At 45.5% G+C, this 144,179-nt stretch overlaps 1 protein-coding gene across 1 annotated transcript; it reads right to left on the reverse strand.

Moving 5' to 3' along the window:
* Window positions 1–3,655: 3,655 nt before the first annotated feature.
* ACER3 (alkaline ceramidase 3) lies at window positions 3,656–84,331 on the reverse strand. Its single transcript, XM_090030730.1, has 11 exons — window positions 84,171–84,331; window positions 57,318–57,428; window positions 44,727–44,779; window positions 40,442–40,494; window positions 39,199–39,280; window positions 36,817–36,852; window positions 20,526–20,584; window positions 15,884–15,985; window positions 13,110–13,214; window positions 12,191–12,236; window positions 3,656–11,281 (listed from the first exon to the last, which is right to left on the reverse strand). The coding sequence occupies exons 1-11, from the start codon at window positions 84,271–84,273 to the stop codon at window positions 11,228–11,230; spliced, it is 804 nt and encodes a 267-aa protein (XP_089886856.1). The 5' UTR covers window positions 84,274–84,331; the 3' UTR covers window positions 3,656–11,227.
* Window positions 84,332–144,179: the final 59,848 nt, after the last annotated feature.

The following is a 144,179-nucleotide window of genomic DNA, read 5'->3' on the forward strand; positions in this document are numbered from 1 at the left end:
GGCCCCAGCCAAAAACTGAAGGAGCAAGACAGAGGGAAAGCCCTGGAGCAAATTGCCATTGCTATAAATTGTGTAGCTGAGATCCTCGCATTTGGAGGCATTTGCAGACTCTCGGAGGGGTCTACCTGTCCCCAGTGTAAAGGAAAGGCCTTCATCCTCTTAACTACACCAAGTCATTCAAGGCTGAGAAGAAGGGGATCTCCCCTGCCAGGTCAGGAAAGCCACCTGGTTGCTCTTGGTGTCTCCCTATGGATCGGTCTCCTCTGATGCATCTAAAGTGCCTTTGTGGGGAGTAGGGTGTACATCTGGCTCAGCTCACAGTGGTTGTGAGCTCTTGTGCTAAAAGCTGACGAGCAGGGACCTTCGTTTTCTCTGTTTAAAAATAATAATGTTTCTGATTTAAAAACAATCCCAAATTCTCTGATTTAAAACCTCAAAATCCGTGTTTTTCCGTGATTAACACGATATATACATATAGGTATCAGTTGAACGCATAATTTTTTATTGATATATTTACAATTTTATAGTAATTTGGAAGCCTACCGGTGCGTCAATCATTATAAAATAAATTCTAAATACCTATATATTTTGGTGTTTGATTTTTGGATTTTTTCATCGTAGAAAATCAGAGCTCCTCCTGCCCCCTTTGCTCACCAGGATTCAGATTTCACTGTGGCTGTCCCTCTTCCCTCCTCCCCACCACACCCCTCCTTTCTGGCCCTGATTAGCTATGATATGCCGGTGCCCTGCCCATGCCAGTGCCCCTAACACCCAAGTCACAGCCCCCCCCCCCCCAGCCCCGTTAGTGCCCCTCACTCCTGACCCACAGTCCTCTGGTCCTGCTGGTGCCCCCCACCCCCAGGTGCCCCTTATTCCCAACCCACAGGCCTCTGACCCTCCCAGTACTCCTCACTCCCCAAACCACACCCTCCCAGCCCTGCTGGTGCCCCTCACTCACAACCTGCAGCCCCCTGACTCCCCTCAAGCCCTGCCAGAGGGGTCCCCAGCTGCCAGGGCTATGGGGCCAGGGACCCAGTTCTGCAGCTTCGAGGGGTACAGTTGTGACGACACCTCTGTGGCTGCTGGGTGGGCAGAGGATGCCTTGCCATGATAGCACAGGGCCTCCGGCAGTGGCACCGAGCCTCCCCCTCCCACTCTCTCCTGCCACGCCGGGTCCTTCCTGCTAAGCCATGGAGGTCCCAGGGGAAGGGCAGCCTGTATCTGCCCTTGCCCAGCACACGCAGCTGGGGGCATGTACCCCCTCATGCCCCTTGCCTGGGAGTGCGTGCAGCAGCATGGAACCAGCCCCCTGCTCCCAGCCCCCAGATGAGTTGCCCATGGCTCCATCCTGCTCCCTGTCCAGGCCCTGTGGCCGTGCATTCCCACCCCAACCCTGAGCCCCATGCACCAACCCCAGCCCCAGCCCTGCCCAGCTCTAGGCTTCCTGGCTGCATGTGCACGTGTGCACACACACATGCATGGGGTGCCCCCTGCTTGATCACCCTTCTCCCGCTCCCCCCAGCCCCTTGCAGGCTGCAACACTGCCAGCCTTCAAGGGGAAATTTGCCATTTCCTTCACTTTCTCCTTTAAAGGAGAAAATCCATGCTTTTCTGCATTTTTCCACGGCAAACAAAACCTGGATCCCGGTTGATGAGACAGAGGCAGGGTAACCATATTTTTCCAGGTCTCCAAATCCCCGCACCCTTTCTTTCCAGCACGCTCAACTGTCTCCAAGCTGCAGTCTTAGCTGAGTGTGCTGCAGAGTAAGGGCAGGGGAGAATCAGACCCATTTCCACAGGAACAGTCCTGTTTTACACATCCGTCCCAGGCATCCCACTCAAAATGTGATAAAAACATCCATTTGGGCCAACCAAGGGGATGCCAGGAACAGGTGTTTAGACCAGAACTACCCCACAAACTCCTGGGCAGCTTGTGCTCCCCAAGATAAGGCCAAGTCAGGTGCATCGTTTAATGCAGCGGTTCTCAACCCGTGGCCCGTGGGTGGCATCCGGCCCAATCAGCACACTGTTGCAGTCCACATGACACACAGGATACATAGGAAGTAAGTTATGTGCGTGCAGCCCACATAACACACTGAGAGCTGCAAGTGGGGCCCACTATGGCAAATTGGTTGACAACCACTGGTTTAATGGCTTCTCACATGTGCCTAGGTGTGAAAGCGTACCAAGATCATGTACCATCCCTTTCCTGCCTACCGGCAGCTCAACACGCCTGCTATTAGGAAACACAGCCTTGACCTTGGGCACTTGCATCAGTAAACCCTAGTAGTCGGATCACAAGACAACATTGCTTCACTGATCTCGAGGGCCCTCTGCCAATTTATAACCAGAGGGTCTGGCACAGTTACTCAATGGATTTTGTTTCAACAGGATTATGCGGACACTTTTTGTTACACACCCTCTTCTGATCTTGGGGGTGAAAGTTGAGGCCTTTTGTACTAGGACCCATTCGTAAACGCTGACAGCCCATCCTGACCCAGCGCCCCTCACTCCTGCCCTGCTGCCCCCGTTCCCCAGTGTATGCAAACAGCCTCTTGCAGGCTGGAACTCTGCCATCCTGCAAGGGAAAAGCCACCGTCTCCCACATTTTTTTCCTCTAAAGGAAAATCCATTTTTAAAGTTTGTCCGCTACCCTTTCATATATTCTTGCGACCCACTTTTGGGTCGTGACCCACAGGTGGAGAAACACTGATCTAGTCCAATGCCAGACCAGAGCTCTAACCCCTGAGCTACGGTGCCAATAATCTGTTCCATTTCTGGAAGCCATAAATCTTCCCCAGGTTATTCAATGTACTAGGGGAAGCTCCCACTGTGCTATTACCTTCTACTGCCCATCCCTCTGCTCTACAATTCCTCATGGTTAAGATCAGCTGAGGCACTTGTGAGAAGTGCCCCATATTGGTTACTTAAGGACTGTAGGCACTGGCCAGACATTGCCTATGGAGTGCTGTAGCTGGTCCGAACAACTAAACTAAACTGTCCCCTCGGAAGAAAAAAGTACAAGACCTTTGACTAAGCCTGTGCTGTGCGATGCTGAAATAAGGCTCTGCCTCTTCCCAAGCCAGAATTAGCCTGGGAGAGGGGGAGTAGTGCTGCTAGTCTGTCCTAATACAGATTGATTTCCAGGGGCAGGCAATCATTTTGGGCAGAGGGCCGCTTACTGAGTTTTGGCAAGCCATCAAGGGTCGCATGGCAGGCAGCCGGGGCAGATAAACATTTTAAAAACTTTTTAGGGGCCCTGTGGGCTGCATAGAATGGCCTGGTGGGCCGCATTTTACCCACCCTTGATTTAAACTGATATCACTATGTTGGAGGGATCTTATTAATGGGGAGATTCTGCAAAAGCAGTTACTGGGTTTAGCTGTTCAAATCCTGGTGGGTTGCAATGGGACTTGTTTCTAAACCTTTCAGGTTTTTCAAAAAATCCTCTTCTAAAATAATCATTTTACTGCTATATTAAGAATTCCATTGGATCCAAAGAAATCAAATGCTAACCATTTTATCCTTGTGGAACATCAGGAAAGAGTATCTATTTAAGCTGAAAGAATGCCATTCTAAGCACACACTTACAGATGTAGGCACATATCCTTCCAGGTATTAAACCACATTGATAAAAATAATTTGGCTCTATGCAACAGAAACACCAAGAAACATTTTTAAGAGGTCTTATTTACAACAACATTCTTTAATAATCTTAATTATAAAGACAAAATTAATGCTTGAATGCTGCATTAATAATAAGAGTCTATACTTTATACTTAAATATCTCAAAGCTATTATGTTTTGCAAAATGAAAAAGATATATATCTACATACATATCTATATCTCTCTCTCTCTCTCTATATATATATAGATATATATAGCCTATGGTTACTTGCCAGTTGGTTCCATATAAAGAATCAATACAATATATCAAAATATTTATTAAACATTGCTTAGTACAATAGGCTTTTACATAGCCATCCATTATATTCATGTTATTTGTCACAGTGACTTCATCTGCAACAAAATCTTGAAAAAAAAAAGAAAAAAATAAGATATATTACACTAAAACAGATAGTGTTGATGTTAGAAAGTTTGGTCACATAATACACAAGCTACTCCAGGTCCATTACGGCTGGAGAGCTCCAATATCTTCTAGACAGTAAACAAGGCGTTATCAGTGCATTAAACTCAGTTCAGTCGGTAACAACAATTTGGCAGATCAAGAGAAAAAGCAGGACCCAAGTCAGTCTATGGAGTAACTACTGCTTATGCTCAAGTCTTTCCTCCCTAACCCAGGGAGCAATACTGTGCGTGGTCAATCAATCAACTCTGTTCTGGGCAGCAATTAAGGCTTTAATACAGCAAAACGTATCAGCACAACTCAGATTTGAACACACAGGGAAAAGTCCATCCTTACTTAGCAAAGTACATTAGCATCTATTCAAAGCCCCATGCCATGGTATGCACATGATCTTAACAGCTTTGCAAGAAAGGGATGATGTTAAGAACATGCTGATAAAGTTTTGCTTCAGTGCCTTCCTGAGCTGGGGCCAAAATAATTTAAACGCTTGCAGTCTCTGAACAAGCTGCCCGATTTGTGTTCAACGGCTGTGAAACGCATGCACAGAACTGGCAGGCTGTGCTGTAGAGATCTGCATCCCCTTAACTTTATTTGTGACCAAGGTACTCTACAAAACCTGCAATGATGTGATTTTTTTTAAATTGAAACAATGCAGCTGGCTCCAGCAAGTGAAAGCAGTGATTTTCCAAGCCACTTGGCCTCAATCCTACCTAAAACTGACAACTTACTCAATGTAGGGCCAGCCTGGAAGCTGCCTTCCAGTCACTGAGGCTCTGCATAAGCATCCACTTGACTGAAGTGCCATCGACCTTGTGGGCTAGCGTTTGCTTTATCTAGCCGCACAATTCAACATGTGGAAGCTCTGTGGCCACACTCTCCTGGCTGGCTTTCAAAACCTCAGATGAATCTTGCTCTGGTAGGAACAGGCATGGAAATCACATGGGGCTAGCTCAGTAAACAGGCAGCAAAATGCTGGATGAGCCAATTATTGGTGTGCCACTAAGATGTGAATTTTGCTTTAATCTTAATGTTTAACAGCTCCGTAAATAATAATGTAACAAGAAAAACAAAAAACACACACACCAGTGATCCTGTTCTTAGCATCCAAGAAGAAAAAACAATCTCAGAACATGAAAGACTGGTGACTGAGAAGAATCAGGCACTTAGCAGCAGTAGCCAGTGGCATGCAATTTTATACGTTTGATAACTACAATTATTTCCATGCTAGAGTCGGACCAGATGGGGGTTAAAGGGAGGTTCTGTTGTCTGACCCTCCCTTTAAACACCATCTGTGGCATTTGCCAGAGTGTCCGTGGCTCTAGGATCTATTGGCCTTATTTACAACCCTTTACTTGACTCGCGGGATTGAACATCCTTGGCCGAGAGGGATACAGAGTCCACTCTGTGTTCTTACATTTGACTTTCAAATAAAATAGGGAACATTCCCCATGTGTAATGTTGGTATACAAAATGCTCCATTCCGTATTTCATCCATATAAAAAGGTACATTTGAGAAAATCTATTAATTAAGAAAAAAAATTGTATCTACAGTACCACTGTGGCAAAGAGCTCAGGATCAGTACTAGAAGTGAAGAGCATAGATTTTAAAACTTTCAAGCTTTTAATACAGGTGGCTAAAGTGCAGTTATCAGGCAAATGACAAAGCCAATGCTGTGGGATTCTGTATTTAAGCTCTCACTGTATCTTACCTGTTATCAGTGTGATCTTTCTTGCTTTCTCCTTCCATCAGTACAGGAAAAAAAAACACCCACCAGCTGTTTTTACCAGGTTAAACAGAAACAGAGAATTTAAAAAGTCCCCCGGTCTGGAATTTGCACCATATAGGTGGAGCTCCAGTGAAGTCAAGGGACTGCTTCACTTGCCCATTGAAAAGTAAAGGCAGGGACCCAGCAATAAAAAGAAGGAACGGACCCCAGCTGCACAGGTCTTTTGAAGAAAAATGTGCCACTTCTTAGTGATGTCTTGGGCAATCACTATACCTCTAAGAAAAAACCCCCTCTTCCAATGACAGAGTGCTCCACCTGATCATACAGCTGGCATGAGATGCCAAACTCATTACAAAAATTAGTACTGAAATGCATTTAAAAAAAGCATTGCTGTCACACTGTTATAAACAATGCAAAGAGAGTGGTGATGAAAGGCTGACAGCAGTGCGAGGTCTGGGCTGCTGTTAGCATGTTTTACTTTTGTTAAGGTGCCTAAATGCACGTGGAGAAGCGTAAGTTTGGGGGCTCCTATTTTGGAAAATCTTGACTGATCACATTAGCTTGATGGCTGAAAACGTCCACAAGCTGTTGGCAACTAGATGTTGCCAACAAGCAAGTTTCAACCCCAAATCAACTGAGTTTCCAGCACTTATTTTTCTTTTAGCCAAGCAGCAAACACAGCAAATTTTAGAACTGAGAAAGTACACTCGTCATAAAATAGTATTTTTACCATTGTGTACTTTCCACAGGCCAAGTCAAACACTATTTCACGGTTAAATAAAACCTCAAACGTAACCTAACCATATGGATGTATCGGCAAGGTTTAAAATCATGCATCTAATGAAAACCTCAATCCGGAGGTGCCTCTATTTGCATGTTATTTCCACCGGCATCAATTCGAATTCTGCATGCAGAGGAACAGGAGGATAAAGTATATAAGCAAGAAATCCAACAGACATCTAACAAGTCAGTCGGCTCAGGGGAAGCTAATGCATTCAGCCACAGATTACTTCAATACTGTTACAACTGGAGGCAGGTTTTGAGTTCTGAGTTAGGCTACTTGCTTTTATCTCTGCATTGGTAAAGGACACTGGTAATAGTGGGTAACATGCATGACAGAGGTAGATTTGCAAGTGATAATTCTATTGCATATTCTGAATTCATACTTGGTGCTCTTAAAAGAAAGATTTAGCTTTCTCTGAACACTTGCTGGTTATGCATCTCTTCATGTGAGAGCTGAAGGACAAGAACATTCTCTGTCCCGTAAAGAAGAGTCCTGGAGATGACTAATATTGTTAGTCAACACGAATCGCTGCCTTCAAGAAAGACCTAGTTGAAATATTTCTTTTGAAGACTGGCTGCAACCTGCCATGTCCTCCCATCATTGCAAATCCTTTTTTGCTGAGTTGCATTCAAAAAATCCTGGCTCCTGATATAAAGCATGTGAGCTGTATTGGCAGAGAAGTCTAAAGTTCCTGGTATTGTCTCTAAGGCCGAGGTTCTCATACCGTGGTCTGTGGATAGTCCATGGACTGGTAACCTGGTGATAGCTGTCCTGGCTTTTTCACAGACAGCTACAAGGGACCATGGTGCTCGTCTATCCTTGTATTTTGTAAAACACTGGCCTCAGAGTTAAAGTCCCCAGCCTTTACACTGAATTCAAAGGTTACTTACTCCTTCCCTAAGAAATGCTGACCCTAATTTTTTCTTTTCCATAAGAGTAACTGCCACAGGGATGTTTTGAGCTCAGATAGGACAGCAAGGTGCTCCATGGTATTCTTTTTAAGGTGCAGTCCACACTGGAGTTTGGCATCTGCTCTAAACATCATTGAAAATAAGTGCCACTTTGCTGTTTTGTCACACAGAACAGAAACAAGTAGCAATGGTAACAGGCATATCCCAAATTACAGTGGAAAGATGTGTCTCTATTTTGCAAGTCTGCGGTGAAGGCCACCTGGGGTTCGCGCGCCACTTAGAATTAACGATACAAAAAGTTTAAAACTCTACCCTGACATTTTCAAATATCAGGTGCATTAGCTGTAAGGTAGTGCTTCCCAACACATCCATAATTATATTTTATTATTTATAATTAGAGACATAAACATCTAATGTACATTCTTTAGGTAGTGGCAAACTCCTGATGGGGGGAAAAGTGCATATTTTGGCTACTCAAAGTGAAAGTATAAGCCATTTCCCAATACATATATATCTTTAAATGAAAGGTATAAAACCCCAAGCAGCAGCAAAAAACTGATGCGGACAGATTTTTAAATACCCTTGATATCCTGACAAACTGATTTAACACAATCCAAAAAGCCATGTGCTAACTTACTTCTCACAAGCACACAGGTTGATCAGCATGTTTCTTCAAGCATCTTATACAAACACCTCACTAAGAAACTGGCTTTTAGCCCATGGCAGCTGCTGTGGGCACACAGACAAGTCTCAAACACAGAGCCCCCAAATTCTGCAAGGCGAAAAATAAGGCCACCAAAACAAAGTCTTTTGTTTGTTTGTTTTAAATATTAAGTAGCTGGAAGGCCCCGGTGACTGCTAACGTGCTCGACATGCTGCAGGTACAAAGTAGATGCTCCTATGCAAGTGGCTTGCAGCACGCATTCAGCAGAGCACTTGAGCAAATGCTCAACTGCTCCTTAGGGCAGGAGGTGATGAAAAGGTTTCAAATGCAGCATGCAGAGGCAATGCAAGCTCTTGGGGCGTTTTGACACTAAGTGCTTCTATTAGTTGTGGTTTTAAAATGGATCTCAAGCCTCTTCATGGACAAGGCAGGTAATTCCAAAGCCTACTTCAGGAAAGCATTTTCTTAGGTTTAAGTGTATGTTTAAGTCTCCCTGGCTGTGTCTACATTGCAGAGTAGACTAATTAGCTGCACAGTAAGTGCCTTATATCTACATGTGCAGCCTGATTAGGCCAGAGGAAATTAATGAAGCCTGCAGCAGAGTAGTACTCGTAAATACAAGTACTACCTTGGTACAGAGTTTTTTTCGTGCAAAGCAATACATGTGTAGATGCTGACACAGCTGGACAGGGCATGAGGATGCTTCTGTGCATAGGCTGCATGCAAGCTAGCCCCACACTGGAGCACCCTTGTGCCCCAGCCAGCCCCTCTGCAGCACACTGAGCTGCGGTGGAGCAGCCCCGGGCTGGTAAGCTGACTTCTTGGGCCTCTTGCCAGCTGGGGCTGCTCTGACCTGGCTCAGAGTGCTGCCATCCCACGTGCATGCGTAAATGCGGCACACAGGAGTAATACACTCTGGCGCGATAACTGCCAAAGTTTATTGTTTCGCCTTAATAGCATGTACAGATGCACCCACTGACTTTAATGGGATTTAAGCACCCCCCCCTGAATCATGGCCTTTGGTTTAACACCAAGAACAGCTCATAAAATGCCTGTCCAAACCTCAATTAAAGATTCATGTATTAGTTGTACTACAGAAGGCCCTGAGGGTGCATAGGTAATTGTAAACAGAGATAAACATGTAAGAATGAAGAGCCGATTTTAGTTACTACGGACTTTATCTTACAGGCCCTACATCCATTTTTTAAGAAATCAAAACAAACAAAAAAAAAATGGACATGCCAGAACTGTGCAGATCTTCCAAACAGCCGCATCAGGCATGCCCATGCCCTGCTGCTCTAAAAATCTCCGTAGGTCTGTGTTGAATTAATGCACAAAGGTAATGGCATTTCTAAAATAGCACAGGTAATTCCTGTGTTACATTAACCTACGGGACAGTGGTCCCAGCCTGTTGCTGCCCTCTTATGTTGCTCATAGACACAGTATGTTAAAATGGTAAAACTGAGGCTGTCACCACTACAGCCCTGGTGGATGGGGAGAGCAAAATATGAGGTCTGCAGCCTGTTACTTGCTTAGTATTGTTGCCCACAGGCCAAAGGTTGTGGGCTACTTCCATATCATGTAAGAGACTACAGGAGGACATACAACCCTTGGAATAATATTGGAGGACAAGTCACGGAGCGAGTGGCTGAGAGGCTCTAGGCACATACCGAATCTCTCTGCTGTTGAGAGGGCCAAAGTCATGGCCACAAATTTCTGGCACATTTTGATAAATCCTATTGATTCAGCTAGATCATTTCCCTTTACTGTTATTAATTTGGTTTAGGTTTCTATCAAATGGGAGGGACACGCTGCAGAAATATGGGGGAATCCCCTACCCTGATAGGCACATAGCAGGTGGGTTACTGTGATGGAAGAGAGCCATAAGGAGCTGGCCCACACTTCCCAGCTGGTGGCTGCATCAAAGAAAGATCACAAACAAGTGATCTCAAGCATTACCATGTATGCCGAGATGACCAAACAGAGGCCTGATTTTTTCAGAACTGAGGAGCCCCCCTCGCTTCAAAAGGAGACAGTGGGCTGACAGGTGCTTAGGATGTCTGGGTGAGATGTAAAATATGGAAGAAGCCAAGAATATAAATTGTTTGTCCATGTAAAGGCTAGACCATTTGTGGGTATGGAATGTGATTTGGGAAATGAGAGATGGAAAATAGGAAGCATGAGAATTAATAAGGTTTGCCTGGGTTAGGCAAAGCAATCAAAAATGACCTTCTGGATTCTCATGATATGTTGCTAGTCAGTCAGAAGGACTCAGGACAGATTTCCAGTTTCCTCACCTTTGTGAGAAGACATTAGCAAGAACATTTAAATGCAACAACTTTTGAAATGATCCCTGAGGGATATCACTGATGTGCTTTCTCCGCAGGTGGAGTTGAAAGACTCCTCATGGCATGCCCGCCCATCCCTGGATGAAAGGAAAATGGAAAGCTGTTGCATTTTGGCAAAATTGCACCACGCACCCCGTTGCCCTTACTGAATACAGACAGCAGAAGCAGCTGGACAGAAGCAGGATAGAAGGAGCCCTCAATAATCACATGCTTCACTAAACTATGTAAAAGTGCAAGCTTAAAGCAGTTTAGAGCAAGCATCTAGGCCACTAAAGGCCATCTAGATACTTAAGCTTGCCCAGCACGGGGCCTTCATAATTCAGTTACTAATATTAGTTTAAACCATAGAGAAGACAGACAGCAGAATGAAAAAAACATATGCAGCCCACTTCAAAAAAAGTTAGTTTTCAGTGACCAGCACGAAATATTAGCCCGATATTTTCAGCTTTACAATATACATAAAAATATTTTGTTTTTACTTTTTAACACCTCAGAATAAAATTGTACTTTAAACATTATTCCCATAATGTGCCAACTCTTCCCTCTGTGCTGTGCCTGGCGGTACCAGTAATACAGAGAAGTCCTTTCACTGCTATGAAACTTCGGAGCTGATGTATAATTTGACACTTCAGTCAGCCTCAAGGTTTGGAGAATTTCTTTATTCAGCCAGGCTAGGTGGTCACACATCATTGGCTAGTGCTCCCCGTCAGTGCTTCTTGGGAGGCTCCACGAGAAGGACAGGCCATATTCCAAAAATAAACTGTTAAAAGCAAAGGGTTAGTGGGGAAGAAGGTGAGAAAACAAAGAGAAGGATTTTCTTAGGATGTTATCTCTCAGAATAGCTATGAAATTACAGCCCTTCATTTCGCTCATGCTCCCTGAAATTCATCAAATCACAGAAAATGAGGGGTAAAGGGACCTCAGGAGGTCATTTGGTCCAACCCCCAGCTCATAGCAGGACCATCCCCAACGAGATCATCCCAGCCAAGGCTTTGCGTACCCACGGCTTAAAAACTTCCAAGGATGGAGAATCCACAACTTCTCTAGGTAACCTGTTCCAATGCTTTGCTATCCTCCCCATGAGAAAGTTTTCTCTAATGTCTAACCTCAAGTTCCCTTGCTGCAACTTGAGCCCATTGCTCCTTGTTCTGTCATCTGCCCCCACTGAGAACAGCCCAGCTCCATCCTCTTTGAAACCCCACTTCAGGTAGCTGAAGGTTGCTATTAAATCCCCTCTCAGTCTTCTCTTCACTACACTAACTAAGCACAGTTCCCTCAGCCTCTCCTCAAAAGTCATGTCTTCCAGCCCTCTAATCATTTTCACTGCCCTCCTCTGGATTCTCCAATGTGTCCACATCCTTTCTGTAGCAGGGGGCCCAAAACTGGACACAGGACTCTAGATGTGGCCTCACTAGTGCTGAATAGAGAGGAAGAATCACTTCCCTTGACCTCTGGCAACACTCCTACCAATGCAGCCCAGTATGCTGCTAGCCTTCTTGGCAACAAGGGCACACTGCTGGCTCACTCAAGTCATACACAGAACACAAGACAATGATGCTACTAAGATCAGGGAGGCATGGTCCCCAAGCCCAGAAATATCCTTAAGCTCAAGCCATGTGAACAGCTAACTGCATACTACATAAATATATGCAGTGTACTGATAGCTTACCTTTACTTTTGGTCTGTACTTCAGGAAGAGTGTCCTTGTGTATAAGCTGGGGGGAAAAATCCTTCTGTAAGAAGCACTGCTTTACCAAGTGCACTTAACAACCTAAGTGTCATGCAATAAACATGCTACAGTCGAGGTCTGCCCGGAGTTGAGGGGTACTGGTCACTGAGTGAATCCCACCCTCTCTCAAATCAGAAAGACATGCTTCTGTAACCAAAGCTTTATTTGTTCTGCCTGGATTTAGTCAGCACAAGTAGGGCTCCAGGTCACAACGGGTACCTTTGGATGTGTTGCAGGGCTGCTCCAATGCAGTACAGCGCATCGGAGCAGACTTTAGTTCGCTGGTGCATGGTAATTACCGTGCTCCAGCGACCTCCCACCTCTCACGTATCAGTGTCCCCGTGCTTCAAAATAGTGGCAGAGGTGCTTGGACTAAAGCTTGTCGGATGCAGGGATGCTGATGCACAAGATGCACTGGCACTTTAATTAGAACGGCTATAATTAAAGCACCTCCCCACCCCCCAAAGCATGTGTGCAAAAGTGCCCAAGAGCACTAACTCATGGATTCTCACAGGAGTGGATGGCCAATAAATGAACTTAGAACTGTTGGTCTTCCCCTCCCCAACAACACTGCCCATATGGAAAAGGGACAGAAGGAACTGGAAGAATATTCCCTCCTTCAGATTTCAAGGCAAAGGTGTAACAGGGAAAATGACCTCTGCTTTTTTCTCCCTAATACTTCCATTACTCTAAGTGAAGCATTCCTTCCAAGCAATTCATGCCTAAAAGTTTTCCAAACTATGCAGCACAGAAGTTTTCAAATCACAGAACCACTTGAGGGAAGAATTATTTCTTCTTTCTGATCACAATTAGTTTAGGTGGGCTCTCTTTAGCACATGAGGGAAAAGTCTCTTTCTACCTTAACAGGATATGAAGGTAAGAGCCAAGGCCCGTTAGGATGTGCCACCACGCGTGGAATTGTGTCACAGCTCCCACAACAGGAGGCATCTTGTCTCGTACTGCCCTGTGGAAAGAAACACGGTGCAATGCATGGTTTCCAAAGTGTGAAAATTGCAACTGGCAACATTTCCTTGTGAGAACACCTGGTGTTTTCTGAATCATATGCTTCAAGTGTCCAGGTTTTTGTAAATCAAGAACACCAGGTACTCCTATTCTCTTACAGTTAGTTTAGAAGATGTTTAGACAATGATTACAGTTGGGAAACTGTTCCCAGGTTTCTGGTACACAAAATAGTTCAGATAAAAACATTACAGGTATAATATTAATGCCACTAAAAAATCCTAAGGATTTTTAACACCCCCATCAAAAGCAATCAATTTTATGGCCTATGGGAAGGCATGATAAGGAAAAGAGGGTTTGAGCAAAGACATGAAATCCACCCTGCCTCATCTTAGTATGTTGGGGGCCGCTTTACCCCATGCCATAACTTTGCACACGGTTTTTACTGCTTTTCTCTGCTCCTGTGGTAAGACAACGACAGAATCAGTAACCTACTGAGCACCCAAGTCCTAAGCACAGCAGCTTCTGAGTATAAAGCTCAGCATGACTTTGTGCTAAGAGTCTCAATGGTAGGAAACAGAGCTGATTGGACAACTTAAAATACTCAGGCTAGCTGGGACAACTTTCAGAGTTGGGAGGCCAGTTGACTTGCATTATAAACCTTCAAAGACTAAAAATGACAAAGCAAGCATTTTTTCCCAGGCACTTTACTAAACCACACCTGGAGACTCAAACTTCCAAGGATCTCCGATTAAACAGATACAATCAGGGATAAAATAATACAGCAGGCAGCACAGCACCCATTGTGTGGCAGGAAACATGCCAACATTTTTCTTCCTTTTGCCAAATGGAATAGGAAGAGGGTACTTCTAGCTAGTGATGTAAGCCTGGGAGTCTCAGGGTGTTTCCTAACCCCACAAAATTGCAGAACTCTCCTAATTCCTGGGCAGATTTCCCCAACTAATGGAGTTGTGGTGATGATTTCATAAGGAGTCACTGTGCCCAGAGAAGCAGTCTGTTCTGGTGTTAATATCTGATGCACAGTCATCTCTGTGTTGACAGATTCGTATCAGTAGCGGCTGTCAAAATTTACAGCATAAACCAGATGACATGACTTGAGGCACACCTACAGTGCCAAAATAAATCCGTTGGGCCCAAGTTTCAACTTGTCCAACACATTAAACACAATCTAAAGAGACGCTGGAAGGAGACACACGGCGCACTAGGCTGCATCCTGAGTCAATCCAACTACCTATCGGTGCAATGTTGTGAAAACTGCATTCAGCAAAGGCCTACAGAGTGTGTGAGCTTGAAACAAGGAGAGCACTGGGGTCAACCAGGACCTTCTTGATGCTGGATGATTGGCAAAGATGAAGCTACATCTTTCAAATTAACATGGAGTATAACTGCCAGGATGCACCAAAGGAGTCAGTGCTGTGGCCTGGTGGCCCACTTTTTAGAGACTAAGCACCTTTATGTCATGTCTTGCATGCATAGACTTGGCATCCTGCAGCAAAGCCAGGCAGTGGCTTTCTATAAAAGCTTTTCTTTTTGCAGACTGCTCGGCTGACACGGCAACAGATTGAAGTTGAGGAACTGAGAATTTTCAAGCATTAAGAAAGACCTGCAGGCCCAATATGATGCTCTGATGAAAATCTATGAAACAAATCAACTGCTAGTCACCCTGAGACATCCAGAAGAATGATTCCTATTTACTAGTGCTGGATACTTTTTGAACAGGCAGGATAGCTTCTTTTCACATTTTCCTGGGAAACAGAAGAGGAAGGAGGAAAAAGGCCAGCCAAGATTGATGATAGTATAAAAAGTAATATAAAATTCTAGCATGAGAAGTACAGACCCCAGGAAACAACAGGCCCTAGAAATCACTTTGGTCACCATTTTTTTTTTTGCCTTAAAAGTTTAGAACGAGGCTCAAAGATGAGTATGATTATGCATGCAGATTTCACTCTGGTGGTTGAAACACTGAGTCCCCAGTTCTGAATCCAGAACAGACAGAAACGGAGAACAAAACCCTTTCAGCACCAGCAGGGGAAAAAAAGGACCAGCTGCTGTAAGGTCTAGAGGTCAGTATGGCTCTGAAGAAGGAGCAACATAGAGTATTGTCTAAGTGGAGCAGATCCCGTATGAATTTTAAACTATGTAAATTCCAGTCAGTCTCATAGCAGGGGTATACATCTGGGGTGTCTTATAACCAATCATATCTATGGAGAAAACTTTTACCAAGAGTTTTCACATTCCTAATAAACAAAGATAAAATTCTCATTATGTAACAGAGGCACTTAAAGTATGCGTCTCCACTAAAAAAACTCCACATTCATCAACTTGGTACTGGAGAGTGAAGACAGACAGAAAAAGCAAGATATTTAGTCTCATGTCTCAGGCTGCCAAATGCCAACTGCATTCCAATTTCAAAATTTCAGCACAGGGAAAATCATTTTTTACATCAAAAACAGGTAGAATATGATGAAGCCTCATAAGTCTATTGTGTTGTTGAAGCTAATCAAGAGCAGACAGGAAAAAGCACTTGTGACTAGTCTGTGGGGAACATATTGCTCACACATCAAGAGATGGACTTGAATTTATTTTGCAGAATAAAAAGCAAAGTCATGCAGTTAAAAATTAAAATCTATACAGAGAGTTGAAAATACTCACCTCAATTTATCACAGAAAATGTTGTCTACATTCCAAAGGAAAAATCCCATTAAAAATACAGTTAAGGATGTATAGCCCAGACCCCTAAGCCACGGGTATACCCTAGAGAGAGAGAGAAGCAAAGTGAAATTTTGTTTAAAATACTTTCAAGGCAGTTTGGAACATTTCCAACTTGTACTATTTATAAAGGGGCTGCTTGACAGGAAAAAAAAATATTTACAGATCTTTAAACCATTATTCTGAAGTCCAATCACATTTTTAAAAGCCAGCAAGATTTGTAGCGCTCCCCACCCCCCTGGTTTTGCCTGATTTTCCTCCTGGTCCATGTGAAAAAGCTTGATACAGGAAGGAAAACGGTAAAACTGACTATACAAATGCATGGGTTAGGTTGACAGCTTCTTCTCTTTTTAATCCCTTTCAGTTAGCTTTCAGTGGGCACATCTACACAAAACATTTACTGTGGAGCTGACTAATTAGCTCCCCAGTAAAACATCAGCGTCTACATGTGCAGTGCTATTAGGACAGAGTAAACTAATTAACTCCGCTGTAGAGCAGTACTGTCAGACACAAGTGCTATCCTACAGCAGAGTTATTTATTCTGCTGCAATGCACGTGTACATGCTGACGGGGCTGGCTGGGGCCTGAGGTACTTCAGCACTGGGGCTGCTTGCCATTTAGCCCTGCACTGAAGCTCATCTTGTGCCCCAGCCAGCCCCTCCACAGCATGCTGAGCTGGAGCAGCCCCAGGCTGCAGGCTGACCCCAGGTCCCCCCACTAGCTGGGGCTCCTTCACCATGGCCCAACATGCTGCGGTCCCAGGCACACATGCAAATGTGGCACCCGGAAGCAATAAACTCCAGGGTGCTCTGCGTCAAAGTTTATTCAGCCGCATTAATTGCACAAATAGATGCACCCAGAGTTAATTGTAGAAGCAATAGGTAAAATGTTTTAAGAGATGCGTGTTATAGTGCTGTGTGAAGTTTCACCGAGTGTTTCGTTTCGAAACTGTTTGATGCGTTTTGAGCTCAAAACAGTGAAATCGGAATGTAACAAAAGGCTTTGAAAAAGCTTTGAAACAAAATGAGGACACTTGAAATGTTTCGAGTTTCGCAGCTGGGCTTGCTGCAGCGCAGACTCCCGGATCTGCACGTGGGATGACAGCATGTTGCTGCTGCCAGCTGGGGCCAGCAATAGCACCAAGCTTCCCAGTGCTCGGCATGGGATGCACCCAGCGCTGGTCCCAGGCGACAGCCTACTGTCATCCCATGCACAGATCTGGGGGCCCGCGCCCCCCAGGAAGAATCTGGCACAGTCCCACAGCCCTCCTGTGGGGACGTGGGTCCCCAGATCTGTGTGCAGGACGACAGCAGGCTGCTGCTGCCAGCAAGTGATACGAGTTTTGCTTGTCAGCAGTTTGAGGTGCAGTTTCCCAGAAACCCCTGCACCTGTCTCCTTGAGCCTTGGCAGACTTCATGCCCTCAGAAGGGGTTACCAGCCCTGCAATTTTCATCAGAATCAGGCAAGAAATGACAAAGTTATAGGCATTTTCACGATTCCCCATTATAGCCTAAGGGTGAAACGTTGCAACAGTGAAACAGTTTCAACGCATCAAAACAGAACAGTGGTTCGAAAGGAAACGCTGTCCCTTCAAAATGGAAATCGAAACGAAATGGTGCTGTTTCGCACAGCCCTAATGTGTCAAGTAGATTGTGTCCTCTTAAAATGCACAGATTAACATTATTTAAACCGCCTGATAACATAACATATCGAGAACACACACTAGCTCAGTGAATCATTTCAAAGTAGTTTTTACTGTAAGAATCATTGAGGGGTGAGGATGGGAGTGGGGAACAAAACCAAAAACCTATTTAGGATACAAGAAAATAGGAGCTGAAGAACCAGAGTCATCACTAATAAACCCAATCTTACTGTTTGCATTCACATGGAACTACAGAATCATTAACTTCTTAATGGAAGTGAAGGAAGTTCCTTTGCTAGCAGTAATATGACCTCCAAAACGCTTAATTCCAAACCAAAGAAGCTATACTGACATATAGGTCCTGTTATTCTTATCATGCATACACACTTTAAGATTCTGGTTTGAAAAGATGTTACTTCTTTCAGTCTTTTGCATTAGTTTTGTCACTGTGATTTATCACCTATAAAGAGGCAGCAATATATCAAAGAACTTATTCCTGCATCACAACAAATAGACAGGATTTCTTAAGCCATAAATAACACTTTCTGACAGCAGTGTTATTCATTAAAACACACATATTGGTATTGTGGAGACTGTTGATTAGTGGTAGTGGTAGTGTATAAGTGTGTAGTGCAGGGACAGATCCTCTCTCTAGGCAAATTCAGGACAAACACGGCATGTGTTCCACACCTGTCCGCACTGGGAGCAGGTTCATTTCTAATTCACAGTTGTTTAGTCCCATAAATACGTATGGCACTAAATCAGGCGAGCTGTGAAACAAATACAAAGTTCATGTCCCGAGGAGCCTACATTTCAGAGACAGCAGCAAGTCCAAGATATAAAAGAATGGGTCATGCCCTGGCAATTATTGCTTGAATAGCTTCTGCGTAGATGAGTGAGCTGTTTGATGCAGCAGTGAGTCTGTGCCATAAGCACAAGGGTGTGTAAAGTGAAGGCACAGTTACATTGTTGGACTGAGTGAGGAACAGCCAGGGAAAAGGTGGTGGTGAGGGTCTGTACAGTGAGTGGACTGCCACAAGTGGGATCAGAAATGAGCAGGACTCTGGAAACGAGGTTCACTTCCACACAGGTTCTTATACTGCGCTCATCAGTACAACTTCTGAATGCCTTCCAGTAGTGACTAACCATCTAGCATGATTAACCATCTGTTACGGGACTGACCTGTAGCCACAAGCAGAAAGCAAGACAAAACAAACACAAGGAAGAGGTAGACAATTTGAGCAATGGAAAAAGAGGATCCTAGTAGATGGGTTTAAGAAAAGAAGATAGAGAGAGGGAGCTAGGAAAGAAAGGGTTGGCAGCTTTGTGGTTAAGGCACTGGGCCAGGGTTTAAGACAGTTCATTTCCCAGCTCTGCTAGTGTCACTGCGTGGCTTCAGAGAAGCCACATATGCCCAGACACATATAAGTATTCCGGTGCCTAATTCAGCACTGGTTAAATAGAATTTAGGAGCCTAAATATCTTTGTCAAACTGGGTCTTTGTTTTGTAGAAACTACTTTTCTGTACATCGAGCACAATGCTTCCTTTCTCCTTCCTTTGCCTTGGATCAGGGACTGTGCCATACTACGTATCACAAAGATGACCTTAGTTCTGGTGGGGCCTCCATGTGCTATTGCAACAATAAAGAGGAAGAGGAGGAGGTTGCACAGTCAAGACTGGACATGATAAAAGCTTGGAGCAGTGAACCAAAGATATGAATGGAGAGGAAGGGGAACACCTGGTGAAGTAGGGAAAATACAGGAATTTGCATAGAAGAGAAAAGAAAATGAATGGTAACCAGTTGCAAGCTTGACTGACAGGGAGAATGACAGTGCGACTGACAGCAAGATGAGGTGAGAGAAAGAGAGGTTTGCTTAAGTCATTTTAACTAACAGCCCCGCTGGGAGATGGTGCCATATACCATAGAAAATGATGGAAGGACTGGCAGAGTCGTGGAGTCTGCAGGAACAGAAGGGTAGTATCTCTTTGGGCTTGCCTAAACAGGGACACTCAGGAAAATTAGTCTGAATTAATTACGAAACTGAATGAAATAAGTCTTGTTGAGCAAGAGTTGAGTAACAGTGCTGGCACAGGGATTTGAGCTTGTTTAATTAACTCACTTTAAGGCCATACCCTTAGTGAAGACTAATTAACTTTCCTGAGTGTCCTCAGGCAAACCCTAAAGTAATGAACTTATACAACCAAGCCCAAAAGGTAAGAAATTTAAGATCAGGTAATCATCAGATGAAAGGCAATATGTGAACCCACGAGGAAAGATCACTCAGGAAGGACAGAGACAGGGCCAGGTCAGCAACTGAGCCCATGGTACCCAAATTAGCATATTTATTCAAACTTTCTTCTTCTTTCTTTGCAACTCTTTGCACTAATATTACTTAGTTCTTTCAGAAATATCTGATAGCAATCCTTTTGGTTTGAAAACAATCCAACACATTTTCCAACTTCTAGTACATCAAAATCTGCCCACTAATGTTGATGAAATTTTACTCTTCAATTGATCAAGTACTTTACAGTCTAATCTTTAGTGCTGGCCTGGAGAGGAAGGAAAACGTTCTGTGAAGCTGCACACCTTTGCTAGTATTACTGTTTGGGCAGCATCAGTACTCCTAGCACCATACAGATCAGGAGAAAACTACAATCCCTTTGTTTCAAGGAACTTAGTCTGAAACTATCTCCAGACAAGCTGGCAACAGACACTACATCTGCTCCATGTTTGTTCAAAAGGCACATGCTGACCTCAATCTAATGTCTTTATGGAAAGACAGGAACCGGACAATTTCCATGAGACAGAGAGCACGTGACGGTGCTTCACTTTATTTAGAGAAGTGATCAGTAATGCACACTTTGAATAGCACAGCCCCGTCGAATGCAAATGCCAAGTCAGAACATGCATCTTGTCAGGCTGAACTAAGCCAGTCACTTACCATAACACTATATATACAGACCGCATGACTACCACAGAGACCAGCGTTCCATACATGATCTGAAGAAAAGTAGAGAAAACAGAAAATCAGTATTAGCGTTTAGACAGCTGCTACCCAATAGAATATATATAAATCAAGCATTATTATTTGGTTATAAAATATGTAACCAAAAATTATTGGTTAGTCCCCTATAATATTTGTACTGATCTATTCAAACCATTTTGACGATTCTTTATTCTCACGAAATGTTTCGAGGTTTGAAGCTGGGCTTGCTGCAGCACAGGCCCCCAGATCTGCGCGTGGGATGACAGCGCGCTACCACTGCTGGCTGGGGTCAGCAGCAGCACCAGGCTTCCCGGCGCTTGGCATGGGCTGTGTCCCAGCTGGCAGGGGCAGCTTGCTGTCATCCCACATGCAGATCGGGGGGCCCGTACCCACTGGAAGGAATCTGGCACAGCCCTGCAGCCTGCCTGGGGGGTGCGGGCTCCCAGATCTGCATGCAGGATGACAGCAGGCTGCCGCTGCCAGCAAGCGATAAAAGTTGTGCTTGCCAGCAGTTTGAGGTGTAACTTCCCAGAAACCTCTGCAGCTATCTCCTTGAAATTTGGCAGGCTTCATGCCCTCAGAAGGCGCTACCAGTCCCGCAATTTTCGTCCAAATCAGGCAAGAAATGACAAAGTTATAGGCATTTTCATGATTCCCCATTATAGCCTATGGGTGACACGTGTCAAAACAGTTTCAATGAAACGAAACAACAAAACGAAACACTGTTCCTTTGAAACAGAAATCGAAACGAAATGGTGCTGTTTCACAGAGCCCTAATATCCATGTATAAATACTGGAGCAACTCAGATCCCTTTGTTGGGAGATCCAGAAAAACAAGAATTGTGGCACACATTGAGAACAGAATTAAAAGCAAACACTAGGTGGCACAACTAGTTAGCATCCAGAAGTTAAAACTGGAATTAGGAGTAAGTTATCATGTTGAAGACCCTCATTACTTGAGCTCAGGTCAGGCTCCCTCTCATGCACTCCCTCCTGGAGTTCTTAGCTGGAAGGTGGCCTATACCCTGGTATTTAGGACCCATCTAAGTGGGAGTTTGACCCCAGTTTCCCAGGCAGGCACAGAACCTGGGGTCACCACTTCTTGGTGTATTTTAACAAAGAGAGGAAGCCACTTGCTCACCCCCAAAGGGATGGAGAGGGGACTTCAGACTGAACCTTGGCTTCATACAACCATCTAACTATTACCTGCAGTCAGGTGCTTAAGTGTGGGACAGAGGCAAGACTTCACACATGCTCTCTTCAACACGTCCTACTGGCTGGCTTCAGTGTCCCTTATGCTGCATCTCCTCATCCCAGGCACCAAACTCACCATTTACCATAAAGGCTGGGCGTTTATGAATTCCTAGCACCTAGAAACAATGTGTGGTGACACTCCGTGTTGCCTCTCCAAGTCCCTTTCTGGACCTTAACCGTGCGAGACTAAAACTGTTAGGAGCTGTCACTGCTGTGTGCACTGCAGAGCTAAGGGAAGTTATTCAAAAAGCTTTCCTTAGTTTGACTTATGCATTAAACAGGTTTCCAGTTAAATGCTATTTATATTAATTATACACAATTTGTAATCCAGAAAGAACCTAGGTCAACAGGGTAGGATTACTGAGCTGTTATTAACACCGAGCTAAAGAAAGAGCTTTGTTTGCAGGCGGCATGCTGCGAGGAACGCCAGCGTCTCCTGATACAATCCGCACCCTGGTTGAGAGGTTGAGTCCTCCTGCGAGGAGATTCCCTCTCTCAGCATTAGCCCTGTGCTCTTTTAGTACTTCCAGGAATTAAACAGCACTTCTCATTCTCATCTCTACTCTGACTAAGAACAACTTGTCCTGCTTTGCTATTCAAATCAAGAGATCTCTTCTAAAAAGGCACAAAACGTACAGAGGAAGAGGCTTTATGTAATAGGACCTCCTGTGGAACCAACATGTTCTTCTCAACGTTTAGCTCAGTGGTCAGGAAGGTTTTGGGGCTACCAACTGGATCAATCTTGGCTCACAGGCAGGCAGGCTAGTGCTCCCAAACTGGCCTGTCACTTCTTCCCAAGGCCCAGCTATGGTGCAGCCCCTCTCCATCATCCCTGCTTGCCTGTGGCACACACAGAGCCCTATCTCTTCCCCACCTGGCTTTACTGCATTCAGCCTCCCTACTCCCCCTGCCTGGCAGTGGCAGTGTGATGCATGCAGGGACCCCCACCACCCTAGACAAATGTAACAGGGGCTTAGGTAGGAGGCCTCTTACTAGGGTAGCCACGGGAGCGGGTAACTACTGGCAGCCCACTACACAGGTGGGGGGAGTTATGCATCTGGGGAAAATCAGGGTAATTAGCCCTCCACTGTCTGCATAAGCCTGGCAGTGAGGGAACGCACTTTGCCCTTGGGCACTGGACGAGGAGGAGGAGGAGACCGCTGAGAAAGGAGAGAGGAAGAGAGATGGCAGCCAGAGGAGAGCCGGGGACTGCTGAAACAGAAGAACTGGGGCAAGCCGATAAGGAGTTGGGTCACTTACCCAAGCCCCGTGACCCGGGGCTCCTGGACAGCAAGGTGCCAAGAAAACCCCCCGAGGCAGAAGGTCTTGGGGTAGCATGCAGAGGGCGAAAGCCATGTGGGGCTGTCCGCCGCACTGGGCAGCTAAGGACTGCGGCAGGTTCATTTTCGGACACAGGGAGACGGTAGTGGAGATGCTTCCCTAATGGATGCTAATAGATACATTAGAGACACTCCCTGATGATTGGCGGGGTGAAGATGGTACCCAGGGCGGAGTAAACTTAACGCAGCCGGGATACTCCCTGATTTAAGAAGTTATTAGAGTGGCTGTATTGCTTCCCTCGCTAATGAAGTAACTTGTGTGGCAGAAATGACAATGTAACCCTGTTAAGAATAAAGCAAACATCAGGAAGCCAACTGTCTGGGTGGTCTGTGGTGTCTTCTCACCCTCAAGAAGTAACACTGAACATTTTTTCCTTTCAATCAAAGTCGTGGCAGGAAAGTTCAGAGGGAAACCGAGATAGACTCAGCCACCCTCTCACACAAAGAACCGCCTTCTCCCTGGAGGTTGCAAGCAAAGCCCCATCTGAGCCACACCCAATGGCTCCATAGGCTGTAGGCTGCTGACCCCAATTTAGCTTTTGCATTCTCCTGCCTACAATTCACCCCTTCAGAAATGCTTTTCCATTTTGGCATGGATGGATCTTCCTCTTAAACTAAGACAGACCTCTATCATACTGGTTATGACCAACTTCAAGCTTCTATCTTGGCCAACTTCAAGCTTCTATCATGTAACCAACTCACACCAGCTCTTTGTACAGTGATGAAACAGGCTTTGATCCTGTCTAGAGAGACACCTGGCTTACAGCCAGGCCACAATCTAGGTACAATACTAGCAAGATCACTCTTTGTCGCAGCTGCCTATGACTGAATCAGTCTCTCAGTCGGTGGCTTGCATTTTTCCTTCATCGTCACTATTGTCTGACCCTTGGGCACAAGGACAAGATGGCCGTGGTAGCTAAAGCCAAGCAATCTAGGCATCTCAGCCTGAACAAATATTAATTTAGCAATGCAATGAACATACATATGACTTGATAGGCCAATATGACACAAATTTCAAGCGTATTTCCTGAAATGCCACCACAATCCTGTGGCAGGTGTGTGGTCTGTGCCTTCTGCTGCTCCTAAAACCCGCACACTTTTCTCATGGACAGGCACCGTTCTCAGCAAGGATGTTTGATCTCAAAAGGCGCTGCTGCTTCTCTGCACAAGACTTCCTGGCAGTGACCTTGCTCTTGCCGTTCTTTGTACAGCAGGTGCTTATGCATGTGCAACACAGGCAGCTCAAAGGAATGACATTTTCATTAATGATGCTTCACTGCTTTAACAGCTGGCTTGCTGTAGCACTGGATACTTGGTCACTTGAAACATCTGACCACAGAAGAAGAAAATGCAAGAAAAACTAGTGGACTCCCGCCAGCTGCTACAAATGCTATTTGTAAAATATCCAAGTTTCAAGCCCATAAAACTAAACAGAAAGCATTCTATCTAGTATTTATTGTGTCCTAATATAGCACATTATAGTAAATAAGTGAGAACTTATTTACCTTAACCTTCATAATCCCTTGTTTCCTGCATATCTACATGGTCAACTTCTCAAAAGCTGAATTTGCTTTCAGGATACAGAAAATAACTTCCTTACTGACACTAACTTGGACACTCGGTACACTGTCCAGGTAGCAGAACGCATGAGTCACGGGAACCCGCTTCTCATCATTGTACAGGGGAGGCAGTATATACCTCTTGCTGGCTGATACATGACACTGGTCCTTGTTAAACTAATTGTGAGGCTGCCCCAGAGCAGCCAAACATCTGCAAATCCTGTTTGGAACATGCCACTAATGCACTGTAATCTGGGTGGAGCAACTCAAAGTGGGTCTCAACTTCATGCAAGGGAACAATAGTGTTGCATTTGCGGGAGACTCAACACCACACTGACTGGAATGTCAAACACCCTGTCCACAAGTGCTGCAGAAAGAGTGAGCAACAACAACAACAAAATCAAAATCACTAGAGATGGGGAAAGGCTTGGACGGGTCAGTGCTTATCCTTTCCCTGCCTTGCACTCTTCCCTGGAGTCGACACAGTGGTACAGAATGTTTCAGGACATCTAAGCCTGTCTGGCCAGTTCCAAAAGAAAGACTGCCCAACTGTATCAAAGATCCTCTTCTTGCCAGTGAAAGCCATAAAGAAATCTTTATTCTGGTTACAACATACCCCTCGAATCTATCATACCACAAAAGTTATGCTTATGGCCCAGCTGGCTCTAGTCACACTGTGACTCTGGGAGCTTGCCAAGAAATGTGTGCAGGAGCACTCAGTCTGTTGAGCAGTATCTGAGCCAATATTTACAAGCAGTCAACTAACAACAAGATTCCCAACTGTTCCTTCACTCCATTTCATCTCCTTTTCTCTTGGAGACTCCAATTGTTGTCCCATCTGAGAATCTTTGAGGGATAAAACTCCTTCAGACTCGAGAGAAGAGATTATGCAAATTCTCAGTATGAACTATACATCCCAAATTAGGCATCTGTTGGCATACTACCAAGGCCTGAAGTGTTGCCATTTTTCAACATCTGCACAGCATCCAGGACTGTTTCTAGCACATGTTCAGAAAGGTCAGACAGAGTATTCAATAAGCCCTCAAATGCAGTTGCCATTGCAACTAGAATGCCAACTGGAATCAGCCAACAGTGGTGGGACCCAACACAGGACTGGGCGGTGAATGTCGAGGGCTATAGGCTGTACAGGAGGGACAGGATAGGGAAGAAAGGTGGGGGTGTGGCACTCTACGTTAAGGAGGAATACCCATCCTCATCAATTAATAAAGAATCAGAGGAAGGGCACTGTGAAGTGCTTTGGGTTAGATTACAGGGCAGTCGAGGGGAAAGAGACTTAACGGTGGGAGTCTACTACAGACCTCCCAACCAGGGGGAAGAGCTCGAGCAAGAATTCTTGGGTCAGCTCACAGAGGTAGTGAAGGCTAAGGATGTGGCAGTCATGGGGGACCTGAACTTCCCGGACATCTGCTGGGAAGAGCAGTCAGCCAGGTCTGACCGCTCACGTACGTTCTTGGCCAGAGCGCAGGACCTCCATCTAACCCAGGAGGCGCACAGCCCCACCAGGGGAGACGCCTTGTGGGACCTGGTGCTGGCTACAGGTGATGACCTGGTGAGGGGGCTGCGGGTGCTTGACCACCTGGGCGACAGTGATCATTGCCTGCTGGGATTCACCATCCAGCGCAAGGTGGCAAAGGCCTGCAGCAAGGCAGCAACCCTAGATTTCAGGAGGGCAAACTTCACCAAGCTAAGGAGAATAGTTAGGGAGGGAATGAGGTCCCAGAGGGCAGGGGAGCCGGGTGTCCAAGGAGAGTGGTCACTCCTCAAGGAGACGATCCTCCAAGCCCAAAGAGAGGTAATCCCAACGAGGATCAAAGGGAGCAGGAGGCCACACAAGCCTCCATGGCTCACCAAAAGCATCCGGGAGTGTCTCCTAGCTAAAAGGAAGGCGTACACCCAATGGAAAAGAGGGGACATCACCAGGGATGACTATACTGCAGTTGCTCGGGGATGTAGGGGGGCAGTCAGGAAGGCCAAGGCGGATATGGAACTGGGACTAGCTTCCCAGATTAAGGACAACAAGAAGTCCTTCTTTAAATACATAGGGGGCAAAAATAAGATCCCGGGTAACGTGGGGCCCCTGCAGGACACGTTAGGAAATTTGGTCGTCACACCAGATGATAAAGCCAACATATTTAACGATTTCTTTGCCTCCATCTTCCTAAGCAGGGACCGGAACAGTCACCCCTCAGCTGGGCTCCCCTCAGGCGCCAGGGGAGGCACACCTGGGCCACGGGTTAGTGAGGAACTAGTTAGGGAGCTTCTGGAGGGACTGGATGTATTCAAGTCAGCCGGTCTGGAGGATCTCCACCCTAGAGTACTAAAGGAATTGGCTGAGGTCATTGCAGGACCCCTGGCATGGCTTTACAAGCACTTGTGGTGCTCTGGTGTGGTGCCAGAGGACTGGAAGAGGGTCAACGTGGTTCCCATCTTCAAAAGGGGAAGAAGGAGGACCTGGGAAACTATAGGCCCGTTAGTCTTACTGTGATCCTAGGCAAGCTGTTCGAGAAAATTATGCTGGCACACATCCAGGAGGGGCCAGCAGGGGACTGCATGCTTAGGGGCAACCAACATGGGTTCATCAGCGGCAGGTCCTGTCAGACCAACCTGGTGGCCTTCTATAATCAGATCACCAGATCATTAGATACAGGGGTAGCAGTGGATATAGTCTTCCTGGACTTTCAGAAGGCCTTCAACACTGTCTCTCACCCTGTTCTCATTAAAAAACTGGGGGACTGTGGTGTCGACACCCACACAGTCAATTGGGTCGCCAACTGGCTGGAGGGCCGTACCCAGAGAGTGGTGGTAGACGGGTCATTTTCAGCCTGGATGTGGGCAGTGGGGTCCCCCAGGGCTCGGTCCTCGGGCCTGCACTGTTCAACATCTTCATCAGCGACTTGGACGAGGGGGTAAAAAGCACCCTTTTCAAATTTGCTGATGACACTAAGATGTGAGGACTCTAGAAGGGAGCAATAGGCTACAATCGGATCTAGACAAGTTACAGGGTTGGGCAGATAAGAACAGGATGGGATTCAACACTGACAAGCGCAAAGTGATGCACCCGGGGAGGAACAACCGGCACCATACCTACAGGCTGGGGAACTCCCTTCTTGTCAGTACAGAGGCAGAAAAGGATCTTGGAGTCATCATTGACTCCAAGATGAACATGGGTCGTCAGTGCGGGAAAGCAGTCAGGAAGGCCTACCGCACCTTGTCATTCATCTACAGATGCATCTCGAGCAGGTCCAAAGAGGTGATCCCCCGCCCTCTGTGCGGCACCGGTCAGGCTGCAGCTGGAGTACTGCGTCCAGTTCTGGGCACCGCACTTCAACAAGGATGTGGACAACATGGAGAGGGTCCAGAGGAGGCCACTCGTATGATCGGGGGGCAGCAGGCCTTATAAGGAGAGGCTATGGGACCTGAACCTGTTCAGCCTCCAGAAGAGAAGGCTGAGGGGGGATCTAGTGGCCTGTTACAAACTAGTCAGGGGGAGATCAGCAGGCACTGGGGGAGTCCCTGTTCCCCTGAGCACTGCCAGGAGTGACCAGGAATAATGGTCACAAGCTGGTAGAGGTTAGATTTAGGCTAGATATCAGGAGGCGCTACTTCACGGTCAGGGCAGCTAGGGTCTGGAACCAACTTCAAAGAGAAGTGGTGCTGGTCCTTACCCTGGGGGTCTTTAAGAGGAGGTTAGATGAATACCTTGCTGGGGTCGTTTGACCCCAGTACTCTTTCCTGCCATGGCAGGGGGTCGGCTAGATGACCTACTCAGGTGCCTTCCGACCCTAGAAACTATGAAATGGGGTCAGTAATCTGCTCCTGATCATCAGTGCCCTTCATTGACACCAGTGTCACAAACAGGGCCTTAAGCCCCATGAAAAACTGCTGTCATGCACATCCGCATGTGGTTACAATCATCTGCTATGGGGCATCTTGCACCTTACTCTGCATTACACCAACAGGTACCCTGTTAAGGACCATAACACGGTCCAGGTTCATTCACTTGCAATTCTGCCAATGTAATATATGCTGCTGCCTGCTTGCAGCGCCCCTCTTTCTTTTTTTTTTTTTTTAAAGGAAAATTTTTCCATGTCCTAAGCCAAATCAATTCCAAAAACATGAGTCATTCGAGAATCATATGTGGCCCTACTACAGGCAAATATCCTCCACCCTAGCCTGGAGCATCAGATGCTTCCAAATCCTTTGGTGGGCATCCTAGGTGCAGGGTACTTGAAAGAATGAATGAACACTGATCTGTCATCACCTGAAGAAAGACATGTAGGCCTCTGGCAGAATGCATTAACCTCCCTGGACACCTGAGGGTAACTGTTCTCAGGCAGCAAACCTTCAAAAAATAATGTGAATGGGAAATTGCGGAACAGGAAAACATTAAGGCTGGACTGTGTTAAGTTAGGTTTAACAGCGACAGTGGATTCTTCTTCTATTGCTTGGATTAGCTTTTGTTACCTCTGTTCCCATGGGTTTACTCCTTCCATGTTTGCCTCTCCCAGCATTGCCCCATCTCTGTATTCAAATTTCTTTCTTTATACACTGCTTTGGGCATGTCTTTTCACAGCATCTGATGAAGTGAGCTGCAGCCTATAATACCTTGTCCATATATTTACTTTGGCTAATCTACAAGGTGCAAATCTACCCTGCCTTCTACTTGTATTTTGGGTCTCTGAACTGACACGAGGCCATTCCAGATGCCTATATAAACAGTAGAATTTCTTTGGTGTTTGGCAGTGAAAAGTGTGTCCAGGTAGCTGTGACTACCTGGGCAGGTCCAGGTGAAGGACAGGCTCTTTCTAGGGTACCTTTCCTAGAAACTCCCTTCTCCCCATTCAAGGTGAACGGTAACATCCCTAAAAAGTACTGCTCAGTCAGTCAAAAGGATTAAAACAGATTGTTGCTGTCCTTCACTATGGACATCCACTGTCTAAGCTCTGGGACACCTCCATACAAGGTTGTCTCTGGACTTCCGGGGTCACTTCCTCCATTGCTACAGATCTTCAGAAGATACTATGCTGTGACAAGAAGTGAATAGATACAAGCAATGGTGGTTTGTACAGTGCCACCACCACACTCATCCCAGAAACCTTTAATCTCTAAAAAAAAAAAAAAAAAAAAAAAAAAAAAAAGTGTTATGACTGGGCTAGGCCAAGACTGCAGTTCCCGATTGTCAGAGCTGTCCTGAACCAATGGACGTTGCCTATGCAATCTAATGTCGTTGCATGATCCTATTGCAAAGATGTGCATCTTGCTGCACTAGCACCTAAGCTGTCACAGATCCACATGGCTTTGTCTTGTCCTGCAGTTGCGCTGTTAAGGATTTACATATTTGGGTTCCTCTCTCTTCTTGCCATTAAGATGATAAACTTTAATCACCAGGGAAACTGCTGGCCACCCTCAGTTGTTTACTGCCATAAGGCTACGCCATCAGAAAAGAAAGGCTACAGATATAAGCTGATGTAGGTTATCTGTTTGTCTGACATCTACCTGGGAATCTGCCCAGCATGAACAGCCCTGATGGCACAGTGCTTCAAGATAGCTTCTCCTTCCCATGAGTTGCCAACCACGTTAGTGGAAAGCTTTGTTTGCCTCCGTGACCTGAATTAGACTCTCAGAAAGTAGTGGCTAAATGGGCTGGATAGAAGGCAGTCATAATAATGAAACGATTAAAGACTGACCATTGCTATGAATGGAAAGACAGCCCTAGATGACACTTCTAGGAGCATGCAACAAAACCCTTAAGCTATTTTACAAGTAATAAGATGAATTTGTGTTTATTGTTTTCCTTTCCCGAACAGCAAATTTCCAACATGCTCCAATCCTTCTCCTCCTCAAACACAGCATGTGTCACAGCGCCTCTCCATGAGCACAGGGACTCTGACTGTGGAGTCATGCTACTGTTGTTTAGTACTGATGGTTAGAAATGGAGCTGCACAGCTTTCGCTAACACTCAGATCCATTTTACTGATTTAGAATTTTCTATTATATAGAAAATGAAGTTCATTTTCCACCTCTGGGGACTTTTTTTTTTACCATCTTTAAATTTTCTCTGAGTCTGAGGAAGGGTGTGTGCGCCTGAAGCTTGCAGAAATTTTTTTTTTTTTGCAATTTCTTAGTTGGTCTAATAAAAGGTATCATCTATGACCCAGAAGTTCTAAACAAAATCCTGATCTCTTATGTCCTTGTCTAGTACCCAATTCACTGAACAATGCTGCTGCACCAGTAGTAGAAAAAAAATGGAAAACCAGGATTCTTTTTTGCATGGCAGTCTCAACATCTGGGGGCTAAGCATTGTTGCCCATGAACTACAAACTGATTTTAAAGTACTTTCATTTACGACTACAATATCCAGCCTACTGTCAGCTGAGGACTAAGAACGGTTTCATTTAACTTCTCCCATTTATGCTCTCTGTGTAACCGTAAATGATTCCAGAGTTACCCTCTCCCCTGTCATTTGGCCAAGTTAAATATGTTTCTTCCTTTCATCCTTCCACATAAATCCATCTCATGAGCTCTATATTTAGTTTTGCTGCTCTTCTCCAGTTTCCCTTTTGTGCCAGCTTCCAGTGTCACGGAAAATTATTTATTATACACAGCAAGATAATCAAGTATCTCATGAATCTAGAAACATGGGACTGGAGATGCTCTCCTGGGTCATCAACCCCAGTGTTCTGCATCCATAACATATACAATCCCTTTCACAGATTGATTACTCTCCATTTTACAAGTTGTTTGTTCTGGGATTAACAAGTACATCTAGGCTCTCCTTCTCTTCAGTCAATCTCCCAGCTCACAGCAAAAATTCTTGTTATTGGCCTGTAAGTGCAACTTCTTGCAACTGGTACTACTAAGTAGCATCCCAATTTACTTACTGCAGTCCTATAGGTCACCCAGGTTTTTCTGCAAGAAATGCTGATCTTCCTCTGAATTCAAGATGCTCCCAACTTTGAGTTATCAGCACATTGATAATCAGCACACTCTTACTTCTTGTGCCATGGACATTATCCATCCCAAGACTGATCTTTAAGTAGCTCTGTTGATAATTTCCCTTCAACTGGACAGATTTGATTCTGTACTCCCTACTGTTCTCTCCTCTTTGGTTAGCTCCATGGCCCCTGTGACAATCCTTGTCCTAATTCCTCACTAGTTTAAACCAATTGTTTTTCACATAGCACTTGTGTTAAGTGCTTTACTAACATTTCGTTTGTACAGAAAATCAGTTGTCTTGTTAAATACAGATAATCAGGGTTACTTTGACACAATCATAACAATAGAAAATTCACACTGGATTTTATCTCATTCTCCATTTATTTCTATGTCTCCAGTTACACTATTCTTCAGAATTTGTTCTAAAGCTACTACCATGTAATTAAAATACTTTTCAAATGTTTCATGATTAATGTTGATTTTAATTGATGTTCTTTTGAAAACCCCAACACATTTGTTGAATATTGATACTTATGAAAAATAAAGTCCAATATGCTGCGCTAGAAACCAGGCAGGGTTTGAATTTTGGCCTTCAGTACAGGTATCACAATTGAAAGCTGATCCATCCATGTTATAGTGGAAGACGAAACAAGTGTATGTCCAGTGAAACTCCATTATCTGCCCCATTTTAATTCAACATGGCTAAGGGAAGCAGGGGTAGGGAGCTAGGTGGAACACACTGTTATGTGAAGCACCTCTTCTGTAGTCCAGACCTATGCGTTACAGATAAGGCCACCTCTACTTGGTTCAACCGTGTGCAAAATAGGCATCCCTTCCTCATCGCACCAGTGCTAGGATCCATAATAGGTCCTGATACTTAGCGAACCAACATTTGCCTATTGTTATAGTGTTAGGAATAGCAAATCTGAACACTCCCATCAGTGGTAAGTATTGCAGGGGTGTAACTCGGGGAAAAAAACCCATAAGACTAGAAAGTAGTTAGCCGAAACATGAGGCCTGGATTCGCAGAGGATCCTTCCCAACCCTGGTTGCTCCATCTTTGTGGGGTAGACTGAGATGGTACATTGCTAACTTTACATTGCACTTGAACATCCACTTTCGTGTGATCAGTGCAGAGGGACTGGATAAGGGAGTTGAACAAGGAATAGGAATCAAGTATTACAATGAAAAAAAGTTAGATTTAAGTGCACATATAGACAGGGCCTGAAAAAGAATTCAACTGTTACAGCTAGGGCCCTACCGAATTCATGGCAGAGGTGGGGTGTGCTGCAGCTCCTTTAGTTTTGCAGGTTCCCCCACACGCTCCTCCACCGCTGACTGATGGAGGGGTCCCACCTGTGGCTCGCTCCTAATCAGCAGGGAAGCAAATACCCTGCTGATTGTGGTGGTTTTAGACATGGTGCTGTTTTTGCCTCCCTGCTGGTCAGCAGCAAGCAATGGGGCCACCAGGTCCCCTGGCCAATCAGTGGCCAGAGGCAAGATGGCACCATGTTTAAAACTTCAGTTTTCGCCTCCCCGCCGATTAGGAACAAGCCACAAGCAGAGCCCCTAGAGCAATCAGTGGCCAGGGTATGGTGGGGTATGCAGGGCAACCTACAAGATTAAAGAAGCTGCAGCATGCCCCACTTCTGCTGTGAATTCGGTAGCACCCTAGTTATGGCATAAAGGTAATCAAATGTACATTATTCTTAGGAATGAATTTAGGCAATTATAAATATTCATAAAAAAATTATTGTGACAGTTCTCTTTCTAATGGTCAGAAGAGCTGGACACTGAAACAATCTCTCCAACTAGAGGTCATTGGGAGGCTGGATAGGCATTTGTCTGGGATGGTTAGCAATAGTGCATCCTGTGTTTGTATGGGGGAATCAATTGGTTACGTCCTGAGGCCTTAATGCAGTATTTCTCAACTAGTGGGATGTGAAGGTCATGGCTCAGCAGGGAACTTGAGGACCTCCTATGCCTCAAAAGACAGACTAATAAATGAGGGAAGGCTGGAAGTAACACCGAGGAGGAGTACTCAGCGCTGGTCCATACCAGCAGGGAGCGGATCAGGAAAGTCAAGGCTGCAACCAAGCTCCATCTGGCTTCACATATCATAGATAATAAAAGTCCTTTTTCAGGTATGTAGGGAGTCAGAAAAAAAGCGAGGGTAACATTGGACCCCTGCTGAACCAAATGGGAAAGCTGGTAACTGACACCCAGGAAAAGGCCAATCTCCTCAAAGGGTACTTCGTGTTGGTCTTTCATCAGTGGGACCACCCTGCCTAGCAATAAGTGGGACAGCCAGGGTGAGGGCATATTTATACCCAGTATCGGTGTCGATTTAATAAAGGGTCACCTCAAGAGGCTGGACACCTTCAAGTTAGCTGGTCCTGACAGATTACATTCTACGGTACTCAAGGAGCTGGCAGGTGTCATAGCCCAACGATTGGCAAAAATATTCGAAAATTTGTGGTGCTCAGGTGAAATACCTGAAGACTGGAAGAAAGCCAATGTGGTCCCATCTTCAAGAAGGAGCAGAAAGTAGATCCCGGGAATTACAGGCCAAGCAGCTTGACCTCAATCCCTGGTAAGACTCTGGAGAAAATTAGCAAGGAGACCCCACTTCTGGATAAACTGGCTGAAGGCAACATCCTGAGGGACAGCCAGCATGGGTTTGTCGCAGGTAGGTTTTGCCTGACCAATCTCATCTCCTTCTATGCCCAGGTGACATACCACCTGGACAAGGGAGAAGAGATTGATGTCATATTTCTGGACTTTAAAAAAGCCTTTGATCTGGTGTCCCATGATCTCCTCATGGAAAAATCAGTCAGCTGTGGCCTCGGTTACACCACAGTCCGATGGCTGGGAAATTGGCTCCAGGGTTGGACCCAGAGGGTAGTGGTTGATGGTAGCAAATCGTTATGGTGCTCTGTGACTAGTGGTGTCCCCCAAGGCTCTGTCCTTGGATCGGTTCTCTTTAACATCTTTATCAGTGACATGGACATTAGTATCAGAAGCGCACTGGCTAAGTTCACCAATGACATTAAACTTTGGGGCATAGCGTCCACACCTGAGGACAGGCTAGTGATGCTGACTTGGATAAACTTAGTAAGTGGGCAGATACAAACCTGATGACATTCAATACTGATAAATGTAAGGTACTCCATCTCGGCAGGGCGGGGAGGAGGGGGGAACCTCCGCAGGATACTTATAGGCTCAGTAGTGCTACGCTTGCTGGCACCACAGCTGAAAGAGACTTGGGGGTCATGACTGACCACAAGATGAACATGAGCCACCAATGTGATGTCGCAGCTGGTAAAGCAAACAAAACTCTGGCATCTATAGATGCTTCTCAAGTAAATCTCAGGATGTCATCCTCCCGCTGTACTCGGCCTTGGTGAGGCTGCAGCTGGAGTACCGCGTCCAGTTCTGGGCTCCACAATTCAAGAAGGATGTGGAGAAGCTCGAGAGAGTCCAGAGGAGCCACACACATGATCAGAGGGCAGGAGAACAGGTCTTATGAAGAAAGGCTGAGAGCCATGGGACTCTTCAGCCTGGAAAAGTGTGGGCTCAGGGGGACCTGGTGGGTGCCTATAAGTACATAAAGGGGTGTACATCAAGATCTGGGGGAACACCTGTTCACCAGAGTGCCTCAAGGAAAAACAAGGACCAACGGTCATAAACTCCTCCAAGACCATTTTAGGCTGGACATAAGAAAAAATCTCTTTACTGTCCAAGCCCCCAAGACCTGGAATAGACTCCCTCCAGAAGTGGTGCAGGCACCTACTCTGGACTTATTCAAGAAATGCTTGGATGCCTATCTTGCTGGGATCCTTTGACCCTAGCCGACTTCCTGCCCTTGGGGCAGGGGGCTGGACTGGATGATCTTCAAGGTCCCTTCCAGTCCTAATGTCTATGAAATCTATGAAAGTGGGACTTCAGCTCATTGTCCGATTGAAAAAAAAAATCGGGTTGTTTACACTTCAAAAAGATGGATCGACAGATATCCTGAACAGTGCAGAAAGTGGGGTTTTGCTTTTATCATGGTGGGACGAGGTTTTTTTTGACAAAATGGTTGGTGGGACGTGAGGTGGAAAAGGTTGAGAACCACTGCCTTGATGGACAGAGGCCCAGGATGCCCAGCTGGCAGGGATGAAGTACACACAGCACGTGGGGAATACTGAGGGGGGACAAGAGGACACACATGCTGGGAAGAAAGGAGGTGGCAGGCCAAGGGGGTGCCGCAGCACTGTCACTATTGCCGCAACTAGATGGCATTGCATTGCACTGCACGTCTTTTTTCAGGAGGCACGTCAAGAGCCAAGCCGAGAAGAGGCTGCAGCACAAAGGCATGCCTGCCTGCATCACATTACGGAGGCTGGCACACAGGTTCTTCCATGGTTCAGGTCTGACATGCCTCCTGAAAATTGAGGTGTCCAGGACAGCTTCATCCCACGGCAGTGATAATGGCTGTGTCACCTCTGGCAGGTTCCTGAAGCACCTAAGTGGAGAACTACTGTGCTGGGGAGCATGTGCTGCAGCAGTGGCAATAGCAGTTGGGTGTAGAGACCCTCTCATGCCCCCTATGGAGGCTGGTATTATTCCCTGCTGCCCATTGCCACCACAATGACAATCCATAGCAAGGGCCATCTGCAGCACTCACCTTCTTTCCCACTCTGCAGCAGCCTTTACATAGCATCCAGCTTGATTGCTCAGATGTAGCAGAGCTAGCAGAGTGATCGGGCTCTATTGCTATGAGCAGCAACCAGAGTTTTGGGTCACATTTTGTCTAGAACCAACTGAAGAAACCAATGGACAGATACTGTTTTCCAACACACTCACTACTATTTAATAGTATCTGTTTGTATTAGTCATTAAATACTTGTTCAAATAGTGGTATTCTTCCTCTCTTCAGCAAGATACACTCATTAAGTTTCAGATCACTCCATATTTTTCCAGGTCACCCAATAACAGAATTGTAGCCCAACATACAAAACATATTTCTCAAAAATAAATAGCAAAGTGAAAGGGATTTTTTAAAATCAACTATGATGTACTATAAAGATTTAAGAAATGTCACTATTTAAACAAGATTATTTTCAGACTAAAGGAAACAAAAGTAAAATTTACCTGATGAAATACAGGTTCTTTCAATTTTAGGTAAATCTGCAAAGAGTCAAAGAAAAGTGTTACCCCAACTAGATGATAAATTTTCCTTATTCTGAATGTTGAAAATTAAATATCTGAACTATGTTAGAATAAAGGCACAACAATCCAACTACACAGAAGAGAAGCCTTTGAATTCTTTCTCCTGAGAAAAACAAGTTCTAGAACTTTATTTGGTGATTTTTTTTTGCTGGGTTTATATCAGTATCACACAAAAAAGGCAATTTAAAATAGATATTCCAAACAGAGAAATAAAATAAAGGCATTTTGGGTTTTAATTTTTTTTAAACTGCACCATGCATACACATAAATTAAAACGTCAAAGTTAAACATGTATAAATAACACTGATATAAACTAGGAAGATTGAATGAAATCTCTTCTTGCATGCAATTACATTTTTTTACTTTAATTTTCAGTCTGATTCTATAACTGTCATTCTGGATGTCAAACAAAGTGTCCAACTGATATAACAATGAGTTCCAACCCTGTTTAAGAAGTATCCACAACAGGTTATATACCAAAAGGAATAATACAGGAGCTGGCAGGAAGAAAACAGGATAGAGATGCACCTTCTAGACCGGCTGAATCAGAGAAGCATAAGCTTTTGTGAGCCACAGCTCACTTCATCAGATGTTATGATAGGCTATGCACAGAACAGACTATCAGACAGAGAGATTCAAATACAAAAGATGGGCGCAAGAGGGGCTTCTACTAATGTCATGTATGCCATCACCTGCTTACAGTGCCCCTCTGCTGTCTACACTGGATGGAAAGATCTCTACTGGAAAGAATGAGAAGACAATGATATGATATCATGTCCAAACACATAACACACGCCTGTGGGAGAACACTTTAACCTCCCTGCACAATACATCACTGACCTCCGAGCAGCTGTTTAAAAGCCGCCTCTGAGAAACTGCAGAACAAGTAATTATCCACAGACTGGACTGTGTGATGCATGGGCTAAACAGGGACTATGGACTCTTATTCCATTGCCTGGATTAGCTTTTGGGACCCCTTCGTCCCTATGGATTTAGGACTTCTTTGCGTCTCTTAGCACTGCCTCCCTTCCCCCATCATATCTCCCTTCCCTGCCTTTTGTATTCAAATCACACCCTCTATTCCAGGGGTGTGCAAAATGTGGCCTGGGGGTCGGATGTGGCTCGTCACACCATTCTATCCAGCCCAGGGGGCCCCTAAAAAAATTTAGAAAATTGATATTTATCTGCCCTGGGCTGCCTGTCATGTGGCCCTTGGCTTGCCAAAACTCAGCAAGCGAACCTCCAGTCAAAATAATTGCCTGCCCCTGCTCTATTCAATACCTTTTTCTGTGCACATCTTGTGATAGCGTCTGGGGAAGTGAGCTCTTGCTCATGAAGGCTTATGCATCTCTACCTCAGCTGGTGTACAAGGTCCATCTTTACCTTCCCTTCTGCCTGCCTTCAGACTAAAACAGTTAACTATAAAGTCATGCATATATTAGAGAAGCAGATAGCAATGAAAATGGTAAGACACTTCATTTTGTTCACTATCAGCAAAGGAAAAAAGATTCCATCCAGGTCTGCAGGCCAATCATGCAGTGAGGACACTGAATTGGAATCACATTCATTCTGACTCTTGTTATATTCATTTTGCAAATTAAAGAGCTTTGCTTTAAGACTATTTAGCACATGTATAACTTTCTAACCACCTTTGCAAAGTGCATTGGGATCAGAAGTTAAACATGATTATCCTTGCCTTATGGCTGGGTAAACAAACTCAGAAACACAGAACCTTGCTTTAAGGTCTCTTAACAAGTCAGCAAGACAACTAGAACAAAGACCATTCTTTTTGCTCACTGTCCCAGATCTAGATGATTTTCTCTTTACATAATTTTCTTTTAAAGGTAAAGTGTTTTCAATCAGTTTATATCAGGGGTGTCCAACCTTTTTGAATGTGGGGCTGGATCATGAACTTTTTATTACCCAGTGGGCCAGCAAGCCATATTCAAAGACTTCACAGAAAGCGGTATCACATCACTGCTTTCGAAACGAAAGTACAGTGCTTACTTTCATTTGCCGTCGCAGCACCTTGGGCCTCAGAAAACAGCTTGGAGGGCTGCATGGCGGCCCACGGGCCATATATTGGACAAGCCTGGTTTCTATTTATAAAAAGGGATTAAGATGTTCCAGTGGACAGTTGCATTTTGTCCAATGTAATATTTACCCTCAGAATTATTCCCTTACTCAATTTCAACAGTACGTAACAAAATATAAAAGGTGAAGCACTACCACTGTGATATTCCTTAAGTGGCAGGAAATTACCAAATCACACAGGAAACTTGTGCAGAAGAACCAGATACTTACAATGCTGACTACAAAACTGTATCCTATCAATATAAAAAGCAGCGGGTAATTGACTGTATTCTTGTACTTGAAACATTCATACCTGAAATAAAACATACAAGAAAGGTGACAATATTTTCTACCTTGCGTAGCTACTCAAGGAAACAGAGTGGGTTTGGGTGAAGGTGAAATGTTCTTAAGAATGAAAAATGTTATGGACCTCATCTTTAGCTAAGTTACATCGACTGAGAAGTTTGCTCTATGATGTTCTATTTCATCCACAATAAGCGACGTGTAGGGGGAGAATGGAGGATAGTAGGGGGGCATATGCCCCCCTGAGAGAGCTGGTGCTCCCCCTGACAGCAAGCGTTGTGGCTGGTAGGGGGGCACAGAGAGTGCTTGTGCCCCCCCTAAAATTGGCTTCCCCCCGGTTGCTGACTGGCTGCTGGGGAACCCCCTCTTCCAGTCGTGCCCTGCTGGTGCCCCCCCAAACTCGGGAGGCACCAGTTGCCCATGTCATCCACCAGAGGCAAACAGACTTCACTGAGGCTACACCAGTTTGCAACAGCTGTAGATCTGGATTGGGGCTTAAGGAGTTTAAAACTCTCTGGTGGCAACAAGAACAAACGGATCTGCATCACAAGTTGGATTTTAAAAACATAAAGCATTCATGTTGCTTCAGGGACCGGAAGTGACAGATGGGAAAAAAGAAGATAACTTTGTAAGTCTATGTTTGTTGGAGTTGCCAAATGTTGCACAGGTCCCTGAGCTAAGGTGGGTAGAACTAAGAAGGGGGAACTGCCATATGCAGCATACAAAAAGGTTATGGCAATTTTTCCAAGGGTCTCCTCAATAAAACGTATTTCTTTTCTGTGAAATATCAGAATAAAAGAGCAGCTGGTCAGAAAGCTGGTCTAACCAGAGCTTAGAAGTATACATTTGGAGTCTGATTATATCTTAGAAACATGGTTTCTCATGAATGAAAACTTTATCATTGTTGCAAGCATTACAACAAATGAGAACTCTATTGCTTTTGTTACTTATATGCCAAATAAAGCTAGCTGTAATCTTAGAGATTTAAGCTGCAAAGCATTTGTGACTACAGATATGAAAAACTGAAAGCCTAATCTTACTACACCTACTGAAAACATTAGAAACTTTAGCATCACTTCCAGTGGAAGCAGGCTTAGGCTCTGTGCATTCAACATTTAATTAAAATAGCTTTCCAATATTTGAGGAAAAAAAAAGTTTGAGAAATACTTACAGGCAGTAGACAAACACACAACAAGTGTATATCATTGGCAGCTCATCCAACAGCTACAAAAAGCAGAGACAAAGAAACATGGAGGTTTCAAAATTATTTTGACAGCCAGCTTCTTGATGGTATTTTGCAAATGAACTGGCAGTACTGAAATTCATTGGGAGTAATCTTATAGAACTAATTTTTTTTATCACTACATTTTAGGAAAAAAAGTCAGACCTTTGAAGATCTCTGCCATTTTTCACTACTTTACATCCATGTTTAACATTTAGGGAAATTATAGGACAGTGATGCACACTTGGTAATCTGCACAGAACTTTACTGGTGTCTTCCCAGCTCTTTCAAAATACTGAACAAGGGCTGTAGCAAACTCCCAGGTTAAGACCTTAGTTTTACAAAATGAAATTACAGAACATTGACGCAGAATGAATGATGTTGTTAGGCAGCTGTGTTTGCTTTTCTTTTGCAAAATTCAGTAAATTGCAACAAGCCAAAATAAACATCTTTAGTTATGATGGTAAAATGATGCAGTACTTTAAACTGGCATTTCTCAACCTGTGTGTCATGACCCAAAAGTGGGTTGCAAGAATATATGAAAGTCATGGACAAATATTAAATATGGATTCTCCTTTACAGGAGAAAACTGTGGGAAACTTTCTTTTCCCTTGCAGGCTGGCAGAGCTCGTCTGCAAGAAGCTGCTTGGGGCCCCTCCCACAACACTATAGGGCTGGGGGCAGCGGGTCAGGAGTGAGGGGCACTGGGTCGAGACAGGCAATCACTGTTTACAAATGGGCCCTGGGGAACCCGAAATTTTGGCTAAAGGTAAGAAAGACCTTTTCTGCAAAATACTTTGTGGAATTAATCAGCACCCTTTGCTAGAGGGGACAAAAAAACCCCATAAAAAAAATAGACAGTGCTGTCCAGAAAGCTTGCATTGTTCAAATTTTAGCATTAACAAACAGAATCAGAACGTCACTGCTTGCCTTCAGAAATCCTGCTCACCAACAAGTCCTGGCATATTTACACATGGGAATTTGAGAGTTATCCAATTTTTCAGGGAAGGTGGCTATAAAAATCCATGAGACTAATACATCTTGAAAGGATGTTCAGTAACTTGGGAAATGTTCACTCTGCATAGTCACAATCAGACAACAGTTCTGACACATCTTATAGAAGCACATTCTTTTTTTTCAGAGGGAAATGACTTTTTCTAGCAAGCCCGGGTTGGGGTGGGGGGGGGGTGGAGAAACACGAACAGGATGTGAATGGTTGGTTGGTTTGAGTCGAGGCGGGTGAATGGGACCTGCACATTTGGTTGCCCTTCCTTTCTGGTAGTTGTTGTGGCTTGCCCAGGTTGCAGCTGTATTGGTACGGCAGTTCCTGACCCCTCCCAGCCATCCCAGGGCAGGGAAGCGCTTATAGGGATCACAAGGCATGATTACAGCAGAAAGCAGCACCCCGTGGAGATAGCCCATTCTAGCTCTGGAGCCAAAAGCAGTGTAGACACATTACCATGACACTGCAGAAGTGCTAATAAGCTCCTTTGAAGAACTGCACAGGTGCCCCAACTACCCCAAGTACTGACCAACGTTAAAGGATACAGTTCCAAGTGTAGCAGGCAGGTTCCTTTGGTACAAAGCCAGCCCAGATCTGCTAAATTTGTATAGAAGACCACTGAGTGCACTGGCCAAGGTTACCATTCGATTGTTAATTTTTACCTTGAAAAACAACGGAGGTCTTTTAAGGAATGGATAAGCCAATTTTCTTAAATATTCAAGTTTTCAGGCTAGGTTTTAAATGAATAGTTTTACTTTGCCTGGATATCACTGGTTCTTTTCTGATTTTTTTGTTTCTGCTGCCAAAAATAAAAAAAATGGCTCTTGGTGGCGACACCTGCGCTTGCAGCAGCACCCTGTCTCCTTTCTGCTCCACGTGGCTGGAGTCCCCTGCCTCTCCACTGCAGCGCTCCAGGGTGCAAACTCCAAACAGGCACGGGTGGGGGTTAGAAATCAGAATGATACTCAGGGACAGGGCCGGGCCTAGCTTGCGGCACACCTACCAAAAAGGTTGGCCAGCACTGGTCTAAAGGCTAAATGCACAGCCTCAATGAGGACTCATCTGCTAGTAGGGGTAATTATGGATCTTTTGCAGGTTAAGATTACCTGCCAGACATTGCGGGTGCCTGTAGATGTGTGGGGAGGCTGCTCCTATGTGCTGTAATTATAGTAGAGTCTGCTGGAGTGTGGTAATTAGCAGGGATCTGGGTTTCCCGTTTCCCACGGAAAAAAACTGGAGAAAACGCGTATGTTTCATTGGCAAAGTTGCAGGCTGGGGGGCAGGAGGAGGGTGCCCAGGCAGCCTGGAGAATAGCTCCCACAAGTAAAGTCTGGCAGTGGCGGGGCAGGGACTGAGGTTCCCATAGGAAGGAAGGAAGGAAGGAAGGGAGGGAGGGAGTTGGGCAGGGCTGGGGGCCTGGGGCTGTAATGCGTGGCTGCAGGGCAGTGGGCTAGGGCCATGGGCAGCTCATCCAGGGCGCGAGGTGCCAGCTCCCCACTGGGGAGGGAGGGGGGGCCCATGCCCCCCCAGACCTGTGCCAGCCCCATCTCCACCCAAGCCTTCAGTGGGCAGCCCACATCCCCTGCCCTCCACAGGTTCCACTCTGGCCACGCTGTCCATGGAGGTGAGGGAACCGGGCTCTGCTTACCGCTACGCTGCAGCAGCTGCTGCCTCCCACAGGTGGCAGCTGGTGCTTGGGTGCTGTACTCACTCTGGCAAGGCTGTGGGGGTAGGGGGCTGTGGCTTGGGAGCAAGGGGTCTGGACCTGCGTTCTGTGAGTTAAGGGGGCAAGGGGAGCTCTGATTTTCCATGATAAAAAACCCAAAATCAAATATCAACATTTATAGGTATTTAGAATTTATTTTATAATAGTGATTGAGGCATTGGTAGGCTTCCAAACTGCTTTAAAACTGTGTATGTATGAATAAAACATTGTGTTCAACTGATACATACACACACACACACCTTTCATTCTAATTTTGGATTTTGGGGTTTTAAATCAAAGAATTTGTAGTTTTTAAACAGAGAATTTGCAATTTTTTTTTCCAGGGAAAACCAGGACCCCTGGTAATTAATGCACTCTAGCAGCTTCGGCATCTCATGATTAGTGTCCCTTAGCTTCAGAATGGTGGCTGGGGCACTTAAGCTCACTGAACAAGCTTTAGCTAAAGTTAAAGCACCCTCACTACCATTTTGAAGTGTGGGGACACTGATACACAAGGTGCTCTTGGAGCCCATCTAATTAAGGTGTCCTCATCCCCACCCCTGGAGCATGTGTAAAAGCACCCCATGTGCTGCAGAGCTGCTGGCTGTAGAAGTGACCTAATTTTTATAGTGTGAACCCCAACATACTGGTTTCCATGATAGCATGCTGCACTGGGACTGATAACCTCCAACTTACCATGATTCAGAGAATGAATTTTCTGTTTTCTGTTGCATGTAGAACAGGACAAAGTTTTACAAGTGTGGGGGGGGGATGGGACGATTGCCTTAGAATCCCTTTGCCCAATAATGCACTCCTGAAGACCTGTTTTTTATTCCCAAACAGAAGAAAACAAGCCTAACAGCTAGTGCTTTCCAAAGGGTTCCCATTTCAGTGACATGTATGTCCAAAAGCAGAGATTTATACTGACAAAACAAAGTGGAATATGAAGACATAATGGACAACATAATAACTCTAGGTTAAAGGCCCTGCTACCAAACTGAAGCTATAATGAAGGTTAACAGAGCATCTTGATTAAAAATCATGCATCAATCCCATAATGGGTAAAGTCCCCTCTTACTAGAGTAACCAGCTGATTTGGCCCACTAATTTAGAACCATACACATTGCTACATGTTCATCAGCAGCAATACCTAGTAAAATGGGGTCTATATTAGGTCTTTGTGGAAATCATATTCAATGACTCAGAGTAAGAATACCTACCTTGCACATAATGAAGAAAATGAAATTGGGTAAAAACAAGCTCCTACAAACACCATGTTCTGTTCACCTTGATACAAATTTTTTTGCCAGCTCGGCCAGACTTAAATGGATCATACAGAGTTGCTGGTCTGAGCCAAAGGCATCTCGGTATAAACCAACCTCTCAAAAACGTATAATACAGCACTGGAAGTGTGTAACACTGCTTATTAACAAGTTAAATAGATTCACACGGTCAAGGCACGCTTTGGCAGAGAACTGCGCGAGACACCTGGATGAGGTTATTTACATCTACATATTTTTACTGACCTGCATTTCATACTTCAAGGTCATGTGGAAGCACCAAGATCCCAATCCCACAGCTGAAACCAAAGCAAAAGCACAATTAATAGAAAAGCCTACGTAAAAAACCGAACTTGTTACAGTACATTGTCTTTAACAAATGAATTTCATTGACAACTGATCTTTAGGCTATCACTTAACAGGGCCAGTTTCAGGGCCACCTATCCACTTTTTACACTGCCTTTTAGCTGAAACTTTGCTCATTCAAGATCTCACTGAACTGCTTGTAAGAGAATTATTCTCCCCAATTTCCTTTGCCATAAAAGGGTATGGTAGCAATGAGCAACCAGAAATACAAGATTACTGTTATCTCAGGGTTTCCTCCAAATATTTATGTACTAAGGCTGTTCAGAAAGATGAGACAGGTACTTAGCAAGGTCTTGTTGCTTAATACAACCACCCCAGACTTGTTTTGTTTTTTTTAACTTGTGTTGAACAAGAAGGTTTTAAAAGCCAGGCTTTATGAGAAGGCAGAGCACAGGATTTGAATTCACACTTCAGAACTGAGTTCATAAATTAAAGGAAAACTATACAAAATTAGAAATGCAAAAATATAGAACTCTTGGTTCAGATATGATACCTTTTATTAGATCAGCTGAGAAAATCAGAGGCAGAATTATACAAAATTAGAGACAGACACAGGCAGGGACTGCAGTTTGTAGAAATACCATGGAATGATTAACAACCATTGAACAGGTCTTTCTATTTTTGACTTGTCACAGGTGACCTTGGCTTTATACCTCTGAAATGTATCCCCTTTTATCTCACAATGTACTTCTGAAGTTAATTCAAACAACCACCTCTTGCCTGTGTCCAGTCCACCCCATTTTGCAAAAGTGACAGATTTCTTAGAAGCTTGGTCTGTTTAGCTTTGATTCTTTGGTTTTAAAAAAAAAAAAAAAAAGAGGTCTGTCCTTTTATGTTAAGATGTTAGAAAAGAAGTTCCTTACCACTGAAAATGTTGCTTCCTTTACCTACAAGAGTAGAAATGCTAACAATGCATTGGCTAAGCTCCCATTAGGAAGTTAAATTACACCCTAAAATTTTCCCATAGTTTTGTAGGCAGAATATAGACAAACAATCCAATGCAAGTGAATTACCAGATGTTGCAACTGTGCACGTATGAAAAAGCTAAACCAGGAACCTTCCTTTTCCTCCCTCCAGGGTCACTGTGGGTGGATAGACTTTGCTTGGTGCTAAGTTCCCACTTAAATTAGCTCACTTGGGGGGGTTCATGCATATCCCAAGGAAAGCACTTTTCCTTTTGCTCTGAATGGTTGAGTAGGGCAGTGTTATTTTATTTAAAGGCTGTCAGCCTTCACAGCCAAAGGCACAATGACTACATTTCATTGCTGGGTCAACCAATCAAGTTATATGCAACACATGTAAAAGTTTCCATGGACCCAGGAATGGAAGATCTTGGAAAAAAAAATCCTACTGCTCACGGGTGGGGGGGTAGGGAGTCGCAGCCATATGAAGCAGCTTTTTGCACCGAGGAAAATTTGCCCTCAGCTACAAAATTTTTACACCATTTACAATCCAAGATAATTTCTTCTCATGACAACTGTTAGTTTGCTTTTGCTTTCAGGCTCTTTGTCTTGGAGCAAGTCACGTTATGAAGCTCTAGTGGGGTGTTTTTTTAAAGATTTTTATGAGCTTATTAGACAAGAGCTGCAGTGCTGTTATGCAAACTGAAGAGGAACTATTTATTAATATGTGCATTTGCAATGCAATCATATTGTTTAACTTCCTTTATGCTTCAGGGAAATAGGACATGACTGCCTATATGAGAACATGGCAAGCAAAGGTACTCCCCATCACTTCCAAGGCGTTCCTGACTACATTCAGAATGACAGTTTATTAATAGCTAACATTAGGCACTGCACAAACATCACAGACGCTCTCTCCTTTCATGCTGTTTTTATATGAATGACATCTATTCCCTCCTCCCTAATTATTCAACAGGGAATTTTTTCTGACTACGCACACCCACTCTTCCAACCGTTATTGAGTTACCGAATCAAACTCATCATTATAGCCGGGCAGGCTGTGTCAGTATAGTTAAGGCAACATCAGTATTTCCTGTACCAAATGGTTTTTAATTGCTAGCAGCTAAAATTTTCATGTGGGCAAAAACATATTATACAAGGTTACATTGTGTTTGAATGAACAATTAGGCAGTTACTTAACAATTATGTTAATGTTGTTACTTTAGGTTATATTAAGGTTATAAACAAATACTAAACTCATTTTCTGCATATGTTATTAGAAACTGGCTAATTAAGCTTTTCTGAGTCTCTGTAAATCCAAAAGTGCTGTAAAAATTGTTTTGCAGATCATTAGTCCCAGGTCTGCAGTTAGCTTATAAAAATACAGTTATTTCATTTTGAAAACATTTTCTCTGTGCCCTGATGAAAAAGGGAGTTTCTCAGATTTTGAAAAATGATGCTGTTGGCAAGATCTTATTTAAGTTTAAAAGGCAAGTGCTGAATACATTAATGCTGTAGGCATGATTACTATATGCACGCTATTTTTGGAAGCACCCGCAAAGGGAGGTAATCATGACTCCTCTTGTAGTAATTCTGCCATATTTCATAAGTTAAGACAGATCAAATTTGTGCAGAGCACGAGTTCTTCCAAAGTAAAACCCAGGAAGGTGCATGGCATGGAGCTGGTTGCTTAGTAGGTGATACTTTCCCTTCTGAGTTAGTGTTGAATCCAGATCCTGTTGTGGGAACTGTGCTACAGTTACTACTTTCCAGAGGAAAGTGGAGACCTCAGCTACTTTTTGGACACGCAATTCCATGTCCCCTTACGCAAGTGAAATTAAATCAAATTCCAGCGTCTAGGATAAAAGCCAACGAACTACATTCTGTCCAGCTAAGACTCCCCTTGAAATTTGTTTTAATTGTGTAAAGCTGTTCTATTACCCACAACAAATTCCACTTTCCAGCCCAGTAGCAAACCGCATATTTTACGCATGCCCGTCATGAGAGACTTGAAGATGAACGTTTCTATGGACCATTTACGGTGGATTTACCCTTTGGCTTTAGGAGACAGTCATAGCAACTGAAAATCAGTTCAGAAGCCACTGTGATGAAGTAAAAGGAAAAAAAATCCAATGATGTGCTTAGATTGTGAGCAAATAAAGTTTTTCATAGTTATCATTCCTGTCCAAAATGATCTACCAAGATGAAGTGCTAAAGGTTTTCTGTGCCAATTATAAGCAGGGATCCTGGTTTTCTCTGATGAACCCCCCCCCGCAATTTTCAGATTAAAGTAAGCCAAAATCCACATTTTTCCATGGCTAAAATAAACACTACTAGATAGAGGTGTAGTATATATCACTATCTAGTGTGTGTGTGTGTGTGCGCGCGCGCGCGCATACACACCCACATATATATACATATACACACGTACCTATATATACAGACAGACAGACAACTATCTCTCTCTCTATATATATATAGATAGATAGATAGATATATCTATGTGTATAGTATCTATCTATCTGTGTGTGTATACATACACACACTAGTGATATATACTATACATCTATCTATCAGTGGTGTTTATTTTAGTCACAGAAAAATGTGGATTTTGGGTTACTTAATTTGAAAACTGGGGATCCCACCCCCCATCAGAGAAAACCAGGATCCCTGGTTATAAGTATTCCCAGTATTTATCAATCCACGATGAAGAAGTCCCCTACCAGGCATCTCCATTCCTCCTGCCACCTCCCAAAACAGAGTATTTTAAGACTAATTCCCACAAATTCTTAAACTGGAAAGGGCACTGGGGATCTTATTGCATGCACAAATTATAGCACACCAATTTGTTGTATTGTGGTTTGTCCACCAGACAGACAAGGGGCCAGTCCCACTGCTAACGCTCTGCAGTTCAACTCCAAAACTAAAAAGATTATCAGTAGTATTTTTCATAAATTGTTCATGATGGAAAGGAAAGAAATTGTCATTAAAAAAAAAAAGAGAGATTAAGACAATAACTGACAGCTCAAATCCTATTAATACGTTCTTCCAACAAGGTATTTGCAAGTTGAAATACAAGCTATTAAAGGCTAAGTGTCACTTTTTAACTGGCTCATTGTGCGTTACACATCATACAGGTATCTTAGAGAGTACGTAGTTCTACATGTAAAAACTGGATGGTGTCTGAACATTACAGCTGTGTGATTTTTTATGTAATTTTTGCTTTTGGCATGCTTTTATAACTGCGTGGAAAGCTCCACAAAACAGCTTTGAACTGAAGAGGAAGCCCCAGCAGATCCAGTGTTATTAACTAGATCAACCACATTTTGAGGCTATCAGAACAGAGTATTGGTAGACTACAGGTTGTGGTTTATTATAAAAAAAGAAGAAACTTAATGCAGTGAGTTAACTGATAAAAACCTTCACAACCACTTTCTCTAACCAACCTGGAACAATGAACACTGAGGTATGGAGTCTGATTTAAAGATTCAATTCTTTGGAGACGGATTATGAGAGTATATAAATTATGTCAACAGATGGGTGCTGAAAAAGTTGTTTGGAGATTACAGAGCTTTGGGAGTTGACATTACAAGGAGCATTGTATTTATTCACTACTAGTTCAAATCCAGCTAAATAGGGCTAGCAGAAATTGCAGAAATTTTTGTAATCAAGATTAGAAAGCAATTAAGCATCCATTTGACAAATAAATATAGTGGAGTTTTTTCCATTTCAAATTAAAAAAAAAAAAAAAAAGAAAAACTATTTAAAATATTTCTCCCTCTCACTTGCTGGCTTCTGGAGAGAAAGAAAAAAAAAATCTATACTTACTCTTTTATCATTTCCTTTTTAAGACATTCTCTATTCCTCACCTTCCCACCCCCACCTTCACTGGGAAAAAGCAAATGAGAGAACCATACAGAGAACAAAAATGCTGAACAGCTATTTTCAATAAAGAAAAAAAAAGACGATGATTGACAAACGGAAAGTGGTTCAAAAAGTGTGTGTCAAAAAGGCAAATTATGTACAAAGACATTTCAACCAGCTCTGCAGCAGACGCTGAGACGCTGTAAGGGCTGTTGTTGCCTTTTGACCTAAAGGATTTGGTTCCTACTTCAAATGAGGATGTTGTAAAAGAGAAAAGGAAGCCTGGAGCTCTGAACCTAATGTCAGCCACAGGCTCCCAAGCTGTCCCAGTTTCTTCCAATATATTCATTTTCTGCCCATAACTCACCAGTACTTTTTACCACACAACCGAAAGAACTACTGCAAATGTGAAGGGGTCTTAAAATGTATTTTTGCCCTGCAAATCATTTCTTGAGCAGCTGATACTGCAGAGTATTTAACCTTGCATTCACATGTGGCCTCTATTCACACTTCCACTGAAAGTGCAATTAAGTCATCTCCATCCTTCCTATTACGCAAGGACTTCAGAATCAAGGCCCTTCTACACAGATATTCGCCTCCCCAAAACCCGTCACTGGGATTAGATGTTCTACCAGCGTTTCCCTAAACAATGGCATTTTTAAACCAGGAACGCACGCGATGAGAAACAATACTAAAAAATAAAAAAAGGTACAGAAATTAGCTTCCCACATGACCCCTTTCTTATAAAATAGGGGACACAATTAGGATTCTATAAAGAAAGCCAGGTCAGCATCAAACTACTAAAGTTTCCCTGTGCATAAGTGGGAAGTCCGAGTCACAGGGTTTGGCAGAGAGTGAATCAGCCTATTTCTCCTTTAGCTTTAAAAAGCCACTTAAAATAATGTGACAGATCCCATATGACACCTCACCCTTTTGAAGGGCAATATTCGGACTCTTTGAACACTGGAAGAAAGCACAGAATACACAACGTCACCATGTTTTAGGCAGTCAAAGTAGCACTGAAAAGGACTGGCAACGCAAGATACTTTTCTTCTCAAAACTAATATTACAGGCTTCTTGGTACTTAGCAGTCCCAGATACTGGAGTGTGCTAGTACATACTGTTATCATTCATTTCAAAGTCTTAGCACTGATGTAAATGCAATCCCATCCACAAATTCAGGCGATGCGCGACTGTTATTCATGCAGTCCCAACAATGCCGGAGCCTTTCAAAGCAACATTGGCAACAGAAAAGATTCTGATATTATGTGGGTTCCAGCTAAGGACATGTACAAGTTGTATGAACTCTCCCGTGATTTGAGTCTTAAAATAGACACAAACTCCTTGGGGATATGGATTTGTAAGGCGTTTCAGGTAGAATAAACATTTTGATACGATTCTGCTTTTAGAGAGTTCTGGGAACTAGAGGGACAATATTCTGTGTTTAGTTTGAGTATTAAAAGGTATCCGCAATTTTTTTCATTTTAAAATTATCCAGACTACTGTATTTCACGGTGTACAAGTCAAGTTTTGAAGCCCAATTTTTTACTCTTTAAATTCAACCTCAACTTACACACCATATCATCGTCCCCTGTGAGTGGCGCTGGGCTTGGTGCTTGGCTGGTGCAGCTCAGGCAGTGCCGCTTGCAGGGCACAGGGAAGCGTCAGCCGAGCGCAGAGCCTGGTGCTGCTCCCGGGGGACGGGGACGGGCTCAGCCCCACGCCCTGCGAGTGGTGCTGCTGAGCACCAAGCCTGGCCATGTCAGCTGAGCACGGAGCCCAGTGACGCGCACAGGGGACGAGGATGGGCTCAGCATTCCAACTGCAGCAGACAGGGCCCGGCTCGGTCCTTGGTCGGCGCAGCCCCATCATTCAGCCCAGGCAGTGCTGCTCGCAGGGGATGGGGCTGCGACTGCCGAGCACTGAGCCTGGCCGTACCTGTCCTGTGAGTGGCACTACAGCATGCATCTGCCCTCTGGGTGCCTAGCCTGCAGTGAGGGCACGCTGGGGCTGGTATAAGTCAACTTCATATTTCTGATCCAAAAAGTTAGGTTGACTTATGCACTGGATTGACAAGATTCCTAACTTTTTGGATCAGAAAAATGGGGTCGACTTACACACCACGCTGACCTAAACACCATGATATATGGTACTTACACTGTTGCCAGAATGACAGATTAGGTCAAAACAAAAGTCAACCACACTACACACAGCCAAGAAACAAAACCAGTTAACTGCTTAAGGAGTAAAGCAGATGCATTTATTTCTCAAGTTTAATTTTGTTGGATTAATTTGCATCCTCATTGTGCAATTGTTGTAGTGGCTTTCCTCTCCTGCATTTTCCCCAGGGTATAAGAACAGATGAGGTCTTAGCTACTCCATGTGTCTCTTTTTTTTTGGCAGCTGGGTAGAAATAAGGGAATAAAGCCTCAGTTGAAAAGTCTGCAATAATGACTTCTACGTGCATGCGACTGCTCACAGTTTCAATGACGGCAATTCTTAAGAAATCTGTGGCTAGAGTGCAGAGCCCCTCTTCTGTCAGAGCTCATTTATCTCTGGCATAGTTTGAGTCACTGGGACCTGGAAGGTTTTGAGGCCAGGGAAACAAGAACAAAACAAGAATTAAAAATAAAAATAAAAGAAATCTGAGAGCTTCTGACATTGTACAGTCCTGAACCTCAGGAGCTCTGAGAAGAGAGCGCAGAACTGACAATCACAGCAATATACTTGGAGGACATAAAGAAGACGTTATCTGAAGTTCCAACCAAGTAAATGTTTGATACAAGAAGTCTGATAGACTTCCTTCTAGAATGAGAAATATGGTACGATAGATATGATCCTGAACCTAAGAATTATGTGGGACTGAGTCTAATTCTAACAAAGCACTGAAACAGTAAGTCATATAGTAGTCATGCACCAAATTTTGTCTACCTGCTTCATCAGACAAATTAGTCATTCCTCAGCAATAAATATTCCAGATAACTCTGAGAAATATATTACTTTATTGAAAAATATACTTCCATAGATGTTAGGGACTAGAAGGGACCTTACAGATCATCCCACTTGGGCAGGAAAGACTGCTGAGGTCAGATGACCCCAGCAAGATGGGCGTCAAGACACTTTTTGAAGATTGCCAATACAGTACCTTGTATAATATAACTATCATATACTTGGATAATAAAACATATTTCTTCTTACTCAGCTAGCGACAAAATGCCCTTTTGACCTGAGTGGGAGAGGAAATGAAGCCTCTGAACAGTATGTTGGATCTGGAGAAACTTGATTAAAAAATGCAGCTCTGCAATCTCTGTATCTAATCTGAACAAGTCGTTTATTTAATAGCTGGTTCTTTGCTACCACATGCAAAATTCACAATGCACTTCCAAAATTCAAAATGCATTTTACTTACAGAAGAAGTAGATGTCAGCTATAAAAATCTTGGGGCAATGGGTAGCAAACTGCATGTGCTTTTTTTTAACACAATGATATGGAAGAATACAGAGAGATAAACCCCAAACCAGCAGAATGCTTGCAAGTTAGATTTAATACCATATCCTGGGAAACTGGCTGATTGCATTAGGACAATTTGTATGGAGGAGGATTGGTACCAGAGTTGTTGTCCTCAGTATTTTAGCTTGAAGCCCTTTAAATGTCTGTCTTTGAGCTGCACTCGCTGAAACTAAACCAAAATGTTCTCATCTTAACTGGAAAGCAGCAGAAACAGCAGAGCTGCTTTTGGAACATTAACAAAAAGGCAATCGGATTCATCGAGCGAGGAAGCTCAGCTAGGAGGCTTTTAATGCAGTCTGGTACCTGATGTGAAATCCCTGAACAGGTTGGGACTAAATCTGTGTTTACTCATTTGTGACGAAGTGACTGTAAGTAGACCAAAACCTGTTAATAAATAAAAGCTGTCGCAAGCAAAAGCATTTCCTCTGGCATTTCTTTAAGTGAAGGACTTTCTGTATGGTTACCACATCTCCACTTCAGCTTCTTTACCTTTCAGCCAGGGGCTTGCACAAGGTAGCAGAGTTCTCGGCACTTTTCTGCTAGCTTTAAAATCCATAAGAATGTAAGAGGGTACATGCTGGGGACCGTCTTAACCAGTGCCTGGTCTCCCACAGTGGCACACAGTAGCAGTTTAATTTTTCAGTCACCAATTTTATTCTATAATGGAGCAAGTTCAATGTTAATAGAGGCATTGTCCTGCTGCTGTTTTCCCCATCAGCTCTGTAAGTACTTAGTCCCTCTAAGCCTTAATATGTTCAAACAACTGTACAAACAGCAGCAATGTAAACTGTTCATTAACAATATTTTCCCCTTCTGTAAATTAGACAAGACAGACCAACAATGTCAGGAGCAAACTGTAATCTGGGTGTCCAGTAAGTCACCAAGGGTCTGGCTCTCAGGGCATCAAGGACCCAGTTTTGCAGCCATAAGTTAAATACTTGCTCAAGGTCAGTTAGTAGCAGAGCCCAGACTGAAGTCATGAGTCCCTGCCTTCCACTCCCACTCTTAATTCACTAGCCCATGCTGTAATTTTTCCCAGCTGAGTGCCTTTCAGGACAATCAAGTCAGTTCTCCATCCCCCCCAGGTAGTTCTCTGCAACCTGTAGTGCCCGTAGACACACTGGCTAGGTACAGACATTCAAAAAGCTGGAGGTGGAATCGATTTAAGTTACGTGGTTTTCTGTAAGTGATGTAGTTTAGATGGGTAAAGAACAGAATACATGTTCACCGTCTGATGGGGCAAGTGGGGGCAAATCTTAGACCCAATTCTGCCATTTTTAAGCCAATCTACGTGCACCAAACTCCTGTTCTGTTATGGGTATGGACTGGTTTTGTGTGCCAACCTTATGCTCTGTTCTACAGATTGGCTTCCAATCACTTCTACTGTTAAAAATGTAATGTCTGTGCTTGGCCTCCATCTTCATTGCAATGCTAGCCAAGTGCATTAGCTGTGAATTTAGCTTCCCTCCACACACAGAAACCTTTTATCAGAGTTTAGTGGCACTTTCAAACCAGACTAGTTTGTTTGTCCTTGGTCACAGGCTAAAGTCAGAGCAAGGATTACACTTTAACACCTGTGACCTTGCAGTGGAAGACACAGGCTAGACCACTCCAATGCTGATAGCCTGCCCTACACTTCCTTCACAAGCCGAGAAAGACAGACATTCCAGTTCCCTGAAAAAGAAACAGAGTGCTTCAATATATTGAAACACAAAGACACAGAGATGTCCCAGCAACACACAACCAAGTGCAGTGTCACCAGGGGCAGATGAACTTGGGCATGGCTTTGCAGTATGATTTCTAGGCTAGCACTGATCATCCTAATTCACTCTGCTGTGAACACAAAACACTTCATGACAGATCTCCACCATGGTACCTCTTGTCATTCTTGACGTGCTTTGATAAACAGTTAAACAATCAAAATTGACATTTAAAGTATTATTGGCAGCAGAGTTGGTATTCACAAATATTAGTGCACCAGCTCATGCATCAGAAATGTTGTTTTGGGCTTTCTGCATAATCGACTCATTCTCCCCTGCCCTACCAAACCCTCAACCACAGCTCAGGGCCAAAGATTTCCAAGAGTTTATTAAGCCCCCTTCCCACCTGCAACACCTTCCCCTCCCCCCCCCAAAACAAACAAACAAAAAAGACTACACACAATGCCAAGGCAATGGTACAATCGCACCCATCTCTATGGCTGATCATACAGGCCAATGTCTAAGTGCTATATCAGTCGCAATCGAATGTAAGCACTTGGGAATCCTTACTTCAATGCTCTTTTCTCCTAGTCAGACTGCTGCAAAGTTCATACAGGCAACAGCTGCTTAATGCTGTTCCACTTAGCACTATTTTGCTATACGCTCATTTTAAATAGATACTTGATTTCACTTAGCGAGTTTCATTATAATACTCACAGTCACCATCTTGGGTCATTAAAAACACTTGCGGTCACCATCTTGGATCGTGAAATACTTTTGGTTTCACTTAACACTCGTTTCACTTAAGACTCAGTTTTTCAGGAACCAATTAAGAGTGCTAAGCGTGGGTTGCCTGCACTCTGAGGGCTACAACTTTTTCAGGCCAACTGATGGAGAAGTCAAAACAATTTTTATCCCTGTTTATTTTACACATTTAGTGATCCTTAAGGATGAAAGATTTTCTCACTCAAGATAGTCTTCTCCAAGATCCAAATGTCAAAAGTCCATTTCAGTGCATCCTTAGACACGCCTCATTAAACATTAGCTGTGCATCCTTTACTCTATCCCCAGCTAGCCTTTGTAAAACCTACTTGAAAAATTTTCCAGGCACCTTGTTAAAACTGAGTTGATGGCTCTGATGCATACAAACTCTCTGTTTGTTAATTATAGCTGGTCTTTCCCACCTACCAGTGCTACCGTGGTCTCGTCTACTTTACAAATGTTCTGCCAACAAAACCAAGTGCATCTCCACTCAGAGCCCCACCACAAAACTGCAGTCAGTAGAAGGAGTATGTGGACACTATAGTGCTGTATGCTGCTGTTAGCAGCTGCGTCAGCAGCCCGTGCCTTCCTGGGAGTGCCTTTGCATTCAGCTGACACAGCTGTTTCACTGGAGCTGCACAGAGCCATCAGAAGTACATAGATTCATAGATGTTAGGGGCTGGAAGGGACCTAACAAGATCATTGGGTCCAGCCCCTCTGCACTTTGGCAGAAAAGACAACTGGGGTCAGATCGTGGGTCCTTGTGTTTGTGTATGCAGTCAAGATATCTGGAAATAGAATCCAGTGAATGCAGACAAGGACTAACATTAGGTCTCCATATAACATACTCCATATTTTAGTATTTAAGCAATGTTAAGGCTGCTCCATGCATATGGATACAAGCTTTTTTATAGTATCTACTTAAATCTAAATAAGTCAGCACTGCCTTAATAATCCCCATACCAGCACCACTTCTTCTACCAACGGCAGACAGAGAGAAAGGAAAGGGATAAAGGACAGTGTGGACAAAGACCCAATCCTATATACCAGAAGACTAAAATTTGAGACTATCTGGAAATTCACTCTCTTTTTGCTGGTAAGGAAGAGTTTTGACTGATAGTAACATTATCAGCTCCCCAGGGGTGGAAGAGAGGGGTTCCCTCACCATAGTTTCAGCAGTATAGTTATCTGAGGCTCCTTAGGAACCAGCCTGTAAGTCAGCAGGCCGGAGTCCCTGGGAAGAGGAGAGGCCCTCCAGCTATGGAACAAATGCCTTAAATATGGCTATGATTAAGTGGCTGTGCTAATATAAAAGTCAAAGAGTAATTAAAAAGTAACTTGCAACCGACAGGCCTGTGCTCATCCAATTCCTCACCCACTTGTGTTATTTGTGTTTTTATAAGCATTATGAATTAAACATACTAAGTGAGTGCTAGCCTGTTTGGCAGGGACAGACCACACAAGAGAGCTTCTGTAAGTCAGCATAAAAGAAAGCAGTGTGCAAAAATACATGCGGGGGAACAGGACACATGGCCAGAGAAGATCATTTATTACATCAGAAAGTTATTTGGTGAATTCTAACTCTAGATATCAATCCTTCCAATTCATGCTAACAAGCTAAAATTTATAACTTCAGCCACACTTCTAACACAGAAAACCCTCTGATTGTCTCTAAGAAAGACCTCATCTGAAGTCCCTGCATAATTAAAGTGCAAATCAAATTTTACACATACCTGTGAGACTCAAATATGCAGCTAAATACCGTTTTTCAAGGCCATCTTTATAGGACTGAATCGCACCATAGATTGGAGGTAGAATGAAAATCAGGTTACTCACTGTGTTCCCTGTAGGACAGAAACCAAAGCAGAGATTTAGTATTGGGCAATGTGTACTTCAAATGAACAAAGCTGTATTCATTCAAACAAGACTTCAGTTTTCAGCAAAAAAAAAAAAAACAGCTACACCTTTCAGCCAGGTCCCTTTCTGCTTTGACACTTGGGCTGCAGTTAAATTTTGCTAACAGCCAGGTGGCCTTATTAACCTTTTCTTTCTTTCCATGCGTTTCAGTAACAGCAAGGCATACTACTTCAGACCCAAATGTTAAGGCTAGGTGGTGGTTAACCTTTTGGCAAAAGCCAGAAAATTATGGTTACTTTTGAGTTAGTCTAATAAAATATACCAGATTTACTCAAAGAACCTGGTCTGGTTACTTCATTAGCACACTTCACATGTTTTACTGAAACTTTTCAAACAAATAGTAATTCTCAAATCACTTGAGTTTTGCAACTGTACAGGCTTGCTCCTCAAATTCCTTTTTCTGACCCTACAAGCTGGCTTAAACTATTTATCCCAAAATTAAAGTTTTACCTTTTTTAAGAACTGTGTGTATTGCCACACTGCATTAAAACCCCAGAAGCAGGACCCCAACCTGCTAGTCCCTGCAAGCACAGAATAACCAGCATCACCATCTGAAAGAGCTTCCAGCTTAATTAGAGACAAGGAAGCAAACAGATTGACAAGGGGAAGTACAAGGAAACTGAGACAGCATTGGTCAGCATGAAAAGCAGCAGTTGGGGTACATCAGGGAACTACCTGTTGACAGACTTTCTGTAAGCATCATAGGACAACAGGAGTTTGCAGATGGATGTTTCCTGGGAGTAACCCTGAAGTGTGATGGGTAGTGTGGGAGAAAGCATGAAACTGGCTTGTTTGAAAATCTAACCGAGGGATGATGGAGACGAGCCTCACTGGCCAAAGGCAGGAGTTGACCTCTCGATACTGAACAAGAAGACAAGCAAGGTGAATTCTGAAAGCAGAAACCAGGTTAGAGTTGGAATTGAAGCAATAGAGAAAGCTGAGCCAGAGAGAAGTACAGAGAAAGGATATTGTAGTCAAAGTAATGCATCAGTTTTCTGGAACATGAAAATGCATTGCCAGGATCTGCAAAAAATAAGTTGCAGTAACAGAAACAAGAGGTAAGGGCTCGTATGGCCACATTTTGACTGTGGCGATGGACAGGAAAGTCTGCTTCTTCAGAGGTGTTAGGCAGAAAGTGTGCAAGGACGTAGGCAGATACTGACATGGGAATGTACTGAGAAGTCCGAGGTGAAAAGGCCACAGAGGTTATGGGTCTGAGAGACAAGGAAAATGGTGATGCTAAGCATGGAGAAAGGAGATATCAGGAAAACCCTCCAGGAGAGGGAGAGATGAAGAACTATTTTAGCTCTGTTGCACATAACATGGCAGGTAGGCATTCGTGAGAGGAGGTCAGGCAGACTGGTACCACCATCAAGCTCTTAGTAACCATGACATGTTTTTGAGATGGCTTTCAGTAGGATCCCCAAACTCTATGGCTGGATCCAGATGTGCAGGCATGAATGGTTTGTGACACTGCAAAATTCTTTGCAGTGCCACAAACTGCATGAGTTATATGTTAATCAGTGTGCGGTGCTGCAAAGATGCAGTGCCATGGCAAAATATGCTACCGGGATTTCCCGGTAGCAAAAAAACCCTGGAAAAAAAGTGGTGCAGAGTCCCTGCACCGAGGCATGTGAAACCCCTGTGCTCAAGTACACTGTGCCCAGGTAGCTGCGGAGCAGCTGGCTGGGGCGCAGGAGAACAGCCAGCCCAGGTCTGCCTGCTGCCCCCATCTCAAGGCATTCTGCACCCCAGCCAGCAGGGCAGTCCCCCGTCTCCACATGCTGCTCCCTGGCTGGCCGGGGCACAATGTACCTCAGCATGGGGGTCTCTGTGGTGCAGCCCCTGTGCCAAGGCACGAGGAGACAGGGGAGCAGCCAGCCCAGGGCTGCCTGCTCCCCCGTCTTGAGGCATGCAGTGCAGGGAGAACACAAGCTGTGCCCAACACAGATCTCCAGTTGTGGGCTGAACAGAGATCGAAGGCAGTCAGCTAAATGTTCAGCCTAGATGTGTTCATTAAATAATTCATCACCACACAGAGGCATCGAAAGTAAGCATCAGGCCTTAGAAATGCTCCCCATAGCACACCCTGCAGCCAACACAGCAGTGTCTGCACAGACACAGTGCGCCCATTACACTGTTGCCTATACTTTGTGCAGTCACATCTGCCAGTGCAAAGTGCCTACGACACTACCTGAGTCATTCTGATGCAATTCATAGATTGTTAGGGGCTGGAAGGGACAATCGGGTCCAGCCCAATGTGGGAAGATTTTCACACCCATCTGACACTGGCATAAAAAGACTAGGTAAAGGCTCAGACAACCATAAGCAGAACTGCACAGGAAGCATAAGAAAGTGAGTAAACAGATCTGACCTGAAGTGGTGCAAATTCAGCAGCTTATGCATGGCCACAACGGTCAGATTTGTGGAGATACAGTTATGTCATATGTCACAGTTATGTCATATGTCTTCGCACCTGAAGATTTCTTAAGAGAGATGGTGCAGGAAAACACAGGAAATGCACATACCATGCGTGATCACACACATGCTTGAGAAAAACCACAAAACCAAGTGCTCTGTAGTATATTAATATTCTAACCCAAGCATAGAGGTGGTGAGCTGTGTTAGATCTCTCCGGCCCCCTGCTACACATTACATACTTTATACAATTAACTGGTTACTCATGCAATACATTTGGACTGGTCATACCTGCCAAATAATTATCATCATACAAATGACTATCCAGCTCTATCAAGAGTAAACTACCTACAAAAAGTTAGTGCTCGAAAATGTGTAACAACTCTTTAGCTGGTTTCTATGCAGCTTTAACCTGAGTGTGCAGCAAGGCCCTGAGATGCCACTCTGCCTTACCTCCCACCTGACTTCAGACTAACTGAGCCAAAGAGGTGTGAGCTTTCATAGGCAACAAACTACTTAATCTGATGTTACCTGATGAAGTAAGCTGCTACCAAAGCTCATGCCCCTCTGAACCGGTTAGCCTACACAAATGCTATGCTAGTCTACCACTAGTTATTTAAGGATTAAACAAATTAAATAACAACAGGGAAACTATATGAAGCCTTGCATAATATTTCATCTCAATTTAGTTTCACAGATGCTAGGGCAGGGCTACATCGCCACCTCTTCTCATACAAAACCTATTCTCCCCAATGCTGTGCCCCCAAGACTTTCAGGCAAAAGCAAGTGAAAGCAATTGGACTGTGTTCACATGCTTTTAAAGCCCCATTTACTTCAGGGAACACAATGAAAACTAGACAGGATTCATGGGCATTCATCTACAGCTCATAAAACCAAGACATAAGTATATCATTAGTCCAACAAGTGAACCAGAATGTGAAATTATCTGGATGACGACTAGTCAGTTCAACTGTTTTCCTTGTCCAAGCAAAGCCAACTTAAAATGACAAACCCCAGGAAGTTGGAGGCATCTCATTTTCCATGTCAGATGCTTTTCATAACCAGATAAAAATCATGTCCCAAGCAACCATCTCTAACAAACTGATTTATTGCCATGCTCCATACACAAAACAGCTTCACGATTGATCTCATCACACTTAGACCTTTCTAGTTGCAAGTCAGCCATCCTCACGCTTACAGTCATATCTGCAGAGGAAGACTCTGGCACCCAAATAAACCTGAGGTTCTGCAAACCCCTAGCTTCCCTTTGGAGGCTATCACCCTGGGGACCAGTGCCACAAAAGCTACTTCCAAAAATCAGGCATTACTTTTCCCCTACAGAAGGAAGACCTTTCTAGGGAAGGAAGTTCCCCACCCCCTGCAAGAGGCATCATGTCTCAATCTCTGTCTGTGATCATCAGTCTGAAGGGGAAAAAACAGCCAGCTGCCAAGGAAGATGACAGCCACAGAGGGTCTATCCTGCTCCCTGGATAGCTCCAGGCCCTATGCACTGCCCCTAGCCCCAGCCCCAGCCCCAGCTGCCAACCCTGCCCCACTCCCTCCCTCGCTGTGGGGGCTTCAATCTGCTCCCCCCTGCATTGCCATTGCACTTGGCTCCGCACTCCCAGGAGGATGCTGGCAGCAGCTTATCCAAGCACATAGCCCTGGAAGAAGCCCCACTTAAATTTCAGCATTTACTGAATGCATGATAATACACACATTTTAACATGGCCATTATCTTGTTCTTCCCCAAAACCACACCAGTGTCTCTCTTATGCTTAAAAATCAGACCAAGATTTATTTGGGAAAGATGCCCTGAAGACTAAGAGCTATATCAGTGGCATGTACGTGGCCATGTAAGCAGAGTGTTTGGCAGGTATGCCAAGCTTAGACTATATTTGCAGCTGCATAGCTTTGTTCACCCTGCACCTCCTTTTTGGGCATTCCCTGAAGGCTGGACTAACACTGTGCAGATTAAAATCACCTAGGCACACCAAGTTTTCAACTGAAGAGAAACTAAGACCAATGAGTGATGCTGGAGTAGGAGCAAGGCCAGTACCCTCACTCCTTTTAGCTCAATGAGGGGCTTGAACCTCTATCTCCTGCTTCTTAAAGTCCTCTATCTACCAGGCATTGGCCAGAGCCACTTTTCAGCACTCCTAGAAACAAGGCCACTTGGCTGCCAAGGGAAAAGAGCAAGCCAGAGGGAGTTTGGGTTAATGAAGGTAATACTGCCCTGGAAGGGAGGAGCCCTGCCTTTAACAGTCTCTTTTCACCTTGTACTTCTTATGCATTGCATAAAATGGAAAGTAAGTAGTGGGATATTATCAGCCTGCTTAGGTTCCCAGGGCTCCTCCCTTCCAGGGCAGTGTCTCTCCACCCCTTCCATCCCCTCCTTGGCTATCCAGCTTCAAAAAGAGGGCTGGAAAGTGCTCTGGGCAATGCCTACACCAGGCTTGGTGGTTAAAGAAGTAGGAGATGAAGGGTCAAACCCACTCTGGCTCAGGGTGGGGCAGGAACCACAGTCTCTCTCCCTGGAAAAGTGCTACTGGCCTAAAGGTGAGATAGCTCTCCCCTTACTCCCCTTTCTAGGGGTTACACCTGGGCAATCCTCTTGGATCAAAAACTGCACTTAACGAGGCACTCTGGCATGTCAAAATGAGACATTTCAGCCCTAAGCTAGAAACAAGCATCACCAAATGAAGTGGATTAGTTGCACCACGATGTGTCCGTGCACAGCCAGTCAGTCTGCTTCGCTGGGGAAAACACACGCTGCCCGGTGATCCGGCAGAACAACAGGCAACATGACCCTCACTTCCAGAGACATGCCCCAGCAATCTCCTCACTGGTGTCAGTCCTGGGATTGTGCCGGGGTGAATTTGACACCCTGGTGTAGTGCCATGGCTGGTACCAGTCACTGAAGTGACCCAGCTTTTCCTGCTTCCAGAGACACACCTCTAGGATCTCCAGGGCACATCTCTGGATGTGTGGAAGGTTAAGGATCCCTGATTGTAGAGATGTGCCCAGGCAATTTCCAAAGGAAGTATCTGGAAGTGGGGAACCCTGACTTTCTCTGCTTCCAGATGCATCCTAGAGATTGCCAGGGGCGCTTCTCTAGAAGCAGAGAAAGCTGGGCAGACGCTCTCTGGGCCCGACTCTGCACAGGAATTTCTGGGGCCTACAGAAACAGGGCCCCTGAAGCTTTGAGAGTGCCTGCCCACAGCGATGGGCAAATATGGGCAGCTCCAGCTCCTTGCGCTCTCCCACCATAAAGCAAACACACATCCACCACAATAAAGCAGCACCTTACTACTACCTTTTGTTTATAGTATCAAGGCACTGACAAAAAATCATAGATATCTATTTGCTGTTGCTTTGTGCTGCTACAAAAATGTTTATGGTGGCACAAAAAGGCAATGAAAGGCAACATCTGTTACCACCCTAAATCTTCAAATTAAGTCAGACATGCTACAGACAGGATTTCGCAACTTAACTGGACACTAAAGATCCCAAATTTAACACAGACAATGGTTTTATGGCTTGTTACAATGCACCTGCTCCCTCTGCTACCTTCACTGAACTCTACAAATGATAACGAGTGTCTTCCCTTTGGAGTGGTCTTTTCTTTTCCGTAGTAAGACTTCTCTCTTTCAACTGCTCTGTGCTTGGACTCTAATGATTTATTTTGACTTCTCTTTGCTCCACGTTTGCTTCCTGGTTCACTGCATAAATGACCATTTTTATTTGCATAACGGGGTTAAACAGAAGTAATTGTTCTTCTTGTTGTTGTTGTATTAGCCCATAGGCTGTATCTGCTTCTTTCCCAGACCAGAGGGAGACAAGCTTTTGGCCCAAGATGTCCTATTGCTCTCTGCTGGAGTGGAAGGGAGACAGACTCTCTTAAAGAGAGACAGTTAGTTATGTTACCTATGTTAGTCTGAAGTCAGGCAGAAGGCAGGGCAACATGGCACCTTAGAGACTAACCTTAGAAAGGCATAACACCCTTGCCCATCTTCTTCATACATGCAGTGGTCCAATAAAGGTATTTGCAAATAAATCCTGCTTCTCCCAGATTCCCTGGATTGTCACAGCTACATTACAAGACTACTACAACACAATTTCCAAAGCAGCTGACACATTTCTTAAGGGGACAGTTAGTTTGCTATGATTAACAGTAGAGCTAAGAAAATATATAAAAAGATTTCAACCTAAAACCATAAAGAAACATCCAGGAATGTGTGCACTTCAGAATAAAGAGCCCCTAAGCCTTCAATTTCATATGGGAACCCAGTAAAAAGATGCAAGAAAACAAGAATTTTGATTGGAATGCTCTAAAATGTCACAATGACATGCTAATGGAATTAAACTCTTATATCACCTACACTTATCAGCCTGCATTCTCCTTTAATCTAGGCTGACCACCTTCTGAAAATAGAAAAGCAGGACACATGCCCAGTTCTACCCCCACTCCAGCCCTCTGTCTACAAGTGGCATGGCCAGAATGGAGCCCGTGGGTGGGGGGAGCAGGAAGGGCTCCTTGGCCTGCTGCCCTCCCCCTGGGGGCCTTCAGATGCCAGCGGGCAGGATCTGGTGCAGGAGGATGGAGAGGCTCGGTGCTGCGGCTGCCAGGAGTTCCATGCAATCTGCATTGTAATGGCAAGGCGCTCACTGCCCACCAGGCAGCAGCAGGGGCACAACTCTGTGCCACCACCATCCTCACTGTTACCAGCAGGCACGGGGTGCCTTGTCATGGTGGTGCAGCTGGTATAGAGCTCCTGGCAGCACCGAGCCTTCCTGCCCCACTCTGCCCTCCTGCACCAGGTCCCGCCTGCTGGGTTGTGGAGGCCCACTGCAAAAGAGCAGAAAGGTGGGGAGCTCCAAGCTCCACAATGGGAAGCCTGCATCTGCTCCTGCCCAAATCTGGGGCGGGGGGGCACATGCCCCCCTTCCCCCACACTGAGAGCACATGCAGTGGTGGGGAGCCAGCCCCCTTGCCATCCCCTAGATGAGCCACCCATACCTCTGTCCTGCTTCCTGGATAGCCCCAGGCCCTATGCATTATCCCAGCTGGGCAATGCCTCCAGCCCCAACTACCAACCCTGCCCCACTGCCTCCTTCACTGAGGGGGCCTCAATCTGTGCCCACCCCTGCATTGTCTCTACTCCCCCACATAGACTTACCTGCAGACAGCTGGGGGAGCTGCTCTCCACTGCTGCCTGGTTGCATTGATGGACACATGCGCACATGCACATGGTGCCCCCCACCCCTTCCCCTGGCATCCCTTCGCAGGCTGGAACTCTGTTTCTCCGCAGGGAACAGAAACCCCAAATCCCTGCACATGATACTGGGATGATAGTTGACTGTGTCCAGGGGAATCCAGGAAAAATGCTGTCCTGGAGTCATTCAACTTGGGTCTGGGATTTGAAGTTTACATTTCAGGACTTTCCCACCCAATTAGGGATGAGTGGTCACCCTATGCAGGTCCCCATCAATGCAGAGCTTATAAAAAAAAATACGTGCAACTATTTAATGATTTCTTAATCCACCAAAAGTAATGTTATTTTTTCATTTGGTGGAAAGGACTTCTAGTAAGTCTATTAAATTAGCAGTGTACAAGTCTGAGTGGAAACTACATGGATTGTAGATGGAAAAGGGAATTTGCTAAATGGGAAGGAAAAAAAATGATTATGCTGAAGGGGGAACTACTGGACTCGAGGGAGGCTAGTTAATGGAGTTCCTCAAGGACTGGTGTTGGGGAGAAGCTGGTTCAACATTTTCATTAGTGATCTTGGCACGAACATCAGAGAGGTCTAATGAAGTCTGCTGATGACAAAGTTGGGAAGAAGAGTATGTAAATATTATGCAAGAAGAAACAATTACACTAAGAGCCAGAGCAGAGATGGGATAAAATTAATAGTATAAAACACAGTCATGCATTTCAGGACTCAGAACCAGAATTTCTGCTAGAAGGTGGAGGCTCATCTGTGAGGAATGACAGCAAGGAGGAAGGTTTACAGCAGGGGTGGTCAAAATGCGGCACACCAGGCCATTCTATCTGGCCCGCGGGGCCCCTAAAAAATTTAGAAAATTAATATTTATCTGCCCTGGGCTGCCTGTCCTCCAGCCCTTGATGGCTTGCCAAACCTCAGTAAGTGGTCCTCTGCCCAAAGTAATTGCCTGCCCCTGGTTTAGAAGTAGTAGTTGATCACAGGAGGGCTATGAGCCACCAATGAGATTCAATTATGAAAAAGGAAACCTAGGATATATAAGGTAAGGTATTTCTAATGAAGAGAAGGAAATATTAATGATATTGTACAAAGTCCTGGTGAGACCTCACCTGGAATGCAATGCATGATTCTTGCCACCTGTGTTCAAGGAAGGTTTAAAAAAGGACAGATGGAGAGGAGGGGTGCTTGGCTGATCAGGGGGGAAAACACAAAGGCTATCTTAGGAGAGGAAACTCTAATAAACTTGGCTTACTTCGCCTATCAAAACAAAGGCTGAGAGGGAACAGAACTGCTTTCTATAAATACATCAGGGACAAATACCAGAGACGGAGTAGGACTATTTGAGCTGAAGGATAAACACAGGCACAAGAGCAAATGGGTATAAACTAGCCTGGAATCAGTTTAGGCTAGAAACTGAGACAAGCTTTCCAACACAGAGAGTGGTTCTACCAGGACTGATCAGGATAGGATCTCTAACTGGTTTTAAGATGGCACATTGCAAGTTCAGAAGCAGGGTTATATGCTCCCGTTCCTTTCAATAGCAGGAGACTGAACTCCCTAAACCATGAGGTCCCTTCCCAACACTATGGAAAATGTTAATTTAATCTGTAATCAAGGTGGGGAGCAGACAAGGAGATGTCAGGTCTGGCCTTGCAAATTTTCACAACAATTTTGCAAACCTATTTTAATACCTGGTATTGTTCCAAACTAATGTTTTATTTGCTAAGGACGTTCAGTTACAGGAACGTACTAGGAACAAAACCAAATTTATGCAAATATCAGTTCCACAGACAATTATACTCCCAATTCTGTCCTGGGAAGTATAACTGTAATTGCAACAGAGCTTCATTTTTATCTTGAAAATACAGTGGGTAATTCTAACTTCTAGAACATGCTGAAACCTATTTGGTTTTTGCATGTATAACCAGCATGGGTAATTACAGCCTTTCAGATAAATGTATATAGCACCAGAGTGTACATGTTTCTGTACAAGAGGAAAAAGCAGTACCAAATGTATTCAGACATTACAATGCAAGGGTGAAGGTACAGTGCTGAAAAATAAAAAGGGTTACAAATAAAAAATTACTTGTTTGTTTTTAATAAATCTGGAGTGCTTTTGCAAAAATAGAGTTGGTCTAATAAAAGATATCACCTCTACCACGAGTCCTGACTGCTTTTGTAGAGTAATAGGGCACCCATAACTTTGTAGAACTTGGCTAATACATATACTTATTTCCTGAGGAGGAAAGAAAAAAAAATCCGCTCACTTGCAAATTGGAAACTTACTTCTACAATTGACATGAAAAAGGATCTCGTAGAATAAAATCAACAAACCTAGAAAATGGAGTCAATTTTCTACAAGATGCAGTCAACAGAAGAAACTAAGCAAGAAATCAAATATGCTGAATACATTATAAACAGCTGCAATATATACCAAATTCAGTAAACATGAAAAAGAAAGGAAACTGTAGAATGCCACCTTAATCCTCTGGCATAACGATCTGTCTAATTTGTTGAGTGTTAAGGGATCCTTTATTCCCATGTTTGTATCAAGGACAAATGTTAGATTTATGGACTGTGACAATCCTTTCAGATGTTAAAATGTTCTCTATCTCGAGGACAAGCGCAAAATTATGACTCTGCTGTAGTTTCTAAGAGATGTGAAAAATGGGTGAAAATAGCAAGTTAATTATAGTGTCCGAGGGTGTAAAAAGGAAACTTCTCCTGTTCATTTATTTTTGTTGTAGAGAAAAGCTAATTTGCAAGCAGCACTAACAAACATGCAATGCATTTTTTCAACACAAATCTATATTCTATTATGACACCAATTCAAACAACAGGGAAGGTGGCATTATATTTTTAAACAGGCTTTGAAAAGGATACACCAACTTTGCATTAAAAATTACTTTGAAAAATAATTAAGATGATTGGTCTAAAATTAAAGACTTTGAACATTTTACATCTTTCTGCATAGCTAGTTTCAATGTATTCCCTACAGTGGGGAATAAACACAAAACAGCAAGAGAAGAAAATAGTAGTTGTGAAGGTTGCTAAAAGACATCATAACAAGTAAAGGGCGTATTTTTTTTTTAGCACTAGTGACTTCAAAATCTAACTACTTCCAAAAATAAAGTGCTAGGTACTCATTTCTGTATCATGCCTTTGAGTTCTGGCAATTCATTCGGATAGCTCTAGTAGACACTAATCAAAAACTATTCAGATACCCAAGATACTGATGAAGAAAATGGGAAGAAAGTTACAGATTCAGGAGTATCTGAAACAGTAGGTATTTTTCTGGTGTCTAACTGCAGTAGTGAGTTCAGTATCAGGTATCTTCCCTCTTAAAGCTGTGGGTGCTTGACACAACACGCGAGTTGGTGGCTGGTGTGCTCTGAATAAGTCTCATGCGATGCCCTGATGCAGGGAGGGCCTTCTCAGCACACGGAAAGGGAAGGATGAACATTTGGAATGGAGTACAAGAGAAAGAAAAAAGCAGCAAAGGGTTGCGAGTTATATGGCTCCAACCATGGAAGAGACAAAATGAATAGACAAAAAAAAAAAGAAGGTGGAAATGCACTTATGCATAAGTGCAAAGGGTACCATGGAGGAGCTTAAATCAAATGCAGAAGGCATCTTTTAGTTCTCCTATGCAATATGAAATTTTGTTTATCTTGGAGAAATTTTACAATCTTTGAATTCTCCTTTGCCTAATGAAAGGCGTTTCAGCCTGAAAGCTTCCAAATAAAGTAACATTTTTGCAACTATCTAGTTGGTCTAATAAAAGATATCGCCTCTACTCCCAGAGCTTTGTCTGCCTATGCCTTTAGACCAACACGGCTACAACAAATATCCCTGATACAGAAGGCAAGGATCTTGAAAAGGGTTTGAAAGACTCCTCAAAAAGAATACAAAATCAGTCCTTTACATCTAAGAAAGGAGTAACTGTTAGCACCTACCACCATCACAACAGCTCCAAGTTCGAGCCCAGAAGGGACTTGGGCATGCAGGCCCTGTGGGATGCAGCATCTCAAAGTTTAGAGGTCTGGCTTCAGAGGCAAATCCACAAACCTAAGGGAGGTGCCTAAATTTTCTATGCTTTAAATGGGAAGATTTAGGTAGGCAGGACTGCAGTTCAGAACACCCTACCCAACTAAAAAGAAACAGGAATGAGAGGGAAAGATCTAAAATCCCACTTCCCTTCCCTTGCTAGATACCAATGAGACAGGGTCAGCATGAAACCCCCTCCCAGATGTGGGCAGCCTTTGATTACAAAGGAATAGTTTCCTGTTTTCTAGCCAGAGAAACCTCAACACACACCTCCTCTCTCATCTTCCGGCAAAGTGCTCTAACCACCAGGCTAGAGGCTGTGCCCTGCTGAAGTTGTGCTACTGAATGAAAAAAGGAACAAATGAAGGAATCATGAAATCAGAGATACGGTAAGCAAAAGGGAACCTGCATGAAGAGGGCACGCCCTGTGAGAACAGAGGACTCCTGGGCCTCCTTAGGCATTCTGCATTAGAGAGCCATCAGATGAAACGCATAAGCAGTGATAAGGGACAGAGAGGATTACACTGACCTCCCTCCTCTCCCCCATGTCAGGCTCTCTCTCATTCTCATCAACCACATGGAGATCATGGCTCTTGCATTCTCTGCACAATGGCCTGGCTTCTCGAACAGGAGGGCTGGAGAATGCCCTTAACATCTCCTTGTCTAGATCAAGGAAGGCCTAGATCTCAGGTCTCCCAATGTCAGGGCAACCATTCTAACAATTAAGTCATTTTGCAAAAGCAGGCACCATTTACTGCTCAGCCTGTTTTTTTTAATGAAAGTGGCCATAGGTGCTGAACAACACCAGCAGCTGGTATGCTCTGAACATGTCTACCAGCTGGGACTTCTATAGAAACATCTAGGTTGTGACTCTCAAGCAGCCTTAGACTGAAGATAGGTACCAATGCATGCAACACTGTCAAGACGGTGGCATTTCTGGGCATACACAGTAGCTGAAATTCAGCATTACCTAAGGGGTCAGGTGGGTCTCTTGTGGCTCACTCTCTTGGACTTAAAGCACCTACAATTCCATCCAAGTCTCATTTTAGGTGCCTAATACCTATTTGGATCTGGTCCCAAGGAAATTCAAAATTTGAATATACACAGCAGAAACCTGTTGCCTGTGTGTATATATACAAAACTACTCAACAAGTAGCAACCACATGTCATATTTCAGAAATTCCTAGGATCATTCATATTACCTGGCATCCCTTTATAAGTCTTCAGAGGAACCCACCAAGAATTAGAAGTACAAGTCACTCATTTGTATCTTTTACAGTTCCCTCCTACACTTATCACCAGAAAGACAGCAGAGCAATTAGGTTTTCATTTCCACAAGCCATTTTTAATACAGTCGGTGACAGACCACAATGACAATATGTGAGGAAGTAAAAAATCCTGTCTCCAAATGATAAGACAGAAGAACCTCAAGCAGACAGAACCAAGTCGTCTGAAGCAGAGTTTGGGTAGTTTCTCATCAGTAATCTTCTTATTTTGCACACTGCACAGGACCTCCAAAAATACAATGCAAGGCCACACCAGGCTGGAGAACTGGATCAGCACTGACAGAAAGAATAGGGTCAGAGTAAGGACATCTCATTCTTGTAAGGCGCGTTTCCTGCAGATGTCTTCCTTCCAAATATTAACTAAGCCTTGACCTTGCTTAGCTTTGGGTGGTAATCTTAACAAATGTCAAAGTAATACAGCTATGCCTTGTATTAAAAGTAATCTAGTTCACCCTATACCTGGGAAAATGAAGAAAATATTGAAGACAAGTCATAGGACAATAATTGAGCAGTATAAACAATAAATAGAAACATAAGACCATAAAAATGAGCAATGATATATAAAGATATAGATCTATATATAGATCTATTTATAGAGACAGAGATATAGAGATAGCTACATATATATATGCAAAACAGCAAGAAATGCAAAGATGCAAGACATCATACCACAAAGCAAAGGTTAACTCATGCTTACATAGCCTTGGACAAGCTCAGCTGAAGTACAGAAGACATATCTTGGCACTGTGTTATGAAGAAAAAAAACAGGAATAGGAGAGAGTTCAGAAGGCAGCAGAAGTATCACAGTGTAAAGGGTTGACCTTATGAATGAACTAAGTATCTCTACCTTGACTAAAGCAGTAATTAACAGGGGGACAGCAACTATCTGGAGGGGTTGAGGATGGAGAGGAACTCTTTGGATTGTCACAGGAGGTATTCTGATCAGCAGTAACAAAATCAAGAGATTCAGGTAAAACTTCCTGTAAGCAAGCTCTACTGGCAACAGAAAACAAATCACTCATTACAAGACAGAGCATGTCAAAAATTAAATTGGACATGCAAGAAGATGTACTAAGGACATCTGGTACTGGCAGAAAAAATGAACTGGCAGCAGCATGAATAAGGCGTGACATCCAAATTCTCGCATTAATAAAGACTTCTGCCAGTACTGTGAGAATGCCAAAGCCCACTCACCCTGCAGACCCCACAGGAACAGCTCGCTGCTTCAGAAGCATTGGGACCTCTTGTGGTGGACCCGCTCTCAAGGATACACCTTGGTGCAGTGCTGATGGCAAACTGAGGCACTAAACTTTGGGCACAGAAAGAAGTAACAATTGTACAAACATCAAAGGACATGGATGCAACTGCTTTGTCTTTACCATCTTGATCATAATCTTGATCTTCATGATCCTGATCTTGTCTGCATGATGCATGATCTTCAGGTATAGCAAAACCTCTCTAACTTCAGCTGTACTTTATGCAGGGTCAAAGGTACACTGCTACAGGATCATGCAGTTACAACAGTTGCCTCATGCCTGCTAAGGCTCATGATCGCAGCAGCAATTCCTCCTTCTCTTTTAAAGCAGCTGAAAGGTCCATTTGTCCAGAGCTGCCAACTCCTGAAACTCTGCAGGACCTAGGTTTTAGAACCACCAGAGCAGCAACTCCCACCCCTTGGGCCTGTCTTGTATATACAGATTTATTCTGACTCTTTTCTAAAAAATAAAAAAAATAAAAAAATAATAATAATAAAAAAAATGGTGGACAGGTAACTCAAGTGCTGCAGTGGGTTGGGGATGGAGACATTCACAGCTTTCAAAATAAACAATTAAATATAACAGCCTACACTTGGTCTTCAGTCCTATTGCTGCCTTATAAGCTGTTCTGATCTGTCTCAGGTGATACATTATGGCTTACTGGTTTACGTGTTATGCTGCAGTCACCAAGTTCATTCTCCCTGAGGTTTGGTAACAGCAATTTAGCAGATATTTTTATATCAAGGTAAATATGTTCTCTACAACATTTGACTTTCCATTTGTCTTTAATGAAAAGCCTAGGGGGCAATTAAAAGAAAAAGCCTTCCCTATCCCTAATAGATATAATATATCCTTATATGGCTCATTGCCCTAGGACGGTGGGGCCCAACTTTTTGGTGCACATGGCACAAATTAGCCCCGCACCCTCCCTGAGGCCACCTCCATCCCCTTCCGTTCACTTCGCTGCTCTGCTTTCTGCTCCTACTCAGTGCTCTCTGCCCAACATGCTACTCTGCTTTCTGCTTCCTGCACTGTGCTCCCTGCATGATTTTCTGCTCAGCCTTCTGCTTCCTGCCTTATCTGCTGCTGTGCTGCCTGTCCCCTCCTTGATCTGCCACGTACCACACAGATGTGGCACTCATGCTGCAGGCCAGCTACCCATGGACTAGGAGATGGTCTTGGCACAGCATCCCAAAACCTAGACTTACTGCCCTTCTGACAAAAAGGGCTGACTCTGCAAGGTCAAAACCTTCTGCCCTGCAGAAGCAACATGGAAGAGGACATACCCCTCAGCATTTTCCAAACTTACTTTTTCTAACCGGCTTATGGTGGCTAACTCAGAGCAGTATTTGATGTAACCTAAGATTGCGATAATCTACCTTCCCACATCCTCTGAGAGAACAAAATGGACTCTTACAGATTCTTGGCAATTGAATGGACTGGATTGCAAGGAACGACCATTTCACAGAATTAGCTGAAATTAAGCTTGGGTTTGTCCATATCTGTGAAATCTGCAGGGTGACGGAGTTGCATTATATCCTCCCATGGGGAAATGATTCATCTTTGTGTGTTTTGGGTATAACAAACCTGCAGGATGATCCAAGCTCAGAAGACAGCATGCAGAAAAATCAATCATTTTCAAGTATGCATGTAAAATTGAAGGTATAAGCAGTTTGAAATTTCTAATAATGTATCCAAACAATACATAAAAATTGTACTGAAAGCAATAAAATCATAGAAGCATGTTTATTTAAAGCTGGAAAAGGCTATGGAAATATAGAAACCAATTCATGCTGAGGCTGTGCAAAGAGGTCCAATATTCTCCAAACTCTATCTAATATTACATCATTACTAGGCAGACTTTATTAAAATTCATTATGCTTTGAAGTTGCTGAACAGACTGCAGGCTTCAAAACTATTTTAAATGTCATCTTAGGTGGCAGACCAAAGGTAGTCAACTTGGGAAAGCAGCAGTCAAAAAATGGGCAAGCTGCTATATTTATGAATGGTCCAAAGAATCTCTGGTACCTTGGTTGTAACCAAGCCAATGTGATCAACTTTCTTTATAACTCTGATTTAAGGCATCCATTTTTTCTTGCTCCGACTGCCCATGCTATGCAGGCAAGATAACATGTCAAATGTCCTACCTAACTCCTTTGAAACATCCTTGATGGGCCACCCAATTGCAAACCAACTCTCCTGCTCCCAATAAAGCCTGTAAACTGAACTGTAATACGAGTCTTTTGATTAGCTTAATCAATAAGTTTAAGAGTCACATCTTTAGGCAAAACCAGAGCTACTTTGGCTAACAAACAAAGCTGTTATACTCTTGATTTGGTATTTATCACATACTACTTTGCTCCAGTTTCACTCTCTCATTCCCTGCTCTAGTCGTGGCTTTATTTAATAATACTCACTTACTTCCTCATAACCGTATCTCTTCTCTGAAACCCAACTCTTGCAGATCTTACACCCCTCCATGCTCTTTTGGTTGCCTTTGCTTCCCTTCATAATTCAAACAATCCCAACCTTTACTCACTACTTACATTTGTTTTTTTGCTGGTCTTGACTACCTTCACAGAAAATCCTAGGATTGGATAGATTTCTTTCACCACTACTCTGCTCTATTGTAAAATCTTCCTTGGAAACTCCTATTTCTCCTCCCTACAGACCAAGCAGTTACTTTCTACTGTCACTTTTCTCCAAGCTTCCCTACCAGACCTGCGTCAAATGTCTTTCTAATCCCTTTGGTGTAACAACAATATCTACCAAGAACTTTCAGCTGTGCTTGCCTTGCCACGTCTCAGTTTCTGTAACTTCTCTTCTGCCATCAACTTTCAATCCTCTTTCTTTTCCCTCTAGCAATGCGCTTCCTCACCTGCTACTACTGAATGTGGCTTAGCATCCAATAAATTAATACACCTTATTTTGTCTCCATTTGATATAAGAAAAACCAAATGGCAATTGGCTATGCAGTTGTAACTGTACTGAAAACACACGGGCTGGGGACAGAGGTTGCACATAAACCAGTTTCAGTGATCAGAAAGTGGTTTAAACCTGCAACAGAACATAAATTCAGTGCACATAAACCAGTTTCAAAATGTCCAGAACCAGTTTAAGATAAACGTGGTTGAACACAGTATCAGGCTTAACTGATTTGGGTGAAACCGGTTTATGGAACTTCTGTCCCAAACCCTAGAGATGTATTTAGCTATCTATTGAGCACTGTAAATTAACTCAGTTGTTTACTGAGCACTACAGAAAGAGAGGAAGACAGTGGTCCAAGCCCCAAACTCTTTTATGATCTAAATCTGTGGTCCTCAACCTTTTTAGACTTGAGGAACCTCTTTTGATAAATTCAGGCTCCCTGCAAAGAATAATAGCTCTCAGTTTTCATTACAGAAAGATTGCAAAGAGCTCAGAAAGACCAGAACGGGTCAGAATGTTTCTGACACTAGATTCCTATCTGAAATCTCTGGGTTTATCTTGTGAATCATGCTTGCATACTTAACAGTGCTAATATTGCATGGCATTTCTTGGCACCCTTGAAAGGATCTTATGGCACTCCACAATACCAAGACACACTGGTTAAGAATCACTAGTCTAAACAAAAGCACGAAGGGACAATACACTGAAAGGTCAGCAGGCTTTTTGTGATTAATACAGCTTAGCCTAACATGCAGTCACAACTGCTGGTGGGTGGCTGGTAAGGAGGGATGTGTAAAAGGAAAGGCTGACAGCTTAAATAAACAAGGAATGGAGTCCCAAGTGTGATCATAGAAAACAGCATGAAGAATACAGGAAACTTTCAGGAAGACAGACTTGAGACAGATGTGCAAGGTTTTCAGTGAAGCCAAAATGGATTTGAAGATGAGAACAAGCTGCATGAGCTTGCCACAAAAGGCAAGAGGAGGTTAATGTAAGAATGCAGGGGAGGAAAAGAGGGGTCTGTCGGCTGTAGACCTGGTCAGTGACTGACAGACCACACTGACTAGTGCAGACTACAGACCTACCAAAGCCTCAGTTATGAAGAGTATGTGCTTAAGATGATATATATTCAACAATCAGTAAGTTTTCAGTTAAATCATAAGCAGCAGCCCCTGGGAAAGTAGAATAAGAATCTGTTTATCAAGTCACTCATATTACAATAGACCAAGAATGAAGAGCTGCTTTTTGAAAGTGTGCAACACAAGCTATAAGCAACAACTGATGTTCTGCCTTTTGATAATAATTAAGTTGTATATAATCAGCTAGAATCCTATAATAATAATATGTCTTTGTTAACCTGTTGTCAGCGTTGGCCACTTACTTTCAAGGTCAAGTTGCAGAAGTGTGGCTGGAGCAGGCCACAAAGCCTGATCCAGAGTGAAGCTTCACAGACATCAGAACTGGCAGCAAAGTAAAAGAAGCAGAACATGGCAAGGAGCGCTCCTAGGTGGCAAGGAAAAGACAGAAGAGGTTCTTTTTCCCAGAACTGTACTTTTCCTCAAGGACACAGACCCCCCAGCTCATTGGTATCTTCCAAGTCCACAGGAAAACATGTTCAGCCCACTTCCCAAAGACTCACTGGAACAAAGAAATCTGAATAATACCAATCAGAAAAATTATTTAAATGAGCCGCATATAAATACTGGGTGTAAGCAGGGGGAAGCTTTGCAAAGACCGCTGCAAAATCAGCTCAACCTGCTGCCAGCCTCCTCCCTTCTGCATCTCCATAGCCAGGTATAGGTGAAACATCTGTATTGTGCTGCTGCAGATAGCTAGACAGACAGAGACAAGTGCTTATCCTTATGCTTTGGGGTATAACTCAATAAAAAGGTTGGGTTATAGGCCTGTCTCTTGCCTCTTTTCCTGATTTGGATTGTAGTAATACCTTATGTGCTAAGAGGGAATGAAGGATCACTGGGAAATGTGATTGCATCTTGATTTAGTGTTCAATAAGGATAATCAAGTAATGGAACAGTAACTGTCTCTGAATTCTGTGTCTAAGCTCGCAAAGAAGTCCTGATCACAGATGGGCTGTAGTCTTCTCTCTCAAAAGACCAAACAGTACTGGGCTTTTTTCTGGTAACAGGTTAGAATCATTGAAAAGGAATTATGTCTTCAAGAAAATGACATTTTCTTTGGCTGAGAGAGGGGAATGACAAGAAAGCACAGAGGGAGTTGGAAACAGGAAGGGAAGAAATGTATTTGGTATGGACAAGAGTTTGAGCAATGGCACAGAGATTAAAGCAGATTCATAAAGGTCTCCAGGGCTGGAAAATGTTGCCAATATCTATTGCATTGAGGATCAGGCTATTCACAAAGAATGACTGTTGCAACATGCAATACTCCAAGCACATGGCCCCAAACTTTAAGAGGAAAAAAGGAGAAGAAAGTGTCATTTTTACAGTACATGAGATAATTAATCCCAACCAGTGGCAGAATTAAATTGACCAGATTCATGTTATGTTGCTGTCTACATGATTCAGAAAAGGAACATGTAAATGCTGGTAGGACTGATTTGGTTTTCACTCGGTTGACCCTGAAGAAAGCTGTATGTTCCAGTGCTGATGTTGCTGACTGTAAGCTTAGGAAGACAGCACTGCATAATACCTGTTTGGGAAGGTCAGCTCTGAAACCACAAGGGCTACAAACAAAAGGCCCACTGTCAACATGGTTTTTTTAGCCTGGACAACTGATATTACAAAGATTAGAGAAATAAAAGCTTTGCTTCTCTTTTTTTCCTGATTGTTTATTTTGTGCACTTGTCAGCATGATGTAGGCAATCATTTCCCTTTGGTGCTTACATGCGTCTTTCCCACAGTAGCGGAAAGGATTTGAAAAAATGCGACTAAAACAACAAAATGTCAAGAGAAAGCTTTGCATGGAAGTTTTAGGTAGCAAACTTGTACTTCTACTCTTAGATGTTTAAGCTGAAGTCTCTCTCATTTGGGTATGGTGGGGATTTCTCTTTTTTAGCGTAACAAGGAAAATATATCTGTTTACCAGAAAATGCAATTGCTTTGGTGTAATAAGGCCCACAGACCCCTACAGAGGGGTTAAATGGTAGATTAAAATGGTAAATGTTATTCAATGTATTTTATGGGGAAAGAATTTCTCCTGCTATAGGACAGTCCATGGCAACAAACCCAGATCCTTGTATCATCTACAAGAGAGATGGAAACTGATGTCCACCTGTCTTCAGGGTAGCTTTGATTTATAAACTAACTACTCAAGGAAAGGGCATTTTCAAGAAAGTAGTGATAAAATTGCCCGTTCATGGTAAGGTGCATAGTTCAATTACACTGGGATTCTTTCATAGCTTTGTACCTCCAAAGTAAGAAATGGGATCATCCTTTAAATGGGGACATCCACAACTGTAGATTATATAGAAATGTCTCCCACTTTTTCCCCTCGGCCCAAGAGAGTAGTTGAAGGACTTTTGCTTAAAGAAAGGAAATGGCAGGCCTTAAGACAGAATGATCAACATATAAAATCTGGTGAAGTTATGACTCTGTAGCAGATTTTAAGCAGAGGACAAAAACAATCTGTCCTAAGACGGTCAGAGTTTCTTGGAGGAAGAAGAAAAATTCTTAAATTCAGGAATAAAAGCTATAACAGCTGTACAGACCGCCCCCCTCCCCCCCGAATCAGCAGCACAATACTAGATCTTGTTAGAGAAAACCCCCAATGTAAAATACACTTCACCTGACTACAGGCAGTAACCCTACACTAACAGGTATTATCTGTAACTACTGCAGGTGAACACTTACCTAAACTAGTTATCGAGCCAGCTCTGATCCTTTAAACATCACTTATTTTACATTAGGTTCTTAACTTTCTCCTTAAGGGACAAAGCTACATCCTTCACAACTTCAGTTACTCTATCTTTGGGGATCTGAAACTTTCAGAGAGTCGAACAGGAATACTTATACAAATTATTATTTGATCCATTTTATTTATTTTATTTTAGTTACTGGAATGGTAACTGCTCCAATGCCACACACATGTACGTTGAATCTGAACTGCTGATCATAACGTAGCTTAATGGCTTAAGTAGTTTTTAAGCATTTTAATGTCTCCAAAAACTAAGCAGTAGGTAAACCCACAGGTGGGAAATGCCTATAGCACCTACTGAATTGTGAGTATGTGCGTGACACAATGGAAAAAGGAGAACTAGTCAACACAGCTGGACTTTCCCAAAATCTAGCAGAGTCTTTCACAAGAAGCACTAAGAAAACAGAAAACTAAGCAATCATGGGGTGAAAGGTAAAGCTGTGTTATGGATTAGAAACTGGCTGAGACAAAAGAAAAGGATTTTAAAAGTTCCCTTCAATACTGCAAAAGGCCACTGGTAGGGTGCCAGAAATTTTTCTTCTACTGCTCATGTTGAATATGCTCATTTACAACCAAGCAGTGGGCATGAACAATGACACAAAAATTGCCCACAAGCTGTTTCAATGGTTTTGTGTAAGCTCCTCAAGACAGGAATTATTTCCCTGTATGCATGTTCAGTTTAGTCCAGCAAGTCTCAGACCTTGCAGGTGTGATGATAATAGAAATAGATAAGGAAATCCAAAAGGACCTAACAAAGATATGTGAATGGATAGCATGAGTGGGGCATCCAGGATTTAATACTAACAATGAAAGATGACAGAAATTGGAAGAGTGATTTCAAATACTTGCATATATCATTTAAAGGATTGGTTTTAGATCAGCAACTCATTTGTGTAAGTGTTCACCTTCAGTAGCTACAGAATATTAACCCCACGTCATCTCTGTGGGGCCTGAGAACTGTTGTGAGCAACTTCAATGCATCTTCTCAGTAGGTACCAGCAATCGGACAAAGCAAAGCAAAATAAGTGTTTGGAGGAATAAAACTGGGGGGGAGGAGGAATAGTAAAAACATTACTGTGCCATAATGTAAGTAGGTGGGATCCCATTGAATATTTTATGCAATTTTGATTATCTCCTCTTAATATAACAGTAGTAGACAAGATCTAAGAAAAGCAACCAAACTAACTGGAGACAAGGAAAGATTTCCAAAACAGAGATTTTGTTTAGAGGGACAACATGTAGAAGGTGACAGCAGAGAGATGCAGTAAACAGGGGGCACAGAGAAGGCTGTTGTTAGTGTTCGGATTTATGGCCATACGCCAATCGCACTAACAAGCTGCTGGGAAGAAACCTCCCCTTACAGCTAAGTTATTCAATCACTGTCCACTAAGGGGGCTTCACATCTTCCTCTGAGGGCATCTGGGACCAGCTCAGCCTGCAATGGAATAATTTGGGGGTGGGTGGGGAAGTAGGGTGCACTGCCCTGAACTGATATGGCCACTGCTACAGCCCAGCGCCTGGACTGACAGATAAGCACGCGCTTTTCTTACCATTGCCTACTTCTGCCTGCAACACTTGTTGATAAAAAGCAAGGAGAGCATGAAACTACAGGCAGTGCCCTGGCCTGCCTTTACCCTAATGTCACCCATCAACCTCACCTTTCCCTTGTCAAATTAGAAGTCATGTGTTGCATGTCCTCTAAACTTACACGGCAATAAGTAAGTGCTGAAATAAGGCATGCATCAGAAGTGATTATATTGCAGGTGCTTGTTTAGGAAAAATATATTACGCAAGAGAATGCAAGCTGAAAACTGTGTGTGTGGTTGAAAAGCATCATATGATATGATTTCTATGATACAATGTGATCTGAAATATCTCAGAATTGACAATAACAGATTAAGTAGACCCTTCCTCAGCATTACAGAGGGTTTCTTTAATCCCAAAAGCATTAATCTTAACATAGGAAATTTCACAAAAAAAGAGGATTTACAATGGCTAGTCAAACAGATTACTCAGGTTTGCAAGGCAGATCCTTCTTAGTTTTAATTGTGCATGACAGTAATGGGACGGTGCTTGTTAAGCTGACATTCAAACCCAAATGGAACATGAAGGGAACATACAGTGTGGGTTTGATGAGCCAGGCATACCATAACCTTTAACTTGAGAACTGTCCCACAGTCATTATGAACAAGATTTAATACTGAACAGTCCCACGCAGGGTATACACAGATATAACAAGATGATATCATTCCAAGTTGTTATACTACAACTGCTAAGTGTCACTAGGCTATAGCCATGCAAAACCATGTCAGGTTTAACCCTGCTACATCCAGGGTCTAGGCTGGGTGCTTTAGCTCATTTGTATTGCTACAGGCTCATGCAGATATAAGAATCAACACATAACAGCTGCTGTACACCTCCAAGAAGCAGGTTTAAAGCAGGTAAAATGTATGTATACCCACCCTCCTATACTGGAGGGTTTGCTTGGGGGGGTTTTGTTTGTTTGTGGCATGTCTGTATTTGTCTAATTCAGCATATGAGCAATGGAAGGTGGAAAGGCGTGGTAGAAAACAAATGTGTCAGTACAGCTTTGCCCCATCCTACATAAGTGTCAGAAGTCTGCTTGATGCTTGAGCAACTTTCAAGAACAAGCAAGTGTGTGCTGGGGGGATGGCAGGTTAGACCAGTGATTCCCAACCATGGACTGCAACATGCTGGGGTGCCACAAGATCCTTTTAAGGGTGCTAGATAATATTAATCACTGTTAGGTATGCAAACACCTCCATGACACTAGGGGTGCACTGATAAAGAATTTATTGGCTAATATGGATCCAATAGCTAATTATTAAACCAGGCATATCGGCTAGTACGGATCCAATAACTAATATGAACTGCGGGCTGAGTTGCACTGTGGGCTGCGTCATCCTGGGCCGGGCAGCTCAGCATCACCCATCCCAGTCACGTCTACAGCCTTTTACAGCACCCACCCCAGCCCACAGTCCACGCCAGCGCCTGGGACACTGAGCCAGCTGCTCCACTCCAACTCAGTGTTGAGGGTATGGGGATGTATTCTGGGTGACCCCAGCTCGCAGGAGCATTCGGGGGCCCTGGCCCCACAGCTGAGAGGGAACCCAGGCACCTGGGGGGGGGGGGGAGGGGGGGGGCCCAAGTCAGAAAGCTTAATTAACTGGAGAACATTATCAGCTACAATGGCCAAAAAAAGCTGTAAAATTTCCCTTTTATCAGTGTCAATCCAATAGGCAATCGATGAATCAGTGTACCTCTACATGATACACAAGACAAACCCAGAGATTTCAAATAGGAATCTATAGTGTCAAAAACATTCAGACCTGCTGTGGTCTTGCGACATTTTCTTGTCTCCACTCAGACTTGTACATTGCAACAGAGGATTTTCTCAATTGTTTTTCCATAGTCAAAAAAAGGAGTAAAAGTTTAAGAGCCAGCATTTTTCAAGGGGTGCCTTGAGTCTAACAAAGTTGAGAACCATGGAATTCGATCAGTGGGGAAGACAGTATCATGCTAGGCCCCAAATATGGTTTAGATTTTGAAAATAACCATTTTCAAATTAATTCTTCTAGTGAGCACAATGAAAAGGGTAGACATTTTTAGTATTGAATGAAGGGACAAAACAGGAAACTCTGGGCTCAAATCATTGGCTTTAAAGGCAGCAAAAGGAAACAGAAACATATTCAAGTACTGTAGAAACAGTATTCACATCTCTGAATACAATACATAAATCTGATCAACTGCCACCACTTGCTAATTTTTTTACAGGGTGAACAAAAAGGGAATCCACCTAGGTTTCTGGAATGGCAAGTGAGTACGATGTCTCAATCTGTACTAACACTAGCACATCAAAAGCAATTAAGACCTGAGTTGCACAAGCTAGCATGTTAGTTCTTAAGAGTGTTTCGGTAAAAGTGAAAAAACAGTTGACATCATTCTGACAGCACCTTTCAAATCTCAAGATTTTAGTGTTTTCTTAGAAATTACTTGGGAGTGAAAACTGGATGCAAAAAATGAGAAGTCAAATTAGCAAGTGGCTGTCCAGTACTTGTAAACCACTACAAATCCTGCTTTTGTAGCCTATGCCAAGCCAACACACCCCAGCTCTAGACAGATGTAGGTTTACGAAAAAAAGCTGTATTTTTCTAAGCCAGTGAGAAGTTGTCAGAAACTGCTTCTCCTCCCTGCTCCAAACTGCACAATTGTAAAAGCAAATGTTGAGCATGTTTACAACAATATGAAATTCGCTCAGAATATCTGGTTTGGTTTTTAAACGTTGTATCATTGCTTGCAACATCTAAAATTAATATAAGTGAAAGGTAAGAGATATTTCTCAGTATTATGGTGAGCTTACTTGGTGCACTTGGGTTTCAAATAGAATAAAGTAAGAGGAGCAAGCAGGCAGACTCAGGGCTGCATGCAAACCCTGGAAATAACCCCCTGTTGACCAGTTTTAACCTACTAACATCCCTTTAAATATCCAAAATAAGTTGATTAGGTAGAAATAAATTATACATTTCAAGAAGTGCTGCGAAACAGAGGTCATGAAAGATCTCTCGGCTCCTGTTGAAGGATACACTCCTAATGTATTCGCACTAGTTGAATTCCAACACAAGTTTTTCCTGTCTTCTAAAACTGGGCTCCTTTCCTCTGAAACCTCTACTCAGAATACACTCCTTTTCATTACCCAGCTTCCATTTCATCTTTGTCTTCTCTCCTCTTGGTCACCCTAATCTGATGGGTTCATCCTAAATCTCTCCCGGCCAACAATATAGGGGCCAATATAGAGCTATTCCTTAATGCATCTGTAAAAGATGCTAGTTAAATCTAGTTTCTAGATCTGTGAAGTAATGGAACCTCATTCATTTCCCCCCAATTGATTATTTCACATAGTATACTATCTCAACAACAGGAAGCTTGCAGAGGCTCAGTTTAACATTTTTACTCTTAAAAATGTCCTTCCACTACTAACTTCTCTTCACCCCCCCCCATCCTTTTATTTATTTATTTTTAAGTATGTTGAAAAACATCCCTTTCTACTTGGTATTTATACACCTAACCCTGCCCAAGACTGATGGGGATAAGTCCTACACTCCTTCGCACTGCCACACTGCAAAGCTTCCCTCATGACCGCACCCTTTGGTCTTTACCCACATCAACGTGACCATTTAAGCTGGGTTTTCACAACCCGTGCGCAGGGACCCAAAAGCGGGTTACAGGAATATTTGAAAGGGTCATGAACAGTCACAGAAAAGCACAGGAAAGCGTGGGTTTCCCCTTGCAGGCTGGCAGGGTCCCGTCCTACAAGGCGGTGCCTGGGGTTGGGGGGAGCAGGACACGGGGGGCGCCACGCCTATGAGCACGCACGCGCGCCCCCACACGCACACCTACGGGTGGGGCAGGGGCTGGCCACGCGTGTTCACCAATGGGTGGGCGCTGCTCCGAGACAGGCTGGCTGACACCCGCGTGTCCGTAGGCCCCAAACCTTCCCGTGAACGGAGGCCAACCTCCGCGCAGCAGGGCGGCGGTGCCACATCTGCTCTCCCTCACGCCCCCCGCCCCGCGGCGGGGCCCGGCCCGGCACTCACAGAACTCGGCGATGTAGTGCGACACGGCGTAGTTCTCCTCGCACCACTCCAGGGTGGAGGTCGGCGGGCCCCAGTAGCCCGCACGGTCGGCGGCGGGAGCCATGGCCGCGCTGCGGGGCCGAGCGGGACGGGGCGGGGCGAGGTGAGGCGAGCTGAGGGGACCTGGCCCCGCCCACCGCGTCGCCATGGTGACCGCCCGCGCCTGCGCGTCCGATCAGCGGCTCGGGCTGTAGCCCCGCCCCCGCCTGAGAGGAGGGGCGGAGCCGCGGTGGAGGGGGAGGAGCGGGAGCCGCGCCGCCCTTCGGGCTCGTCTTCCTCCTCTTCCTCTTCCTCCTTCTTTTCATTTTCCTCCACCTTTTCTTCATCATCTTCCTCCTTCTCTTCATCATCTTCTTCCTTATCTTCATCCTCATATTCCTTTTCATCTTACTTCTCTTCATCTTTTTCATCTTCCTCATCATCTTCTTCCTTCTCTTCATCTTCCTCTGCTCTTCTTCCTTTTCATCTTTCTCCTCCTCCTCCTCCTCTTCTTCCTTTTCTTCATCTTCATCCTTCTTCTCATCTTCCTCCTCTTTATCTTCATCCTTCTCATCTTCCTCTTCCTTCACTGCTTCATATTTGTCTTCCTCCTCATCATCTTCGTCTCCATCTTCATCCTCACCCTCACACTCCCTATCGTGGCCTTTCAAAACCCAGCACCTCCCCTCCAGGCTCGGGCTGTTCCCTTATCCCTCCTGCTAGGGGCGGGTCACCGGCAAAATACCAGGGTTTGGAGCTAATCTGGGTTATTTCAGACCCAAAGTGACTATTTTCACTTCCCAATCCCCCTTCTCCAGGGCAGAGTCTGAGTCGGGGAGGCAGCAGGGGGATTTCCATATGCAAACACAACAGTATTTTCAGCTGAGGTGACTGTTTTTATTAAGCGAAACGTGGATATTTTTTTTGCAGTGGGATTTAATCCTTTTCACTGGGCTTAGAAGAGTACTTCCTTGAATGACCACTGGATCTTGCTAGTGCCCAGACCATGCTGCCGCCCTTCAGACAGAGCAGGAGTCCCTGGGAAGAGCACATTCCTGCCTGAAAAAGAGTATAATCTGAAGAGAGGAGTAGAGAAAGGAGGCGAAGGAGAAAAACAGATATTGGGAAGGTTTATAACACAACCAAGGACCCAATCCTGCAGTAAGCTTCTGTATGGATGGAGCCTGGTGCCCCGTAAAAATCCTGAGAATTTGAGATTGTCAAAATAGTAACAAAATTACCGTGTGTTTTTTGTTCTGTTTTTTAAAGTACATGTGGAATTTGGCTCCAAAGCCCCTATTTGGACACAGGCATTTGAATAAAGCTTCTAACCAGTTTAACCAGTACAAGTCTCAGTGACTTCAAGCTGCGAGTCTTGAAGGAGGTTGTACCCTGTTCCATCACTTCAACTTGCTGAACTTGCAAGGGTATAGTCTGTTGGAAGCGCATTGCAAATGTAGCTCAAGCTTTCCAAATCTGTATTTGAGTTTGTGCTATTTGCACAGAAGGGATATTAATGAAGCTCTAGAGTATTCCTTCCCATCCTGGATAGTCATTTTAAATGAGAAACTTCATAGGGAGAATCCCCCCCCGCAAAAAAAAATAAAAATAAAAAATAATTTCCTAATGACTAACAGTATTTTGACTATCAACTTCCACTTCACCAATTCAAAACTACAAAGTGGGAAGAAAGTGAGCAAGCAACATATGATTTAAGTTTCAAAAATTACTTTAAATACATAGTTTAAAAAGTCATGCTCCTTATTCAGTCTCCCCTTGAGTATATGAATCAGTTCAGACTGGAAACTGTAACCGTGGGCTGACTGTATTGATCTGGGCAGTCCTTCCCACTCCTGTGTGTCTCTGTAGGAAAATATAGAAGAGTTAAACACACACACATATATGTATATATATGTAAATATACATATATTTGTGCACACACACATATCTACATACATATATGTACATATTTACAGAGCCCCCTTAATTTGTATGTTTATGTTATATCTATTTTATGCATTTCTATAGTACTTCTCACCATTATAAGAAATTACTTCTGACTTATTTTTGTTCCTCACTTCCTGCAGTCTCAAGAGGAGTCTCTAGAAAGGTCAGTCACACTAGCTAGCATGTACATCTCCTGCAACTGTATGCAAAGGATAACGTTTCACCTAACCAGTTATGACAGTTTCAGCGGGTACAACCAGTTAAATGCAACACTTTCCCTATGTTGCAGAACAGCCACAGTGGAGATAATCTTTCAACCTTGATAATAAGCATTTGAAGGCTGTTTGTTGGCTAGAAACCAGCTAGGCAAATGTAGCATGCACTTATCATGCATCGATAAAGAGATTAGGTGAAGGCATATGTACAGAAATAATAAGCAAGGAACTTCAAGATATTTCTTTCAGACCTTTCCCTATAAAATAAGCACTTTTTCATTAAGTGTTTCAATTTTCCTTTGGGATTTCTCATCTTTAATTCTCTCTCTAGATAAGCTTGACAGCTACAGACAGGTACTAGATCCCTTGTAAGACTCCTTTAAGACATGTAAGGAGGACTGGCTTTTGAAGTATCAACCAGTGTCACATACCTGAAATCATATAAGAAAGAAGAACTATTTCCGGTGTCACTTGCAGTTTATTGGAGATGACAAGGTTCCCTGCAGTTCTGTGTTGCTTGGACATCTTTTGGCATGAGATCAATGGCGCTATGCCAGTTTGTACCAGCTGAGGATCGGAGGCAAAGATCACAATAGAAACGTAGATGTCTAAAAGACGGGATTTAAGCACCTAAATCCCATGCAAGTCCAAGGCATTTTGCCAATTCTGACAAATTGGCATTTGCCAATTCTGCCAAACCTTTATAGGTGTGCAAGACATCATAGGCACTGAAGTTGTTTGGTGAAAACTTACTGAATCCCTTAAAATTCAGCTACTGCTCTTGCCCAGTGTATTCACAAATCAGGCATCCCTGAGCTTGAGTTCTTGGAGAGGAGCTGAGAGCATGGCTGACAGCATAAGAGTCCAGTATCCATAACTGCTTTCACTCAAAAAATGCCTTTTTCTTCACGTTTCAGAAACTCAGGACAACATGTGTAGATTCTGTTTTATGATTTACAAATCAATTAAGAAGTTTGACATAAAGAGTACCTTCTACTGTATGCAGGTTATTGTTATTATAGCTTGTGTATTAAATGCTTTATTTCTATATAACATGCACGTAAAAGACTGAATAAACTGATCAAGGAGAACGCCACCACCTCACAACAACCACATAAAACCTGGAAGTTGTTCTACATGGTTTCCTTAGCCCATTCATGCAGAGGAAGGTAAGCACAAAACCTTTAAGATGCCCTCCATGCTTTGCTTTCCATGTTATTAGGAAGGCATCTGTCCCTGATCTATACTTAAGTCTGAGATGTGTTTTGTTCACAAATCAGGAATTCAGGTGCCAATTCATGCTCATCCATTCACTAGAATTGTATTTTAGTCAATACATACCATACATACCAGTCCTGAGAAATGAAATCCTGACCTCACTGAAGTCCATAGGAGTTTTGCCTTTGACTTTAGTGGGACCAAGGTACCAGTGCAAGAGTGCGACTTCCCATGAAACTCAAAATGACATCAGATTGAAGGGCAAGGACTGTTAGTTAAATATTTTGTTGTATCAACCATGTCATTGAGAGAGATCTTAGACAGGTTTCTGGACACAAAACTGCCTTTAAAAAAATACCTCTGCCGGTTGTACATTTTCTGGACACCACAGCTACAGCAACACTCCAACTTTACGATCAGACTGATCATTTTTGGTACGTACCTAGTCCACAGCAGTATTGTGAAAGCAGCTGATTAGTTAGCCTTCCCCCCGCTACCCCAACAGTACCATGTTATTTAATTAGTCCTTTCAATTTAAAAGAGATTATCAGGATTATGAGAGGCTAGGTCGTAATTTGTACAGGCCTGTGAAGAACAAAGCCATTTTATAAGTGTTATGGGAGTGATGGTGATTATTATTCTGGGTAATGCAATATCTGAGAAGCCTATTGGCAGATGGAGGAAACACTACAGTAAAGGCCCTTTGAGGAAAACTGTCTGACTGAAGAAACCGCAGTGGATTTTAGCAGGCTCAATTACCTTCTCCCATTGGGTAAATCAGGTATAATACCATTGAAGTTAATGGATTTATCCCTCCGGAAAACCAGTATCTATGGCAAGAGAATCTCATTCCCTGCCCTGCTGGTCCCTTTTGGTTTAGGGGCCAGATCCCCAATATCCGTCTTATTGAAGAGGGTTCAAGTTTATGCACATTCCCAAATCAGATGTTATGGTTCTGTTTCTCTTCTTCACAGGCAAAGTCTGAGCCTTGCAGCTGGCTCCTGTCTTCCTGATGTCTCCTCTCAGTTCTACTAGCCCAGGTAAATCAAAGCAGCTTTTCAAAGGCAGACAGCTAGATCTTCAGAAAGTCAAATCTGGAACAGATTCTACTGATTTCAGCGCACTTATATTGACTTAAATCAGCCGAAGCTCTAGCACAGGCCGTTTTTAAACTGGGAACTCTCTCAAACTAGATTCTAAACATGAAATAGGAGATTTTCAACAGGCATAAATGGCAGGAGCCCAAACCCCAGTGACTTTAAAAGGGATTTGGGTACCTAACTGCATTGTGTGCCTTTGAAAATCTTCTTATGCGTTTAAAAAAAGGCCATGATAATTCATTGTTTACTGGACTCATCTTAGACGAGAATCCATTTACACATGTAAAGTAATAACTTTATTTTCACTGAGGAACAAAACACACTGTAAATTAAGTCCAGTTTTGCACGATAGTTTAGATAGACACAACTTGCGAGAACTCTGCAACCAATAATCAAGTCTCCTAAACCGTCACTGTTTTGGGTCCATCTGATGAACAGTAGGTTTCCATTGCTAGCTGATCTTCTGCAAGTCCCTAGACTTCGCTAAAGGCTGCGTAGCCTACTGGCTTAAGGATCTGATTTTCCTTTCATATGCAAAGGATTTATCCTAACATACCTCAATTTGCTTCAAAAGAGTCACTACTGATTTACACCAGCTTAATCAATATCAAAGTTCATAAACCTGACAGGGAGGCAGAGAACCAGTCTAACTCCATCTGTATTTTAACTCAACAATTATCTTGAATTAAAATGCCTTTACTAATACAGCTTCACTGTTAACCATATCTGAGCTAGGTAGATTAGAGCCAGGCTGCAATCACAACCCCAGCTGCAGCACAGACATTCTGTTTTTTTGCATCTCAGTCCAAAGCATATTTTTCTCTCAATTGCTTACTATCTCTCTTCCTCTGCTATTAATTGAATCTAGAATCATGTTATTTAAATTGAGAGCACTGTGTATGCACAGTTGTGTTGTACCAGAGGACCACTTTATTGCCCTTGGGGCACTGTACAAGGAGTCCTATTGAAATCGAGGACAATTCAATGAGTTGAGAAGAGCCCCAGTTTGGTAGAATTAAGGTTCCTATATGCTTCCTTCTCAATGTTCAATATGTTCCTTCTCTGCTGCTGAGTACTGAGCCCCTGTTTGGGGTTAGTCATCCCATTGGGGTTCTCCATACCCAAGTGAAATCCCCCAAGCAGATAACAACAGGGCTCTTGAACTTGCTTAGTTGGATGGAGTTCCATGTTGCAGCCTGACTACTAAATTTAACATAACTCCTCTGTGGGCACTTGTTGTAGATCCATATAAGGCTTGAATTTCACTTGGTGGATATAGTTTCATAGCTTCATAGTTTCTAGGGTTGGAAGGGACCTGAGTAGATCATCTAGTCCGACCCCCTGGTGGAATCTGCTTCCCTGGGTGAAACATGTGGCCTCCCTCTACAATGCATGGGGGGCAGTCAGGGCTTCAAAAATGGTATCCCCAAGAGCTGGCCTGAGAGAACTTCTGGGGATGAGCCACATGCAACTGCACAGGCATATTTTCAGGACCAGAAAGTATGTGTGGGCACAGCATGTGTTTGATCCCATCCCAGTTCTGGGATCCATCACCACAGCAGTATAGTCAAGTCCCAAAACATTCAACATCCAAGACTGGATTGCAGAGAGGAGTATGTCTGTACTGGCTGTACAGGCAAAAAACCTCCTAGATGAAAAGCACTGAAATCAGCCTTGCCTCATAAAATGTTTTATAAGAAAAGCTGCCACTACTCCTACCATCCAGCTCCTACTATTACCTTGTCCTGGGATTGAGATTGAAATTGGGGGGTAGAATTGGGGGGGGAAGGGGGGAGCGGGTGGGGAGGAGATGACCTTTCTAGGGTTCTCATTATACCCTACTAATCCCAGGCTGCTGCAGTAGTCACACAGGGAAGGAACAGAGCAGCAATGGTAACCAATGGAGCGACAAATCTCCAACGGTATTGCAGTATCACCATGAAAGCATCCAGAGGAAAGGAAAAACTCTTGCTAGAAATCCTAGTTAAGTTGTGCACAAATGCCTGGCGTATGTCGTTTTTGAAACTGGTCCACCCATATTCATTGTGCTCTTTGAACCTGCTGGCAAATCATGCCAACTGTTTTAGCTTTTCAGGATCCTTTGAACTCTGCAAGAAATCCTTCCAAACCCCATTGCCTTGTGTGGACTGATCTTCTATTAAGGCCTTTGTTAAGAAAGCAGAATTGCCTCTATTGAATTACAAAGAGTGAGAAATTGGCACACACAAAGTAATACAATTATGGGTTACCAACAATCAGCTATGCTAATCTTGTTCACTGAGCATCCTCAGGGTTCTACTGCGTTCCTTTGTACCACCTACTTGTGAAATCATTGGAGATTTCAAGTGCCATGTGAGGTCCTGAGAGGTGCTCTTCCTCAATGATAGATATATTACTTGGAGCCATGTCATCCGAGTTGGCAAGAAAATGGAGGTTCTGTTAAACAAATCGGGCTACCAAGTGTAGGAGTGGAAAACTCCACATCTCCACATAGAGACAGAATTTTGGTTGCAAAAATATCAGGTTAGCTAAGTCAATAGCTAGGAAAGGAATGAAGGAATGGGGACATGGGCTGTGGGACAGGGTGGCATTGACCAAGGGCTTGGTGTGGGAGTGGTTAGCAAAGCTCTTCTGCTTACAAGGCCTGTCAGTGTCCTTCCCTCTTCTGGCTGGGGAAGTGTTTTCATAGAATCATAGAAATGAAGGTTGAAGGGACCTCAGGAGGTCACATCTAGTCCAACCCCCTGCTCAAAGCAGCACCAGCCCCAATTACATTATCCTAGCCAAGGCTTTGTCTAGCCAGGCCTTAAAAACCTCCAAGGATAGAGATTTCACCACTTCTCTGGGTAGCCTATTCTAGTACTTTACTACCCTCCTGAGAAAATTTTTCCTAATCTCTAACCTAAACTTCCCTCGCTGCAACTTGAGCCCATTGCTCCTTGTTCAGTCATCTGCCCCTGCTGAGAACAGTCCAGCTCCATCCTCTTTGAAACCCCCCTGCAGGGAGTTGAAAGCTGCTATTAATTTTCCCTTAGTCTTTTCTCCAGGCTAAATAAGCCCAGTTCCCTCGGCCTCTCCTCACAAGTCATGTGTCCCAGCCCTTTAACCATTTAGTTGCCCTCTTCTGGACTCTGTTCGATGTTTCCACATCTTTTCTGTAGTGGGGGCCCCAAAACTGGACACAGATCTCCAGATGTGCCTCACTACTGCTGAATAGAGGGGAAGAATCACTTCCCTTGACCTGCTGGCAGTGGCAACACCTCTATGAATGCGGCTGCGTATGCTATTAGCCTTGGCAACAAGGGCACACTGCTGGCTCATATTCAACTTCTTGTCCACTGTAACCCGCAGGTCCTTTTCTACAGAGCTGCTGCCCAGCCAGTCAATAGCAGTGCACGAAGCTTCGGTTGCCAATTCAATTCAGAGAAGATTTGGCCCGATTCAGAGGCTGAATCACCTAATCTGAATTGAACCTGGAGACAAAACCCCCACTCCGAATTGATTCGGAAAAGATTCGGAGATTTGGAAGGCAGTCTTGCGGGGGAACAGAAACTGAGAAGAGGGAGCGGGAGTGGGGTGGAGGCGGGGAGGAAGACTGATATCTGTAGCTGGCCCGTGACGGTGATCTTTCCCTGAGTCCCCTTCCAATCACAGTGCTCTCAGGGAGGGACATAGAAACAGCATATAAGTCTATGTCTGCAGCCTTTCTGTCCCTTTTGTGAGCTGTTTCTGCCTGAGCAAAAGAGGGGCGGGCGGCTGGCCCAGAAAGAAGTGGGCAGGTGGAGATCTAATTGGCACCGGAAAGGACCCCTGCTACAGACTACCATCCATGCTGTTTTCATCCCGTTGTCCCTAAACACACACGCAAAGTCACATGTCACGAGCTTTGCTTTGAAAAGTCTGAGGTGCAGTTTCCCAGAAACCCATTTACATATCTCTTTGAAACTTGGCAGGTTTCATGGCCTCAGAAGGGTCTACCATCTCTGCTGTTGTCATCCAAATCTGCCACACAGTGACAAAGTTATAGGTATTTCAGTGATTCCCCATTATAGTTTATGGCCGAATCACTGAATCTCTCCGAATCAGCACTGAATCTTCTGAAGCCAACTCAGCCGAATTGATTTGGGACAGTAATCCGAATCTCCAGATTGAATCACTGTTCTCTGAATCAGCTGAATCTGAATCAAATATTTCCCTATTTGCAGAGGCCTACCAGTCAGCCCCCAGCCTATATTGGTGTGTGGGATTGTTCTGTCCTAAGTGCAGGACTTTGCACTTGTTCTCATTGAACCTCATGAGATTTGTTTTGGTCCAGTCCTTAATTTGTCTAGGTCTCTCTGGCTGCATCTACAAAAAGATACTTAATGTGCAGAAGACTAATTCTATTGTGAATTAGCACGGCTGGCAAAACCCTGCTAATCCGCTGATGTGCAGTAGACAGTCTAATGAACAATAACTCACTTAAAAATTGTTCATAATGCACAGTAGTACCAATTATGGCGCGTTAAGTTAGTACCTGTTATTACAGCTATTAAATGTAATGTGCCATAATTATGATGCATTAATGTATGTGTAGATGTGCCCTCTGAATCCTAATCCTACCCTTCAGCATATCTACTACTCCCCACAGCTTGGTGTCATCTACAAACTTGCTGAGAGTACACTATATCCCATCTCCCACATTGTGGATGAAGATACTGAACAAAACTGGACCCAGGACCAACCCCTGGAGCACTCCACTTGATACTGGCTGCCAAATAGACATCAAGCCATTGATTATTCCCTTTGAACCCAATGATCCAGTCAATTTTCCATCCACCTTACAATCCATTTATCCAACCTGGACTTCTTTTCCTTGCTTGTGAGAATGTTGTGAGCGACTGTATCAAAAGCCTTGGCAAAGTCAAGGTATATCACATCCACTGCTCTCCCCACATCCACAGAGCCAGTCATTTCATCACAGAAGGCAATCAGGTTGGTCAGGCATGACTTGCCCTTGGTGAATCTATGCTGCCTGTTCCCAATCACCTTTTTCTCCTCCAAATGCTTAGGAATGGATTCCTTGAGGATCTGCTCCATAATTTTTCCAGGGACTGAGGTGAGGCTGACTGGTCTGTAGTTCCCTGGATCCTCCTTTCCACCTTTCTCAAATATGGGCACTATGTTTGTCTTTTTCCAGACATCCAGGACCTCTCCTGATAGCCATGAGTTTTCAACGATGATGGCCAGTCACTCTGCAATCACACCAGCCAACTCCCTCAGCACCCTTGGGTGCATATGCCAGCCCCATGGACTTGTATATGTCCAGCTTTTCTAAATAGTCCCTAACCTGTTCTTTCACCACTGTTGGCTACTCACTTCTCCAAACTGTGCTGCCAGATGCAGTAGTCTGGGAGCTGATCTTGCCTGTAGAGACTGAAATGAAAGAGGCATTGAGTGCTTCAGCCTTTTCTCCATCCTCTGTCACAAGGTTGCCTCCCCCATTCAGTAAGGGACCGACACTTTCCCTGATCCTCCTCTTGCTACTAACATACTTGTAGAAACCTTCTTGTTACCCTTCATGTCTTGCTAGCTGCAACTCCAATTCGCTTTGGCTTTCCTGACTTCATCGCTGCCTGCCTGAGCAATGCTCTTATACGCCTCCCTAATTCTTGCTCCAAGTTTCCACTTATAAGCTTCCTTTTTATGATTTACTGAATTTAGTTTACTGAAGGTTCCCTGCAAAAACCAAGCTGGTCTTCTACCATATTTGCTAGCCTTCCTGTGCATCGGGATGGTTTGTTCCTGCACTCTCAGTAAGGCTTCTTTAGCTCCCCTGGACTCCTCTCCCCAACAGACTGGCTTCCCAGGATCCTGCCCATTAGTTCCCTGAGCGAGTCAAAATCTGCTTTTCTGAGGTCAGAATATTTGTGACACTATGGGTCCCTAACTGAAATATCTGGGTTTATCTTGTGAATCATGTATAGGTGTTTGCACACCTAACAGTGCTAATATTGACTGACACCCCTCAGCACCCTTAAAAGGATCTTGTGGCAACCCAGGGTGCTACAGCACTGTGCTGGATAATCACTGTGTTAAGCAAAGAGCAGCATAGCGTGTAGGATTTCTCTATTGCCCCCACAGTTTCATAGTGGCAGAGTGGGGGTGTTGAAGGGGAAGGGCAAATGTTTCTCTAGATGGCAAGATTGTGCATTCAGATTGAAAACTGGTGCATGGATCAGCTTGGGCCAAAGACCCTTTCCTGCATGTTGCAGGTTCATCAATCAACTCCAAGCATGCAGCCACTGAAACGTGTTTAAGAAATGAACTCATGCTCTCAGCTCCAAGATGAAACTTTATCCAAAACTCTCCTGTGTGGAGGTGGAGAAGTTATGCCACCATTAGGCAAGGGTAATCCCCCCAACCCATCTTGGGTCATACATGCAAAGCCTGGTGCTTCACCTAAGCTTGTGTTGTGGCGGGTTTTATTAATTTTCTGGTTGTGACAGGCATATATAAAAGCACATCCAGAATGATGTTGGCTTCTTTCTCAAACACCCCCTCCTACCCAGCTTCCCAAAGAAAGCAGACATCCGCCTGATGCTGAAATGCATTATGAATAGGGGCTATAAAACTGAACCAGCTTGTGCTCAAAGGGCTATGCAGAAACTCAAGTGTGTCTGAGAATACGGTGACCACTAAGGCGAATTTCCCAGTCCTTGGAGATAACCGCTTTTCTGGCACGGGGTAGTACCTGCAGAGGTAATGCATAGCTCACCTCCCACTTTGATTTCCAGTGGGAAGATCGTGACTTTACATCCACTTTAGGGAAATGAGAGACTCCTCCCTTGCTTGCTTCTGCAGCCATATGGCTGAGGGCAAGTGAAACTCGGGGGCATCTGAACCCCAAGCCTCCGGGCTTGGGCCTGCATGTAGGATGCCCACCAAATGACTTGGAAGCATCTGAAGCCCCAGGTGGGGGGGAGGTTGCTTGCCAGTAGCAGGGCCACATATAGTTCTCGAATGACGCACGGATTTGGCATTGATTTGGCTGATTTGACTTGGGACATGAAAAATTTTCCTTTAAAAAAAGAAAAAATACATATATAGATGCTAGGTTATTTGCAAATGCTTCTCCATTTCTGCTGCCAAGTCCCCTTGAGACCTCAGAGGGCTGACTGCTAATCTCTTGACACGCAACTACATCTCTTGACAGCTGATTTGTATTGGCCCACTGCCCCCCAATGGCTTGAACCTCTGACAACTGGCAGTGGTTAGGAACGCCAATAGCTTGTCCCTGTGACCGTGGCAGAATAATTGTCTCATGACTGGCAGCCCAGCATTCATGACCAATGCATTTGGAAAGCTCATGATAGAGTTTCCTTCTCTGTCCCTTTCTATAGCACGATGTTGCTTTTCTCCTTTCCATCCCTGTTTTCTCCCCTTCTATTATTTTTCATGTAGTTACAGCAGACAGAGATATACTTCTTATAGTTCTCCCCTGCCTTGTTCACACTGCTTTCTCTTTTGGCCTTTTCATAGTATCCCAGAGATTGCTGCCAGCTTGCTGCTTTGACATTGTATAGCACTGTGTAAAGTTGCCTAATAAGGCCCCTGGCATTTCTCTCTTCCTCCCCCACCTCCTAGCAATGATTTCATCTGTCATAGGCCTTACTTGGTTACCTTGGTATTTATTTTCAAACTGTGCTTTTGACTCTTCTTTTTCCATGGGGAATTTGGGGCCCAGATGAACCCAGTTCAAAGTGAGCTGTGGAATCACTGGGGTAGAGATTACCCTCACAACCCTCTGCAGCTCAAAAGACATTTTTTGTTTCACAGCTTAAAATCTGCCCCCCTCTCCTGATCAGAAGCACATGGTGTGAGCTTCTCAGCCAGTTACCTGCTGGAGGAGAAAGTATGGATGTTGAAATCTAGGTATTTTCTTGTGGAATGTCTTTATTTACACCATATCCATGAATCCTTGAATACAGGTAAGCTCCTCTTTCAGGACTTTCAGATGAGATACCAATGTCCAGTTCCCAAGGAACTCTAGCTAGAGAGATTAAGATGATGAAAATGTCTCTTGGTGCTTGCAACAGCCCTGACAAAAAAGGAATGTGCATCAAAAGAAAAGAGATCCATAACTTTTCTTCAGCGCCTTTATCACTTGTGCTCTAATGACACTAGCTTAAGACATCTAACAGCACCACCTGGTGACTCCTGATGTAATAATAGTTATTTGTGTTGACTATGCAAATTTAGCATGGGTACACAAAGCTAGATTAACAACCTGCATGACACTGGGCTTGTCTACGTGAGACGCTAGAAGTGCTGTAGATTCATTCTATTGCGCATTAACATGGCAGGCAAAAACTGTGCTAATGCGCAGTAGAATTAGCCTACTGTGCACTAGTGTCACCTAAAAAATGTGAACCGGTGCTACTGCACATTACGTTGAGTACATTTTATTACAGGTACTCAACTTAATGCTCCATAATTATGGTACATTAATGAATGTGTAGATGTGCCCACTAAGGCTCACGCTAACTCCCAGAGACTTAGTTTGCATATAGGATGAGTACAACTTTGGACAACATGGAGCATCACAGGATACCATCAATGCTTCTAAACCATGGTTTCCTCTTTTCTTTCCTTTCTCTGTGTTAGTGGTGGATCTGATAGGCTTCCACCCACTCCAGTCCCTGTCCCTGTCCTCCTCTTCATTCACCTTTCATGCTTTGATGTTAAAGAAAAATAAACAAGAATGGGGAGGTCAAAGGTCAGCCTGGTCCATGCAGAGATGCAAGTTCAGTGAGACTTCCCCTACAGAGCTCCTCCTCCCCTACACTCTGCATCACCACATCTGGCTGGGTTGGTGTCTATACATTTTGTACGATTATGTCCAGCTCCTCTGTTTTCTTCGCTCACTGAATCAAATTAATTCAAACTCATGCACCCTATGGTCAGCAACTCCTTCCATGGTCCAGTCAATCACATGGGTATATTCCTTCCTCCTAGAAATTTTCAATCATCAATCAGTCCTCATATAAATCACTTCATCATGCAGGCCCACTCTAAACCAATTAACCCCTGCCTATATGTCTCTGGAGACCGGATTATTCTTCAATCAACTATTCTTGGGTCATGTCACTTCAACACATGGGTTCCTCCTTACTCAACTGACTCTCATTTTTTTCTTCCCTACTCAGGTTCCTCAGCAGACAATCAAGTCCATGCTTCAGGTGGCCATCCTCCCCTTGGCTCCCTTTACATCATCATGCCACTCAAGCCTTTATTTACCAACTCCTCTAGCAAGGTTCCTTATCTGACCCCCACTTTCATGGTCCCAGCCAAAAGTAGCTGGCCCATCACCTGAACTCACCACACTGGCTGTCCTCCCAGCTTCTCTTGTTCCTGGTCCCATTCTGGGCTCCTGGTACTCCTGGCTATGCTTCACACTTCCACATGAACTGTGCTACAGCCTGTGTCTGCCTGTATGTTCAGGAGAAGTGACCTGTCAAGTTTTTCTTCTTTCCTTCCAGGTCCTAAGGGCCAATCAGCTCTGACTCCCATTGTACACTGTGAAGTGTCCCAGGGAGTCATTCCTTTTCCCTGGCAGAGTCCCTGCTGCTGCGTGAGGTGGGTATGGCCAGCTGACCCAGTGTCCTGGTAGGTTTTTCACCCCTGCACTTGTGTCTTCCCTCTGGAACAAGGGCTGGGGATGGCTCCCGTTACATTCTGTCTGCAAACTGGTTGAGACATGGATGCTTCTGTGCAAGTAACAATAGGTTTCCCTTACTTAAGTCACTTTTAGAAAGATAAATGTTTGCAAACAGAGCTGGCTGCCAGGTGGTCCAGTAACACAAGTTCACCCCCTTGCAGAGATTAACTCATGCAGTGCATAGGATTTACAGTTTAATGATGCAGAACCCATGTAGGGGGGCTGTAGTGAGAGCAAGGGGTTTCTAAACATGATTACTTTTGACTTGGAAAATATATAGATCTGGACACAATAAGGCACATGCCTGAATACATTTGCTTCCCTCGGTTCCCTCACCACTCTTGAGACTTCTTGGACCAGATGGAGTCCAGGAGCCTTCTCCAACTTATGGAGTCACTGAGTTAGTCAGTGAGCACCTTCTCAAAACACCTTCTTTGTAAAAGCAGGTGGTAAGAGATCCTTTCTTTAAGTATCCTGTCCTCTTGGTCAGGTGACTCTGATCAGCCTTATCACTGTATGAAAATCCCTTTCCCAGTAAATTGTTGCGTCCTTACTAGCCCTACACATTCCTGAAGAGTAGATCTTCCCTTGGCTGCACCCATCTCTTTATCCAAGGGTGCTCCATTTAAATAGGAGATAGTAACAGTTTGACCATCTAATATTAGCCCCGTACCTCTGTCCCTTGGGTTTTTAGTCCAAGATGGAAGTGAACGAAGAACAGAAAGGCCTAGAAAAGATACACCAATATACTGTATTTTCTCACATCCTAACAATTAGCCCTCCAAAACAGAGGGAAGCTGATTTTCTGCCCAGAATAGAAGCCTCCCACTCTGATACCTTCTCCACCCAAAGTTTAAAATTAATTGCACCTGTCTGTCTGGCCTCTGGCAGCAGCAGTGGCATTTTTATTTGGGCAGCTGAGGGAGTCAATTGACTCAATGGCTCATTGTTTTCATTCTAGAAGCATTAACATCAATCTCTTCTTTTTAATGTCCTTGATGTTCCACTAATCAATCTAATCTTTCTTTTGCCAAGTTAGCTGTCTGCCAGCGGCTCCTGGTCTCTATTTTCCTACTCCACAGCCCTACAAACTGTTTCTAACTCTTCTCAGCTTCACAGATCTGCCCACGGAGACAAGTCTTTAGCAACAGCTACAATTTGAACTTCTGGATGAGCAGGAAGGGAGGGTGGCTGAACTGAAGATCAAGCTCTGTCCCTATGGTATGCAGCCATAACTCTGGAAAAATCTTTTTTTCTTCATTCTGCCATGCCAAAATGAAAGTCTTATTTAGGGATGTGCAGTATGCAAGAAAAGTCTACAGAATGTGTGTATGCTACTACAGGGACAGGCAAACTTTCCTGACTGTGGGCTGGAATGGCTCACCCTCGGTCAGGGGTGGGTGACTGAGTACTAGGCCTCAGCTGTCCCCACCATTCATCCCCACAGTGGCACAGGGAGAGAACTCACAATCAAAGTCCCCCAGCACCAAATGAGGCTGAAGCCGCATGTCTGTGGGTTGGATTCAATGGCTCCACAAGCCAGATCAGGCCCACAGGCTGTAGGTTGCCCCTCTCCACCCCCTTGCCTTAATGCAATCCATAACATGTAACTAGATTCCCCATATTGTCATTGTGATAACGGTGAGGTCCTGTGGCTTTTTAGCACAGCCATACCATAGTGGTTTGTTTTTTGCTTACTTATGTCTCTGCCTCCACTTTCCCAGGCAAGTTGCTATAAGTGCGTTTTAGGAAAGAGCTTCATGATACCAGTGAGAAGCCCAAGCAGACAATTCCAGGGAGTGTCTCAGCATGAAAGTGGACAAATTTGTGGTCATTATTTTGAAACGTCCAAATAGAGCGACCATAAAGTCCTGGTCCTCCATACCCACTACAGAGGACTAGAAGGCTGTACCAGGCGGGCAGCAATAAAGGTCAGAGAGCTCCTGCAGGGGAACAAAATTATAACCCGTATTGTGGCAACATGCATCTCTCTGCCTCGCACTACATAGTGTAAGCGGCAGGATTTGAACCCATGCCTCCAAACAACCCAGCCTCATTTCCAGACTTTGGCACATTGACTGGAGTCAATGCAGGGAGGTGTGGATCTGATGGTCTTGTAAGATCCCTTCCAGCCCTTAACATCTATGACTCTATGAAGGGACAGGGTCTGCTTCTAGGAAGGACTCTCAGGTATGAAACAGAGACACTGTAGAGCAGACATGCCTGAAGTCACAAGCCCAACAAAGTCCTAAACCAAACAGTAGTGAAATGAGTTCATTGTCAGCAGAAGCCTCATGTACAGGAAGAACATATTGCAAGCCAGCGGCACTGCTATCACAGGCACATATCTGAACCACCAAAAGAAAACAGGGCTAAGAGGACCATTTCTAATGCAGTGACAAGATAGTAGGTCTCTGCACAGGAGGGAATTTCATCCCCCATCTCCACCCTGTCCACACACCCCAAAAAAAAAGAAAAAAAAAAAGGGATGCCCAGAAAGCCTCTCTTCTCACATCACGGGCAGAAGTTATTCTGCTGTCGCTTAGAGATCATCGCCTCTCAGGGGATCATGGTTTTGGAGCAGCCTGAACGAAGACAGCTTAGCCTGGCAAGTAGCCCCAAACTACTGCATATTCAGCGTATCGGAACAGGGACATATTGTGCACAGGCTGGTTTGCTGCCAAGGACAACCACAAAGCCAAAAAACAAACTAGCATCTGGATCCCAGTGCAATGATAACCTCTTCCCCTTTTATTTTAACAAAATAAGTAAAGCCTATATTTTAGATCTAACTTTACACCCCTTCCCTACCTTCAGTTTGGCTGCTCTCCTGTATTTTAGTAAATCAGAGTGAAAGCCATGATGCCTTTGGATCAATGAGCATCTCTCATCATCTCTGACCACTGCACATTTGAGGTTTCCAGTACACATTCCTCTTCTTGCTGGTCATGCCTGCTTGAGTTATAGCAAATGTCACCTGGGAGTCCACAGGGCAGTTTTCTCTGTAGGTGAAATACCGTGTACAGATATTAGGGCACAATGTACATAGTTCAGTAGAAAGCCTGGTTGGACATCTCCCACCACAGCTGTTTGTCAGAAACAAGCTGATTTTTTTTAACTTAAAAAAGTATTATTACGTTTAACCAAAGCATCTGCTTTCTGTGGGGAAAAAAAATCAACTTTTTCATCAAAAAACCCTAAGCTTTTTACTTCTTCGGTCAAAGCTTAAAAGTGTTCTCTATTCTTTTTGACCGAAAAGAATGGATTTCCCAGGGGGAAATGCTTCCTGGTTTCCAGCCATCTCTGTTCAGTAGCACTAGATCATGTCTGTAGGCCCAGCACAAAGCGAGAGGTGATGACTAACCAGCATCATCCCAGGTGTAATATCTGGGCCTGTTACAGATTGTGCTGAGCCTCTCCAAGTGGTGATTACACCAGCTCCTCTTCATTCAGGTTACATGCTAGAAGCTATATGGAAACTCAGAACACACCAAAATATAGGCAGAACTGCTAAGGAATTAGGATGATGTGGGCAGAGGGCTTCCCAGGGTATTATTTTATGTAGAGAAGATATATAGGACTGAACAAAAGGAAGAGAGAACCGTGCAGAAACAATGCAGGGAAAGAGCAGGAACCAGACAGTTACAGAAACACTGGTAGTGCAACCTTGGAAAAAACTTAGAGGAGGGTTTTTTGGGTCAGGCACTGGCTGAAAAAGGCCTGAGCAAAGAACACTGTGAGCAAAGGAACGCTCTCTGGGTGCGTCTACATGAGATGCTAACGGCACATTAGTGCAGCATGAAAAAACTCTGCTAATGTGCTAATGCACAGATGAATTAGTCTACTCTGCATTAGCGTCACTTAAAAAGCACGTGCTGGCACTACTGCAAGGTAACGCTGACTACGGTGCATTAAGTTAGTAACTGTGATTACGGGTACTAAATGCACCATAATTACAGCCCATTAATGAACGTGTAGACATGCCTGCTTGCTGTTTGATTTCTTCTGTGCTCAGAGAAACAGGACTTTGCACATTCTTAACAAATAAAATGAGATTCAGTTGAAGAGCTCTGGTCATCAATCTTTCCTCCCATATGGAACAACCTGTAAGATCCTGAATTTTCAGGTAGCTGGTGAGGGCGAAAGGGATAACCATACTGCATGGGCTCCTACAAAAAACAAAGTTCCTTCCCTGCTTCCCCTTCCTGTGGGATGAGGGGGTAATTTGTTACCAGGTTACATCAGCAAATTGGTTGTCATGGGTGACTTCAATTACCTGGACATCTCGTGGGAAGATCACTCAGCAAAATCTGAGCAGTCACAAAGCTTTCTCTTGTGCGTGGATGACCTCTACCTGACTCAAGAAGTTTATGGGCCAAGGAGAGGCAAAGCGCTGCTTGACCTGGTACTGGCTACGGGGGACGACCTAATCGGCGACCTAGTGATCGATGGGAAGCTGGGTGACAGCGACCACGAGCTGATCACCTTCACCACCCGCCGTAAAGCTGGCAAGTCAGTCAGCAACACAGAAGTCCTTGACTTCAGAAAAGCCGACTTTGACAAGTTCAAGAGGCTTGTTGGTCAGGCCCTCAGGGACCATGACCCCAGGGTGATGGGAGTTCGAGAAGAGTGGTTGCTTCTCAAGGAAGCGATCCTCAGTGCACAAGCTAAATCTATTCCAACACGGAGGAAAGGCAGCAAGAAGGCACAGCAGCCCCCCTGGCTCTCCAGGGACCTAGCGGACCTCCTGCGGCTTAAAAGGAAAGCCTACAAAGGATGGAGGACGGGATTCACCTCCAAGGAGGATTACTCCGTGCTGGTCCGGTCCTGCAGGGAGCAAAGCAGGAAAGCCAAGGCTGCAACTGAACTCCAACTAGCTTCAGGCATCAAGGACAACAAAAAGTCCTTTTTCAGATATGTGGGGAGCCAGAGCAAAAGCAAGGGCAACGTTGGACCCCTGCTGAACCAGATGGGGGAACTGACAACTGACGCCCAGGAAAAAGCCAACCTATTAAATAGGTTCTTTGCGTCAGTCTTTCATCAGTCCCATGGGACGCCCATGCCTGCTATGGGACAGGGAGATCCGGGTGATGGGGATCCCCTACCCTCCATAAATGCTGACCTCGTGAAGGAACACCTTGAGAAGCTGGATACCTTCAAGTCAGCCGGCCCTGACAATCTGCACCCCAGGGTACTCAAGGAGCTGGCGAGCGTCATAGCCCAGCCCCTGGCACGGGTCTTTGAAAACTCCTGGCGCTCTGGTGTGGTGCCCGAAGACTGGAAGAAGGCCAATGTGGTGCCGATCTTCAAGAAAGGGAGGAGAGTGGATCTGGCTAACTACAGGCCCATTAGCCTGACTTCTATCCTGGGGAAGATCCTAGAAAAGTTTATTAAGGAGGCCATCCTTGAGGGACTGGCCCAGGCTAACATCCTAAGGGATAGCCAGCACGGGTTTGTTGTGGGTAGGTCTTGTCTGACCAATCTCATTTCCTTCTACAAGCAGGTGACCTAACACCTGGACGAGGGAGAAGAGACTGATGTCATATATCTTGACTTCAAAAAAGCTTTTGATCTGGTATCCCATGATCACCTCTTGGCCAAACTGCCCAGTTGTGGCCTTGGCTCCACCACGATCCGCTGGCTGGGAAATTGGCTCCGTGGTCGGACCCAGAGGGTTGTGATTGATGGCAGTCACTCATCGTGGTGCCCTGTGACCAGTGGGGTCCCTCAAGGCTCTGTCCTGGGACCCATACTGTTCCACATCTTCATTAATGATGTGGACATTGGAGTCAGGAGTGGACTGGCCAAGGTCGCCGATGACACCAAACTTTGGGGCAAAGCACCCACGCCAGAAGAAAGGCGGGTGATCCAGGCTGACCTGGACAAGCTCAGCAAATGGGCAGACGAGAACCTCATGGTGTTTAACACCGATAAATGCAAGGTTCTCCACCTTGGGAGGAAAAACCTGCAGCATCCTTATAGGCTCGGCAGTGCTACGTTGGTTAGCACTACAGAAGAAAAAGACTTGGGGGTCATCATTGACCACAAGATGAACATGAGCCTGCAATGCGATGCTGCGGCTAATAAAGCGACCAAAACGCTGGCTTGCATCCATAGATGCTTCTCGAGCAAATCCCGGGACTTCATTCTCCCCTTGTACTCAGCCTTGGTGAGGCCGCAGCTGGAGTACTGCGTCCAGTTTTGGGCTCCACAATTCAACAAGGATGTGGAGAAGCTTGAGAGAGTCCAGAGGAGAGCCATGTGCATGATCAGAGGTCAGGAAAACAGATCTTATGATGACAGGCTGAGAGCCACGGGACTCTTTAGCCTGGAAAAGCGCAGGCTCAGGGGTGATCTGATGGCCACCTACAAGTTTATCAGGGGTGACCACCAGGATCTGGGGGAACGTTTGTTCACCAGAGTGCCCCAAGGGATGACGAGGTCGAATGGTCACAAACTCCTGCAAGACCGTTTCAGGCTGGACATAAGGAAGAATTTCTTTACTGTCTGAGCCCCCAAGGTCTGGAACAGTCTGCCAGCGGAGGTGGTTCAAGCGCCTACATTGAACACCTTCAAGAGTAAATTGGATGCTTATCTTGCTGGGATCCTATGATCCCAGCTGACTTCCTGCCCTTTGGGCAGGGGGCTGGACTCGATGATCTCCCGAGGTCCCTTCCAGCCCTGATGTCTACGAAGTCTATGAAATCTATGAAATTGTAACACAAGACTGCCATACTCCTGACTCCCTTTGCTGAGGACCTCCTTCCACCTGCTCTGGGAAGGTGTAAATGGCCCCCCAGATGATACCCTGGGATTCTTCCTTAACTTTCAGGGCTGCCTCTGTGGCTCCGGCAGCCTCCTTTCATCCGGCACGCAGATCCAGGGCCCGCACCCCAGGAGGGCTGTGGGACTGTGCCAGACTCCTCTTGGGGGTGCAGGCCCCCAGATTTGCACACTGGATGAGAGGAGGCTGCCTCTACCTCCTGGGATTGGTGCTGGGTACAGCCCACGCCCAGCACCAAGGAAGATTGCTGCTGCCGCCTGTCCCAAGTGACAGCCTCCTCTCATCTGACACACAAATCTGGGGGTTTGCACCACCGGGAGGAGTTAGGCACAGCCCGGCTGCCCTCCCGGGGGTATGAGGCCCAGATCTGCACCCTGGGACTGGCTCTGAAGCCAAGGAAGCCCGGCTTTGAAACTCGAGAGATTTCAAAACTTTCAAAATGTTTCGAGTGCCCTCTTTTCATTTTGAAACTGTTTCAAAGCCTTTTGTGTCATTTTGATTTCAGTTTTGAGCTGGAAACGCATCGAAACGGCTTTGAAACGAAACACCCAGCAAAATTTCGCACAGCCCTACAAGGTAGGAGGAGAAACACCTAGCATCAAGCTGCTACAATGAGAAATAGACCCCATTGGTAACAATAAACAATGGTGTTTTACTGAGAGATCAGAGCTATGTTTCTCTGTGGGGGCATAGTAGGGGTGGTATATGAGAGTAAAGTATGGGTTTATAGGCTAAGGAGTAGGGTGTATGCACTGTTAAGTGGTTAATAGTTCATTTCCTTGCATTTTTAGTTCTGTATGAGATATCTCTTATTGTTACAGACACCAGATGGCACCATTTCACCTAGGCCAGGTACCAACATTACAATTTTACTAGTATAAATGATTGTAAACTGGTTTATACCTGTAACAGAACAGAAGTTCAGTGCACACAGACTGGTTTAAAAATGGTGGAACCCAAACTAAGATTTACCCCCCTCCTATCAAAGGGTGTGTTCTGTTCAGTACCAATCTAAACTGTGCCACTTACAGAAAACCACTTAACTCAGATAGATTCTGCCTCAGGCTTTTTGAATGTCTATACCTAGGCGTAGTGTAGCATCACTTTCGGCTGTCCTATTCCTCCTTGACAAGCTGCTACATTGTTGTCCATTTTGTGATGCACATTCTTGTAGCTGGAGCTGTTGCAAGCAGCAGGATTCTTCACTCAAAAGACACATACAGTAAATAAATACAACCCCCAGTATATATGTACACACACATGCGTGCGTACACACACACACTCAGACCTCTGATTCTTTTCCAATGGGATACCCAACTGCCAGCCAATGAAATTTGCTATTGCCTAGCATCAGGAAGACAATGTATAATATGCGGTTGTGCATATGAAGATACAGAAATCACATTTGTTTATCACTTGAGTGCAGCTAACTCTGAGATCAAACACAACAGTAGTTTTGCAGCACATGATTGTGTAACAGACTGCCAATGTGGGCTCACCAGATTGGCTTGAGATACTTACCCTGGGCTAGAAACAGTGCCGGTGAACTCGGAGCGACCCCAAGGGTGGAACAGGGGAGCCCTGCCCTGTGGAAAAGGAGAAGCCAATCGAAAGAAGGGGTTTTCAATCCCCTCATTCGCATGGAAGGAGGATGGACAGTTTGCAAGCCAGGGAGGGACTACCTGAAGGGATAAAACCAGCAGCCAAACTGGTGTTGGGGGGCTGCTGACAGTGGCTCCAGGGAATGACGCAGGAGGCCGAAGAAGAGCGGGGTGAGCTGACCCAGTGGAGGGAGCAGAGAGACCGCTCTGAAGAGCCTCAAAGGCCCGGGGAGAAGAAGGCAGTGGCCTCCAGCCCTGCAGCAGAGAGGGAGCCACGGGCCAGGGCTTGGGGCAGAGAGCTGGTGCCCCAAGGCCCCATCGCAGTGTGCTGGATGTGCCAGGCATCCCGGAGGCTAGGGGTGGCAATGGGCCCCCACACCACTGAGGAGAAGCAGCAGCCAGGAGAGCGGGTGGCATCCTTATCCAGAGCCGGGAAGTGGACTGGCACTCGAAGCAGGATTGGCAAGGCATGTGGGGCGCCCGGCCAGTATCTGGAGCGGGGGTTTAGAGCAGTGACTCCTGGGAGCTGCCTGTGCTGCTGACCCTCTGCCACTGACTGCCTCAGAGGGGACTCAGTCCTGTCCCTTATTCTGCAGCTGATTGTCTTCGGATGGAGCTTTGTGCTTGGGTCATGCCGATTGCTGCAGGAGCCTACTCTGTTGCTTGTTGGTTGCCCCGGAGGGACACCCTTCAGCCTCTTTGGGGGGTTGGGGTTTGATACAATTTGATTGCTGCAGACCAGAAGAGCTTACACTGCTGCAGTCTGTCGTTTTTTGGGAAGCCTGTTGGAGCTGCTGGAAGTGAGCACCCTGCTTCCTTGCTGTAGCATCTCAGCAGTGGCTGAAAACTGCCAGCTACCCTACCTGGGGTTCTTGAATCAATGCATTCTGGCTTGTTTTGTGATTCTGGTTATGCCATTTAAGTTCACTTGTACATAACCTTGTAAACATAGTGTAACTAGTTAAATCAGTTAAGTGTTACACCTTCTTGGGACCACTGGCTACTCTGTGGGGAGCAGGGGCCGGCTGGAAAGTAAATTGGTGCTGGCTGGAAGCCCTGCCCCACTCTCACCATCCCATCCCTGATATTTGGGCAGAGGTGGCAACTGTTGGGCCGTCACCTGGGTTACAACTGCTTAGCAAGAAGAAAGCCATATGCAGCTGAAACTACAAGAGGAATTTAGGTTAGAAGAAAAAAATGACCCACCCTGAATTTCAGCCAGGTAACCAGGACTTTCTTTCTGTACTAAAACTTGCAATAGGGACTTTTTAGTGACTATGAGCAGTCTTGTTTCAGTTTTCAGTCTCATCTTTAAAATGGCACCGCTCAGCGCAGTGCCCCTACTATCAGATTGCGGCATTTTTTTACTACTGAGCAGGAAAAAAGGCACTCTTCTAAAGGCAAGTACTACACTGTACAGCCCTGCTCTACTTTGCTTGAGTCTGGGGAGGAGGGGAAAGGGAAGACAAAAATCCACTGAAAAGCAAACATAAAAATACAATAGTAATCAGATATCTGTCAACCCTTCCCACAGTTAAGGTCATGATGCCAGAATTATGTTAGAAGTTATCTTTGATGCTGTGGCCATGGCAGGGTGCTATATAGCTCTATGGGTGGGTTTTCAAAACCACTCAGTGCGTGTGTCTACATGTGCTATTAATGTGATCGAATAAACTCCAGCACAGGTCAGCGTGCTGTGGAGGGCCTGGCTGGGGCACGAGGGTGCTCCAGTGGAGGGTTAGCCGGCAGGCAGGCAGGCCCTGCACTGACGCACCCTTGTGCCCCAGCCAGCCCCGTCAGCATCTACATGTGCATTGTGGTGCACTAAATAATGCTGCTGCGGGATAGCACTTGTGTTTACAAGTACTAACCTACAGCAGCATTTATTAGTTTACTGCAGTCTAATAGGGCCGCATGTATAGGTGCGGAGACTGCACTACAGAGTTAAGGAGGCAACTGCAGTAAACATCTCGTGTAGACATGCCCACGTAGTGGAAATGGGCATAAAAATGGAAACACACACAAATGAGATAAAAAAAGATCACCCAGCCAGTGCTTCTGCCAGTAGAGAGTTGTTCCATCAAGGACATTTTCCAAGGACCATGATGTGAGTCGAAACAATTTTTTCTAGACACAGTATCCTACATTTAAGAAAGGTACATGCAGCTTAAAACTAAACTATGTTATGTTTTTATTTTCTGTCATGCATCTTTCTGTTCATTATGGTTTGTCTACACAGGGAAGTTAGTTCAGATGGGGTGCATCTATATGTGTGCTTTACTGAGTAGACTAATTTCCTGCACTGTAAAGCATCACCATCTCCATGAGCGACCATTAGGGTGGTGTAGATTAATTTACTGCGCTGTCGGATAGTCTCATCAGACACAAGTACTGTCCAATGGTGGAGTGAATGACTGCGTTTAAATGCACATGCAGATGTTGATGTCAAGATAAGTTTACTCTGGCTTAAATTGCACCAAAGTTTATTCAGTCATGTACACTGCACATGTAGACATATCCAGTAAGGCAGCGTTTAGCTCAGAAGTTAGTTCAGAGTAAGAAACTTAAAGAGGAACGTCTATTTCTAATTAACTCCCTGTGGGCACAGCTACACATGAGCTTTAATGTGCAGTAGCCTATTCTACTGTGCATTAAAGCATCACACCAAAAAACAGTGCTAATGTGCAGTAGAATTAGTCTACTGCACATTAAGCATCACTAAAAAGGTGCGCGCTTTTGCTACTGCCCATTAGGGCAGCCTTGTGTGCTTTTATGTAGTACTTCATATTAGAGGTACTAAACAATGCACAATAGCAAAAATGCATTAATGAATGTGTAGATGTGTCCTGTGTGAATGCTCTTAGTCCAGAATAGGACTATAGAGATATGAAAACATAATGTAAAGGAGGTTGGGCTTTATTTTGCATCAATTACCCATTGGTAACTGCCTCTGTGCAGTTTTTTACATCATGGTACTGCTTGAATTTCTTTAGGGACAGCATTTCCTTCTGGTCATTCTGGTGGAAATTAAAGCCATGAATACGACATTGGGGCTCCCTATAAAGTGCATGGAGACAGTTGCATGTGTCAGGATGGGATCCATCAATACCATTGTGCTGAATGAGAGACCTGCTGCTTTCCATGAAAGAGTCCTTCATTTACTGTAGGGTAGGAATACGACAAAAATCAGTTACCATAAAGCAGCCGAGGCCTGTGAAAAGCCCTTTTACTTCACAATAAGTTGGGTGAGCCTAAGAATGTCTTATCCCAAATTAAGTTACATTTTTTATTAAATTAATCTGGAGGAAGGGACTCTTGTTTATAGTTTCATAGTTTCATAGTTGGTTGGGTCGGAAGGGAGCCGAGCAGATCATCAAGTCCAACCCCCTGCCGTGGCAGGAAAGAGTACTGGGGTCAAACGACCCCAGCAAGGTGTGCATCTAACCTCCTCTTAAACACCCCCAGGGGAGGAGCCAGCACCACTTTTCTTGGAAGCTGGTTCCAGACCCTAGCCGCCCTGATCGTGAAGTCGTGCCTCCTGATGTCTAGCCTGAATCTCCCCTCTGCCAGCTTGTGACTGTTATTCCTGGTCACTCCTGGCGGTGCTCGGGGGAACAGGGACTTCCCCAGTGCCTGCTGGTCCCCCCTGACTAGTTTGTAACAGGCCACAAGATCCCCCTCGGCCTTCTCTTGCGGAGGCTGAACAGGTTCAGGTCCCGTCGCCTCTCCTCGTAGGGCCTGCCCTGCTGTCCCCTGATCATGCGAGTGGCCTCCTCTGGACCCTCTCCATGCTGTCCACATCCCTCTTGAAGTGCGGCGCCCAGAACTGGACGCAGTACTCCAGTTGCGGCCTGACCAGTGCCGCATAGAGGGCGGGGGATCACCTCTTTGGACCTGCTCGAGATGCATCTGTGGATGCATGACAAGGTGCGGTTGGCCTTCCTGACCGCGTCCCCACACTGCCGGCCCATGTTCATCTTGGAGTCAATGATGACTCCAAGATCCTTTTCTGCCTCTGCCCTGACGAGAAGGGAGCTCCCCAACCTGTAGGTATGGTGCTGGCTCTTCCTCCCCGGGTGCAGCACCTTGCACTTGTCGGTATTAAACCTCATCCTATTCTCATCCGCCCACCCCGTAACCTGTCTAGGTCTGATTGTAGCCTATTCCTCCCTCCTAGCATGCTACATCCACCCACATCTTAGTGTCGTCAGCAAATTTGAACAGGGTGCTTTTTACCCCCTTGTCCAAGTCACTGATGAAGATGTTGCAGGCCCGAGGACCGAGCCCTGGGGGACCCCACTGCCCACATCCCTTCAGGCTGAAAATGACCCACCCACCACTGCTCTCTGGGTGCGGCCCTCCCGCCAGTTGGCGACCCAATTGACTGTGTGGGTGTCTACACCCCAGCCCCCCAGTTTCTTAATGGGAACAGGGTGAGAGACAGTGTCGAAGGCCTTCCGAAAGTCCAGGAAGACGATGTCCACTGGTACGCCTGTATCTAAGGATTGGTGACCTGGTCGTAGAAGGCCACCAGGTTGGTCTGACAGGACCTGCCTCTGGTTTTACATTAGTTGGGGCTTGTCCTTTTTGGGTTGTTGGAGTAACTTCATTTGTTATTCAAATCCCTAAATGGCAAAGAGCTCAGTTCAGCAGGCAGCGCTGGGCTGCTCCACTGGCTGTTGAGCAAGGTGTCTATCTACAAGACTGCAATGGCATGGGACAGGGCAGCCCCAGCACTCCCCACCCCCCAGCACTCCCCACCCAAGCCTGCAGGCATGCTCCCAACCAGGGAATGAAGCCACTGAGTAGTTTCAGCTGGAAGCCACTCTCAAGCCCTGTGTCTGACATGCTTGAGAGTGAGATGAGACTGGCATGGCCTCACCAGCAAAGGGGACATGCTTGAGCATCTCCTACCGGGAAGACACGGGTTAGGTATAGTTATTCAAAAAGCTTGAGGTGGAATTGATCTAAATTATGCTGTATTCTTTAGATTGGTAGTGAACAGAACACATGTTTGCCCTTTGGGGAGGGCAAATCTTAGACCAGGTTCTTCCATTTTTAAACCAGTCCGCATGCACCGAACTTCTGTTAATGGGTATAGACCAGGTTTGTGTGCTGAACTTTCTGTTCCGCTACAGGTATAGACTGGTTGCTGATCACATATACGCATAAAAGTGCAGTGTCTGTACCTGCCCACTGCCACTGCAGTGTGGACAAGCTCATAAAGAGCAAACAGTTAGTTACTTTGCTGTTTCAGACTCTCCCTGAGACTTAGCTTGTGTTCCTCTTTCCAGCAATATGAAAGATGCAGCTAATTCAGATGGGGAGGAAGTGTCTTGCTCTTCAGGCCTGGCAACATTTTGCACAGGGATGATCTGGCATTTTGCAACCCAGGCTGCAAGAGGAGCTGCATTTAGTTGTGTGGCCACAGGAGGGATTTCTTTTCTTCTAAATGAAATGTCGTTAGACTTGACGCGAGTCTGCAGAACGCTTGGATTTCACCAAGTTTGGGCTTCTAGCAGAAAACCGTCCCACCCTGCTCAGCCAGCCCTGCGCTTCCTGATTAGGGGCACAACACACTCCTAGGCTGCAGGCCTAGCACCCAGCTTAAGCAGAGAGAAATAGAGTGAAGGAAATGGCCTTGAGGAACCTGCTGGCAAAAACCTGGCATGAAGTGTCCTGAAGCATAAGACAGCACACTTCCAGAACACAAGTGGGCAGCCATGGATGCAATGTCATGAGGATGTTCTCAGACTTGTTAGGGCATAATTACAAAGGGCTCTGGAAGCAATCACTGGAGCGACTAGGGCTGTAATTTTCAGCTCAGCCTCACTCCTCTCTTTTTCTGGCTTCTGTCATGCACCTGCTGTGACATTTTCATAGCATCCATGATGTCTGATGTTCTTCTAGTCTGCAAATCAGTCCCTGGTTAGTAGATAAATACATTCACTCTGACCAAAGTCACTTATCAGGCTTAGAAAGAACACCGCTAACACTTTCCCAGGAGGGCGATGTCACTAGTACATTAGGATTCCTTCCCACCTTCTCATCCCCATTTGCTTTCTGTCTTTTTGCTGTGATCTATAGGGAATCACAGGACAGTAGAACTGGGAGGGCCTTCAGGAGGTCATCTAGTCCAGCCTGCTCCAGGCAGGATCATCCCTATCTAATCATTGGGTAGTATTAGTATAATTCTCTTACTCCTCTCATATACAGCTATCCCTACAATACCCAAGATTATGTTATCTTGGCAAAACACTCAGTGTTGGAGTGATGTAGCCATCGGGTGCATCTACACGAGACACTAGAAGCACAGTGGACTAATTCTACTGTGCATTAATGTGGCATGGTGAATACCATGCTAATGTGCTAATGTGCAGTAGAATGAGTCTGCTGCACAATGGTGTCACCGAAAAGACGCGCGCAGGTGCAGTAGAGCTGATTATGGCACATTAAGTACAGGTACTAAACTTAATGTGCCATAATTACGGTGCATGTGTAGATGTGTCCATGATGGATGGTCCAGGAAATATGAGAAGCAAGGGTTTTGCAGGCGATATCCTTTACTGGACCAGTTGCATGGGTGGAACAGATCTGACTACAAGACGAATGCCCTCAATTCCAAGGCTTGTCTAAATCTATCCCAACCATGCAGTTGGTCCCATAAAAGGCATCGTCCACCAAAATCCTTGCCTCTCGCAAGCAGTGCAACAGAAGTTTACAAATTTGACTGAATTTTGATATTTTGCCACCAGGGGTCAGCACTGTTCTTCTGGACTGAGGACAGGCTCCAGGCCGGAGATCTGAGTTCTAGCCCTTACCCCGCCAGTCCTAAACTGGGGTTCGTGGGCCATCGGTGGACTGCGAGGTCCCAGAAAGTGGTCCAAGGATTGTCCTTCCCTTTCAATTAAGAGTTTAATGCTGAGGGTGAGCAGCGTTCTGCATCTTTGTGTCACTAGAGACGTGTCATTTCTGGTTCTCTGGGCCTGATATGCCTCTCTGTAAAATACAGCTGATAATAATAATAATTCACTATTTGTCTTGGATGATTAGACTAAATTCTTCAGGCCCACCTCTTGCAATGTGCGTGCACCCTGCCTGGCCAATCTCAGGTGAAACATTGAGTTAATGCAGGTATTTAAACCCCTCTCGAACTTAAAGTTAGCACATCTGTCAAAGGGGGGTATGCAGTACAGCACTCATATTAGTCTTCATGGAGCATCCTCAGCTACCCTATCCCAGCATAAGAGAGTTGACATGATTTTGGTAGTCAGGTCTACTGTACGCTGACCCTCCCTGAAGTTCGCTCCTCACTGTTTAGAGGCTGGAATCTTATTTTTTTGCTATCACTGCAGGTTAACACTTAATATATGTGTTTTTCCTGCATGTTACATCCCTGGGCCAGGTGCAATTCTCAGGTAACAACCCATGACAGCAGCGAGGTGCATCCTTAGCTGGTGTGAATCAGCACAGTCCCTTGGGCTGAGGCCATGGTGATTTTCAGCAGTGAAAGATGTAATGCACTGAGATCCTCTAGACCTTCCCATTCTTGCGACTGTGCTGCTGCCATTGTTTGGCAGGGAGCAACAGAGGCCCTAAAGCAGCACTCCCACTGCTGGGAGTTGCACGGACCCTTGGACAATGATAGGAAAAGGAAGGAAAGCCCCAGCGTTCACAGCCCCCTGTGTGCAGAGCGGCGCTTTATCAGGTGAGCGGGAGATGAGATGCAGGGATCATTCAGCACGATCCTGCTGTGGTAAGCCAGTCTTGCCTTATCTTCAAGCTGCCCGCACAAAGCAGCATGTTAATGCAGATTCAGTGCACCTGAGGCATGGACAGTGGCAATCAAGGGCCTTATCCTTGAGCTTGTATGATAGCCAGTGGTGCTGAACACCTTAACTCTCATTCCCATCAGGGCTGGGCTGTCCAAGGTGGCCTGAGAGTGGTCAGCTCATAGCCTGCAGGTGCCTGATGCCTTTACCTCCTTGGCGTCTTGCACTCCTCTCTCCCCCATCAATCCTGGTGCAGGTGTCTGGGCTCCTCTTCCTCCTGCAGCCTCCATTTCCTGGCACCATTTGTGGGGGCTGTACAGCCCGCAGCCACTCAGAAGGCTTGCATTCATTTCAGTTGCCTTAAATCAGTCACTTACTACAAGATCAGCCATTGCTGAAGTCAGAGGGACTTGCCACTGCCCTGGATGGTGGCCGCACCGCTCAGGTAGGGTGGCCTGCTCAGGGTTTGGCTGGAGAAGACCCCCCTCATCCTTGTATTGCTCAAACAGACTGAACCATATTCTACCATTACAAATGCTAAACATGCTAGCCTTGAAGCAAGGCTATTCATCACGGGCTCTATTCTCTGCTCATTATGCGTGAGTTAATCAACATTAATGAGGCAATTTTGGTCATTTTCAGTTTATATGAGAAATAATTATTTTTTAACACTCACAAAATATTCCCCAATTAAACTGATGAATCTCAGTGAGGTCTTGCCAAACAGACCCTCTTCTCCTAGTTTATCAGCAGTCTGGACTGTGGAATTGATTGAGGATGTGCTTGGTAGGCACAAAATAAATATATGTTTTAAATGCTTCCCTTTGGTGCATTTTAATGGACTGAACAAATGGGACCATTTGGTGAAATCAGAGACTGAAAAAAGAGTCAACATGTCTTTCTCAGGGAGGACCCCCCCGACCCCCTTGTCATTAGTGTAACTACCGCAGGACAATGCAACATCAAATGTGCGTGAGAATAAAACGAAGCTCATTAATTCACCGGAATTGTTACCTAAGTGTATGTCTGTTCCCTGAAACACAAGCACAAAACTGTTTTATTTTCAGTGAGAAGGGAAGCAAAGGGCCACGATGTCCAGTGTGCCAGGGAGTCCTGGGCCCACAAGTCCCGTCACAAATGGGTTCGATGTACGCCTCTTACCCCAGCCTTAGTGCCACTCTGGTGTCCTGCTCCTTCCCCACTCTAGCTACTGATCCCAGCAGATTCGGAGCCTACTGCTGTACATGCAGTTACGTTTCTAGCTTACATGGTAGCAGCTCATCCTTCAAAGCCCCAAACTCTTGCTTTTGAAATTCCTGACCCTCAGAGTCATGCAGATGTCCATGTGGCATCCCCTGGCGCTCTCAGGGACAGATGAACAAGTTTCCTCACCTAAGATTTTAGATTATGGATTTGTATAAGATGATTTGGATAGGGACGAACTGGCTTCAGGCAGGGGTTGGACTAGATGACCTCTGGAGATCCCTTCCAGCCCTGCTTCCCTATGATTATGACTATGACTATTCCTGCTGGCCTGTGCCAAAAATGGCACTGAAGATGCTCTGGGGGCACCTACTCCCATGGCTGATCTCACAGCTTTGGTTTTTAGCATACCTCTTAGGGCTTCACCACCACATTTCTGGGACTGGTGCAGGCAAGCAGGAGAGGGTGGTCCCTGCTGTGGAGGATGCTGTGTAGATAGGCCCTGGGAATCCAGTCTTTGGCCCTCTGTTGATTTCTGAATTAAAAAAAAAAAAAAGCAGGTGCCCAAGTCACTTAGATGCTTTTGAAAATCGTCCCCTTTATCTGCACAAGTGTAAGCCCAGAGTCACTCTGCTGGCTGCAGTGGGATCACGCCAGTGTAACTGGGCTCATCCGCTTTGGAAAATGACAGGGGAGTGACCGAAGTGCATGAATTAAAGGACACTGGCCTTTATCGTGACTAGGGCAGTATGAGGGGACACCCACCCTATGCAATGACTTAAAGGGGGCACAAAACGGTGGGCACCACCACTGCCGATCCAGGTGCTGCCACTGCCCAGGGTACTAAACTACGTACGCCTCCCTACCTGAACACCTTCATTCACAAGAAAAGTGGCCTTAAAGCACTGCAACTCAATTTCTACCTTTCTTCCCTTAAAGCCTTGTGCAGACAAGTCCTTGGATCAGCATCTGGCCTCTTGAGTCTGATCTTCCATTCCCAAGCTAGGTTTTTCTCCTTGTGTACTGCTGCAGGACAGCTAAACAAGGAGGAGAGAGGGGTGGGGAGGTGGGGTATCATCATTTACGCTGACAGCAAGATAGTCTCATAGCAGTTTCACCTGAAGCAGAGGGCAGCTTTCAAGCAGCCTGTGCCTCCATGTGATTCTCCTCATCGGTACTCCTGTGTTAATATTGCCACTTGGGATTGGCCCCAAGAAGTTGAGCCAGATTGAGTGCACAGCCTTTGGGGACCCTCTTGCGTATCTAGTCCGACCCTCAAAAGACCAAAGGATTTTTTTCCCCAGCCCAATAACTTGGGGATGGCTCTGTAAAGTGGGAATAAGGGAGGGAGTAAGAGCAGCACATGCATAACCTGCTTCTTCCACTGCTACCTCATGTCAGATCACAGACTGGCTGCAAGGCACAGTCACAATCAGCCAAGCAGGCCAGAGTGGCAGCCCTGTTCTCCCCCTTCTTGCTCTGGACTCTATGCTATGGAGTTTTTTTGGTCCAAATTTTCCTGTGCCCTTGAGCTCTGGACACAAACCTACTTCTGTGGGAGCAGAGAGAGAGGAAAACTACAAACCCAGAGCTGACAGCACTGTGATCCAGTGCTAATACCCCCCAGGTTTAGGATCCCACTAACAATTGTATGAATCTAACTACAACGCCTGATGTTCCACTTCTGGTTTGAAGGGGAATATCAACTGTGTACATGCCCAAGACTTATATGAATGGAAAGCCAAAAGTCACAGGGTGCAAACAATGCCATTGATAAAACAAAATCACCTTTTAATAGCCTCAAGAGCCGTGTAGTGACATAACAAGACATTGGCTACCATGCGGGCCTGGGTAAAAGGGTAAGTGCAGGAACGATTATTTTAAAGTCCCCGTCCACAGTGGGCATGTCCACATGTGCTATTAATTCAAAGTAGGCTTACTGCGTAGTAAAAATACTGTAGAGTAAGCCTACTGGAGGCACATGTCTACACGTGCTCCCTCTTGGAAGCAGATTTGCTCCCACCCTCCTCTGCTCCCCGGCAGCAGCAAGGGGGAGCTCCAGGATCTCCCTCCGTGCTAACCCAGGGACTGGCAGAGAGTACAGGGCCAAGAGACATCTGTCTTCTGGCCCCATACACATCAGGAGCGGTCCTGATGTGCACGGGGCAGAAGAGCTGCTGTTGTGGAGCTCTCCCACCCTGTGCACTTGAAGACAAGCCCGGTGCCCAGCAGGGCTACCCCATGCAGCCTATGGCTGGCTGTAACCTGTCCTGCTTTGGGGCAGGTCTCAGCCAGCCCTGGGCTGGGCAGGGAAGTCTTCTGGTGCAGGGAGCTTGGAGCTTGTCCTAGCAGCAGGCAGCTCCCAGGGGCAAGGAGCAACCTCCCAGCCCCTCCCACCCCCGATGGCAGGGCCACAGTCAGGAGCTGCCTGCTGCTGGGGCAGGGGGACATTGTCCTGGCCAGGCTCTGAGCTGAGCCTGGCCCAGCAGCAGGCAGCTCCCAAGGGAGGAGATTGTTCTCCTGTCCCCTGCTGCCTAGGCTGACTAGAAGCAAATTTGCTCCTGGTTGGCCATCTACACGTGGGCTACTGCACAGTTATACTGCACGGTTAATTTGCTACCCCCACAGTTGACTAATGGACTGTGGACTAAATGTTGATCTCGTTTTATCACCCAGCTTATTCCTGACATGGGATTTGTTCTTAAAAAGAGCTGCAAGGAACTGGGGAGAGATAAGAGGAAAGATGTTTACTCAAGTTATTTCTTCCTCCGAAATTCTTTTAACTCCAGATCTCAGGTAAGGAACAAGTTCCTGCTCTGCCTTTTCAGTAAGTAAAGAAAGAGCTGTCAGTTTAGCAAGCATTTCCTGGCACACAGAATTAATAGTTTTTATCTTCCAGAGATAATCCATGACCTAGCTGAGTCAGATCCAAACACAAATGCCTTTGTTGCAATCCTAACTCCAGGAACAATTTTTGCCATAATTTATCTCATCCTGAAAACCAATATGGTATTAAATGTGGTTATTACACCACATTTAGGTCAGCATGCTTCCCTCAGCCACCCGTAAACTGACTTGGCTCCACCACCTGCAGCCAACTATACCAGCTCGCATAAATTGAGGGGCTGCACCACTGGTTTTGATGGAGTTACGTTAGCATGATGCAGCAGACAACTGTGCTCAGCGTGAGAAACACAGGGCCCCCAAATCTTTATTTTCTTCTGAAGCTGTAAGTGAAGAGCAATCCAGTGGACTCTGACTGCTGTCAAAATCAATACAAGAAAATAATTATTTAATCGATGTCACTGATTTCATAGCCGTTAGGGCTGGAAGGGACCTCATGAGATCATGGGGTCCAGCCCCCTGCCCAAAGGGCAGGAAGTCAGCTGGGTGAGCATCCCAGCAAGGTGAGCATCCAGGAAGTAGGCTCATGGCGTCAGCACACTGGATCAGCCCACAGCCCACTGCCCTAACGCCGAGGCCTGCAATCAGGTTATCAGGACCAGAAGTGCTGCCCTCTAGCATCCTGCCCCGCTGTGGCCACATAAACCAGAAGCCTTTACGGTGCACCAGGCAGGCTAATTAGCATTGCTGACTGACAGGGCCCATTAGCATGCCCTCGGCTAATCACCACCCAAGGTGCTGTCATCCCAGGTGAGCTGGTAAAACCTGACAGGATCACTGGTATGGGTGATGAGATTAATGATCGGCACCACTTTCTTTGGGGACCCCCTTGTGTATCTAGTCTGACCCCCAAAAGACCAAAGGATTTTTTTCCCCAGCCCAGTAACTTGGGGATAGCTCTGTAAAGTGGGAATAAGGGAGGCAGTAAGAGCAGCATATGCATAATCTGCTTCTTCCACTGCTACCTCATTTCAGATCACAGACTGGCTGCAAGGTATGAGGAAGGAAGTGACAAGGGCTTAATTCTTCCAGGTGCTGAGCCCCTGTAAGATTTGCTCTTTAAATCACTTAGTGGCAAAGAAATGGGATGAATGGAGGGTTCGCCATGTAACAACCACATGGTAAATTAGTCACAGGGAGACTTGTGCTAATTAACCCATCATGCTAATGACCACAATGGATTTTTCTTTTTTATTTGATCAGAGAGAATAAATCAGGAGGGGAAAGGGAAGGCGGATACTGGTAAGGAGGTGAGACAATTAGATCGTGGGTGATTTATACAGGCTAGACATCCTGACTTTGGAAGAGCCATTGAAGAAGCCTGCACAATATTAGTACAGAAGTTCCCGTCCATCCATCAGAGTAATAGTCCTGGCCTCCACGTTCTCTGACCTATTCGAGGAGATTTTGAGTCTCCGGCTTGCCACTGGATAAAACAGGGTTTTTTTTGTTGGATTCCCTGCTCCCTGTCAGAGAATAATGCAATGAAAACCATGATGATTTTGAAACTCTTTAGAACAGTCCCCTCCGCATGCTGCGCAGATTATAAAGAGCAACATTGGAGACATGGAAAACGAAAACGCATTTGCCTTAGACAGGTAGCACTTAAAGCAGTGGTTTTCAACCTTTCTAGGCTCAAGGGCCCCCTAGGAAAATGCCAGCTCTTACTTTTCACTCGTTTTCTAACTACAGAAATGCCATAGAGTAATTGCAAAGAACTCAGAAAGCCCGCAACAGGGCAGAATGGCTTAAACGCTACGGATTTCTGTTTGAAATCTCTGGATTTATCTTGTGAATCATGTTTGCAGACCTGAGGCTGCTCACACTGTACACCACGCTTGAAAGACTCTCGAGGCATTAGGGTGCCTTGACGCCCTGGGTGAGAAGCACAGAGTGAAAGTGTACTCTGGTATTTCTTAAAGGTGCTTGATTCTTCCAAAAGACATTTAAATGTCAATTAACAAGCATGGGAGACCTTACCCTTATCTTCCAGGGGCTTCAGTCTTGTAGTGTCACCCACTAGGGCTCATTATGGTCTTGTCTCAGTCTTGTGGGGCTCAAGCGGTGCCTGGACCTGGTACGAGCTCTGTGCTCCAAGGGAGTGATGCGATTTCTACTCAGCTCTCCCCCAGGACTTGCTAAAGCCACTGGGGTTGAACATGTGGGTGAAAGCCTTGCTTGGCCCTGCAGTTTCCAAAAGGTTTGGCACAGTTTTTGTCCAGGGAAAACACACCTCCATCATCATCAGCCCTCCATGTGCAAGCATGCCCAGGCACGGTCAGACAATGAGTGCTGCAAGTGAAAATGCTGATGGCTACGATGTCCTTTGCCACAGCAGAAACCCACATCCTCAGGTGCCTGGGATCCTGTACTTCCAATGGTCAGACCTCCCGGTTTAGTTTTCAAGGTACTCCTGGCACACTCATCCCTTTTGGAAGTTGGCCCTCGAGGATGGCTGCTGAGTCCTTTGACAAATCTGGCCCTCTATTTTCCTTACCGTCTGGTGGAACAAATGGAGGGCTCCTCATTCAGAGCAGAGCTGGTGTGCTCAGCAGAGCTGCATGACTGGCTTTAATAAGATCAATTAAATTAGATAGATATATATAGAGCCCAAGCTTTCATGAACTCATCTGCCTCATCTGCTGCATCTAATGAAGTGAACTGGAGTTCACAAAAACTTGTGCTCTAATATGTCTTATTCAGTTAACCTATAAGGTGCATCTCTACCCTGATTTCTGCCTGACTTCAGATGAAGACAGCTAACTACTTCTCTCTAATTGGATCTCCAATGATTGCTCGCACTTGGCTAGTCATTATGCTGCGTGCTTGACAAATGTGCGAGTGGCTCAGCGTTTGCTTTCCTCTGTGTGGGGCTAGGTGACTGCTCCCCAGCTTAGATTAAAAGAAAGTGAGGGTTGGAAGGGCTCTCAGGAGTTCATCTAGTCCAACCCTTGGCTCAAAGAAGGACCATCCCCAGCCAGATCATCCCAGTGAAAGCTTTGTCTAGCCAGGTCTTGAAAACTTCCAAGGATGGAGATCCCACAACCTCTCTGGGTAACCTGTTCCAGTGCTTCACCACCCCGCTAATGCGAAAGTTTTTCCTAATGTGCATAAACTTCCCTTGCTGCAGCTTGAGCCCATTGCTCCTTGTTCTGTTGTCTGAACAGTCCAGCTCCAAACTTTCCCAGGAACAACTGTTGGGAGCTTCCTTTGAGTTAATTTATACCCGTTCTTTGTGTTCAGCTTTTCTACACACACACAAACACACACGCACGCGCGCGCACGCCCTCCCCCCTTTCTTGGACAAACATTACAGAACTGTAAGTTAAGCAAATAGTAGAGGGGTGGAAATTCACCCAGTACAAGGGTGAAGGGGAATTTCAATTGTGTACATGCCCAAGACTCATATGAATGCAAAGCCCAAAGTTCATGGCAATCAATGCCATTGATAACTACATCACCTTTTAATAGCCTCAAGAGCCGTATAGCAACATAGCAAGTCAGGCAGGCATGGGGAAGAGGGCAAGTGCAGGAACGATTACTCTAAAGTCCTCATCCACAGTCTCAGCACCGCAGGAAGTGGCTTGGAGTAGATGAAACTTATGTTTCAGGCTATTAACAGCATTGTTACCTGTCCATATGATCCACTGCATGCAACCAACCAATTTTTGCCGCGAGGCTTGCATGCGCCTTCTGTACTGAAACCCTCAAGCTGCTTCCCATCATCATTTCCTTTTCTCAGGAAACCTTCCCCCTCCCTCTGCCTTTCATTTGCTGTGTGACAACCACTCAGGGTGAAAGCCAGTAATGAACACCTGAATTTAAGAGGCCCATGAGCAAAATTATGCTGTGCACATTGGTTTGGAGGTGCAGCATTGATCTCCTTTTATCACCCAGCTTATTCCTGACATGGGATTTGTTCTTAAAAAAGAGCTGCAAGGAACTGGGCTGCCTGTGGCCAGATGCCTGTGGGGACACAATGATGAACGAAGCCTGGCATTGTCCATGGCATCAAGGGACCACAGGAAGACATGAGCATGGAGATATGGGCCAGAGCTGTTTGTTCAGCACTTGCGCATGAGGAAACACGTTTGGCTTGCAGCAAAGCTGGTATAAATCAGAATTAACATCCGTGGCAGCAACAAGTGTTATTCTGCATTTAGGCCTAGATTCAGCCAGGCATTGAAGGACATGCCTAGCTAGAAATATGGAAGTAGAGTTATAGAAGACAATGGGCAGTTGACTAAGCGGTGCACCAAATTGCAGCCTTACTCAGAAGCGACTGAGAGAAAATTTGGCCCCAAGGGATTAAATTTGGCTATGGTGGAAGAGGGTAGGAGAAGCTTTTGGGAGTGGGGAGCCAGCAAGGGGGAGAAAAAGAGAGAGGGGTAAAGAAGGTCACTCTGCAGGTGAGGGGGCAGGTTTGGGGCTGAGTAACCCACGGGGTGGGGTGGGGTGGGGTGGGAGCTGGCCATTTTGCATTTACACACCTTCTTTTGTGATACCAAAGCACTTCCCAAACATTCATTAATTGACAGCCTTGCCCCTCGCTGAGGTGCAGACGCAAGGTCTCATGGAAGTGGGACGCAGGATTCCTGGCTCCCTGCCGCTCGCTCTAACTACTGCACCATAATCCCACGTTTTCATTAATCTCTTTGTTGATGCCCCCCCCCATGCGGATGATGTTCATATTTTGGACAAAGGTTTGAGTCTGTTCTTGTATCCTAAATAACTCACCCAAACCTATACGGCCCTTAAGGCAAGTATCCTCTGGTCAGGCGGCGAGAAATTCCCGGCACAGGAATATAAGCGAGACAAGAAGAAATGGATGGAGGCCAGTGGCATTTCCGTGCTTCAAACAGCCAAATCCTTTCATCCACCCCAACGCCTTAGGTCAAAGGACCATCAACCCCACCCCCATTTTCTTTCACAGCCTGGGGGCAGCTTAGCTTTGTTTAACTTTTCCTTTCCTGTTCCTAATGACCTCTGTGGAGGCTTTATTCAGAGCAAAAGGAGGCACCCGCTGGGCAAGACAAGGAATTAATTTGCTTTGATGGAGATTATTATATGGCCAGAGTGAATGGCAAAGACTTACCTGAATGAAACAATGCCCCAACGGTGGCCCTGCTGTTGACAGCTCCTGCCCTAGAAAGGCCTGCACTGAAATGTGTTTTGGGACTCTCTTTGGTGCACTAAGCGGGTAGCCGGCGGGGGGGGGGGAGCAGATGTTGATCATCTCTGCCAGGCATCCACCGAACAGCCTGTTTATTCTGCTCATTCCTGCAGGTCTTTTAATAGCAAATTCTCCGATGCCTTGACTGCTTCAGCCATGCAACCTCTCAAGTGACCCAGCGCTTGAACATTCCCCAGCAGTGACTGCAGCGGCTGCTCGCATCACGTCAGCAGCCTTTCAACGTGCCATGCACCAGGGCCCCACCTTGATCATTGCAGATCACTTGTCTCGGTAATATTTTAATGACGGGGGCAGCAAATGACTCTCGAGGCTCTGTCTGTTATGGCAGATGATACCTGATGTGCAAAACTTTAATGTGACGAGCTGTCATACAGATCTTTCTTTGCTGACATCTGATATTAAAACCCGCAGCGGTACAAAGCATCAGCCTTCTCGGTCTTGTGCATCTGATCTGCCACCTGCCAGGTCAGGCGACCATACAGTAAGATGCTGCACCACTTCACTTCCTAGGTTGTTCTTCCTCTAGCTTCGAGTCCTCGATGACTAGGGATCGTGGTTTTCTCTGATAAAAAAAAAAATCCACAATTTTGGGGTTATAAAAAGTAACCCAAAATCCCATGTTTCAAACTGAAACACCACTAATACATGCATGTATATATCTATAGATATAAATATATATATATATGCGTGTGTGTGTGTGTATGTATACACATGTACACGACATGCGCAGGTGCATGCATACATGACATGCACAGGTGCAATAGTGCTGATTATGGCACATTAAGTTAAGTACTTGTCATTACAGGTACTAAACTGAATGTGCCATAATTACAGCGCATTAATGCATGTGTAGATGTGCCCATGATGGATGGTCCAGGAAATATGAGAAGCAAGGGTTTTTGCAGATGATATCTTTTATTGGATCCGTTGCACCAGATCTGACTACAAGACGAATGCCGTCAGTTCCAAGGCTTGTCTAAATCTATCCCAGCCTTGCAGCTGGTCCCATAAAAGGTATCACCCATCAAAATCCCTGCCTCTTGCAAACAGTGCAACAGAAGTGTACTGATTTGACCAAATGTTGATGTTTTGCCAATGTGGAAAAATCCACATTTTTCCGTGTTTCAAACTGAAACACCACTAATACATACATATCTATATCTATATCTATAGATATAGATATATATGTGTGTGTATTGTGCGTGTGTATTGTGTGGGTGTATGTGTCTGTATGTATATATATACACATATACATACACATATATGTATGCATGTATGTATGTATGGTGGTGTTTCAGCTTGATCATGGGAAAACGTGGATTTGGGGTTGCTTTTTTAAACCTGGAAATTGGGGATTTTTTTTAAATCAGAGAAAACCAGGATCCCTGTTGATGACTATCAGCAAACTACCATGATGATGAATGAAGGATAGTCTGGGAAGTAAATAGTGCTCCCTCACTTCCTCTTTAATTTTTCTCCTAAGCCCTTCTTGTCAGGAAAAACTATGTGGATCGCTCAAATATCAGCGAGGGTATATGGGAGCAACATGGCTTTGGAAACCAGTCCTGGTCTTGTCCCACTTGCTAGACAAGTCTGCCTGCTGGGGATGTAACTGTGCGAGACAGACAAGAAGGAGGACTTCCGGCTTTACACGTCCCTTCCACGTGAAATGATGGGTCAGATTCTCCATAGCTGTCACCGGTAGTGCCATCAAAGTTAACAGGACTACACCAATTTAGCAGCACATGTGTGGGATGGGACGCTTGGGTCTAAGCCTGCGATACTCTCCCCCTGCTCCACCTGTCAAGACGGTTTCTCCTTGCAGGGAATGGGCTCACAGAGTATGGTACTCTCATGGTACACATCTGTTTGCACTGAAAGCACGTGTCTGCTTGTATTCGAACGCACATGTCTGTTTGCTCTGGAAGACAAAGGTCTGAGAAAGGGGTTGTGACAGGTTCTCTCTAAGGCTTCAGGCACAAGGCTGCTCTAATTTGTACCAGAGGCTAAGCTCACATGGTCCTAGAACATAGCAAATGCAAAGAGGGCCATCTTCTGCCTCTGCATCTCTGTCTCACATGTAGAAAGGGTCTGACTGAAGCAATCACTTGCCCTGTGGCTCCAGACCGGCTGCCTCTGTCACTCAAACCACCACTAACACCTCTGGGCACGTCTACACAAGATGCTTTACTGCGGAGCTAATTAGCTCTGCAGTAAATTGTCACCATTGACATGTCTGGCACTATTAGGCTGCAGTAAACTAACTCTGCTGTAGGATAATACTGCCTGACACAAATACTATCCTATGGCAGAGTAGTTACATGCAGCAAAATGCATGTGTAGACAGTGATGGGGCTGGCTGGGACACAAGGGTGTTTCAGTGCAGCGGCTGCCTGCCTGCTACCTCTGAACTGTAGTGCTCCAGCCAGCCCCTCCACAGCATGTTGAGCTGGGTTGGAGCAGGCCCTGGCTGGCAGGCTGACCCTGGGGGCCCCTGCCATCCAGGGCTGCTTCACCCCAGCTCAATGTGCTGTGAACCCAGGCGCACATCCAAACACTGTGCTCAGGAGCAATAAACTCCAGTGTAGACTGCATCAGAGTTTATTGCTCTGCCTTAATTGCATGTATAGACACACCCTCTATGTTGTACTTTGGGTAGGTAGGTTATCACTGCGGAGTGAATGAGTGACTGAGCAAAGCCAATTATCCTGTTCCAGGATAATTAGCCCACCCCTGGTGCTGTGTGGGAACAGCGCATTGCTTCCACTGTAGAGGGCAGGCTGTGCAGAGCTGTGTGTGGGGTGTTTGGCACAATCACATACATATGCGCACACTCACAATTAGAAGTGTGATTACACCAACTCTCTTTTCTATCTATATCACAGCTATTCCACATCTCATTGTTGAAAGGCTTGCATGTGGAGTCAGCGTCCAGTATTGCATGGCTGGAAATCTCTCTAACATCAGCTGGCTACATTCCAAGTCCAAGATAACCAAGACATCCATTACTGATCTTCAGTAGGCTGACAACTGTGTCGTGGGCCACTCAACGGAAGAGCACCAGGTTCCTCTCGATTGCTTCTGTGAAGTGTACGAAATGCTTGGACTCACTGTCACCTTCATGCAAAACCAAGATCCTTTACCAACCCATCCCAAACCGACCTCCACCTGGGTGACAGCGATCATTGCCTGCTGGAATTCACCATCCAGCGCAAGGTGGCAAAGGCATGCAGTAAGGCAGAGGCCCTAGATTTCAGGAGGGCAGACTTCAATGAGCTAAGGAGCATAGTTGGAGAAGCGCTGATGTCCCGGGGGGGGTGGGGAGCCAGGTGTCTAAGGAGAGTGGTCGCTCCTTAAGGAGACGATCTTCCAAGCCCAAAGGAAGGTAATCCCAACGAGGATCAAAGGGAGCAGGAGAGCACACAAGCCTCTGTGGCTCACCAAAAGCATCTGGGAATGTCTCCTTGCTAAAAAGGAGGCTTACACCCAATGGAAAGAAGGGGTCATCACCAGGGACGACTATTCTGTAGTTGCTCGGGGATGCAGGGGGGCAGTCAGGAAGGCCAAGGCAGAGATGGAACTGGGACTAGCTTCCCAGATTAAGGACAATAAGAAGTCCTTTAAATATGTAGGGGGTAAAAAGAAGGTCCCGGGTACTGTGGGGCCCTTGCAGGACACGATGGGAAACTTGGTCGTCACACCAGACGGCAAAGCTAACATGTTTAACGATTTCTTTGCCTCCGTCTTCCTAAGTAGGGACCAGAACAGCCACCTCCCTGCTGGGCCCCCCTAGGGCCCTGGGGCAGGCACACCCGGACCACGGGTTAGCGAGGATTTGGTTAGGGAGTTTCTGGAGGGGTTGGACGTATTCAAGTCAGCCAGCCCGGGTGATCTCCACCCTAGAGTTCTAAAGGAACTGGCCGAGGTCATCGCAAGTCCCCTGGCACAACTTTATGAGCACTCCTGGTGCTTGGGTGAGGTACCGGAGGACTGGAAGAGGGCCAACGTGGTCCCCATCTTCAAAAAAGGCAGGAAGGAGGACCCGGGAAACTATAGGCCGGTTAGTCTCACCTCGATCCTAGGCAAGCTGTTCATGAAAACTATGCTGGCACACATCCAGGAGGGGCCAGGAGACCGCTTGCTTAGGGGCAACCAACATGGGTTCATCAGTGGCAGGTCCTGTCAGACCAACCTGCTGGCCTTTTACGATCAGATCACCAGATCATTAGACGCAGGGGTAGCAGTGGATATAGTCTTCCTGGACTTCCGGAAGGCCTTCGACACACTCTCTCACCCCGTTCTCATTAAGAAACTGGGGGGCTGTGGTGTCGACACCCACACAGTCAAATGGGTCGCCAACTGGCTGGAGGGCCGCACCCAGAGGGTGGTAGTGGATGGGTCCTTCTCAACCTGGAGGGACGTGGGCAGTGGGGTCCCCCAGGGCTTGGTCCTCGGGCCCACACTGTTCGACATCTTCATCAGCGATTTGGACGAGGGGGTAAAAAGCACCCTGTTCAGATTTGCTGATGACACTAAGATGTGGGGGGACGTGGGCACACTGGAAGGATGCAACAGGCTACAATCAGACCTGGACAGGTTACAAGGGTGGGCGGACGAGAATAGGATGGGTTTCAACACAGACAAGTGCAAGGTGATGCACCTCGGGAGGAACAACTGGCACCATACCTACAGGTTGGGGAACTCCCCTCTTGTCAGCACGGAGGCGGAAAGGGATCTGGGGGTCATCATTGACTCCAAGATGAACATGGGCCGGCAGTGTGGGGAGGCAGTCAGGAAGGCCAACCGCACCTTGTCGTGCATCCACAGATGCATCTTGAGCAGGTCCAAGGAGGTGATCCTCCCCCTCTATGCGGCACTGGTCAGGCCGCAGCTGGAGTACTGCGTCCAGTTCTGGGCACCGCACTTCAGGAGGGATGTGGACAGCATGGAGAGGGTCCAGAGGAGGCCACTCGCATGATCGGGGGCAGCAGGGCAGGCGCTATGAGGAGAGGCTACGGGACCTGAACCTGTTCAGCCTCCAAAAGAGAAGGCTGAGGGGGGGTCTGGTGGCCTGTTATAAACTAGTCAGGGGGGATCAGCAGGCATTAGGGGAGTCCCTGTTCCCCCGAGCACCGCCAGGAGTGACCAGGAATAACGGTGACAAGCTGGCAGAGGGTAGATTTAGGTTAGATATCAGGAGGCGCGACTTCACGGTCAGGGCGGCTAGGGTCTGGAAGCAACTTCCAAGAGAAGTGGTGCAGGCTCCTACCCTGGGGGTGTTTAAGAGGAGGTTAGATGAACATCTTGCTCGTTTGACCCCAGTACTCTTTCCTGCCATGGCAGGGAGTTGGACTAGATGATCTGCTCAGGTCCCTTCCGACCCTAGAAACTATGAAACTATAATTCGAGGGCAATTCTTGGAGAATGTCAAGCATTTCCCCTATCTTTGTAGCCACTTTCCCCCAAAGTAGACATAGATGATGATACTCAACACCAGATAAAATCTGGCAGTGCTGTCTTTGGACATCTCCAAAATGGCATCTTTGATGATCATGATGCTTAAAGCGGTTCATTTCTCTGGAGGCCACCAAAATCACAGACACACACTCATTAGATGGCACAAAAGGTGTATTTGCAAATAGGGTCAGAGCAGAGTCAAAAACTCAGATTACTCTGAACCCACCAAGGAATTTTGCAGGCTGTATTTATCTTTTTCTTCCTGGGCACGTGTGCAGAAACAGGAAGTCTTACAGCTCACTTCCATTTCATACAAGCATACATGTGGTTACATCACTACATACATCGCATGTATAGTATAATTAACTACTTAAGTATGCAGGGCGGAGAGGTAAATATGCGTCAGCTAATTAAGCATGCTCAGAGACTACTATAGGTCACCAAGAGTTCAACCCCCCCCCCCCTTTCAAGGACATAGTCAGTTGAATTCCAGCTTCTGTAATCTGTATGAGAAAGGCTAGGGAGAAGCTGGGGGAGAGTCTGCGATTTAGTATAAGAAAAGCTGTGGCAAGGCTAGGAAAGGAACAAAGTCCTTGGCAGTGTTTCTTTCTTATCGGGTGCAAGATGCAAGCTGTGCATTTCTAACAATACTCCATTTCTAACAATATTCCATTTCTAACAATCATGATGTCAGGGCCCAAACCAAGTATTTTGTCTACCAGGCTGTTGTCATCCCTACCCTGCTGTATGGGTGTGAAAGTTAGACAATGTGCATCAGAAGTATCTGAAAGGTTTGGACTGTTACCATCAGCGATGTCTTTGGAAAATCCTCTGTATCAATTGGAAGGCCGGAAGAACAAATGCTGGAGGAAGAAAACCCCACTAGCGTGGAGGCCATATTTATACAGCACCAACTCCACCAGATAGGACATATCGTAAGGATGCCTGACAACTGTTTCCCAAAATGGGTCCTATACTTTAGATTTCATAGATTTCATAGACATCAGGGCTGGAAGGGACCTCGGGAGATCATCGAGTCCAGCCCCCTGCCCAAAGGGCAGGAAGTCAGCTGGGGTCATAGGATCCCAGCAAGATAAGCATCCAATTTACCCTTGAAGGTGTTCAATGTAGGTGCTTGAACCACCTCCGCTGGCAGACTGTTCCAGACCTTGGGGGTCGGACAGTAAAGAAATTCTTCCTTATGTCCAGCCTGAAACGGTCTTGCAGGAGTTTGTGACCGTTCGACCTCGTCATCCCTTGGGGTGCTCTGGTGAACAGACGTTCCCCCAGATCCTGGTGGTCACCCCTGATAAACTTATAGGTGGCCATCAGATCACCCCTGAGCCTGCGCTTTTCCAGGCTAAAGAGTCCCATGGCTCTCAGCCTATCATCGTAAGATCTGTTTTCCTGACCTCTGATCATGCGCGTGGCTCTCCTCTGGACTCTCTCAAGCTTCTCCACATCCTTTTTGAATTGAGGAGCCCAAAACTGGACGAAGTACTCCAGCTGCGGCCTCACCAAGGCCGAGGACAAGGGGAGAATGACGTCCCAGGATTTGCTCGAGAAGCATCTATGGATGCAAGCCAGCGTTTTGGTCGCTTTACTAGCTGCAGAATCGCATTGAAGGCTCATGTTCATCTTGTGGTCAATGATGACCCCCAAGTCTCTTTCTTCTATAGTGCTAACCAACGTAGCACTGCCGAGCCTATAAGGGTGCTGCAGGTTTTTCCTCCCAAGGTGGAGAACCTTGCATTTTTTGGTGTTAAACACCATGAGGTTCTCGTCTGCCCATTTGCTGAGCTTGTCCAGGTCAGCCTGGATCACCCGCCTATCTTCTGGTGTGGATGCTTTGCCCCAAAGTTTGGTGTCATCGGCGAACTTGGCCAGTCCACTCCTAACTCCAATGTCCACATCATTAATGAAGATGTTGAACAGGATGGGTCCCAGGACAGAGCCTTGAGGGACCCCACTGGTCACAGGGCACCACGATGAGTGACTGCCATCGATTACAACCCTCTGTGTCCGACCACGAAGCCAATTTCCCAGCCAGCGGATCGTGGTGGAGCCAAGGCCACAACTGGCCAGTTTGGCCAAGAGGTGATCATGGGATACCAGATCAAAAGCTTTTTTGAAGTCAAGATATATGACATCAATCTCTTCTCCCTTGTCCAGGTGATAGGTCACCTCGTCATAGAAGGAAATGAGATTGGTCAAACAAGACCTACCCGCAACAAACCTGTGCTGGCTACCCCTTAGGATGTTAGCCTGGGCCAGTCCCTCAAGGATGGCCTCCTTAATAAACTTTTCTAAGATCTTCCCCAGGATAGAAGTCAGGCTAATGACTGGCTACTCCCAACTCACAGATGGTCACCACTCCAGAGGTGGGCAAAGGAAGCGATCCAATGGCACCTTGAAGGCCAATGTGAAGAAATGTGATATTAAAAACAATAACTGGGACACTCATGCACTGAATCGTCCCCACTAATGCAGTGATATATGACCAGGCATCAATCATTTTGAGCAAACTCACCTCATTATGGAGGCGGATAGACAAGAGAGACAAAGGGAAAGAGCTGTGACCCAACATCTCCAGGATCCACTCCTTCCTCCCTGAACAATTTGCCATGCTTGCAGCTGAACACGTGGATCTCTCTTCAGTCACCTGCAGACTTACCAAAAACTTCACTGTTTACTGGGAAACTGTCATCTTTGTATCAAAAAATTTGTCATGACAGTGCACTTGAGGGCCCTACAGCCAGCCATGGTAAATTTATTGTGTAGACCTAGCCTAAGAACCTGGCCCCAAGACCATAGTCTGCCCCCCAGGACTTAGCAACTGATTTTTTCTTCGGAGGACAAGGAAAGCCCTTTCCCATACCAAGCACAGGGAAAGTGTGTTTGGGAAGTGGAAGGCATGCAGGAGGACAGGGTAGAGCAGGCAGCCTGCTCTTTGATTAGCTAGGGTGTTGTGTCGTGCCCACCCTAGCCTTAACTAGCCTAGGCAGTCCTCCATCCTTCTTCTCCAACGGCCCAGGCAGAATAATGCAGTCTCCAAGGTCAACGTAATTACTTGTTCCTTCTTATTAAAAGAAGAGCCAGAGTATCTATTAAAGATCATTAGAGGGCTTTTTTCCCTTCCCTTGCTAATGATTTATGAGGAGGCTATTTATTTCCTTTTATTTGCTCCCGAACATGTATCTAATTAGATGAGGCACTTTGGGTCCCTGGCTTGCCAGAGATATATTGCATTCTCCAGGGTGAAATCCTATTTATTATAAAATAGAGTGTGCATGTGTGTGCGTTGGGGGTGGAGGTTGTCAGATCAAACAGTTAGCTATTTATTTTACAGGAATGAGCTGCACAGAAGACTGCTGTCAACCCTGGCGCAACATAGACTTAACACCCTACCCTGCCACAGGTAAAGCAAGGGAACCACAGCAGCTAATGTCCTGCTTTTATAGGTGTCAGTATACCCTCAAGAGGTCCCCAGGGGTACGGTAAAGTGACTGGCAGCAGTTAACACTACCATCACTCTCCTGCCACCAAAGTTTTAGGCCCATGGGGGAGCCCTGTGGGCTGGATCTGGCCCGCAGGATGGGGGCTGAGCACCGCTAGCTACTCAAGGCTACTTGTGTTGACCTGGGCTCAATCCCAGCCCTGCCCAAGGTGTTGCAGGAAACCAGTGAGGAGTTACTTACTGCATCAGTTCCCCGTCTGCGAACAAACGTCCCCGGACCTTTCTGATTTATTTGGATTGCGAGGTCTCTGGAGCAGGAGGGGTTTCTTGTCGCAGACAGCATCTAGTTTAAACAAGTGTTGAATGTGGCTGGATCTCTATAAGACACCATAATGTGCATCCTTGCACTTTTTCCACTGGCCTTGATGCCAATTCGTAGGATTGTATCGATAAGCAACCTGAGACCAGCCGGCCGCTGTCAATGAGACGCATGCACTGCAACATTAATCATCCTAACTTAAAACACACATTGTGCTATTATAAAGCTATGTCCATTAGCAAGCCACACAGGGATCTCCCTCTCACTTCTCCATGTTTCTACCCCGCAGGGGTAGCAAATGCAGAAGGAAACAAAGAGACTGTTGTGGTGTCCCGTGGATTTCCTCTTGCGCTGGGACTCTGCAGCTCTGCACACGTAGCTAAACGGAGTCATTTGCACAGCACCTTCCCCACCAAGCTGCTAACAATACGTGTGAGTGATGGAACAATGAGCACTAAGCCACACTGATTTAGAATAATGGGCCCATGTGCTATTAGCATCACAGATTTGCAAAGAAAAAAAGCTTGCTAGATAAACACGACATTTTTCTTTAAAGATACAGAATTGCCGGCTGAATGGATAAAAAAAATAAAATAAAATCTGAAGATAGAAGAGATCTGCTTCTGGTCTCTTATTGTTTTCATACCCCTATAACACCCTGCAGTTGAATGGATCATGATGAGGGTGATCATAGGGTCTGTTTTAGCTAGGATGCTCCCAGATTTCAGAGGCTGATCCTGGCTGGCTGTGGGCATCCTAGAAACACAGGGGTGCAGGGCGCAGTCTGGCTGGGGGTCGGAGCGGCACGGAGCACCTCCCATGCCTCCACACCACCTCACTTTTAGGATTTGGTGTGTGTGGAGCAGGTGCAAATGGACCTGGTGTGGGTCATGGCACGGTAGAGAGGTGGGGGGAGTCCCATAAAAGAGCACATATCTCCAGGCTCTTCATTGCAAGGCAGATGACTCTTTCCTGGGATAAACAGGGATGGCCATTTGCCTTGGACACAGCAACAGTCACCGCGTTAGAAACAAACCCAGCAGGCTGAGGAGACAGAGGTAGGTAGCTGTGTTCATCTCAAGTCAGGCACAAGGCAGGGTAGATTTGCACCTTTTCAACTAACTGAATCGGAGATGCATAAGCAGGCACTGAAAGACGGCTCCTGACCGCCCAGCTGGCTAACAAGGCTGCTCAGTAGCCAGCTCAAGAGCCTGCAAGGGCCCAGCTATGGGCAGCCCACTGAATTCAGCGCTTCGAAGCCAGCAAAAGCTCCCAGGAGACAACCAGGCTCCCAACAGACGGACAATATGGGAAGAAGGATGGATCTGTCCACATGCTCCAGAAGACCAGACCAGAGCTGCTTTGCATGTCCATCAGGCCTCTTGTTGTTTCAGGATCTCACATGGCCGCAGCACTGCTGCTATCGTATCCCTTCTTCTCTTGGGAAAGCTGAGCTATGGGCAGGGTAAGACTCGGGGTGTCAATGGCAACTAGCGATTTCGGGCGCCTCACAGCTTAGGGGCCAAATAAGATGGGATTAGAAAGCGCTCGCTCGGCCACCACTTCCAACGTGTAAATCAGGCCACTTTAAAGGAGACTCTAGGTAGAAGCTCAGAACCATCAATTGCTTTTGAAAACCTTGACTAATGCAGACTTGCATCACGCGACACAGGGCTGGACCCTGTGAAAGCCACTTTCCCACAGCTCTGGGGCAGGGGGAAGAAGCTGGTGGGGAAGGGGAAACACAATAGCTCACTGGCCAGGCTGGCGTGGACGCCATGAGCCCGGACATCCAGCCTCTTGCTGGTAGCCACCTCCCTTCTACCCTGGGGGACATGGCTACTTGTGTACGGCTGGTACAGGGGATTCATTAGTCAGACATCTGAGCAGAGGCAGGTTGTCTCCAACTCGTATCCTATGTGGATAAATCTCATCACACAGCATCCCTTAGAGAGCAGGGGTGAACTACAACAGACATGGATGAGCTTCATTCCCCACATCATGAACTAGGGGTTAATGGTCCCTGGCCTATATTCCCAGATGTTCACAGAAGCTCAGTTCTGTAACAGTGACCCATAGACCCCAAATGCCTTTCACTTATGCTAAGCTAGTCTTGCAATGGTCCCACACCTCAGACTTTAGCATGGCACCGAAGTGCTCTACTGCGATCCCAAACAAATACTTTATGGCAGAGAGGAGTTAGCACATGTGAGCTTTTTGTCAGCCAAGTTCAGGATGCCATGGCCAAAACAGACGAACTTGGTCAAAACCAGTTCAGGAAGGACACAGAAATTTTCCTTAGCCTGTTTGCTGAAACCAGGCAGGACATCAAACGGCTACCTTTGGTGATCACCAGAGGAAATGCCCTGTTGGACCTGGTCCTGGCCACAGGCGACGACCTGGTAAGGGGCCTCCAGGTCCTTGACCACCCAGGTGATAGCAATCATCGCTTGCTGGAGTTCACCATCCAGCGCAGGGTGTCGAGGGCCTGCAGCAAGGCGGTAGCCCTACACTTCAAGAGGGCCGACTTCAACGAGTTGAGGAGATTAGTGGGAGAGGCGCTGGGGTTCCCGAGACCAGGGGAGCTCAGTGCCCAAGATGAGCAGTCGTTCCTTAAGGAGACAATACTCAGGGCCCAAGGGGTGACCATCCCAACAAGAAGCAAGGGGGGCAGGAGTGCCCAAAAGCCCCCCTGGCTCACCAAGGGCGTCCGGGAATGCCTGCTTGCCAAAAAGGCGGCGTACACCCGGTGGAAGGGGGGTGCTATCTCCAAAGAGGAGTAAACCTCCTCTGCTCGGGCCTGTAGGGGGGCTGTCAGGAAAGCTAAGGCCGACATAGAGCTAGGACTAGCGTCCAAGATCAAAGATAATAAAAAGTCCTTTTTCAAATATATAGGGAGGATGAAGAAAGCACCGGGAAACATGGGGCCCCTGCAAGATCCTCTGGGCAATCTGGTGGTTGCGCCAGAGGAGAAAGCGGACCTCTTTAACCAATTCTTCACCTCCGTTTTCTTGGGCAGGGACCAGGACATCCCCACCGTGATACAAGACAGACTCGAGGGAAACGCCTCCAGACCTCAGGTTGGGGAGGACCGGGTCAGAGAGCTTCTGGAGGGGCTGGACGTGTTCAAATCAGCGGGTCCAGATGCTCTCCACCCCAGGGTGTTGAGGGAGCTAGTAGGGGTTATTGCAGGGCCCTTGGCACAGCTTTACGAGCGCTCGTGGTGCTCGGGCCAGGTGCCGGATAACTGGAAGATAGCCAACGTAGTCCCCATCTTTAAAAAAGGGAGGAGGGAGGACCCGGGCAGCTACAGGCCCCTCAATCCTAGGGAAACTCTTTGAGAAGATCATCAAGGAGCCAATCTGCGATGGGCCGGCCTCAGAGATGATGCTCAAGGGCAACCAGCACGGTTTCATTAGGGGCAGGTCATGTCAGACCAACCTGATTGCCTTTTATGATCAGGTCACAAAGGCATTGGATGCAGGTGTCGCCGTGGCCGTAGTCTTTCTGGACTTCAGCAAGGCCTTTGACACCGTCTCCCACCCCATCCTCATTAAAAAACTAGGCGACTGTGGCATTGATGCCTACACATTGATGTCAGATGGATTGCAGATTGGCTCAAGGGTCATACTCTGAGGGTGGTGGTGGATGGGTCATATTCGACCTGGGGAGAAGTGAGCACCAGAGTCCCCCAGGGCTCGGTCTTTGGGCCCGCGCTGTTCAATCTCTTTATCAGAGATTTGGACGGTGGGGTGAAATGCAACCTGTTTAAATTTGCTGATGATACCAAAATTTGGGGTGAGGTGAGCACGCTAGTAGGGAGGGAAAGAGTGTGGCAAGACCTGGATAGGTTACAGGAGTGGGCTAACAAAAACAGGATGCGCTTCAATACTGACAAGTGCAGGGTGCTGCATGTGGGCAGTAGTAACCAGCAGCACACTTATAGGATGAGAAACTCCCTTCTTGAGAGCACAGAAGCAGAAAGGGATCTTGGAGTCATTATTGACTCCAAGATGAACATGGGCCGACAATGTGAGGTCACGGTTGGCAGGGCTAGCCGCACCTTGTCCTGCATCCACAGATGCATCTCGAGCAGGGCCAGGGAGGTGATCCTCCCCCTCTATGCAGCACTGGTCAGGCCACAGCTGGAGTACTGCGTCCAGTTCTGTGCGCCCCACTTCAGGAGGGATGCGGACAACATTGAGAGGGTCCAGAGGAGGCCACCCGCATGATCCGGGGACAACAGGGCAGACCCTACAATGAGAGACCGCGGGACCTGAACCTGTTCAGCCTTCACGAGAGAAGGCTGAGGGGGGACCTGGTGACTGTCTATAAACTCACTAGGGGGGACCAGAAGGGTTTGGGGGAGACCTCGTTTCCCCGAGTGCCCCCTGGCATGAAAAAGAATAACGGCCACAAGTTGTTGGAGAGGAGGTTTAGACCAGACATCCGCAAGAACTACTTCAGGGCAGCTAGGAGCTGGAACCAACTTCCTAGGGAAGTGGTGCTGGCTCCTACCCTGGGGGTCTTTAAGAGAAGGATTGATGCCTACCTGGCTGGGGTCATCTGAGCCCAGTTTTTCTCCTGCCCAGGCGGGGGGCTGGACTTGCAGATCTCCAAGGTCCCATCCGATCCGACTTCTATGATTCTATCATTTACCCCTAAAAGCTTCATGTGACTTTGCTCTCAAAAGGGTCACAGACTTTCTTCCTATAGACATGGTCTTTGCATTTTCCTAATAAACACATTCTGTTTGGTTATTTGCAGCTGGGAGCATGATCAATACTGACCCTTGAATTTATTGAATACTTACTGGGCATAGGTCAAGACTGGAACGACTATAATTGCCGTAGCAAGCAGAGCTTGCAGAGTATGCTGCCTAGTCTCTTTGCTTCGGACAGAGGAATGGGAGGGGTGGACACAGCTATACAGGGTCTATACCGGTTGTTGACAATTGTGCAATACTCCATAATGTTCCTGCACTTTCTTCGTGCCCTCGCTCAGAGGCCACACGAAGTGTGATTAAAATCACCCAGCTTAACACAGACCCTTCCTTCTGCCTCTCAGTTCAGGGCCTTCCGCCTCAGCAGAGGCGGCATGACAGCAGTGAAGGAAACTCGATGAAATAACGATTACCCTTTGGAATTAATTAACGTGGCCCCAAAGCCATGTCGAAACAACCGTGTCGCCCCGTCAAAATATTGCACGCATAGCGCTGGCCCCAGTCGCTCCATTGCAAACAAATAGAAGCAAAACAAATGACAAAAATAAAAGGTGACCTCAGCTGAACTGAGCTGCCGTCTTTGCCGGTAGATGAGGTCCCACCAGATGAACCTGCAGTGGTTGTGCAGCTGCTCCCTGGCTGGAGAAAGAGCTACGCTCCTCAGCTCAGGACGATGAGGGACTCAGGGGGAGTCCACAGCAGTCCTGGGATGGGGGAGAACGGGATTTTTCTCCCGATGAAACCAACACACAAGGAAGAGGGAAGCAGGCCCAGCTCATCACTTTCCCCATCTCCTGCCCCATTCTGTGGGTAATTAAATAAATTGTCCCCCCGAGCATGTATTCCTATGATACCGGGGCTGAGGCTCTGTATGCTTTGCATGGGCTAGGGACAGACATTACACATAAACTGGTATAAGTGATCAGAAACCAGTCCAAATCTGCAACACAACAGAAGTTCAGTGCATATAAACTGCTTTCCAAGTGGCCAGAATGGTTTAGGAGAAGCCTGGATGGATGTAATATCAGACTTAACTGATTTAGGTTAAATAGGTTTATTAAATTTCTGTCTCAGATCCTCTCCAGATTCAAGGTAACTCACAGTCCCCCGGAATCCCAGGATGCTTTGCACCTCCCCCCGGTAAATCCCCCCCCCTCCACCTGCCCTTTGCAGGGTGGGTGGGCTAGCCTTGGCCCAAGCTGTCTGCTCCAGCTCAGCAGGGAGCACCCCCCAACTTCTGGCCTGAGCCACTGCAAGGTACGTTGCTGCATTTCCAGAATCAAAAGTGAATGTCTGTTCACTTGCATGAAGACCTGATTGTGCTTTTGTAAGCACAGGAAAGATACAGGCTTGTCCTACTGATGCCAGGTGTTATACAGCTAATAATCCTGCCCGTATGACAACAGCAGAGAGAGAGCCCAAGTACGCTAGGTCCTGCACACATTCATAGCAAGAGATAGTCCCAGCCAGATAGACAAAAGGCTACTCACGCGAGTAGCTCTGCTGATTGCAAGGGGCAGAGCTGCAATACATGGATAAGGGACTTATCTCCCTTGTGAATCCAGTTCCATTTTTCTTCTCTTTATAGTTGTCAGATACCTTTAAGCAACAGCTCTATTGTACCTCCCAAGACTGCCTGTCACGGCAGTGTCTAGTACCTCTGTGCCCAGTCACCCTACAGACTGCATGCTGAAACGTATTTCAGACTGAACTAAGACCAGGCAGTAGGAAGCACATGTGAATTCGTAATCGCCCTGCTTAGCAATTTCACAGCCCTCTGTTTCCAAAGTGTTGAACAAACGGTGACTCATTAATCCTCATGACTGCCCTGCAAGCAAAGGAAGTGCAAACAGGGAAATCGAGGATAAAACAACCTGGACAAGTCCATGCAGGAAGTCAGTGGCAAAGCCAAAGTGAGACCTGAAGAGCTCCTGGCACGTCTCTTTGTTCAGGGCACTAGCTGCATGCTAGCATTACCAAGCAGTCCTCATTCAGGGATGGCAGAAGAAAGTATTGTCACGTGTCTCCTACAGATGGGGACTTTTAGGCAATGAGGCTAAGGGCCAGAGCCAAACCGGGCAGCTGGAGACCTGCATGGGACCTAGATGCAATTTAAGTGCCAAGCTACAGAGGCATGCATCCTTGTGCTGCTGTCCTCCTGACCCTAAGGCTCTTGCAGACTTAGCTCGGTGGGCCACTTACAACTGGGGGAGTGACCAGTGCCACCCCGTCCATAAGGCTACCTGGTAGGTGTGTGGCTAGGCCATTGTCCTGGGAGGTGGGAGAGGCAACCTTGAACCCCATTCAGGCTGGGGAGGGCCTGGAGCCCATGGCTTCCACATTTTGGACAAGTGCTGTAATCACTCGCCTACTAATATAAGAGGTAGGCAGCAGCAGTGCTGCTGATCAGACAGGGGCCTGCCCTTTGGGTGCCCTGGATCCTGAGTGAATGGATGTGCCTAGTACCTCCGCCACTCTGGGGAGGGAGGGTGGTTCGAACAGACAAGAGCAAGGGAGGAGGTAGATGGCTATGTATAGGCTTGATACTAATAGCATTTATTAGTGGTACCACGGTAGTGGAAAGGAGCCTGGCTTAGGGGCTGGAACCTGACCGGGGAGCTGTGATGCAACCACCCAAAAGAGGGTGCTAGGAAGCTTGCATTGCCCACGTATAAATGTTTAAATGACACCAACAGGGAGCAGGGACGTGAGCCAGGCCGAGGACAAAGTCAGGAAAGGAAGCCTGACTGCCCAGTGCGCTACACCAACAGGGGAGGCTGCGGGTATTATGGAAACATGAAGAGCAGAGATGATTTTGGAGCTCAGATCCGAGTGCTCTTGCAGAGAGGAAGTGTCTTCAGAGCTGATGAAAGCTACTGGAGATGGGCCATTTCGGGACCTGAAGGCCTGTGTTTGCTCCCAAATTGCGGCCGACCAGGTGCACGGATGGGATGTAACCCAGATCCAAACAGGCTGCTTTTAAGAGACAGGGGGCAGGGGAGAATCCAGGTCTCTTCAAAACCTTGGCTTCACTGAGCACCGAGGCTTTACCCAGGGTGCTGCTGCAGTAATGGGACATGTCCACTAAGAGTCAGGATAAAACAGCTTGTTGTCAGCAGCTGACAATAAATTTAGGCCACTGCTGCCCTAAGCTGCCTGCAGAGCCAAGCATCAGGTGAGGGAATGATTTCTCTCTTATACACATCCCCACGGACCTGTGCTCCGTGCAATATTGCATGGCCTTTCAGTGCTTCTGTGCAGCAGGGAAGGGCTGCTAACCCCTTTCATCTGACACTGCTAAAAGAGACACTGGAAGAGCTGCCCAGGAGCAGGGAACTGAAGCCCCAGCTTAGTGCCCTCACCCCTAGGCCACCCCACGTTTCTTACCTTGCACATGAATAAGGGGCTACACAGAAGACACGTCGATATGGATCTAATTGATCTTCATGCCAGTATGAGAACAGGGTGGACAGCCAACACAAGCCCCTATGCCGGGATAACTTCATCCAAGCTGGTGGAGACTTACCCGTGAAAGAATCAGAGATAAAACTAGAGCCGTGCAAGTTATACCAGTCCAGTGCTGCTTGTACATAACTTATCCTGGGATAGCTGCTTGCTCAAGGCAAGCAAGCTGTTACTTGCTTCCTTGCAACCTCCTGCACAGGTACTTCAGCAGCTTCTTATTGCCCTGGATGAGCTGCAGGTCTTTCTGGGGGACAGGAAGGAGAGAAGGCTGTGCGGTGTGGTACAAGTTGCCGTCCATGGCCAGACAGACCTCCACTCATTCAGAAATTAGAAAGCTCTGCGCTAAAAATGGAATCCCATCCTCATGGCATCAATGGCTGAATGGGAGCGAGGAGCAAATCTGGGCCTCAGCCTCATAAGCCATAGCTGGGCCAAGGCTGGATATGACTGAACCACAATCAAATCAGGAAAATTCACTTGTGGTTGATGCAAAAAAAAATTCTGTAGGGTTTTTTTGGGTAAAAAAAAAAGAAACCACTAAAAAAAAAATCATTTGGGCTCACTCAGAAGTTTTGTTTTAGAGCTCTTTGACCCCCTTTCCAATGACATCAATTTCTAAAATGACAGACATTTGAAACAAGAAGTCAAAGAGTTGCCTGTTTAGTTATCAGAATGAAGCCTGCTAAAATTACTAGGACAAAACGTTTCCTTTTCATAATGTCAAAATGAAATGGGAAGGGTTCAACTATTTTTTTTGTCTTCACCCCAAACAATTCGTCAGGTTGAACTTGAATTTCCAAACAAGGCCCCGTCCCCTTGAAACTCCATTTTTAGGTAAATTTGCACTTGGATCAAAATAACTGCACGCAGCTCCACTCTGAATTGCTCTTGTGGTGGAAGCGCTGGACTGGCATGCAGCAGACCGGGGTTCAGTTTCCGAGGCGCTACCTCAATACAGCTTGCACACGTGGAAATCTCCACTGGCTCGGTGACTCGGATCAGGTTTGAACAAACACGGGAGTCTCTTTGCAGTTCCTTCAGGATCACAGCGGGGCAGAAGACGGGAACCCCTGCGTGCTGGATTCAGCATCGACACACATTTTCTGTATGGTCTTGATTCAGTGACTGAGCCAATTGTGAGCGGAGATGCACGTGACACTTTATCCAACAAATGGAGATGGGTTCCCTGACTCATTCACTGATTGTCAGGCCGGAAGGCACCACTAGGATCATCGAGGCTGCTCTCCTGCCCACCCAGACTGTTGAAATTTTCCCAGAAGCTGGATTAAAGCGTATCTTTTAGAAAGCTATCTTATCTCACTTTACAGACTCCAAGGGACAGCTTGTCTACCACCTTCCCAGTAAGAGACTCCACTGCTTAGTTACTCTCATAGCTATGACGTTACGTCTTCTTTCAGGGGTGATTGCATCTAACTTCCCTTCTAGTCATTTGGTCTTATCATGCCGTTGCAAGGGTGAAGATTCCCCAGTCCCCAAGAGGTTTTTCACATATATAAAGTGATCGAGTTATCCTTCAGCCTTCGTTTAAAGAAGCAGAATAAAGTGAGTGCCTTCAGTCTCGTTTTTCCAGATCTCCGGTCATTTTGTGCAACCCTGCAATATCTTTCTGGAAGCGTGGCCATCAGAAGCAGAGATCATATTCTAGCAAAGGCTCTACCAGAGTTGTATTCAGAGCAACATTTGCATCCCAACTTGTATCTTATATTCCCCCATTTTACACCGCCACAGTCAGGGGTGTACAATATGTAGCCTGCTGGGGCAATCCCAATGACCCAACATAACTCTTTATTATTAAATCACTTTGAAACCCAAAATGACGACTCCCACATTCTTGCTGTGTCCAGTTTGGTTATTTTGCAGGTACGACCGCAAGTGAAGTTGACTTTTCTGCTTGCAAACATGCTAACACCCAATAGGAGTGGAACGCAGCAATGGTGGCTCTCTGGTGGGAAATACACTGTAATTGCTTCCACGCAACATGTCCTGAAATAAAATACGTACTTTTTTTTTCATTCTGCTTTTGCAAAACAAAGATCTTTCCTTGTACTAAGTAGTCGAATAGCAGCAGCTAGGGACCCAAGCCTACTCATTGTACGGCTCCCTGTGGATAACGTGCAGCTTTTTCTTTCTCTTTTGCCCAGCAGAAATTGTTGGTACTGTATTTTCTCCTGTATAAGGCACACGCTAATTTTTAGCTGCTTGCTTTTTTTTGGAAAAAAGTGCACATTGTATGTAAGAAAATATGGTATCTTGCAAGTGTCTCAATGTAGTGAGCCTGAGGCACTCATGTCCAAGATCACATTGCCCACCACACTGCACAGAGCTCATATTTATATAGGCTATAGACCCCAAATTCCTTCACTGAGCCACTGCTTTTTTGAGTCTCCTTCCATGTAAGTAGAGACTTGTGCTCTTCCTTCCCAGCAGCACAACCTTGCATCTGGGAGTTCAAACACACATTTTAGTGGCCTCTGTCCATTTAACACAGCTACTGAGATCACTCTAACAGCATCCCTTCCTCCACATTATTTATTATTTATCCCCTAGGACATGGCTGGAAATGGCCCTGCTCATTGATGTCACCCCGTTAACAACTACATCTCGAAATCTGTCAGGGAGCCAGTTTTTAATCCATCTATTGCATGCTCTGCTGATTCCAGATAATCACATTTTTCAATCAAGATGTCACATGGGACTAAGTCAAACGCCTTGGAGAAATCAAAGGATGCTATGCCAGTACAGTTGCTTTTGTCAGCCAGACTTGTAATCTGGTCAAAAGAGACAAACAGGTGTGTTTGACGAGACCTACTCTCCATGAAACACCTTGTCTGGTATGAACTACTTTTTTAGCCTTCAATTCGGTGTTGTTAGGGTCTCAAAATAGCTGGGCAAGTATTTTGCCTAGGATGGT

The sequence above is a fragment of the Crocodylus siamensis genome, chromosome 1 (assembly GCF_052110815.1).
Source record: "Crocodylus siamensis isolate JL-2025a chromosome 1, ASM5211081v1, whole genome shotgun sequence".
Lineage (NCBI taxonomy): Eukaryota > Metazoa > Chordata > Crocodylia > Crocodylidae > Crocodylus > Crocodylus siamensis.

Coding starts and splice junctions, on each gene's coding strand:
- ACER3 (XM_090030730.1), bottom strand. CDS start 84,273: ATGGCTCCCGCCGCCGACCGTGCGGGCTACTGGGGCCCGCCGACCTCC. Junction 57,429..84,170: donor GCACTACATCGCCGAGTTCT/GTGAGTGCCGGG, acceptor TCTGTCCTACAG/GGAACACAGTGAGTAACCTG. Junction 20,585..36,816: donor AAGAACCTGTATTTCATCAG/GTAAATTTTACT, acceptor ACTTTTCTTCAG/ATCATGTATGGAACGCTGGT.